Raw genomic sequence first — 144,179 nt, 5'->3', positions numbered from 1 at the left:
TACGCCACAGCAGAGGCCATGAAGCAACAGGCAGACCAGTGATGATGAGCCACCCTCCTGCCCCACCCTGGGGACCATGTACCAGGGTTCTCCCCATGGCTTCTTCCAACACATGTCCACCGCCGTGTGAACCCTGTGTTCTACGAGTTACCCCTGCCCTGCTCCCTCCGTGTCAGCCCAGTGTTCCACATTTCAACCTTCAGGGAGATACACACCTCGCCCCCCTTTGCCAGCTCCTGCAGTGCCAACCTCTCCCCGATTGATAGATAGCACCCTGACCTTTACTGTCCACCATCTCCTGGATGTCCATCATCGGGGGCGGGGCTTTGAGTACCTAGTAGGAGGGGTACGACACATGGTCCTGGGTTTCCCGCATCTTAGACCCTGCTCTCCTTGAGGAGTTCCACGACTCCAACCCTTTTTGGGGTTTGTCTGTGTAAGCCTTACTTTGGATTGACCCTTCCTTACATTGACTGCATTGTTTCTGACTACTCTTATGAATAACCCATGCCTGCCCTTTGTTTTGGACCCCGATGTTGCCGAAGCCTTCACACCCGACCAAGATTTCATCCGTCTCCATACAGACCAAAGCCCGAAGATCATGTTTAAAGCCACCCGCCTTCAAGATCCAGTATTCTAAGGTTGGTCTTACACGCACAAACCCCACAACCAAAGCCAAAGCCCATGCCGATCGTCTGGCCTGCTCCACACCGAGACATCACAAACACAGCCTCCCGCCACTTTTGCACCCAACGTTTGAGACCCTGAAACATGACTTCATATGTTATTCTTGTAAATTCAGTCTGTATATTATAATTAATAATTTACAACATTCAATTGCATATTGACAAATGGCCATATATTTAATAAAAATTGATGAGATAAAGAGTAAAAAAAAAAAACATATCTTAAGCCAGTAGACACAACCATCCTAATATAGTGACATGGTTGGTTTCAGTCAGTTTATTTATTTCTTTGTTTCATTTCTGATGGAATCTTGTTTTGCTACACCAAAGGCCCAGAGATCATTTAACATTCTGGATACGCTGGCCTCTCAGTGACTGACACCCTTCCACGGCACCTTTCCAGCCAAAAGTCTAAGGGATCTAGTCCTTTGACACAGCTTAGGGATTTAGGGAAGGATTAGATAGAAAGAGAAGAGCAAGGAATGTCGGTTTTGCAGCAATGTTTAAAAAAAAAACTGCACACAAGCTCCTTTGTAAGCCTCCTTCCCTCAATTAGATTGATTCCGAGGCCCTGTGTCTGCAGGGATACCATTTGTTTCAGATGGATTTAAGGAGTCTGGTTCGATGGTGCAGCTTGGATGTAGGGTCCCTCAACCCTGGAGGTCAGGAGAGACCGAGTTAGCAGGCAGAGCAAGCATCTGACACTGAGTGAGTGGATGAATTGTACTTCAGAAGGGCACAATATAGCTCTTTCACACAAAGCATCATAATGCCTACCTACCTTTTAAATTCTTCGGTGGAAAACTGCATTAAAATCTAAACCTTTGTCTTTTTATGGTAAAATGACAAATGCCTTGAGTCCAACAATGTAATGAATTCATCATCTTCGTCATTCTTAACACTAATTTTTTTTTTAAAAGATGGGTGTAATATAGTGAGTGTAAATTGTTAATTTCACAGTTAATAAAATATGTGCATACTATATTAAATAATTTTAAGTTGTTCCTACAAGGTAGGCGTGAGTTATTGTGTAATGGGACAATATCCATAACCGGCATCATGATTCTGGTTATGAAGGATAATAAAATCCTGTCTGCCAGATGTCTTGGCTTCCGGAAGAAATTCTCCATTACACAGATTTTAGCGAAACTGCAGGCCCATGACAGTTGAACTGATTTGCATTCATAAACATCAACTGTTGTACAGAAACACAGAAATTGTTATCACTTCAATTTAGGCATGGTAAAGGTGCCATGATATTAAGCATATTCTGTCTGCTGAGGCTTGTGGTTTGCCAAGCTAACAGATTGGAGTTTTCTTGATCCTTTCCAGTTGGAACCAAATCCTAGACTGCACAGCAGCTCTGCAAGGTGGCATTTCCTGTGTCCTTCCTCAGTTAAAGTGTGTGTTTGCCTGTGTGTGTATGCATATGTGGAACAGTGTGTCTTTTTCTGTATGCTTTGAATTTGAATGACAGCCGACAAATGTCAAATACTGGCAGTCTCTAAAACATGACAAAAGTAAGGACTGATGGGCACGAACAAGCCCATGCAAATGAATCTCATCTGTCCACACAACCAGCAAGGCAAATTAGGATTTTGGTTCCAGTAATGTTCAGTAGCCCTGGTGTAAGAGAATATAAACTTGTCAAAAGAACGCTGGGAGGTGGATCAATTACAGGACCCAAATACAGGACCCATAGCCCTGCAAATAAATACAAAGTCATAAAGAACACAGATTCAAACAGAGGCTGAAACAGGTCATTTCATGTGTTACCACTGGAAACAACTTTTGATTGACATTTATCTTTGATTTGTAAAAATGAAACAGGTCCACAGAGTGGCAACTATTAAACATGTCAATGTGACAGCAAATAAAAAGAAGGTAGGTAGGCACAGCAAATGGTCTAGGTAACTGGAAATGCGTTCTACAATCTATTTTCTGAGATCATTTAAGGGTGCTATTTTGGTCCAGGAGCTAAGCAGTGCAGGGTGCAAGGACATTTCACAATGCTTTAACCTATTTTGAATCTTCCCTACCTGCCTTTTTTGAATTAGGAATCTTTTTAGGGTGTAGTGAAAGTCTGGTGTTCCTCTCTCTCTCTCTTTCTCTCTCTCTCTCTCTCTCTCTCTCTCTCTCTCTATATATATATATATATATATATATATATATATATATATATTCCTTATTTATTTATTTATTTATTTATTTATTTATTTCAGTACAGGCCAAAAGTTTGGCCACACCTTCTCATTCAATGTGTTTTCTTTAATTTTATGACCATTTACATTGGTAGCTTCTCACTGAAGGCAACAAGACTTTAAATGAACACATGTGGAGTTATGTAACTAATTAGAAGTAAATTTTGCCCAAGCTGATGTTATTTACAATGATCATTAATATTAGGGAAAATAAAATTAAAACATTAGTTAGTTTTAGCATCTTTCTTTTGTTCATGGCTTCCAACTCAGCCCCATCTTTGATGGGCAATATGCCAGTCTAAGCTAGTTGGTTGATTTTCACTTATTTCCTCTACTGTTATCGTCATCTTTAGTGAAGTGTTGTTCTTAAACTCTTCAAGGTAAGTGAGGTTATCAGCTTTAATTAGATGCCATTGAAGTTATTGAGAGATCACCACATCAGCTTTGTATTTAAACTGCAAACCTAAGCAAACATGTTTGACATACCACCACTTATGGGAAATGGAGGACCCTTGCCACCACATTATCTAAAGCTTTGAAAGTGGATTAATGGCTCTTTGGGCTGGTCCCAATGCATTGTTCCGGCTCAGTCAGAGAAAATCCTATTAAACTCCCTATCGCTTTATAAGTCACGCAGTCTTAAGACATAGACTGATTCACATTGAAAAGTAAGGACAATTTTAAAGCATGGAAAGGTGCCATGGTAAGGATATACTGTTTGCGGAAGTTTTTTTCTTTTTAAGGATATTAGGGGCAGTGGTGGCCTATTGGTTGTCAGTTAATCAGAAGGTTGCCGGTTCGAGGTGCCACTGAGCAAAACACCGTCCCCACACACTGCTCCCCAAGCGCCTTCATGGCTGCCCACTCTGCTTTTAACCTCCTCTGATGGGTTAAAAGCAGAGGACACATTTCTTTGTGTGCACTGTGTGCTGTGCTGTGTTTCACAATGACAATGACTTCACTTTCACCTCAGATAATTTTGTAATGACTTTGTGATGAGGGATTTTTTTCTAGCTATGGTGACCAAACTGACTTTTTTTTATAGAATGTAAGTAGCAGAATGGTGAATAGAAAAGTGGCTGACATGACCAACTTTTAAAACGTTTAAATTATGACATATTAAAATATATTTTTTCTGTATAGTTAAAACATGACTGAAAATATGGTCAGTGCGCTTACAGCAACCATCTCTTCACAGTCCGGCTGAGGTTCTTTGCAATGGCTTTGATAAAATTCAGTTTGAAGTACGATGTATAAGCTGCACACGTTGGGGAGCTTATATATTATTCTTCAAGCGGATTTTGATCAAAAACCATGTGAAGATTTGAAAAAATCTCAGTCAATAAAAATTGGTATCTACTTAAATAATAATAATAAGAAGAAAACATGTTCTGTTGAGGTTGATTTGATGGTTTTCTTTGTAGTGCAGTTCTTCCCAACCCACCTCATGGAGACCCTCTTCACTACACAGCTTCACATGTTCACAATCCCTATGCACTTGGTCTAGAATGTCAAATAATTGCCAAGACCTTCATAACTATATATAAGGAAAATATGAGGAAGAACTTGAGGAAGTGAGAACATGTTGAAATATGCATAATGTTGAAGTAAATTCATCTAAATGCAGAGAGGAGAAGACTTAAAAAAAGACAGCTGGAGAAGATGGTATCCCAACAGGACTAGTATAAGGATTAGATGAAAGTGGGTGGTAAAACTGGTGTGCCACCTGTTTCATCCTGTTTATTTTTTGATGTGTTTCTTTTCTGTGTTTGTGTTGTTTGCAGGTTGCCTGGTGATTGCAAATTGAGCCCACCTGTTCCTGCTGTGGACGGCTGTGGACGGCCGTGCCATCCACCCCGCCCGACTCCATAGCATTTCCTGATCGCATCACTTCCGGTTTCCCCTGCGCTTTCCCTAGGAGGCAACGCAACTTGTTATGTCTGCATGCCTTTTGGTGTTTGTTTGTCTTTTGTTATTTGTCGTTATTTGTTTTAATTAGTTTTGTATGTATTTCTTCTTTATTTATTTATATATTTTGTTAATAAAATACTTGTTACATTTCTCCATTTCTTAGTCGGTTTTTGTCTTTTCTTTTCTTATGGGCCATACCCCTAGACTGGCTTGTAACAAAATTGGGGGCTCGTCCAGGATATTCTGGCCTTTTCCTCGGCCAGCAAACGCAAATGTGAGCAGAGAACAGAGTAGTTTCGGGTGGGAAAAGCGCACCTCCAGGCCAGTTCGTGTTTGCTGTCTGAGGCCCCTTTTCTTCTGATGCAATCAGGAAATGCTAGGGAGGCGGGCGGGGTGGGTGGCACGGCATGCGCAGCCTCGAAGGAGGAAACTGAGGCCCCCTTTTTTTGGGGCTGTCCACAGCAGAAACAGGTGAGCTCAATTTGCAATCACCAGGCATCCTGCAAATACTACACAAACACACCAAAGAAATCCAGGACATAACACAGCAGATTTATGAGACAGGGCTGTGACCAGGAAAATTAACAGAAATCTGAAATATATCAGCACCCGGAAACAAAGAAAACTCTGTTAAATAGAGAATGTAAAAGTGCAGTCTGGAGGGTAAGATTCTGAGGGTATTCTAAGAGAAATAGGCAGGGTTGGGGAGATTGGAAATTTTTCTGTACTCCCAAAAGTGGAAATAATCTGACTGAAAAGAGAAGCTTAAGAAAATGTTTATTAATATAAAAAACAATGTGCCTGTGTTAAAAAATGGAAGCAGGTTGAGGACCTGGGGGAGAACAAATAAGAACACTGGTGAACCTTTATGGATTAAGAGTCTGCAAGACAATGGCAACAATTGCTGAAAAGGACTCCAGGACATTGAGAGAAAGAAGCCATCCTTCTGTGGTCACCCCTGGTCACCGGATGGCATATATCAAGTTATTGGGTAGTATGAATCCAAGAATTGCTGTGATAGTTTTACAGTTTGACTGAATGCTGCAAACGAACCAAGTGTGATTTGAAGATTCTCATAGTAGATTTAAATGGTAATCTGTGGTTCACTATGGTACAGCACAGGAGTTAATATGACACCTTCTAAGTAGGTGTCAGAAGATGATTTCACATTGATACCTAAATCAGAAGCAGACAGATAAATAGGAGTAGAATTCTCAAGGAAATCCTGTCATTGCCAGGATGCACCAAATGTACAGTGGGTACAGAAAGTATTCAGACCCCCCAAAAAAAGCACACATAAACAATATTCACTTTTTGTTTTATAATTCAGTGATGTATGAGCATGTGTATCAACCATGGACCATGACTTCACTCAGGTTATGACATTTGTGAACAAACATACTTTGGAGACTGCTGTGTCAGCATGCTTCCTTCATGTCATTCTATTAGCAACTTTTCATTCTATTTTCAGTCTATTTTTAATAAATAAAACACACGTATTTCTATATTTGGTGAATTTGTGTCTTTCCTATTTGCAGGTCAGTCAGTGTGTGGGATATTTTGTATAGATATGGTAAGCTTGTCTGAAGGTGAAGGTATCTGTTACATCCCTGGTCAAGGGTCAGGGACATAACAAATGGGACATAGGAGTATAAACTCAGTATCACACACAGGAAGCTACAGTACACGGCAGTGTTAGAGAACACTTCTTGGGGGGAAGGGGAGTGACACATTCCAATCGGCCACTCATTTACAAATGAAGGGGAGCCATTTGTCGGTGATTGAGTTGTTAGTTTCAAACCAAGGTAGGGCTGGTAGGGCTCTGGTAGGGCTGAGGGGGTCAGAAAAACCTGGGACTTCTAGTGTTAAATTGTCCACTCTGTTATATTGCAGCCAAATCCTAATTAATGTACACACAGCCCCTCATATTGACAGAAAAACACAGAATTGTTGATATATTTATCAACAATTTATCATGCAAAATCAATCAAGAAAATGGCAAGCAGCAACAAGGAGTAGAACCACAATGATGAACGGGTGAGGTCAGTGTTCACTAACACCCGGTCCTGATCTTGGAACATTGCCCACTCATTATTGTGGTTCTACCCCTTGTTCTCCTGATTGATCCAGCTTCAAGACTTGCTTCCTTCATGTGACCGTTCTGCTTCTTGGTGGCCGTCCTCATGGGCAAACACACAGCCTCTGTACTCCCAAAAGTGGAGCAACTCTAACATTTAAATTATAGACTGACAAACTTACAAAATAAGCAGGGATCTCAAATAATTTCTTCCCTGACTGTAAATATTGAAAGTGTGTTTGAAGCCTGAATATTCTTTGACATGTTTTATAATATTACAAATGGTTCAATAATATTATAAATTGTGTAAAAATGGCTGGGGACAGACTATGATGAAGAAGCTAAAACAAAGCAAAGTAAATTTCTCAGAATATAACATTTGTCACATTATCCAATCTTTACACATTTTGGTATTGTTGTTGTTTACTTTTGCACTACTTTCGTAGTTTTATCTGTATCTATTGTAGTTTTGCTGAGCATCGGAGATGGAGCAGGGGAAGTAGATGAGCTACAGTTATTCATTCGCTCCCTAAAGGAATTGTATGTGTGTAGAATATTCTGAGACCTGGCTGAGCCTCACAAGCTGAGGAGATGGTGTCTGCTCTTCTTGGATTTTGCATAGACTTGTGTGTGTCTTTCCAGACTTTCCTAATTAGAAGTCTAGGGTAAACAGAGCTCTTCAGCTAAGCTTGAGGGAGAAGCCTTCACCGCCAATGTCTTGGTCCGGTACAATAACTCAGTATGGAAAACAGTATGGAAATAAGTTGGAGAAAGATTTACCAAACTATGGCCCCTGCCGTGTATGGAAAGGACTGCAAGCAAAATCTCCTGCTCTGCTAAGATTATGCAACTCAAAAAACTGCAAAGAAAATACTGGCATGACCAATCTCATCGAGTGCAAGTCATATCCACACTCATTGACATTCACTGCACACATTTTTGATTTCTGACTAGAATCTATGACACTCTGGCACTCTTTTTTTCTTTTACTTAATCAGAGCAATCGTGATTAGACAGTATCACTGCTCTAACACAGTTAATGTGTTTACAGGCTTATTGTCATTATTTTTTGTTTTGAGCATACATTTTTGCAGTATTGTAAGGACATATGCAACAATACATTTTGAAAAGTTTTGAAATGTTACTCCCTTATTGTGGATACAGTTACTTATTGTGGGTAAAATTACTCCCTTATCATAGATAGATTTTCTTTCTATTCAGAGTGAAATCTAAAATATTTCATGGGAATATGCTTTACTTATGTGACACATTTTGATGAATTAACTAAAATGAACAAAACTAGTGAAAGTTCAGTGATTTTCATACCAAGCATACACAACGTGTCTTCTGCATCACCCTTTGTGAGCAGTGGGCAGCCATGAAAGGCACCCGAGGAGCAGTGTGTGGGGTTTTTTGCTCAATTGCACCTCAGTGGCGGCTTGGCTCAGGATTTGAACCGGCAACCGGTCTGCTTCCTTAACCACTAGGTCACCACACAATGAATCAGGTGTGGCTTGGGAGTGAATGCTGAGCCATTATTCAAGATTGACTCATTGGTAATGCAGTGTTATAGACTCAAATTTGCAAACATTTCCTGCATTGCAGCTATTTAATGGGATTGTTAATCTGTTATTGTTAAACTTAAACTTTCTTGAAATTCACTTTATTGCAGAAAAAAGTGACTGGCATACTGGCTTCATTCAAACTGTGACTGTGGTTTTCTGGTTCATAGGCCTGTGTGTTACCAACTAGGCTACTACCACTACTAGACAAATAAACAAGACAAACAGACATAAGACAGAAATAAATAATTGTTTACTTATACCTATGCAATACAATACATTTACCATGCACCACATGTGGACATTTAAAGTTATAGCATGGAATAAAACTATGCTGTCCTTACAAGATGAGTTATGTATAACAGGTCTGGTTCTATATGGATCCTGTATAATGGCATTGTAACCTTTGACTTGCAGCTCATTACATAAAAAATGCCATAGACTGCTTTGGTCTGGAAGGTTCCTAAACTGCAGTTTGTCATCCTGCAGACATCATAATTTGAAAGCCTTTGAATTAGCAGGCAGAGTTTGAGGAGTAACTGCAGGATAAGCGACTTTCATGTCTGTGGTATCTTTGCAACTTTGCAACCTTCTTAAGCGTTTGAGACAGAGATTTGGGTTTTTTGCAGCTGCACCCTGAGTGTCTGTATTAAGTATTCATGCGAACGAACTATAGGCCAAAACTCAAATGAGCTCCAGTGCTTCCAGTAAATGACTAATGGATTTTCAATAATGTACAGAACATTGTGAGTTCAATCTCAAACAGAACTTTCTATAAAATACATATTGATCCATGTTTCCTTGTGTGCATAAGGGTCAAGTGTGGGGCATGTCGGAGTCTGTCAAAGCCCATTGAGTTTTACTGTATGTGATTTTGGGCTATATAAGAAATAAATGTTGTTGTTGTGGATGTCTTTGGAACAAATGTACAATATGTCAATAGCAACACGTCATTTTATTTCACTGCATTATATTAGGATGGCCAAATAAACAGAGACCAGCACATCGGGAGACAATAAAGAACTTCAGACAAAAGTGGCATACTTTTGCTGCTCCAAACATTCAGTTGGGCTTAACCCTGAATTGTAGCATCGGCCTGCAGTGCCCATGTTCATACAGAAAGCGGTAAAGGTACAAGAACTTATTTTTTCTTGCACAGCCTCCATAATCAAGGATGCATTCATTGAATCATTGCTAATAGAAACAAGGATCATGATTAAATGCATCTCACTGTGGTGGCAAAGGATGCGACTCAGTCTCAAAACTTTTTATCAATTTCTAAATCCTGCCACTATGGTTTAAGTTATTGTGTATTTTGAGAATAATATTTATTTGATTTAAAAATAATAAGGATATTTTTATATGTTATTTCAAATAATGTATATTAGCTTAACTGGACAATGTGCAAAGTGAAAGTGAAGAGCATTGCATGATTGGAAGCACATATTACATTACATGATTCATAGTTGGTGAGTTCTCCATCCTCTTTTTTTTTTCCTTTATTGCGCGTAAGTTGGCAATAGTGGTGGTGGATAAACAAGCGATGATTTCATCAGCATTTTTAAAAACCACGGAAAATCCTTAATTTTTTTCTCATGATAGTGTTTCATCCAAATAACGGTGATTCGTTATGTTTTCATTTAAGTACTATTTTTGACACACAAAAAAAGGATCTAAGCAAAAATTCAGATGCCTGATAACTGCAGGATTTTACAGCAACACATACACACTCTCACTCTTGCATTGAATTGCTTTCCTCCAGGTAAGATAAATCGATGCACGGAGGGAAAGAATACAATTAGAATGACAAATGGGGCTGCGAGGCCTTCTGACTACGAGGTAAGCAGAACCATGTGAGTAACCAAAATTTTGAATCTGGAATCCATTACCCAGACATGACGTCACAAGAATCAATGGCATCAAACTTCACAGCTGTGGAAAATGCTGCAGATTTGCTGACCCTGCAGATATTCTGAGACTGTAAATACCCTGTTGCGTACATACAGATTTAATGGGCAAGCAATTCATAAATAAACAGCAGAAAATTACAGCCAGAAAGCACCTTTTAAGCATTTCATTTTACATTTTCCTTTTTTTAATACTAAGGGGAACTCCTCCATGTCTCCTGACAGAACAATAGTGCAACATTTAATCTTCGGTTCAAGTGGGAGACTGACCACTTTGTAAAGCAGCCAGAGTAAATTTGAAACTGAACTTTTTTTTGGTATTGATCTCTGATCAGATTAATCTGACAGTTCATTGGACATCATATTTATGTAAAATAACTAAATTATAGAGAATAACCCAACACTGTCTGGAAATTCTCTGTATCTGGAAAATTCACAGACAAGTATTACACAGTTGTGAAAAGAAATTTTCAAAACGAAAATAACAATAAAATATATAAATATATTTGAAATATACAAATGTATCATTTTTGCATATTGAATATTCTCATTCATTTCCTTGACAATGGTTTTCATAATTCTTAAAAGCAACAGTTTTTCACATGTTAAATGCCATGCATGGCACAATCTTTATGTCATGACCCCGTCTGGCATGGGCCACTGTTCGTCCTGCGTTATTATGTTTCCTGATTGTTTTAACATGTATATGATTGTATAAAGCTGCCTTGTTTGTTTCTGTTAGTTATCGGATCATTGTTTGGTGATGCTTCCTTTGTCCTGTTCACCATGTATTAAAAGCCTGTTTCGTGATGTCATGATGACACTTTAACCCAAACTTTGGTACTGTTTTTGTAAGACAGAATACCTTGATGCACTAATACCTTGGGGCAGTGGTGGCCTAGAGGGGCAGTGGTGGCCTAGCGGTTAATTGCAGAGGACAAATTTCCCTGTGTGCACCGTGTGCTGTGCTGCTGTGTATCACAAGTTACAATCACTTCACTTTATATAATCATGTTTTCATCTGATCCATCATCTTTTCGTATCTGTGTGATTTACTATATTTAATAAAATGTATATACTGTATGCAAAAAGCTGTTTAGTGTTGTTTTCATTAGTGTTGTTTTCATTTCTGGCAATCACCACACTCCTGCGGGTTAGTTTATGTTTTCCCATTTTGTTTCCCCTGTTTTCGGCCCTCGTGCCGTTTTCTTTTGTGTTAAACAGATCATTGTTTCCAGAATGTCCCATCTCTGCGCTTCCTTCCCCCGTCAGCTCGCAGACGTGACATAAAACATTTCATCATGACCTTCATTCAAGACAGGGACCCTCACACATTGATGTGGATCATGGCTAACTCTTCAATGATGTCAGTGCTGCAAATTCTATTTTTGTAGTTTAATTTAACTGAGTAAAAAGAAATATTATTCAGCCAGTTTATTATTCATGTCCTTGACCTCAATTGGCCAGCCCCATAAAATATTTCACAAAATTCCTATTTACACCTGGACAGACTTCCTTCCTCATCAATTGTGTAAGAGGATGGAAAGAATGGTGATCCGGCAGACGGGACACATCACATACATACACACAGGTGAATGGAGGACAGGAAATGGGGCCACTGTGGTACGCTCTGTGTATGTGCAGGCGTCTGGTAAGATGAAAAATTCTTTCAGTGTTGTATCATCTTGCTCCATAGTTGTGTTCGGGGGTCCTTTTTCTTTCCTGGTGAGCTGACTCTACATACAGGTGTGAATAATTCTTTTTGCTGCCATCATTGGTGTCCCACCAGATGGGGGACCTATGGAACTCTGCCCAAGAAGGTCACAAAGCATTCGTGTAGAGGAAGCATCCCATAGTGCACGTATCAGCAATTTCTTCTTTCCTTTTTAAGCACATAAAACTTTTGAAATCATTTCACCTTTAAGCAAGCCCAGGCAGACAGATGCACTCCACCTTTAATTCACTGTGTCTGTTGATTTTTTATGAGTAAAATTCCCTCCTGTCCCAAACAGAAATGGAAAGAGGGAGTTAAAAGTGATGGTGTCATTTCACGAAGGCAAAGGATGCTATCTGATTCCCTGTTCTTAAGGTCACCTTGGTGTCCTTTCTTTATCATTAAAAATGTAGGGTTTATATATATAAACACATAACAGAGAACAAATAGCAATCTAGGTGCAGATAGCAAGGGAGAGCAGCAATATCTATGGCTGAAGATATGATGACTTTGGGAATCCATGTGCAGTTTTTCAGACAACTTTTTAATCACATTTTTCTTGAGAGAGTCCAGCTATTGCTTAGAAAAAAATCCTTCAAGGACAAGGCATGAAGCATGGATCTCATGTATGCTGGCAGGAGATAGGACACGCTCAGCAGATAACCTCAAGCCCATTCTGTTCACTCTTGTCCCTGGGCTTCTCAAGAAATGGAATTTGCTTCTTTGAAGAATGTTTAGCTGAATGTTCTCGACAAAAGAATGCCTCACAAAAGCAACTCTGGTCCTATCAAACTATGGGGCAACTAAGATTTCTGTCACGGTTCTGGTGCTGGCGACGATGGTGGAGGACACATTCGCATGATTAGTACATGAAAAAGGGGGTTTTATTTACAAAACATGGAATAGAGCACAGATAATAAGACTGGACAGGACAAACTTTATACAATGACCAGATGAAGACATGATACAAACAGATAACAGATGCACACTCAGGAATCAAGGATGCATAGTACACAGTAACTTCCAGTCCAAACATGGACAATTTCAAAGATGTGAAAAAATGTGTCATTGCATTGCAGTGTCTGTAAGATTAAGAGGATGTTGTGTTTTATCTACTGTGCATCGGAAAAGCAATGCTAACACAAATCTCCAGTGAGGTCTCTTGTTCTCTCTTGTGTAGTGCGAAACAGAGACACAGCAAATAAACTTGTATGGTGAAATGTCACATTACACCATTCTCATCCCTGTGTAAGTACATCATAAAGCAAACCATGACCATGGTCTTCTTCATTTTTGGCCTTAAATGCAACTGTCTCTGTACCATTTTCAGTGTCATGCATGTCACAGTCTTTAAGCCTATGACAGCTTAACTGTTTCACATTGAATCATGTAATCAGGTTTTCATCTGATCAATTATCTTTTTTGTATCTTTTTTTTAAACTTCTAGTCATGGTCTGGAGACTACTGCAGCAAACAGTCCCCTAGGGACCATATTTGTTTCAAGGATTCATTCTGTTTAATTAATTTAATTCAGTACACCATTTAACTCAATATGAAATTGTACATTTGTTCCATGTGGTTATTGGATTATTAAAATGTATTTACTGTATCCTCTAAATTCTCTAACCTCATTAATGAAAAATGGACAGATCTCTGTATTTGTCTATTCTTGATGAAGACTGTCGCAACCATTTTGTGTGACAGGGAATAAAGAGCCCCACAGAAATATTCAACAAAAACTTTGGCTTTCTGGCTTGTGAAGATTGGCCATCAGCACTGCTGGTGGGAGTTATTTCTGCTGAGGGAACAGCGCCTGCCAGATTCCTAAATGCAGGGAGAATGCCAAGGAGTCTGAAGGAGGAGCAACAAAACTCCCATTCTACACCAGGTGGCCTATTGAAATCAGAGGAATATATTCTACAAATCATTTGGCTCTTTCAAGGGCCATTACCCTGATTGTTTGTGTCTGAATTTTATAATCTCTGAAAGCTTTTACATATTTATAGAAGTTCTATTAAAAAAAATTGGATGCATTATTTTTAATAAAAGGTGGACCCTAGTCTTTAAAACAGAATCATACTTACTACCATTGTGTCCCTGAGCAAGACATTTAACTCTAAGACCGTCTCTCTAACTACTGATTGTAAGTCACTCTGGATAAGAGCGTCTGATAAATGTCGTAAATTAAAATTTAATTTACAGAGTCAATTTAATTTGCAAAGCACATTTAAACACCAAATGCTGGCAAAATGCTATACAAAGGTGATGCGATCTATTACACTGTTGCATAAAACACATACAGATCAGCGTTAACACAAAGTAGCTGTGTCTTGGGCATGCTAATTACACTGGCAAGTACAGCACCAGTCAAAAGTTTGGATGTACCTACTCAAGCTCTCCAAAGTATGGAGCTTTTGCTGTGATGGCAGCATTTCACACTCTTGGCTTCTTCCCACCACCTTAAGTTAAACAATTTTCCAACAGTTGGGTTTCCAACAGTCCTGAAGGTTCATGCTGAACACTTTTTTTATCATTCACTCATGTTAATGAGCATGAAGTGATTGTGAACCACAGCACAGAACACGGTGCACATAACGAAATGTGTCCTCTGCTTTTAACCACCACACTTGCTGAGCTGTGGGCAGCCATGAAAGGCACCCAGGGAGCGGTGTGTGGGGAAGGTGCTTTGTTCAGTGACACCTCAACGGCACCTTCTGTTTACGAGTCCTTTCCCGCTAGGCCACCACTGCCCCAGCAACTTTTGATGATCACAATAGTGAGCAAAGCAGTTATGAAAGTGAAAACAGAATATGATTCATTAGAGATTCCTCAAACATATTTCTCTTGCTACAAGAAATACTAAATATGTTTCTAGGATTGGATTCTTCTAGATGGCCTCTATCTTGGTCTCCTTAAATGCTATAAAGTAGGTGCATCCAAATTTGACTGGTGGTGTAGGACAAATTAAAAAGAAGAGGACAGAAGTAAGAGAAAAGACATAATATTAACAAAATATACGGATATCACAAGTGCTTGGAAAATGAAAACTAGGAATGAGAAAAATGAGAAGGTAATCAATAAAATAATAATTAGTGCCATTTGACCAGCATTAAATACATTTATTTCCTATAACATTTCAATGAAGGTTAGATACACTAATTTCTATGAATGCTGTGTCTTTAAAATGTAAACACATTGGCAAATTGAAGAATGCAAGTGCCACACATATTTCATTGTGGCTAGCATGACCTTTGTACTTTAACCTTACCTAAATTTCATTTTTATATGTGGATATAAATAAATTGATTTTTTTTTTCAGAAACTTTCCTTTGCAATTGTGATGTGGGACAGATGACCCCCTTTCTTATCTTGTCAAAGCACAATATTTTTTTAAAGTAATTTTTTACCCAGACATCTTGCTCTGTGGATGAACGCCAGGACTTGCCTACCTTGTCTGATCCCTGGATGGTTCATGTTTCTTGGCTCAGCTGTTCAACTTGCCAGGTCGTGTATTAAATCTGAACGCTATGACCTTCAGCTTCTCTGAGCCCTGCTCATCCTGCTCTCCAAACTGACCTTAGCTAAGGAGCTCGGGTCACACAACCTTCAGCAACCAGTTTTCACCAGTCAAACAGACTTTTTCACTCCTGTTCATACCTTCACACATTTCCCCAGTGCTTTGTACACTGCAAGTTTTTGCACAGACAATTTCTGCTGAATTTTGTAGTGTTGTTATCAGGTAGGTAAAACCATGTTTTACAGCATCATCAAAATGTATGTTCCTTTGTTCATAAATATCATCACACTGCCCTAGATTTCCAGCCCTGTAATGCTGAGTATGGATCTTTTGAGGAGCAAACAAGGGAAAAAATTAGTCACCTTGTGGTCTGTCAAACTGATGTAGTGCCCTTAATTGGTGTGTGGGCCTTCTGGGTCCCAGCTCAGTCAAACGAGGAAAGCTCGACCCGAGTGGCACCCAGCAAGGTCGGGCTGCCCTCTCAGTCATGTTCATCCAATAGCCCCATACATCATGGGTGACAGACTGAAAATTAATGCAATTGAGATCCAGCATGCATTGGCATCGTAATCTTGTCTTGAATCTGCAGAGAAGAGCCTGTCCAGGGCTGAATTCTGGAGTAAACAGAATGAGTGTCAAGCTGATCTCGGATGGAGCAACCTTAGTACTTATTTCTATGGAGCTCTCAGCTGTTTGATTTCACACTTTTTGGTGTTTGATGACGGTATGGAAAATGTTCTCTAACAAAGATTTTCCTAGACATTCCTTTAAGTTTTAGTCTTGGCCAGTAATTAAATAATGCCGTGTAGCTATCCCATTGTTAACCATTGTACAGGAACTAATTAAGATGTTTGCCCTTGAAGGTGACCCCCAGCATCAATAGCAAAACCTACAGCATGCTAATGAGGAGGGTCTAATTCTTTGCTTGAGTGAAAGAGATCATTAGATTTCATTATGCTATCAAGTCTTCTTCTTAAGTTCTTGAAATATGGTGTGTGTGTCACTGATAGCATCTCACTTTTTATACTGGGGCTGGGCTTTTATGGAGAAGCAATGCAGTTTGACCTCAATTAAGATTTTTTGTATCTGACATTCTCATTAATGACTAACTCACTAACTGTAAAAACTTACATATAAAAATGTGTATGTACGTACACACGCATTTTTATGTATGTATATAATTAATAATACAATGGTAGAATCCATCTTTACCTTTTTCAGGTAAAGTTTACTGTGGTAAAAACAATATGCTGTATATTTTTACTTATATGTAAAGGTAAAGTGGTGTAAATAATCTACATTTAATTTCACATAGGATAATTTTAGTCATGTTGAGTGACACGTGGGGTCCTTCAGGGCACATTACAGTTACTAATGCATTCAGTCCTTTGTGTTCTTACACTTCCTGAGCTCGGCAAATGTTCCCAGATGAACCCAGGCATTCTCACCTGGTTTAGAACAAGATGTCCTATAAATAAAGGAAATAAAGGTTTGCTGAAGGTACATGTGAGTGAAAGGTGCATATGAAACATTCTGTGACCACTGACTGTTTGGTCACTTTTTCATTATCACTTTTTCAGTGAACACTTTCACCAATGTTTGCATTTAGTTGTGCTTTTTGTTTGTTTGTATTCCCAGCTGCACTGCATGCATATAGGTCATTGCAAATGTTTACATTTCAAATGCATGCTGTCTGTACTTATTCCTTATTCTATATATTCTGTATACATATAGGTCAGTGCAATTCCACAAATGTTCAGTACTCAGATGTTGTGATTTGCAGTCTGAGTACGTGGGATTTGAGCCCGGGTCTTCTGGTTCACAGGCGAGTGTGTTGCCCACTAGGCTACTACCACCCCAATCTATATCTATATATTGATGTAATTAAACTGTGACTATGCATATTATCATTTGATTAAAAATACATCACAGAAACAAAATGTGCTTGACATTTCTTCATAACAAATTGTGTTGTAGTTTTTTCAACCTGAGGTGATGATATCTCCTGGGAAACTGGTGCAATGGTGACTTGCTCTGGACTGAAAATGTCTCGTGAAATTGCAATATGCTATAAATAAAATTTATGAGTAAATAATGAAGGACTGGGACAATTGGGTGCTAGTAAAATGTAGTGTTAAAAAAACATAGTGAGTCTAAAAATGACTAAAATGTATATTTATACATTAATATAAAACTCATTACAAAAAAGGTATAGAACTTCTAATATTTCTATGTGACAGTGAAGTGATTTTCATTGTGAAACACAACAAAACGTGTCCTCTGCTTTTAACCCATCACCCTTGTTGAGGAGTTGGCAGCTATGACTGGCACCTGGGGACCAATGTTTGGGGGGACGGTGCTTTGCTCAGTGGCACCTCAGCGGTTCAGGAATCGAACCAGCAACCTTCTTATTAAAAATACATTTACATTTAATTTCTCTCACATTAATGTGAGTGTCAGTTGGAAGGATACTTTTTGGTGCATTCTAGTCACGGCAGCATGACAAAATTGAATCTCCGCTTTTCACAGCCTTGTCTACAGATGCCTTGGATGCTTAGGCAAGATAAAAGATCCACTGTTGCAGTTGGAATTTCAGAGCGGTGAATGCAGCATGTCTGCTGATTAGAAAGACTGATGACAAGTGCATTGGAGAAGACACATGCACTGCAGCCCTCGGGGGAAATGCTGAGGGGAGGAGAAGTGAATGTATAGCGCTTCAAAGCCCTTCTGGTGCTTTAAGTTCTTTAACAGCTGATCCAGGCACAGCTCTGCTGTTTTTCCCATAATGCCTAATTGCTAGGACTGAGACAGCAAAGGCCATCTCTAGTGTATATCACTTGCACCCAGGTAGAGAGTAATAGAAGCCATCTTAGAAGACCGCTGGTTCGTTTCAGCAACAAAAAATGCTCTGAAAGGTACTCTTTCCACAGTGAACCTTTTATTCTCCATTTGGACCTGTCTAGGTTCTAGAACAAGGAAAGCCGGCTGCATTCCAGCATGGTGTAACCTTGATGACACCCTTCATTACTTTGTACAGTCTGACAGCCTGACAGTAGCACTCAGGAGCAGATGGCACCACTCCCATGTCCTTTACAGCAGCCAAGAAGGGGAAGGAGGGGGTGGTTGGATCTGAAGTAGATCCCATTGACACTCAGGGGCTGTCCTTGCAAAGGTGCTTTGACAGCAGGCTGCCTGAGCCCAGAACTGACCTTGCCGTTCCACCATCCTGGGTGACTCTGCGTGAGGTAATTGTCCTTTCCCTGCTAAGTGTCCTGCGAGAGGCATTATATAATCTACACATACAATGAGTTCAGGAACTTAGCAGCTGCTTTAGAAACATCAATTTATATGACTATCTCCTTAAATGTATTGTCAGCTGTGACAGGTATCATATTACCATAAAAGCTCGAATTTATGATTAATATGTTTTATCTCCAAATGCATCTGAATATGTGGTGTCATCCGACATCTGGTGCAAGGGGTAGCTTAGCAAGGAAGGAAGTGGAAACGGAAGATTGTGGGTTCAAATCCCAAACCGCCAAGGTGTCACTGGGGTCCCGTTGAGCCAGGTACCGTCCCCACACACTGCTCCTGGGGCTGCCCAGTGTTCACTAAGGATGATGGGGTAATTGCAGAGGACACATTTGGTTGCGTGCAATGTGTGCTGTGCTGCAGTGTTTCACAATGACAGTCAATTTCACATCCAGGGTCTTGTCAGGAAAGGGGAAACGGCAGTAGATGCAATTTTTTTTGTTTTTTAATTGAGTTGGCCACTCTTGTTGCCAAATTGCTAATAAAACAAACATTTTTCTCCACTTCTTTTTTTTTTTACAATTATGCATAAACTAAATGCACATTCATTTATCTATGGTATGCTGAGCCTACCTATCAGCATCAAAAAGATCTCAAAAAAGGTTTATGAAAAAGGGGTAATATCCATTCAAAACATGGTGTATCGAGTCAGATTAATATTCTGCATTAGCATTCATCATCCAGGTCAGGGTCATGAGGAAGCTTGAGTCATGTGTGCAACATGAACAACCCCCAGACAGTGTTGCAGTGCCTCACTAGTGCATCACCATTTCTCATTAGCGTGTGAGGCGAAACTGGAGCATCTGGAGAGAATGGCATACAAAAAATTGGGATTCAATCCTAGATCTCCGTGTTGTGAGACACGTGTGCGCCATCTTATAGGCCACATTTCTAAAAAATATAAACATGGAAACAAAAGTACATTTGGTGAAATCTTATCCTGTCGACTATGATAGTTTTTATGCACCACTGATCAAGACTGGCATTTCCATTGGCTGACTTCAAACACTTTGGCAGTTTGCTGGAGCAGCCCGTTCCCTTGTTTTCCAGGCAAACTCTAACAAAAAAATGTCTTCGATGATTGGCTTTTACTTATGGAACTGCACACATCTTCAGATTTGCATCAAAAGCAGTGGCAGGGGCAGGGCAAGGCAGACAGAGTGCAAAGGAAGAGAAAGCGAATCTTTTAAACATTTAAACCAACGCAAATATCTATCACTCACTCTGGCAGAAAGTTTATGACACATGACAAGTTTTCTCTGAACTGGGAATATTTCGTTCACCCTGTTTTTGAAACATTTTCTTCTTGGTTACAAAAGTTGGAACTAAATTGAGAAAAATGAATTAACAGAATTTACAGGAAACAAGTATGATTTTTCTGACTAGTGTCAGTTGTTCACCTGAACAAAGAGGTGTTCCGATATGAGATTGTTCAATTAATTCTGGTCATCATTGGGGATTGTTATCATCATTATTTTGCAAGATAAGTGAGGGCAACAGGGTTAATTGGGTACTTTTCTCTAGAGACGCTCTTACAGAACCCTTGAGAACCATATTCTAAATAAAGATTTCCGCTCTCTGCACCACAAACCTCTTCGTTCACCCATTCTTCCAAAGGCCACTCTATTTTCTGTAGCCACACCCTTGACCCAACTCCATTTTCCCCATCACACTACAATGTCCCGATTCCGATTCTGGAACAATAATCTCTGAAAGGCTCTGTGTTTGGCACCCCAATTCCCCTGGGGTTTATAAATGATGCTGTTAGTTGGGGAAGGTGTGGCCTGCTGCATTTTACTGCAGCAGGAAAGGGTGTCTGGGTCCCCTGACAGAGACAGATGGAGTGGGAGCAACCAGATTTACCGGTGGAAGCAGTTTATAGTACACTGTCAGAGGGGAATAGGCAGAGTTGCTGAAATGGAGGACTCAAGTCCAAGCCATCAATCTCGGTGGTGCCAAGCTGGATCAGACGACAGGCAGAGGCAGGTTGGTGAGCATTCACAGCGCATCAGATATTAATATTGCACGCCGCCACGTCGCTATTTTTGGTCACTACACTTGGCTGCCAAGCTTTTTTAGGGTGCTCTGATCCATATTTCACCAAACAGGAAAGGTTATGCCGTGGTCATCAATATGTAAATATGTTCCATTGTGTCAATCACACAGCTGAAAGTGGGACGGGAAATATTTTCTGCGTCCCAGGCTGTTGCTGGGAAACATTGGCCCACATACAGCGGGGGAATGATTATCTGAATCTCTGCATTTGGCATTTCATTTCAGTCCGGTGACCGACTTCTGATTACTAATTGCGCTGCACAAAAAAAAAAAAACCTGATCGTGTGAGGGATCTGATAATGTAAATTGCTGCTGATGTTTATTAGTGATGGTCCCAGATATATGAAGCACTTCCCAGTTTTACCTTTAGAGCACATATCTGCCAGAATAGAAGAATTAGTGAATGACATATTGAGACATACTTGTTAATTTACATTAATATATTAAAAAAGTATGTTTCTTCAATTCACTGCAATTGCATGACCCACTGTAAACAATTACACATTAAAAAGGGAATCATTTACAGCAGACCCTTTGGTGCGCCTATGAATAAAATGACTACAGTAGAAGTGATGCGGCTGCACTGAGCGAAGTCAAACAGCTCACGATTTCTCCCAGCAGGTTGATTTATGTTGTTTCTTTGCCTTGGCAAAATGACATTTTAAGCAGGACTGTCTGCGTTCACTGGTGTTAATGAATGCATTTTTGCCAGCGAAGGACCCACTGGCTTCCCCTATGGGATGCATTAAAGCAGCGCTGGGGAAAATAGAAAGTGCTTAATGCCATCCCAGAAAAGGATACCATTCACCTGCCCTTCACAACACTCTCTTTTGGAAAATGATTGTGTGTAACTTCTAAATACAGTTGAATAACTTTTTTGGACCATGAAAACCAAAAAAATTATGCATCAAAGCACATGAAGATAAAGGTGTGATGTCTGCTCCACTGGTCTCCATCAGTAGAGCACATTAACTGAAATAGTTGCTCTTCATTTTACATCCAAGGTTGTGAGTTTGTGTCCTGGCTCGGACTTTCCATGCTCTCCCCGGGATGGCTCCGAGTTCCCTTTTACTTTCCCCTTTACTGTCTTAAACTGAACCTTCCACTTCCTCGAATGACAACTAATGCTTAACGATCCTTTAAGATAAACTGGTCAGCTTTTTCCCTTGTGTATTTATCGATGCTGACCTTCTGATCATCAACCTCTCCCATGCTTTACCAGCTGTCTATACAGCCTTCGTAGTGTCTGTCACTACATTCATTTGAACTTGTGACCTCAGTGTTATGCAGTATATGGGCATCATCACACTTGTAGTGTTAGTAGTTTGAAATTAACCAGTTTTGCTCATCTCACACTTGCACCTATGCTCTGTTTATGACCGTTTAGACAGCGGTACACTGTATGTGTGTGCAAAAAGGAACTAGTCCTGAAGTACCAACAACGCCAGTATATGCTGTTCCTTTAGGCCATGGTAATAGTCAGATAAGTTATTTTGTGAGGATCTATGTGTGTATTTCATTATTTATACATTTGAAAGAAGCCACCCCACACTGACTGTCAGTCATACTGAACAAATGTCTGTTCTGGTGGGACTCTGCCTGACCTAGAGGGCAAATGTCCATCTTGTTTAGACAATGTCTGCATTACAAGCCTTGTGTCAGTTGTGCCGGGCCGAGGTCGGACCTCTTGAGAATACGTCCATCACGGAAGGCCATTGTCACTCTTGACAGGTTAATGTCAGTCCGCAAGGGATAGTGTCACTCATGAAAGGCCTTTCTTTTCCCCTCAACTTCTACTCTGTAAACAATTCCTGTTGTGCCGGGGTGAACATGTGAGCTCAGTGTTTGTGGGACTACAAAATGAATACGTTCACTTGTCCCTCTAGAACTAAACCATGTAATCTAATGTACTCCAACACTGATGCTTATTTCATGTCTTTAATAAAATTTGTTACTTGCATGTTACTTCTGGAGAATTTTTGCGGATATTGGCTGAGATTTGCTGCAGTTTGGTAACCTTCTGGAACTTCCTTTCAAACAAGCTTTTTTATTCCACGAAACATTAGCAACAAGACTGAGTTAATATTCTGGTGAGATGAATGAGCCATTTTCAGAGCTCCTGGGACTTTATTATGTATGGACTTTATTATGTGTGTCTTTTTCACAAGCAGTCCCTGAAATCCGTTTTATTACCGGCCATGGCAGGCAGCAACAGCGAGATGAGTCAGACATGTAACCACATTTCCTTTATAAAACCAGAGATCCACACTGGGTTTTTCTTTAAACAACGCTGCACTTCAGGGTCAACACAAACATTCAGCCTCTCCAGAAAAAGGTGGAAATGCGTTTTGTAGCTCGTAAAGCCGAAAGAACCATAATTGAACTTCGATAAGTGGTGTGCTTGGTATTCATTACTGGTTCTTTTTTTCCAAAACATATTCTGGGGTGAAAATAATGTTTCTAGGGGTTAAGCTACAATGTAGTACATTAACTTTAAAAACATGATTTATTTGTTCATTTTAAAAGACCTAATACATTCATTCACTCATTTACTCACACAGATGGGGAACTGGAGAACCTGGAGGAGATCTATGACAGTGTGGGGCGAAACAGGAGTACAGGATTTCAATGCATGACCTTGGAGGTGTGAGGCCACTGCCCACTACCTATGAGGTCTTTCCTAGATTTAGTTTGAAAATTTTGTGTCTGGATGAAAACAAAATGTCTCCCAGACCTCAAGGCGCTAGCAATAAACTTCAGTACAAATAATCATGACTTATCCTATTCACACATCTATACACAATACACATTTTTTCCCTTTTCCAGATTTCTCAGAATGGCCCACTAACCAACCCAATGTAAAAAACACCAAAAACATTAGTCATAATTATTATTATTTTTTATTCCACATGCATGAACTATTTCCTATTTTTCATTTTTCCCGGTATGTGGACCAGAATGTCAAAATTCTATCTGCATCCTCTGTGACATACTGGTACTGATAGAAGGACAGGGGATCAAAAGCGGATTAAGAGGTTGCAGTTACCCGCTGAAGAGGGTTCGATGTAACCCTATTATACTGGGTCAGGTCGTTGTGCTCCAGTTACCTGCTGCCAAGCGTATAGCCGGCACAGATATTTGATGTGGCCAGGTGATTTTGAACAGGACAAAAGGAGAGTCATAGATGCGGAAAGAAGGTACAGACATTTCTTTTTTTTTAGTTTGTTAAAGCACAGTCTCAGAAAGTCTTTTCTGAGAAAAAATATTTGAGATGATACAAATGAAATGCAAGGCTTGCTTATGAGTAACTGGAACATTAAACCACAATAAACAGGTATTCTAAGGTAAAAATACAAGCCCATACAAGTGCTAAATGGTCTTTTGCATGTGACCATAGTATCAAAATCCACGGCAGTTATGAAATATTTTACACACTGAGGCTCTCCTCCTCTGTGTTCTGTGTTAAAAGCACATGTTATTGTGTACCGTGACTTTCACAGAATGGCAGGGACCATTAAACTACCAATAATAAAAAAATAATATTAATAATATTAATAGTAAATACAAAAGGTTGTTCAGCAAGTAGTGCAATTCATCAACAGGTTACAGTTGCTTAGCAACCAATAAACCAAGGCAGCATAAAAGCACTCTTGGAGCATTAATAAATAATATTGTTGAGATGTGGTCACGGGTGTGGATTTAATAAATATTTTCAATGGCTCAACCAAGAAGATACTTTGTGCTGAAAATACCGGTTGCACAAACATAGCATCACTCTGGCCAAAGACCACATCAAGGTGTGGGCAGCCATAACTTCAACATGGAACTCGGATGCATCCTCCCTGCCCTCCCAGACAGCAAGGCAGTGTGCAGGCACCTTTCTTTGTTTCTTGTCCTGTCTCAGGTCGTGAACCCGCCCCTCCTTAATCACCAGACACCAGCATGCCAGGCCCACTTTGCACCTCTCCATGATACGCCCCTTCGCCCCTCCACTTTCCAGCCTTGGGGCAGGAGCCCCTTCCCCATATGTTACCACACCAAAAAAAAAAAATATTTGGGTCGAGTCCCTTCCCCAGGCTGGACAAGGGGAAACCTGTGGGCCTGCCATGCCAGGTTTGATGGTCCTGGATTGGTGTCCATCATGATCTGGCGCATTCTGGCAGGGGCTTGCTGCTGTTTCTCCTGCAGGGACACAGGAATGGGTTGTGCCTTTTTTGCTGGTTGGTCTTTCTGTAATGGAGAAGGCATAATACATTATTCAAAAGTGGTGTTTTTTTTTTATAAACCATAAAGAGAAAACACTGCTAACACAAACATATGCAGCATCATACTGGCCAAAGACCAACCCAAAGGTGTGGGTGGGCATAACATAAATGTTTCCTAATAACCCACTATTATATCCAAATGGGGGAGTCATTTGCTAAATAAATAGTGAGTTGATAGTAGGAGTGTAGCAGTGGGGTGGGAGAATTTGGGAAGGTTGAAAACCAGTCATGAAGATGAGAAGATGAGTTGTTTGTCATCAGCACAGCAGTTGGAGGATAGCCTATGTGAGAACATCTGCCTTTCCCCAATTCCAAACTTTATCCAAATGTACTGACCCTGAATGTTGAATTTTGCTCATGGCCCTGTGTATATTGTTATATCTGCAACAAACCCACCTGGAATCAAACCTGCACCTGGATCCTAACCCTCTTGACTTGCTTCAATGCCTTGTGTCCACCCTTGTGCAAAAGCCAATGCCTTCATTTTGCCTCCAGATTCTGGGGACATCACTCAGTGTTTTGTGTAAAGCCCTTATGCAAGATAAAAATGCAAGAGCAAAATTAATCAGTATCTCCAGTCAATAAAAAAGATTAATCGAATAATCAATATTAACTTTATTGAAGAGTGCAGATGAATGAAATAATCCATAATGGTGTTATTAAATTATTAAAAGGGTCAAGTGTGGGGGGTGTCAACTGTAGGGCTTGTCGAAGCCCATTGAGACATACTGTGTGTGATTTTGGGCTATATAAGAAATAAATGTTGTTGTTGTTGTTAAATGACTGTGTAATGAATACAAGCCAGTGAAAAGGATGCAAATGCACAACACAGAAATTACGAGGATTTAATAATGCATAAACAGGGTACAGGGACACTAACACAGACAAAAACATCCAAACGCACAAGGATGGGACACAACTAGGATATGCTTATGTACACAATCAGGAACTCAGGAACACAAGAGAAAGGGGCTAGTATTATTAAATTACTAGATTAAATAAATGTATAAAGTACAAAGCTGATGCACTACAATGATGGCCATGCCTTCAGTGTACAAATAAAAATAAATAACAAATAAATGTACATTGAAATAGAACTGGAAATGTAAATTGAAATAGAACATTACCTTTCAATTGCACTACACGTTTTTATAGAAAGTTTGAAGAAGAGCCTTGAACATAAAAACTAAAGTGGACAAGGATGTGAATTGCAGACATTGAGGCATGAATCAGCCTCTTTTGTCAGAGAGCCTTCCTATTCAGTCATAGCTCTGCACAAGATGAGGAAGCAATGTTGTTTTTTAAGTTATAAAATATGACAAATTAGCATGATTTATTTCTTATTTAAATTTGTATTGGCACAATTCGAAGTGCAGCTACTATTGCTGCTTGAATGATCTTGTGTTTTTGGCCTACAATGCTGCAGCACCTGCAAACTGTCTGTTCGTGCATATGAACCATCAAGAGTGCTGCTTATGAATAGTTCAATTCTGCACAAGGTTTTTTTTTTTTTTCAATCTATCTCATGAGCATGTGTGTTATTGTCAGCCACTAAGAAGGAGCAACATGAAAAGCACACTTAAATTTAATGGGTGTAGTTTCATTGAAACAGTGTATTGTGTTCGCTTCAATTCATAGTATATGTGCACACATCTATTAAAGAGAAATTCAGGTTTTTTTTCTTTGACCTCCTGCCACTGAACCTGAGAGGGAACGAACTGACTTGGTCTTGCAAAACACAAACTTAGGTCAGTCTATAAGACCAGGGGCAGTGGTGGCCTAACGGTTAAGGAAGCGGCCGTGTAAGGTTGCAGGTTCGAATCCAGATCCGCCAAGGTGCCACTGAGGTGCCACTGAGCAAAAGCACCGTCCCCACACACTGCTCCCCGGGCGCTTGTCATGGCTGCCCACTGCTCACTCAGGGTGATGGGTTAAATGCAGAGGACAAATTTAACTGTGTGCACCGTGTGCTGTGCTGCTGTGTATCACATGTGACAATCACTTCACTTCTTCTCAGACTGGCAATTTTTCTATTATAATAAAGGCACTCTAAGTGGAGGCCTTGTTCACTAGTGTAAGCTGAATATTGTTCTCAGGCTTTACAAAAATAGGAACAAAGAAGTATGTACATCTGGAGGATGGCTTTGACCTTACTCTTCCAAGCATCACTTATTGAGTAGAGCTGCACTGAACAACAATTTGGAAATAGTAAACTCTACTAGATATTAAAATAAAAAAAATTCCAGTGTTGTCTGTTGTGTCTGGTCCTCAGCATGGCAACTGGAGGTGTGGACACCAGATAGTGTCCCTGTCAGGTATCGCTGGCAGCCAACACTCTGCTAGCCCTATCTTGCTAAAATCGTTTCTGTGTTTGGACAACAAGCTGGATGAAATTCATTGCCACCTAGGCTGCCCGGGAAGATAGGAGCGCATGCTGCATCTTCCGTCTGTCTGGAACTTGGCCGGGGAGACATGACTGCTTAACAAGAGGGTGTCACAGTATGGCTCACACCATCCGAGCTTTCCTAAGTGTTTCCTTTTTTTTTATCTTACTTTTCAGTGTAAAAAGCACTGTATTTAAACTCATGTTACCTGGACATACAGAGGTATGGCTCAATAGAAGTAACAATAATAAACAGTTTCTAATATATCATCACAGGTAGATTACTATTGCAGTAACATTTAAATATTGTATGTAAAAATGGTACCAATGTTACAGAAAAACCCAAAATAAAAGAAAGTAGAAGAGAGAGAAAGCTGGAAACCAGGCTTCAGAAACCAGGCAGCCTGGCCTTGGAGAGACAGGGGGAGAGTGAAATGCCCAGAAAGCTGGTTGAGAAGAGCCCCCAACGGAGGAGGAAATTAAGAAACAGTAACCACGAAGATAACCTCTTTTAAACTTGGCATTTGACTTCCAAAATTTTTGCCAGAGACCAATCAGATTGTCCTTTGATTTTTATGTCTTGTAAAAATAAAACTCCTGAAACAAGAATACAGTGGTCATCCAGCCCCCCACAAGACCTTCCTGTCATGACACCTCAGGCCATTTAATGGCCTTTTGGTACCCTGGTGATACTTCTTGTGAGCAGAAGGCCACAGCTTGGAGATAAATTGAGGGGTCTTCATGGACCTGGAATTTCCCATCTTACATCAGTGTCACACTGTGCAGCTTGCAATTTATTTATTTATTTTTTATTTCACTTCAGGGGCAGTGGTCGCCTAGCGGTTAAGGAAGCGGCCCCGTAAGAAGAATCCTGGTTCGAAGCATCCTGGTTCGTAATTTCTGAGCAAAGCACCGTTCCCACACACTGCTCCCCAGGCACCTGTCATGGCTTCCCACTGATCACTAAGGGTGATGGTTAAAAGCAGACAACACATTTCGTTGTGTCACCATGTGCTGTGTTTCACAATGAAAATCACTTCACTTTTACATACAAATATTATACGTTTTCTACCCTTTTTTGTAATGAATTTTATATTGATGTATACAATAAATTGTATTTATTTTGAGACTCAGCTATCATGCATCCTGGCCTCGCTATGTTTTTTTTTGGTTTGTTTTTTTTTACACAAAATTTTACTAATACCCAATTGTCCCATATTAACTATCCTGATAATCATGAAGGTGGCTGCTTCTTCCAAGGAGAGGTCCGTATAGGTGAAAAGTAAAATGTTTCTGTACAATGAACAGGTTGAACAGGACACAACTGGACAACACCATGTAGGGTGCTTGTAAGTTTGTAAGTGGATATGTCGGATATTTCAAACAGGACACACAAGACAAGACAAACATGTGCAAAATCTGTAGCAATGTGCAAAAAGAGCAGAGATGTGCAAAATGAGTTGAGATGTGCAAACATCAGGTGCATAAGGCTATTTTTGTTGAGTTTATGTGTATTAAGTGTATTTTTGTTGAGTTTAACAGTATTCCAGTGATGGCAGTGAATAAGAGACAGATTGTCACTACCTTTCAAAAGAGCACAAACTTATGACTTCAGTATCCTCTGGCTTATGAACATTTACATTTACGGCATTTGGCAGACGCCCTTATCCAGAGCAACTTATAACGTGCTTAAGTTACCATCGATGAAGAGATCAATTCATTTATGAAGACAGCTGGCCCCGTTCTATTCTATATGGCCAATAAGCAAGATTCGTTTAACCCTTTAATCATATTTGAGACATGCATTTCTGAGACCCATTGCATTACCATGAGATATAAGCGTTACATAAAACTCTTGTATACTATCTGATGCTTGTCTTCTTTCATGTCTTGGGGACGGATGGGGAAGGAGCCGCAAAAGTGGAACATTGTGGGAAATTGATTTTTAATACAAACAGAAAAGGCACGGTGGCCGAAAAGGAAACACAAAGAATTGAAACCTGAAGGAGTATGACTTGAAATGAGGAAAATAAATACAAAGTAAGGAGCGTTTTGTCACGATCCGGTCCGAAAAGGGGTTACTCCGGTCTGGGATCCGGAGTTTTATTGTTGTCATGTGAAATGTTCCCTAATCATTCTCACATGTGTGAATTGTATAAAGCTGTCCTGTTCGTTTCTGTTCGCTGTCAGGTCTTTAACGTTATGTTCCGTGGTCACCAGTGTCAACGTCTCGGATGTCTCCCCTGTCCTGTGATTCACCAATAAACCCCTGTTTCGTGATGTCAGGTGAAAGTTTCCTTCATTCCTCGTCACTCTTCGTCCTCCTCTCCGTGCACCCGCCGCGTCATGCCCGCATGGACGTGACATGTTTGTGTCCACATTAATGTGGCAGCAATGTCCTGTTGCTGCCTTGCTGCTTTTAAGTAGTCCTGATCAATCGTGCATAATTACTTCAGCTTGGATTGATGAGGACTCCTTAATCAGGTGCTTGAGCACAGGCTGTGTGAGCCCAGTATTTTTTATCTTTTGTACAACAATTCTCACATACAGATGGTATAAAGGGAGATTTAATGGTATCCCTAAATGAACATTTGTTCTTTTTCTCTGTATGTTATATACTTTTGTCATACATAGTCATGAATCAATTACCCTTGTAGAGACAGATTACGAAGTGGAAGATAAGAATTGGACTCCCACTGCAGAGCATGATTTTTTCCCCATTTTCCCCCTAATAAAGACTAAAGATTCAAAAACATAGAATTTTTTGATCCGTTGTTTCTTGGATAAGGCATTAAAGGTTTAACTCTGGGAACGCACACATAATGAGTGATGAAACTCCCAGTTATTATATATATATATTTGTGTGTGTGTGTGTGTGTATATATATCTCCAGGGAACATACTTTTTTTGACGTGAGTGAAGTTAGCAGTGAGTTCTTGATATAACAGACATTAATAGAATTTGCTCAATCTTCACTTTCACAAAGTCATGTATGTCTGTGAACTTACACACACACATGTTGATGCTTCAATCACTGCAGCTGATTAAATTGTGACCATTCTAAATAATACCACTCTCATGGACTTGGGCTGGTACACATGGAAAGCTCATCATTTTATGTTACTGATGTGTTGTGTGTTTGTGTGGAATGTCCCTTTATTCTAATTCACAAGGCCCTGTAATGCTGTTCGGCAACTTAACAGTTCGTATTTTTTTTCCCAAAAATACGATTCCGATCAAATGAGCACTGGAATGCAGCTTGAACTGTTAGAATGCTGGTGGTGCTTGAGAGGCTGGATTGCTTTCACTTAATTCGTTTTTGGGTGTTGTGGTGTTTTGTGTTGCATGGTCAATGAGGACTGCTGCATTTCAAATGCTACATACAGAGTTTCTAGAACTGTTAGCAAAATGCAAGACTGAAATTGTGAGATTGATATGCACATATGCAGATCAGATATACATATTACTCGTGTAAATATTAGTGGTGTTCATTGATGTGCAGGAGAAATCAAAGAGCTTCGTGCACACAATTTATTCCTGCAGTATGTATCTATATATTTGTCCATACAAAGTGGTACATGCAAATCATAACTATGAAATGGTTGAGGCTGTGTCAAGCTGAGGCTGTGTTAAGATATACTGGTAAATGCTGCATAAACTCAACAACTTTAATGTGTATAATTAAGTGTAGCTTGGGTCACTTCAAAGTTGTTTGTGATGTAACAACTGCAAACTGAGGCTGCAAAAAAGTACCAGGGTGGTAGTAGCCTAGTGGTAACACACTCGCCTATGAACCAGAAGACCCAGGTTCAAATCCCACTTACTACCATTGTGTCCCTAAGCAAGACACTTAACCCTAAGTTGCTCCAGGGGGGGACTGTTCCTGTCACTAATGATTGTAAGTTGCTCTGGGTAAGGGCGTCTGATAAATGCTCTAAATGTAAATGTAGTAGTGAGGTCTTTAGAGGCTGCTGATGGGATAGAGCACTGTCTGGAGAAGTGGTTAAGAACAGCTAAACAACAAAAAAAAGGCAATTATCATCCATGGTTTGTGCCCTTAAAAAGCACTCCCTGAGAGAACATCACTTAAGTCCCTTCATACCATTTAATATCAGCAAAATTACACTCATAATAATGCTACCCTTAAAAAGGGAGGTTTTTACCAACAGGTTATTGTATGAATGTTTATACAATCTTGCAAATATCACTCTAGGGTATATGAACAAATGTGTTTGAATAATTGGGAAATCCTAATGTATATATTTTATGTTCAATGCTCCATAGCTATTGCTAAAACACACACAGTGATTATTTCAAGATATATCAGCCTTGCCAATGCCAATAATGTTTTTTTTGTTTTGTCTCCTTATGTCATTGCTCCATTGGCAACAGCTGGTAATGTTCACAGGGTGTCACTGATGCTGAGTCCAATGCTGTTAAAGCATCTGGCCTCCAGGATGAGTCCTGAGTTAGTGTCCTCCTTTCCTTGATTTTGGTGGCATTTCTGATGTAACACCAAGCCATCATATATAATATATTGTATTTATTACTGATCATTTGTTTTTCCTGAATTTGTAAATAAATAGGCAATTAAATAGAATTAAATATTTGGAAGGTGGATGATATGGATCGGAGACGCAAAAGAAATCATGGGAGTGTAGTCCCTGCTGTGTGTGTGTGTGTGTGTGTGTGTGTGTATATATATGAGTCAAGGATTATCCCAGGCCTGTGGTATTTCATCAAAGAAGGACTTCAAATGAAAAGTTCTTCAGACTTTTTCCTGAGAAAAGGTCTTAAGTGCCACTGCTTTATGGACTTCCCAGACTGATAAGGCCATTTTTATACACGGTAGAAGAGCATATTTATTTTTGTCTTCCTGCTGTTCGAAGCACCTTTGAAGTCTATGGTACTAAAAGGACTTTCAGTGCTTGCAGGGATGGGTCTTATGTTCCATGCTTATGTCATTTCATATGGGTAAAATAGAGATAAAATAAATGTCACATAGTAAATAAAAGGTTAAATTGATCACATTTGTTGGACAGATTTTTGGACATTTCTGTGTGTATCCAACACAATATGTTTCAATGGAAATGTATCGTAAATGGAGCTGGTGTTGAAATGAAATGTGTGAATGCTGGGGTGATGGTGTGTCTGCTTAAAGATTAATGCACTGGGACCCTTCCCTGATACATTCCTAGAATTTCTGAGGATACTTGTCTCCTCGGGCCTTTTGGAATTATCCCAATCTTGGGATCACTGAATGTAAACTCCTCAAGCTCTGCCCTGTCAGAATGAATAGATAAATTCTTTGGAATGGATTTTCCAAAAAAAATGAAGAAACTATCACAAAATATGAACAGTATTTCTCTATGGAAATGTCAAGCCATCCATCACTTATGCTGACTGAAAATTGGTATTGTATATTTTATGAAATGGGGCTTCTTTAGAAACCCTGTGCTAGATTAGCATTTTTGTTCTACACATTTTTGTTCTACACTTTCCCCAGTGGACAGGGGTCAACATGGTCATGCTGAACGGTCTGCAGCTACACTTTCCCATGTGATTCACCTGTGTGTTTTGACACGTGCCAATGACCGAAATTAATGATTTTCAGACAGGTGTTCTGCAATAAATCTTCTGTGGAATCAGGGTTAGCCTTCATTCCTCACATACATCAATAAACCACTGGTCTGAAGAGAACCACTGCATATCAGGAACAAACCACAAGGCTAATAACTAAAATATTAATTACTAAGCAAAATTCTTAATAGACCATTATGTTATTAATAGATTTAAAAAATCAATTACTAATTCGCAATGGTTATGAAGCAATAGCATTTTCAAACATGTTTAGTAGGAACATAAAAATGTTTTGTGCACATAGATGAACACAATCAGACTTTGCATGTATAGCAATTAACAGATAAAAAGTCAATAATGCATTTATACATGTAATACTTTCTAACACAGAACTAATTAGGGGACTTTTATGTTTCCAAAGGTTTTAGTCATATACACAATTATAGAGACTCTCTTTGTGCTGACCAATCTGTTTAATGTCATATGGATACATTCAGTTTGCATGTGGTAGTGTAATATCCCTACAGCTGTATTTGCCCAGACGTGGTACAAACAAGAATAAGACCTATAATTAAATATAGCATTTTAATGAGAAATAGAGTATTATTATATGAAACATTCATTTGAAGAAAGCTGATATAGGATTTTAAAACAGCAGAACAGCAGAAATAGCATAGACAAGATAATGAGAGCTGTTTCATCAATCAAATCTGCTGAGGGAAATGTGTGGTATGGTGTACTGTACATTATGTTGTACTCTGTTACCAGAAGAAAAAAAATGTGTGCTTGTTTTATGTACGCTTAAGGGAGACACAATTTTTATGTATTATTATATTTCTGTCTTGTCCGGACCCGATCAGTTATCCACTGGTGAGCCTTTTTTTTCAAGCAGTATGATGCTGCACCAAGAGCCTTTAAAACAAGTAACTTGTGCTACAAGGGACATCAAGTTCAGCTTTGGTAATAAACAACTTGCTTCCCTCAGATTTACATTGAATCATGTGTCACCATTCATTCCATGAGTATACCATAACACAGAAGCTATTTACACATAAACTATAATATTTCAAATGTAATCTTCAACAGAGACAAACTTGGTCTCACTTCAAATGTTAATTTTCCATACATGCAGTATAGCAGGGATTTGCAAGCTTTTCAAACTGATCCAGTTCTAGGATGAGGTTTACAAAATACAGCGGTGTCAATGGTAGCACACAGCTGAGATACAGCAGTAGCTGCGAAACGTTCTTGCTCATATGTCGTGACATTTCTTCTTAGTAAATGTTTACTGTTCAAACATTGTTAAAGGGATAGGTACCAGGCACTTCATAATAATAACAATAATAATTATAATAAGACTAGTAATAGTAATAATGCTTTAACACAAATTAATGTGTTCCACACAGGACTCCAGCACTAGTGTCTGGACAGGAAAAGCAATCATCGGACTGGTCAAGTTTAACCCCAATCCTGTGGGCATTAAGGGAAAGAAATGCAGGGAAATATATTAGAAAGAAAATAATAATGAAAAACAAAACAAAAAAATAATAATAAGAGTACATATGGTACAAAGGAGATTTTGAGATTAAAATCAACAGAAATCTTTGAAGCTTTAATATTTCTGTCTTTAAGGGTTCAGTGTAGATGATGAAAATGCAATGTCTTTACAATGCCAGGCCTTAATCCATCTGAACATACGTTATTTGACCACTGTGCTATTTTACATTATTAAAAAAAAAAAAAGATGAAAATAAAGAGAAAAATGGCAAGAGTATAATCAAATTTTCACAGCAGGAAAAAATAAAAATGTGTACACACATTTATTGAACTTAATTTTATTTCATATACCTCTTGGAAATGTATGGCTTTTATGTTGTCTCTTGCAGATGTGAGTGGTTGAGCAATGTTCAGATTTGATCTCAGTGCCGAAAAAAGCTTGCTGCATCAATGGTCACAAGGTGTGTTTTTTGCGAAAGCTGCATGAAATAGCGTTGCTTGTTCATCTTCAGACCACGATACTGGACTCAGGCACCATTTGGGGCCACCTTGTAAGCACACCAGCAGAATTTCAAACACCAAAGGCAGCCCACAAACAGGAATCTGCTTATGCCAGGATCACTCACTCCAGGGACACACCAATTAACAGACAGCAAGAAGCGTTAGGCAGAACAAAATGAGAAAAAAAAAAAATTATACACATATATAAACAGTTGAGTGTCAGTCAGAGTTAAATGGCTCGGCTTTCTCGACAATTTCCTTTCCTCAAAATACAGCAAAGTTTTATTTTGAAGGATCTGAAGTGTTGCAAGGTACCTAATGCTTCTGTGTCATCTTAAAATCCTTAAAACCTCTGGTAGAATGTCCATCAGCACACAATGCTTTGCTCTTTGATGCAACAAACAAAAATATGATCTCTTGACTGTTATCATACATATATTCATATATATATTATTTGTTATATTATTATTATATAATTATTATTATATATTATATATATATTTTTTTAGAAAATGTGTTACTCAGAAAAGAATGGCAGTTTCAGATGTACCTTTGTTCCCTCAGAGTAAATTCAAGGCCTCTTTGTCACGGGATGTTAATTTTTTTTTTCCTTTTCACTTAATGCTCCTTCTGAAAATGACAGACATGCTTGGACAAATATGGTACAGTTATGTTTTTTTTTTTTCTTACTTCATTATCTTCTTTAGTGAACTAAAAGGCTTAATATCTGTATTTTAGTTTTTGTTCAACAATTACACTTACAAAGTTGTTAATATTACATCAAAAAAGCAGAACAAAAACTGTCCATAACTAACCCAAAAAAATCCAAATGGAAAAAATAATTTGTCAGTAGTAGATTTCTTCTTCTTCTTCTTCTTCCTTCAGCAGAGTTTGGTAGTCAGGTGGTCCGACTGTTTCAGTATCTCTGTGTTGTACATGTCCAAGGCATGATTGACTCGAATCATCTCACTGTTGTTGAGCTTCAGTCGATGCTTCAGCATACAGGAGAACAGGTCCAGCTGGGGTTTGCCAGGGGCCACAGGAGGGGCCAGGCGGTTTATCCGTTCCCTAATATCCAGCAGCAGGAGCATGATGGAGGAGGAGGAGTAAAACTGGTTCCCCTGGGTGTAAGACTGGTTGACTTGCTGCACTGCACTTCGAAGGAGGTCCGCGTTGAATCTCAAGCTGTAGCCGAAGACCTGGATGTCAGAAATCTTGATGTAGATCTGTCTCTTGTTGGGGTCGGACAAATCAACCGGCCCTGTGTCATTACGCAGCATCGTGGGGACCTTGGCCCGGCTCCTCAGGTAGATGTGCACCGTCTCAAAGAAGGTCTTCCAGCGGTTGCCCAGCAGCAGAGTCCAGTTGAAGCACTGCGAGTTCTGCAGCCTCACCTTCTCCCAGCGGGGGTATCCGTGCTCACCGAAAGGCATGCTCCAGCCCTCCGAGTGGCTGCCGCTGAAGGGGTTAATGTAAACAAAGAACATCGGGTCAATGCTGCTGTTGCGCATCTGACAGATCTTCATGGAGAGCCCGATGATCATGTGCAGATAGTCCATCCGGTTCTTGTTGCTCTTCAGGGTCAGGGACATCCGTTTGCGCCACCGTGGGTCAAAGAAGGTCTCCAGCCGGATCTCGTTGCTGATGAAGGTCGTGTGAATGTACAGCCGCGAGTCCATCTTCTGTAGCAGGTACTTGAGCTCCAGGTCCTGGAAGTCCAGGTCCGTCTCGAAGCTGATGAACTGCTCGCTGCGCTCTGAGTCCACATTCTGGGGCTCACAGCGGCCGCGGTACAGCTTGTAGCCCTTGTTGCAGGAGCCACACTGCGAGATGTTGGCCAGGCTGCACATGGCACAGCTGTTGTTTCCACCGATGACGCAGGGGATGGGCCTTTGGCACAGGGTCACCCCGGTGTGGCACACACACGTCCTCTGACTCTCCAGGAACGTCCCCCAGAAGCCGTTCTCATTGCAGTAGAGGTAGGACTGGACCCTGTTCAGCCACTGCAGCACAGATCTGCACCCAAATAAAGGCAACAACAGGGGAAAAAAAGAAACCGTAAGGATAAAATGCTCCATTAATAATTGCCATTTACCAAAGCCCCAGACTCACAGAGTTACAGAGGATTAACCAACTGTCATGGCCCGTCACTGTTTGTTACACTCCAATCAGTAAAAATGGATAATATATTCTGTCAAAGACGGAGTCTCTTTCTATTTTCCCATGCAAATCTCATCTCCCTCTTCCCCTCAGGCTTCCTGTCTTGTCATGCTGACAGTTGTAAAAGTTTTGCAGTTATGAGGGGGAATTTTGCTCCCCTGATTCCATGGAGAATAGGCTCAAGGTTATGATGACACGCTAATGAGGCCAGAGAAGCAGTGACTGATGACCCTCCCTCTCCTCTGCACTTGAAAGATCAGGACTCCCCTAGCCAAGCACCAAATGAGTGCACAGCAGGGTGGGGGGAGGCTTTCTGTAAACGACTTTGGTGCCACAGCAGATCGTTGCGAAATATGAGGGAAGCGTGTGGTTAATGGGTTACGGAGGAGATACAGGGGAACCATGCAAATCACTAGGAAAGGAAATTTCCAAATATTTCATAAATTCACTATTGTAATCAAATGTACTGATTTGAAACTTGAAAATATTTGTTTTCTACATGATTCCTCACCCATCAATTGGTCACATCAATTTTTATCATAATCCATCAGCTTGTGCTTTTGAGGCCACTCACAACAGGTAACCATCCACCTACACCAAAAACATCTATCTGTGACCTTTGACCACCTTGGAACATTTGCGCAAAATAATCTATAGATGAGGTCACAGTAACCTTTGAATTGTGCAACCAAAATCCAAATGGACTTTTGTAATTTCAAGATAAGGTGATCTTGATCTATCACACTCACAAGAATGGGTGGTATTTGAGGTCAAGGTTATTTTTTAAAAGATCTCACAATATTGAACTTTTTACCAAATTCCTCTAGGTTTTCTACAAGCTGTTCTTGAGATGTCAAGAGGTCACATGACCTTTACCTTTACCAAATCTAATCAGGCCATCTTTTTTCTAGTGAATGTTTATAGCACATTGGAAATTCCTTCAAGGCAATCCTGAGATACTGTGTTCACAATATGATGGAAGTGTGACCTCACGTTCTTATGAGCATGATATATCAGGAGCTCCTTGAGGGAATTTTGTTAAAATTGGCATACATATTCACTTGGAACCATGAAGGAAGTTATTAGGGCACAGAAGTCAAGGGTACTGATGTTGTCTAAAGTCTGGAGGGGTTGGTTAGCTGAAACAGATATGTTTTCTGTAAATAGTACCATACTGTCAAACCATGGCAGAGGTTGGCCTAGCAGGTAAGGACATGGTCCCATAATCCATGTCCTCCATGGGTGTGTTCCATGGCTGTCCACTGCTCAATAAGGTGATGGTTTAAATGCAGAGGACACATTTCTTTGTGTGTACCGTGTGCTGTGCTATAGTGTCACAATGACAATCACTTTCACTTTTTCACTGAGGTCTTTTTCATGAAACAAAATCCTATAACAGTTCCTATTCAAAAACCAGTCAGAATCACTTCTGATGCCTATGGCCAAGCAATAAACTTTAGTTAATATGCCATCTTGCCATGCACAGCTGAAAGGCCAACTGGCCCACCTCAGCATCTTATACCTGCCACAGAGCATGGCAGGGGGTTGATTGCTTAATTGTATCATGCAGCATGCCAGTGTGGAAGCATCTGCATTTATTATTTTTCCAAACCCAGTTTCACTGTGGATGTTAAACGTAACGTGGGTATAAATCCGCCTTGATTTTCCATGTTTTCAGCAAAAGTCTGAGGTCAGGGAAGATGTCATGCCAGACTGTATTTGTCGAGGGTTTTGGGACACACATGAAATTAATGTTGCTTTTAACATCTACTTTAACATCAACGGAACAAATGTACAAAATAATGAACATACCATTTCTAAAGTACTGGGTGCACAGCTGCAGTTAAGCATTTCATTACAACCATCTTAAACAGGGTTATGTGCTCAAAGATTTGTTTTAAGCTATATGCTGTTACACTATTTCAAGCTCATTTTAACGGAATGAAAATGTGTGTTCTCTTTTTCTATATTTTGCAGATGCCACAGCAAGATGTAAAGATCATTGGGAATCACTTTTGAATTGGTGTCCTTATGACAGAACACCATAATACAACATTCCCGGTTCAATTTGTTGACTTGAGAAGACAAAGCACTTGTGGCATTTAATATTGTCCTGCTGTATTCACATATTTGTCTGAAAGCTCTGTGATTCATGTGATGTGGATTGCCGGGCCGTAATACGTTTTATCACATAACTGCTCAGCACAATATGTGATTTTCAGCGTGCCTGCTGCTTTTTATTTTTATTTATTTTTTATCGTTTTTTTATTTTGCCGAACACGAGAGCTGAATACATGGTGCCATGGGGAGCAGAGTGAAAATGGATGGAAATAAATGTTGTTTGTTTTCACGAATCAGAGCACATTTCCATGTTCGTAATGGGCATCAGAAAGCTCTTCTGCTTACTGCAGATGACACATATCACAGAGAGGCGAATCCACGTAGGAAGGAAGGGGTGGGAAAGGCTAGGGAAAAATAGGGAGTACACTTTCAAATAACCTTGCATCAAGAAATGGGACGTTTTTTTTTGTTTTTTTTTAATTCGACCCTTGAATGGTAACAAGTCTCATTATGTAAGTGCTTTATCAATTCACCTGTGTCCATCCACCTTCGTAGTAGGCACATTTCTGCAAGGCACACAGCCCTTGTGTGGGACGTAATACAATGTGCTTCAGGTAGCAGAGACAAAACAAAAGCTTGCTTATTTATTCATTTCCATATACGGCTTGAGGCATATCATTTAGCCTACGACTGGTACAACTGAAGACAAATGACTACAATTAAATCTGGCCGTCATCAGTGAGGGCAATAACAGTTATCTGAATCCTTTCATATGCAAAGACCGGCACCACGCTTTGCTTACCCGTTTAATTACTCTGTGCTGTTTGATTAAATACCACATTTGTTTTAGAGACGCATTTTGTGTGGCCCTGAAATGGAAATAACTTTGGAAAGTGTTGCGAAGCGCCTCAGTGACCGAAGGTCTACATTTAAGTCCCCCTTTCCAAAAAAAAAAAAACAAAAAAAACCCAGAAAAGCAGCCGCGGGTTTGCCAAGATGTACGTATTTATTTATTTATTTGTTGTGCCGAGAAAGTATGCCCCGAAGTAATGAGCATACATTACATTCAAGCCGGACAGGGTCGGCACAATGTTCAGCGGTGAAGGGAATACTGAAAACCCTTTTTTCACTCACATAAGCGCTGGTTAAGTTTGAGTTTGGAGAAACAATAACGAATACTCTTTTTTAACTCTTGCCAGCTTTTAGTTTGTTGCCATGGCACTTTTTAAAGCCAGTGCACTAGAGGGGATTTTTAAGCCTAATAACATCTTTCTGTCTATTTGTGTCAATAAGGCATTTCTGGTTTTATTTATTGGCTTTGTTCAAGGACACTTGGATGGGCTTTTTTTTATTTTTTATTTTTCTTGGGTGACCCAGTGACTGAGAGGGAATCTCATCCCCACGTTTCTGTCATGGAGAGATGACCTTTGGTAGCCCTTTCTGTGATGCCAGCATACAAATACTCCTACATGCAAACTGTAATATATAAATATTTAATATGCACATGAGGTGTCCATAAAGTGGACAGTTTCTTTAATTTGAACAATAATTCATTGTTTTTTTATGAATGTATGAAGGGTGGTAGTAGCCTAGTGGGAAACACACTTGGCTATGAACCAGAAGACCCAGGTTCAAATCCCACTCACTACCGTTGTGTCCCTGAGCAAGACACTTAACCCTAAGTGTCTCCTGGGGGGGACTGTCTCTGTAACTACTGATTGTAAGTGACTCTGGATAAGGGCGTCTGATAGAATGCTCTAAATGTAAATAACATTTAAAATATAATCAAATACATTTTCATTAGTAAGCCATTTCATTGCTGCCACCTTCTTTTATTGGACTGGTTCTATGGTGCTTTGCCGTCTCCAGCTCCAGTTCACCTGGTCCTTATATCCTTATCTCCTATATTTGAGTTCAGTTCAACTCAGCTCTGAGCCACAGATGTGTGACTACACCAGGTAAAATGTACTTGCCTAGAGCATGGCATCATGCCCCTTTAGGACATCATTCCACTCACTTTCGCATTTATTGCCTTTTCCGTCAATAAACGTCACTATTTTGACTTGCACTGCCATCTTTCTGCAGTGTGAATGGTGGTGACCAAATCTCGAGTTGTGCTATAAAACACTGTCACAAAAGTTTTATGGGGCATTCACCATCTGAAGTGTGGTGCAAAGTAATAAAGATCATAAACAGTTTGCTGTTGCCTGGCAACAGATCAGCAAAAGGAAAATAAAAGTGCGGCGTTAATGTTAAACTCAAGTGATTTGCAGTCAGAGGTGTGAGGTCACTGAGCATTTCACCAAGACGGCAACTCAGCCAATTACGTTTTAGAGCCTGCATCTGAACTGCATCTTAATTGCATGTGAACCCTAATTGTTAATATTTCTGAATGGCAAAAAATCTCTGCCAAATAAAAGCACCTACGATTCAACTGTTGCTAAGCAACGTCATTCAGTTAGCATTCAGGTGGGTAGCAGACAGTGCAGAGAATGACTCTTATCGCAAAGCGAGGCTGGAACGAAATGAAGAAAAATGCATAATAAATGCACTCAGGATGCGTTAAAGACGGAGGCCTTGGGTAAAGTGCTGGCGCACAGTGTGCTGTAACTTTAAGAGAGCTTTTTCCCCAGAGACTCCTAAATAGTTCATTTCTCCTTCCTTCAAAAGACGCTATTTTAAAACCCCCACGCCAACTGCAGTTTGATATTTAACTCGGTGCTTGTGCCACTCCGGTGAAGGCTTGCACTGACCTGGCCCTGCAAAAAGCTCGTTCTTGCGTAGCCATGCCATCAAAAGGCATTGATGTTTGCCCCACAGAGCACCACATATGCTCTGCAATGCTTTGATAACACTACTGAGCAAACCTTGTCAGCGCTCTCATTGGAGCGTGGGCGTGTTACCTCGACATTAGTGACAGTTGACAGCTATGTGCTTCCAAACACAAACGTTGGAGGTGCACTACAGTTACATCACTGTGTTTACACAGCATGCCTCAAACATGTTATTTTATGAAGTGTTTAAGTGCTGATATATCTATTTTTTTAATCGTCAGGCATTTCTACAGATTTAATGACAAGCTCACATTGTTCTAGTAAGCATTAACATTTAGGGCCCTGATGCCTCCAGATTTTGCCCTCTCAGGCAATTGTTTCTGAGCCTCTGTGGTGAAAAATGGTTAAATGTAGTGCGTAAGCATGCAACAAAGAACTGGGCATGCCATGAAAAACACCTCTGCGTAGAGAGTTACAGACGCCGTTCAACTCACAACATACATGACAACAGCAAAAGAATAGAAAGTTGGTGTCCATACATTGTGACCCACCTCTCTCTAGGCATCTGGTGGTTGGGGTTGTAATGGCAGCGGACGCTGAGACCAAAGAGCTTGCGAGCAGTGCGCTGTATCTTCAGCCTCTGGACCTCCAGCGAGCTCTGAAGCAGCCGGTAGCGCGCCTGAAGGTCCCAGTCGTTCCCCCAGAGCAGATGCACGCTGCTGACTGGGAGGAAGTGGGTGGAGGGCAGCCTCTTTAGGAATGACTTGAACTCATCTGGCAAAATGAATGAATAAATAACATAACTAGATCGATCAACGTTGGGGGAGAATGCAGAGGCTGACTTTGCATCTGAGTCTCGTGCAACGATGTCAGACAAACAGGCGGCGCCGTCAGCGTTTCCGCTATGCTGCAGTGCCACCGCACACACATTACAAAGTCAATTAGAATAAATAATATGGCATATTTACTGTTGCCCCTCATTCAAAACAGCTCGATTTTTATTATACGCTATATTATGTTTACTGTGCACTTAATTCCAGCCTGACCTTGAAACAGCCTGGACTCAATTCAAGAGGCTCATTTCTTGCATTTCTCTCAGTATCTGAGTGACTGTCAGGTTTTGTTTAGGCCTTTTATTGCTTGTTAATAATATATAAGTCAGAAAAAACATCAGGTGTATAGTGAGAGTTCACCTCAGGGAATAACCCAATTCTGTATATATTATATTGTATTGTATTATTTATTTATTTATTTTATTATGATGTGATCAGTGGGGCTGGCAAGTGTGTCTTGGTGATACATCTATGTGTGAGTCAAATAAACCTGCTATTTGGGTCATTCAGACGGATTATTATCCCCTCTAGCATAGAAAGGTAAAATATGGGAATAAATCTGCATTCCAAATGGAACAATAGTGAATGTTTGTTTATGTTTTAATCATGGAGATGTCGCACTAAAGCCAATGTGTCAATCATCTGCGATGTTATGTGAACATACAAATGCATATAGCTCACATCCAGCATATATACATGGAGAACAAAAAAAGTCTTGACAACATCCAAGGACACAGCATTATTTAGCAAAAGCCGATGGAGTTGTGGAAACGGTTGGTTAATACCCTGCCCATACACGCCCTGAACAGTCCGCTCCTTTCGCCTCGTTTGAGGCAGGCTAAATTGCCTGGCCTGCTGTTTGGTTTCGGGGCCGGAGCCAGAGAAGCACTGCGCACTTTAAACAGGTGGCGTGCTCTGTGAAACCTGGCTGGGAGAGGGCACTGGCTGTTCCGATTAACTGCGCGAAGCGTCCCCTTCAAACAAAAGGCAATTCTGAGGGGCCTGAATAATTCATACTCCACTTTGCAGCAGATTGGCTGAAAAGAGTTAACATGCCGGCTTTACGTGGCGTATCCTCCGCAAGGTGACTCAAGTAAAAAGACTATGAATAAAACTGGGGATGATTAATTAAATTTAGGAAGTTGCGTAGGGCTGAGACAGACCTCACAACGGCTGCACTGCAGATGAGCAGCATCCCGATGCCTTGAACAACTGCTTTTCTGAGTTAGGAGAGATGGTTTTTCATTCTATGTACTTTGTCCTCCTATAAGTGATATAAAAATTATGGTAATTTGGGGAACTGATTGGCCCATTAGAACTAAAGTGGGACTGATGTTTGACACACGCAACTCACCTAACTGTGACCTTGACAAAAACCCTTAACCCATTAAAACCATAGGTATCAGCACAATAGATTACAACTGGAAATTGCAAATTCCTGTGCCTAAACACATGCCATATATTCCAAAAATGCTTTTAAGCTTGCATGAGGCAATTTGAAGTGGCAATGTCACAGAGCTGCAAAGGAAACACTTTTCTGTTTTGGATGTCAGAGGACATTTGAAAATACCAGCCATTGTGTGTCTGGATGGAAGAAGAATTCTCGCAAATTCTGTTATGTTTTTCCAATTGTTTGTTTGTTCGTTTGATTGTTTTTTTGTTCATTTTGGAAACACTACAATAAACACTTCCTTTTTATTTGTAAATAATTGTGTTAATAATTATAATAATAATAATAATAACAATAATGTATTTTTAATGCAGTAAATTCATCAAATAAAGACCATAAATTAACTGCCATGTTGATCCAGGGAGACTGACCCTGTAAATGAGGATAATTGAAAACACGTATGTATTTTACTCTATGTACCTGAGTTCTCAAAATCCTTGTAGGAGGCTGCCCACATCTCTGTCATCCCCTGCAAGGTGTTCTCCATGATCTGCAAGTCTGTGACGGGACAGTTGCAGTGTGGAAACTCCTCGGCGCACCGGCAGATGCACTGGCTGTTGCGGCACACATACTCCCCCTCGCCGTTGCACATGATGTAGCTGAGGGCCGACTGCACAAACTTCTCCTGCAGGTACTCGGGGAAGATGACCTGCAAACCTGGGGTAGAACGAGGAGCCTTATCTCACCCATGTGAAATGTCTCAAGTGAGCAAGAGAGGCTTTGCATTTGACAAAATCAGCAAAAAGTTTTAAATGTTTGACTTTGAAGTGCCCTTCGCTGGTGTTTAACGCGATAAAACAGGACAGTGATTGATGAATTTCGACTTGATCTGCTTTTTTTTTCTTCTTGATCTTATTTATACGTCAGCACTGTGTGTGCACATGGGAGATACAGTACTGCTCTTGATAAAAATAAAAAAGGGGATTTTGTCTGCTTCCAACTGCATTATGTAAGAAACCAGTCTCTTCCTTTTTGGTCAATGACAGGTATATCCTCCATCTATCATTTATTCACTGCATATCTTAACTCTGCGGATCATATTCACAGTGTACACACAGACAGGGGATGCAATGGAGCCAAAGTTAAAAGCTTTTGCTTTCCATTTAGGGCTGAAAATAAATCAAAGGCTGCGTGCACAACAGCATTACGGGAACAGTGCTATACACATATATTGCTTTCATAGGAGCGAATCCATATGCAATATTCAGTATTAAAAGCACCCTTTCTATGAGTTAATAGACATACCTGCAAACACACAAGTATACACAATCGAAACTCATCCCCATAATTAATTGGTAGCCCAAATTCATTAAATGTGGAAAGTTGCTTTGAAACAACACCTTTGGCGACTGGAGACTTGAAATATTGCAAAATATTGAGCATGTAAGTAAAAAAATGCATTAATTAATGGATGCGAAACGTTTCTATGTTGTGTTCACTGCATATAATGAGATAATCTCAGATAATGAAAAAGGGGCCCTGGACCAATCAGGCTGCACCCCTCTGGTGTGCTGTTTCTCTACAATCATGGCACATGGGGGCTTCCATTAAGCCTGGAACTGTTATTTATTTATTTAGTCTGTGTGTGTGTGTGTGTGTGTGTGTGTGTGTGTGTGTGTGTTAACAGGAAATTATCTGCAGCAAGCAACACGTTGTAACTTTGCACTGCATCTCTGCAAGAGGCACATTTGCAGCCCAGTCTGTCACCATAATATGCGGGAGTTGCCACCATGGTGGAGGCAGAGATGGATCATATCTGACCACAAAGAGTTGGATTGCAAAGGGCTTTTTCTCCATCAGGCTGTCTGCGGCCCCCCGAGCCAATATTCATTTAGCTTGATGTATTCCTGGACCTGAAACTTTAATGTGATTTGTGGGAGAATCCAGATGGCGAGTTCATGGATGGTCGCTGCTCAACGACAGTAGCAGCGCCAGCGGCCGAGTTCACAATAACACCCAGCTCACTCCCATTCTCCTTTATATATTACATCAGAGACTGCTGGGGGTTGAGGCGCCGCTGCTGTCACTGTCTGTATAATCACAACACTCCCACCCACCCCTATCCAACCTCACCCCCATCACTTCTGTCGCTCTCTCCATCCGCAATCTCCTAATATTTACTCAGCCACTCTCATGCCATCTCTGTCTAACTATTTCCAACTGTTGCCATATACATGCCAAAAAAAAAAAAATGAAAACATTGTCTTGTCAGAATGTAGTGACAGCGTCGCTGGGTTAGACAGCGAGAGCATACTGACGACTCGTGCATGCCATGTCCCTGCCTGCCCTGTGGGAACAATGTGATGAGTAATCAAACAGATAACCCACAATTCCCATAGTCGGAACAGGGAAGGCAGAGTGTAGCAGAAAAAGCAACAACAACAAAACGTGGATGCTATATAGAGCGTGTAGCCATCAAATGCTGGCATGTCATAATCAGGAAAGGACACGGTGGTTGGTGGTAGTAGCCTAGTGGGTAACACACTCGTCTTTGGACCAGAAGTTCAAATCCCACTTACTACCATTGTGTCCCTGAGCAAGACACTTAACCCTGAGTGTCTCCAGGGGGGGACTGTCCCTGTAACTACTGATTGTAAGTTGCCCTGGATAAGGGGGTCTAATAAATGCCTTGAATGTAAAGGTGAAATGGTTGACCAGCGGGTAAGGATATGGACAAGTAATTGGAATCGGCAAGGTGCCACTGAGCAAAAGTGTGTGGGGACGGTGCTTTGCTCAGCGGCACCTCAGTGCCACCTTGGCGGCTTGGGATTCAAACCAGCAACCTTCCGATTACGGGTCCGCTTCCTTACCTACTAGGCTCATGGTGAAATTGTCATTTCACAATGGTAATCTTTTCACTTTCATGAACTGAGCTGACTGCAGATGGCTGCAGGAAGATATGCAGTCATATCTTCAGTCTTCTGTTCGAACTACTGTAAATCAATGAATACATTCCAAATATATATATATATATATATATATATGTGCAACTACTTATTTAAAGGTACTGGGGCCTGTCAACCTCTGCTTATGTAATATGTGCAGGACAGTGTTATATATTATATTGATTATATATTATTGCATGTAATGTGAGCCAGACACCTGCTCAGACAAATTATTTAAATTCAATTCAATTCTAGGAAAGAGTTTCCTGCCAAGGTTGCTGGATCTATTAATTATCCAATAGGTAACATTCATCATCTTAAATTAATGTATAATTCAAGTAATTTGAGGTGGAACTGTTGACTAAAATCAGCAATAAATGTTTAAAAACAGTCATACATTGGTAAGTATGATTTATTTATTTTTATGGTGATCGGATGATGGGTGTGTGCTTATAAATACATTACACCCAATTATTTTAAACCTTATTTGATCATATTATCTGTTATCATAATATACAGTGCCAGGATTCTCCACTCTTCTCTCACTGATGGTACTGGGCACAGATACAACCAAAAGCCTTAAAGCTTAGCAGCTGCTCCTCTGAGCTCACATACAGGCTGTATATTTTGGTGCTCTTGATGACAGATCGGATGTCCCCACCCAACCATCTGAGGGCTCTGGCAAGGCTGTGTTGCGCAATGCCACGCTCCACCTCATGGCCATTGGATCCATCAGTGATTAATTGACCATTGTATGCCCACAAATTCACCAAATAATCATTACTTAATGCACTGGCCCAATAAAGTGGATTACGTGAATGAGGCATTAAATTACACCAAGGCTTGTGTTCCAAGCCTATAAAAAAAATCTAGACCTCTACACCCCCTTGGATTTTTTTCAGCACCACTCAGTGCCATGTGTCCTGAGAGGATACACAAAGATAATCAGAGAAACCTGAGAGGGCAATTTAACGCAGTCTAATGAGCTATAGCACTGAGAGAAGATAACTCTCAGAGTGTATATTGAAATCACCTAAACCTGACATCCAGGTGTAAACAGTGACATAACAGATTTGTAATGTGAAGTGAAGTGATTGTCACATGTGATACACAGCAGCACAGCACACGGTGCACACAGTGAAATCTGTCCTCTGCATATAACCCATCACCCTGAGCACCCGGGGAGCAGTGTGTGGGGACGGTGCTTTGCTCAGTGGCACCACTGCCCCTTTTGCCACACATGCAAGGGTTTAGGTAATGATTAATCGTGGTTGAGGTACCCTAAATGTCTCAACCAGCAACGTCAATTTAAAATAAACACCTTAATTGGTCATGTCCCGGCTTATGCAAGAGAAATACTACTTTCCCCACCTATTTCCCTCCATACACCAGCAACTTAGGAGGGCAGAGGTGGCCTAGCTGGTAAGGAAATAGACCCAAAATCAGAAGGTTGTCGGTTCGAATCCTAAGCACCCTTCATGGCTGCCCACTGCTCACTCAGGGTGGTTAAAAGCAGAGGACACATTCCGTTGTGTCACTGTGTGCTGTGCTGCAGTGTTTCACAATGAAAATCACTTTCACTTTACTTTCACTTTGTTCGTTCAGTCACTCCCTCAAACATGTGACTGTTTAACTATTAGAATGACTACTGCTACCACTAATAATGATAAGAATAATAAAATGTACATATACATATGTACATACATTGATTATAGAAATAAGATAAGATTATCCTTTATTAGTCCCACAAAAAAAAGAAAGCTGCCGTAACAGGCTGGCACACACTGAGGCACCGGAAGTAGTATTTTACTTATGAACAATTAATGTTACTGTGCAATTAAGTTTATTTTTTTCAACCTATTGATAATGGTTCTCATTATGAAACTTGTCATGGCATTTAAAAAAAATATGACATAAACCATCAGAATTTAATTAGTTATTGTCATTTGTTATTGATTAAGTATTGACATTTTCGGTTTGTGTGTCTATATAAATAGCTAAGTGAGTGTCAGAGATGTCTCACTTGGTGATTTATGTTTTCCAGGTAGACATGGGTGAATGCACTTTCCAACACTAAATCGCACAGTAATTACAGTAAAGGCAGAAAATTACAAAATGGTTCTGAAAACCATGCCTGATGTGGTCTAAAAAATGGCCCAGGCAAAGCTGGGTGCAGCAGCTTAGAACAAGATGTGATTATATGTTTAAAAGTCTAAGGAGCAAAAGCTTCCCTTCCAAGACTGTCAGAGAGCCGTTCAATTTTTATACAATAAAAATAAATTCAAAAACACAAGATTTCATAAAACTGTCAAACGACAAAACTAAATCTGCATTCTGTAATTTGAAGCAAGTTTCCAATTATTGGGTATGAGGCCAAAACATATAAACAGCTGGCAAAGGGCAACGTCTCAAGGCAGCACTGTGCATCTCAAGTATAAATCAATATGCAGCCATTTCCTCCTCGCCACAAGTGTAACATAAAAACACTTTTGGAAGCAATTGAAACTACAGCTGGACCGAAGGCTTGTGTACGAGATGACACCCGTGTAATTTTAAGCTGTCAGAAAGGTGGCGCTTGCATCAGAAAACTAAAACCAAAATCAATAAGAGAGCAGAAAATGCATGAGGCGCTGGCGCACAGGGTAGGGAGCTCAGGATGCGGCCAGGCTCTGATTTATGGGTCTGCCTGTCCGAGAAGAAACTGGGTGTTGATTGACCACCTCCAATTGAAAGTTGACCCAGAGGTCAGTGTGGACAGATTTCATCAGGTACCGGAGCTCAGTGCAGCTCCAGGAAGGTGAAATAAAGGGTGCCGGTGTCCATCTTCTAAATGATCCCCCATTATCCGATGTCCATGGCAAGCCAGCGGCCCTGGAAAACGAATCATTCCTCATTCCGGTGCGTTCCCGATACCAAGGGACCTGAACGGCATTTCATTATACTAAGCATGATACAGAAAAAAAATAAATTGTTCACATTGTTCCAATTGGATTCGATCTGTATGGCCCTAATAAATAGCATCGTCTGATTCATGCTCAAGCACATGGTTCCACGAGTCTGCAGCAGCCCATTGCTGCAAACATGGCCAGAACTGTACAGGTTTCTTCATTGGACTGTTCAGGAAATGTTTACAAGAGTGCAGGGGAAATGCAGAGAAAATCAAGAACTGTGGTGATGAGCATGTAATCCATCAAGCACCAGATGAATTGCCTGTGGGGCTATTTAATTTATTTTCACTTCACCACTTTGAAAACTGTTGGCTCAGACTATTCTAACATATTCATAAATCTTCCAGGATGGACTCACTGCTCCTGGTAGATGAAAAAAGAGAGATGAGGAGGTGGGGTTAAAAAAAGACCCAAAAAATGACTTTGCTTTTGTTTCCCCAGCTAATTTATGGCTGCCATATCTTAGGTAATTGTGCGCAGGAAATGACTTTGTAGCAGAAATTTCCCAAGTCCTCACTGTCTCCCAGGCAGATGAGAGCTTATTGCAGAAATTAGGTGACAAACGACCGGCCCGTTTAACTACAACTTGTTAATTCCCACCTTCACTTAATTCCACCTCTCGCTGATGTGCAATTATTTATAGCACCCCGGAGAGACAGTGAATGTGCAACTCAAGATAAACCCATTTCCAGCAGGTAATTTATGTAACAGCCAAAGGCAATAAATAAATAAATAGATGCATAAGGTCAATTGTTCTGAAAAGAAATTGTGATATGGAGCATGGAATGTGATTGGGAGGGATGTCCAAGCATACACATTAAAGCTACACATTCAATATATCTTTAGGAGTTGCTTGTCTGCTTAATTAATTTTTTGGAACAATTTTTTTTTTAAGTAAAACACTGCTTCTTCGTGTACCCTGTGAGATGGATTGGGCAATTTATTTAGCTCTTTGGAGGTTGATGAGGTCAGCTTGGGCAGTTCAATACTCCACAGTCAGTTCAGTTCAATATTTCTTTCCTAGGTAATCACAACAGCCTCAGCCTGTGAAAAACAGCACCCGGCTCACTGAAACAATGATAAATAATATTAATAAAATAAATAAATGAATAAACACTCTGTGGACCTTAAGCAGGAATGCAATTTGAATTTGTGGTTGAGGATGGGCGTGTTTCACGATTGCGTTCATTGTTATCAAGATCTCACATGCCTTATTTTATATGCTCAGTGGCGTTAATAGGACATAACATGAAACGTTTGACACATTCATTATTATTTTTTTTTAACGTTGCATCAGTTTAGCTGGTGGGGACAGAGCTGAGAAATGCCGCTGCTTTGATAGGTGTCTCCCTTGATGCCAGATGCGATCGTGGCGACAGAAAGAATACTCCGGCACGCTCTGTGATTGTAGTATTATCCCTCAGTGTTATCTGCTGTTTCCAGCACCCAGATCACAGGAAGTGGCCCCCACAGGGAAAAAAAGATGAAAAATTATATATTCAAATGTCAGAAGGATGAGGTACTGATTCACATGCAAGTTTTAGTTCAAAGGCCCTGACTGATTTTCTTTAGCACTTCACTTAATGTGTGAAAAAAGAAGCTTTTTTTTCTTCAATTCGTGTGTTTTGTTTCAGAAAATATTCAGAGGTTTTTCCTTTTTTTAACCATTCCATCCTTTTGTCTCCAATGGGACCACACACTTTCTGATTTTGTTAATTGAAACTACACTTCCAAGCCTGATTATAATAACACTACTTAAAGTGGATTGGCACAGCAGACCTTACTGTGGAACTGACTCCCCCCCATTATGAATGTGAGGTATAATTATAGCAATAGCCATTGATTAAATAAGCCAATGTAGTTGCCGGCATGGCAGAGAATGGGCACGACACATCTGTCAGTATGTCTCATCTCATTTGAATACTGTAAGTAATTTTTGCCCATGGCACTCAAGTCTATCAGACAAAGCCTGGTTTCAATTGAAATGTCAGGGAACACCACGATGTCTGCACATTTGTTTAGCAATATCCTTGGCAATTGACAGTTTGAAAGGCCCTGACTGGACATGACAGCCCTGTTCACGCTGCAATCCCACAAGACTTGCTTTATTTCCACAGCTTGTCATAAAGTTAGCTATTTATTTTTGTGTAAACAAAAAAACATTAGTCTTGCTCTGAAAGACAATGTCATAGAATTATCCATTCCCCATTCTGTGTATTTAATTCCTGTAGAGTCAGCGTAGTTTAACAGTGGGTCTATATGTTTATGACATTATTACAGTGTTGTTGGTCCAGCAATGAGCACCATGGGTAGCTCATTATTCTGCATGGACTAATAACATATTCAAAATCAAAATCAGTATAACATCCAGGCATCTGAAAATTATTGCCCTGCCTCACTTTCTTGGAATGTGCTCTGGTGTGGCTTCCCTCTGGTTTCCTTCTGGTTTCCTCCCATGTCATATGTCATGATCATTGCTAGAATTGTGATCATGTTCTTTAGAACCCTGATGGTTTAATATGCATTATGCGTTTGTATAATGTTGTAGCCGTTTATGGTACTATGTCAAATTTTATGTTTGCTCAGTTGTGTTGAAAACTCTGTTGGAAACAGTGGGCATCCATGCCAAAGGTCTTTATTAGCCTTACTAAGCATCGACTCCACACTAGAATGACCCTTTCTGATGGACAGAGGTCTTCTGCAGTAACACCAACACCCCCTGTCCTGACCCCAGACTAGCACCTGACTGTTGATCTACTCTCCTCCCTGCATTCCTGTAAGGCATCTGCTCTTCCCTGGAGACGGCTCGATATTGGGATTCAGCAACGAGAATCATGCTGCTCCACTGTGGAGGTGATGATCCTCTTTACTCCCACTCTGACCCCTCCACCTGACCTTCAAGCAACTGTGAGGGCTGGAGTTCAGAATTCCTGGGCCGTGCTGTGCTATCTGTATCTAGCAGGAGAGACTGAGGCCTGAATGGCAAACTAACCTGCAGAGACTTGATTTATTCATTAGTAGGAGGCTGTTCTTGGCAATAGAAATCAAGCAGAAAAAACAGACATATAAATCTTTGTGAATGTGAATAAAGAGTTATACAGAGTTACAAGGTGAAGCGAGTTGCAATCTCCTTAAGGGCTACGCCCAGTCCTGGCCAGATTGTCCTCAATGTGCTACTCTGCTCATTTGCGTATAAAAGCATCAATGCTCCCCTGTTTTATCCTCTTTCTGTATTCCCTGTTATTGACATCTCTTGGTGTTGGTTTGTTTGTTTCAAACTGGGTTTTACTTCATTAACCTAATAGTGGTGTGCAATTTGTATCATGAACAAACATCTTATTTTAACAGTGTGTCATCTGTACAGCTATGCGTTCACTATCTCATGTAAACTAACTGACAGGCGTCAGACAACTGGTGACCATGTTAACTGGTGCCCTGAACTTTCGCAAGTGATAAGTGAGCCTAAATGCAGTCTAAATGATTAAAATAAAATAAACTCTGTGAGTTGTCTACGTTGATATAAATAAGAACTCAGTCGGCAGGTATGAGTTACGTTCCTTTAGAAACTCTGCCAACCACGTGTCCTACATTTCCACTGTACAGCTCTCACAAGTCATCTCAGATCAGTGGATGTTGGAAAAAAAGTAATTTAAGAGCATGAAAGAGGCCGTTTAAACTCTCCTCACAGGGCAATGATGGTCCACCACCTCTGATTAGAGTTGTAACCTTCTGTGTGGATCTGAAGAAGGTTTGATGTAGAAGATCCATCCTGCTTCCTGGGGACATTTGAAATTAGTTTCAAATGCCAATAGGATATATATAAAGCATTTTAATAAGTGTCTACATATATATTTATATGATTCGGAGAACTGTGATTGTGTAAGCCATTACTGCTTGGAAAAATGTGCAATTTAATTTATAATGTGCAATTTTTCTGGTGCATTTCTAATGCTGTTGTCAAGGCCTGTCACTCCATTGTGTACCTGTGTATCTAAAGTGTTGTCACTTTTACTTATACAGCCACTCTGTACATAATGTCAACATATACTCCATGTACATGTATACAACTTGTTCAACTCTACATTTAGACTTAATTCCATTTCATAAAAATATATGGCTAAATTAACAATACATATGTCCATATTTATACTTTATTCTATTCTATTGTTTTTAGAAATTTTTTAAGCTCTTAAATTTGTACTGTCCACTGTCGCCAAGTTAATTTCCCACAAAGGTTTCCCAGAAATTATAAGAATTTCATTACTGCAAGTGTGACTGACCATGATTTGTGTGAAAGTTGAAGTGATTAAAATACAGGAAGCAGATCGTATAGTGTCATAAAAGGGACTCTAGTTATGTGCAAGTGCTGACTTTTGCACATATGCAAGGGGGATTATTGGAGAAGTCTGCACATCTGAGCTTCCTTGAGCAGCCACATAAATTTATGAACCCAGGGAAGAAAAAAAAAAGTTAAATTCACACAAAAATCCATAATCCACAGACTACAAATTCCTGAATTTTTTTGCCAAATCACCCAGTGCAACAGTTTTAAATAAGGTCATAATAATATACAGTATGTGCATTCACATATATATCTTTTTATGATTGTTCATCCAAATATTACATCAAATAAACAAAAATAAAGATTTTCCCTTCCCTTTCCCTTACAACACAGACTTTTTTGTTCAAGTCCCATCAGCATTATTACCCTGACTGTGTGCAGTGGGATGCAACAAAGAATCGGAAAGTAATTTCATTAATGGAGACAACAATTCCTTCAAAGTGACCTTTCCTAATTCAGAAGGGAGAGTCGGCTGACTAATGGAAGTAGACAGGGGTTGTGCCTGCCCTACACTGTCTGTCTATTAAGCTGCCGTTGGTGTCAGTCAAAAAGGGGTGGCCTTCACCCCAACCCATATGCACTCACACACATCGCCTAGCAAGATCTCTTACAGCCGCACTCCAAACAGCCCAAACAAAGTCAAAATGTCATCTTTTGTTTTATTTAACCACGAGCGCTGTAAATGTGCATCCCGGTGAAGACATTTCTGTTTATTTACTCTAGTTGCCCCTCCATGCAAAGAGCATCTTGTCCTGCGGCCACAGTTCTGTTTTATAATACATTAAAATACAGGATAGGTCAAAAGTCAAGTGCACTGATTTTGTCATGTGGTTCAAGCCTTGGGGTCTGCTGAAGCTTATAAGAGCCCCCCAAAAAATATTATTCTTTTAATGTGCATAGCCCGCGTCATTAAAATTTTAATGAGAATTGGATGTTGTCTACTCTACAATGCTGGCTGGCTAAGTCTCACATTATGAGGTTTAAAGGTCCCCTATTATGAAAATTTCACTTTATTTAACCTTAGATTATTTAACATTATTGTGAGTTCCGCTTGCATGTCTATGGTCCTAGAAATGTGGCTAGAAATGTGCTCTGGTCATTCTGGAGGCCTGGAAAATCTCCCCCTATGATACCTCCCTTTCTCAAGCTTTGTTTTAAGAGAACTCCACCGACCGCCATGGCTTTCAAATGTGTGACGCATTCCAATTGCTCAGTGGTTTGATGTGAAAATGATTTTTTGTTCTGTCATGCGAGATACTATATCATCTATATAATAGCAAAAAATAATTCTAATAAGGGAACCTTTAAATCAAGAACAATTACTCATGAGTAGCACTGCTTATAGGTTTGCACATATTATCCAGGCAGCAAATTTCAGTCGGGTATGAGGAAAAAAGCTAGAATTTAGCAGATCCAGAGAAAATCCATTTCTCCCTCTTGGAAGGAAGTCAGAGATTTTACAGGCAGTGAGCAAGCTACTTATCAAAGTAAAATAACCGCAATAATGCAAAAATCTGGCCTGCTCAATTGCCAGAGCAAATTACGAATCGGAAGAGCCCGCATTCCGTTTTTCATCAGCAAACTGTAAGCAAGGGGATCATCCCCGCAGTTGATAGTCACACATCTGGCCTGAATGACAATGTTTTATTTCCCCAGCCACTGACACCAGGCCAGTAACACACAAAGCCCTTAAAACCTGCAGACTACTTCCACCTTCCACCGGTGGAACTTGAAAGTGTATTTGACAGACAAAGTAATTATCCAAATCCTTCCAGACATAATGATCCCTTCTGGGAGGTCTGTGAAGCAGTTGCGTGGCTGAAAGATGTGCTAGAGGTACGAAACCTCCCTCACACTGTGTGAATATAGTCACTTTTTTTTCCCCCTCACCAAAATGCATGCTTTGCTCCTTTCATCATTTCACCACCCTCAGCTGGATCCGTAAGCAATATACTATCCAGCAACAATAATAATAAAAAAAAAATGAAAATACAAGGCTGAAACATCTAATTATCACAGTTCTTCCTGAAGCCTTTTTTTTCTTTTAGGCTGTATGTTACGTTGGGAACATCTGAAAAAAGCAGAAACTGTTGCTATGAGGGGATTGAGATGTCATCTACACAGACATTATGATGTGGTGCTTACGTACCATTTGATGCATCAACCAAATGTTCACAGGTGAAAGATTTAACTACAGAAGGTGTAGTACATGGCACCCAAGACTTGTTCATTTCTAACGCTTGGGTGATGCGGTTTGACCACAGGATTATTATATAAAGGGACATAATACTGTCCTTTTATTTTCTATACTTTAGTCACAGTGACCTGAACAAATTATATTGATTAGCAACAGTGGCATCAGCTTGATAAACGTGTAATTAATTTTCATTGTGGAAACTAAATCTGAAGTTCTTAAAAGTGTTTCCAGACCATCAGTGCAAACAAAACTAAATTATGTCCCGTACTTGACTTTTATATTATGTTTGTTATATAACTTACACTTGCATCCTCATCCTGCATGCAAATTGACGAACAGTTCCACACTTTAATTTGTTGCTTAAACATATACATATGTGATTAATTAGCAATAGATGCTGCACTGCAGGAAAAACGTGCAGAAAAAAGATGGTCACAGGCTGTTTACCTTGCAAATGCAGTTTGTTCTCTGGACTCTGCAGTAGAACGGAGCTCACAGAGTCAAGATTATCGTAGGTGTTGCATCCAAGGGGGCCCGTGCGCGTCTCTGTCACCTGGAACAGAAGCAGGACACGAGAGCCCAGAATAAGAGGCGATATGCACCGGTAGCCTGGAGACCATTCCTACCACAACCATGAGAACCATGATCTCTTGACAACCTGCATCAGGACATAGTTTATTCATTACAAAGCCATTACTGTCCTTGCAAATGGTTCATAGTAATGCACATTGACAAGCTGCATTCCTGCACGTCACATACAGGTCCTGAAAATATGCTCAACACATCCACCAGCATTTCGGAGATTTGTAGCTCCCGCATTGGAAGGATTTTGCATGTGGCACCAGCTAAGTGCTAAGTGCTTTAATATTCTCAACGATGGGAAGCAACAAGCATCAAAGTCAAGATTTCTTTTATTGCTGCCCACTCTTGAGGCAGGTTTGCAGGTTTATTCTGCTTCAAAAGGTGGCAAGACAAATTTGCTAATGGCCTTTTCTCCTAACTTCTCCTGATTATACTTTTTTTTTTTTTTTTTTTTTTACCACTGGTTTGGTGATTCAAGAGTGAGAAGTCTACACCCCTTATTCCATTTATTCAGCTTGAACAGAATATGGGTTTTCACTAGCGTGGTTAACAAATGCTTCAGTTTGAAGACATTATCCAGCTACTAGTTAGCCAGTGATGCCCTGCTAGCTAGCGTAATGATTGTGGATGTGGATAGGTTTTGGGCATGAGGTCCGTTCAGTGGTTTTAACCAACCCATCATGTGAAAAGTGCTGACTGACTCGTGGTGACATTTCCGAATTGGGCCCATAACAATGGCCTTGAGGCAATCTTAAAAATAAACCTAACCTTTTCTTACTGACACCCTGAGCATAAATGGAAAAACACAGACTACACTGAGAAAAAAAAAAAAAAAAACGGGCAGCAATGGACCGCAAACGATTAGTGTTCCTGGTAAGCTCCCAATTCAACTGCAGGGGTCATGTCCTGAAATGACCACATAGACATGCATGCAAATACAAACACACACACACACACACACATCCATCCATCCATCAGATTATAAAATATGAAGGTTAAGGGAAAGAATAAATCAAAGCATTGGATAGGTCATGGGGGACTTAGAGGATTTAGAATATTAAAAGTCCAATTGAAATAAATAAAAACGCTGAGGGAGCTCAGTGCGCGCCAACTCTCAGGGGTCAACTTGTTCCTTCAGCACTGTTCATCACAGCACGAAACATTTTAGTCAATGACTGCTACTTGTCGTACAAACATCACAGCTGTGCATCTCTGTAGATTTTTCTTGTGTTTGTTCTTATTTTTTTCTCATTTCTACTTGCACACTGCAATCTAGCAGTATTTTAGTTTGTTTTTCTTTGCGTACTGTTAGAACTGTAGCAGTATTGTCTTTTTCTCATTTGTAGCATCGTTTATATGGACATCAAATCACTTAGCTTTAAACAATAAAAAAAATGCCACAGCAGTTCAGTTGAAGATGAGAACACGGCCGGCAAAACACACATAGCTTTTTCTCAAATGTATTCAACAAAACCCAATACAATTTTCTGATTCCAGCAGAACAAAAAAAAACATCCATAACATGAAGTCTCTTGAATCCAAAACTGCAGAGATTGTAGCTAAACTGGCAGACAAGGAGCCAACGTGACGAAACAGCATCAAGGGACCGCCAACGTATCCACTTTTTAATATGCCTGTCACCTGTCGTCGACTTAATGAAGTTCTATTTTAAGGACTTGGAAGTTGAAGGACATGATCCCTGGAAAAATCTGACATCTATTCCTGTCTTAGATGAGCTAGAAGCTGGCAAACTCATAGCAAGCATTACTAGAGCCTGAATGTAAAGTCTGAAAATGACATTGGTTCTGACAGCACAATATTGAGCAGAACTATTTGCAATTAGATTTCATGGTAATTTATTATTGTGTTGATAGTATTTGGAATATCACTGAAATTCTCATTAGAGATTTTTGTGATCTCCACGTGGAAAACCTTTTTTAAATGTCATTAATGGGATACATTTCCAGTCTACATTTTGTTGTTCTGAAAAAAATAAGTAAAGCACCACGGGGTAAAAGTAATTTTGAGTTCACGCACTGTACGTGTAGTCCTGTTCCTCCCACTATCAATGTTTATATTACTGTACCCGGGTCAGGAGGCACGGCTTTTAATTTCTGCACCTATCACACATCCGCCCACAGGCCGCGACTTCCATCAGAAGGAGAAACAGGATCCTGGCTGTCTGAAGGATTTTTAAATAGATCCTCCTCAAACAGCTGCTGCATCATCATAAATTTGCATATGGAGTCTCGACGCACAAATCAAGGGAATCTTCTGGGTGGTGACCTTGCGAGCCTGCGTAGCACATTCCCAGCCGTAATCATCACGTGCTTTGTCACAGAAAATACCGCATTCGTAAAAATGCCTTTTTTTTCACCCCGTCTTTTTTCCATTAAAATGCTCTGCTGGGCATCTTATTTTTGATTCTTAAAAGATCCCCATGCTGGAATAATACCTTGAAACACAATGCCTCACGTCTGCATGCTTATTCTTCACAGCTGGATCTGCTGTCCATCACAGCTTGAGGGGAGACATTTTTTACTCTCTTTTTTATGTATTTCTCATCCCTGCTCTTGTCTGCAGGTTCCACGGAACCAACACTCAGAATCTAGTGACACTCATTAGGTTGCAAGTATTTTGATTGCATTCCTTCAGTTTTTTTAATCTTGGTGGAATGCAAAAGAGTTAAATGCACAGTCAATGTGTACTTCTGACTATTAATTTGTTCTGTTTTTGGACACTGTTCTCTCCTTTGAAGTATTTTTTTATGTACATAAAGTCTTTTATGACTTGTTTTGAGTAGACTTGTTTTGCCTCAGTGCAACCACATCATCTTTCACCAACAAAGATGAGCGCAACACATCCGACAAAACACACTATTTTGCTCAAATGCGTTCAACATAAACCAATACAACTTTCTGATTCCAGCAGAAAAAAAAATCTTGTAAACTGAACTTCAGACATTACAGCTACTCTGGCAAAGGAAATGGCCTTCTGTGGGATTGAGCTTAAAAATATGGATAACTGTGGTATGTAAATTAATTTATTGGCATATTTTTCAAATGATTATTTATTTATTTATTTATTTTTAATTATCTTAATATGACTCTAAAATGTGGCTGAATTCAGTAAACAGTAAGCAGAACCTCATGTTTGAGCAAATTTCCCTAATTGTCGGCTTAATCTGTTAACATTTACATTTAGCATTTATCAGACGCCCTTCTCCAGAGCAACTTACAGTCAGCAGTTACAGGGACAGTCCCCCCCTGGAGCAATTTAGGGTTAAGTGTCTTGCTCAGGGACACAATGGTAGTAAGTGGGATTTGAACCTTGGTCTTCTGGTTCATAGGCGATTGTGTTACCCACTAGGCTACTACCACCCACTCATCACTGCCTTTAAATTCCTATCAGCGACCATTGTGGGCTCATTTCTTTTTAAAAGACCTTCAACAAGGTCAAATACCGGTGGCAAAAGCTAGATTCTTCTTCTTATTAAAATTGAAATGATTAACATTGATATTTCAGATGCAGATCCTTTATGTGCAATGACTTCAGCCATACAAAACTCCCTCATAAAACACTCGGACCCACCCCCCTCACCACAGGTCATCCTAATGTCTAATGGCATCTGCGTGGCGTCCTCCTGTGTGATTCCTCCCGTTAGTCACATTCCGTTTTGGCCGTGGTGTGTTACATTAATGAGCTCTGTAATGCGCGGGGACTCTAAATCACCCTCCTGAAGCCCAGCTGTTAACAGCCTCTGGACAGTGGGTGCGACTTTCAGCAACTGCGATGTCCGTTGTTCTCTGTTTGTTTCCTTTCGGTTTTTGCTATTTAACACCCAAAGGCTGACAGGTCTCACCGTGCTGGGAGTGAAAAATAATCATGAAAGACAACACGGAGGGGGCACTGCCACGATGCATCCCAGGCAAGAAGATTCATTGGGTCGGGCAGATAAATTCCACGGTGGGATCTTAAAAAAAATAACGAGCCCTAGCAGGCCTTGGGCGCAGCCGGCGCTGTGGCGGGACGTCTTCATTTTGATTAACGCAGCGATGCTGCAGAAAGCCCTTAACCGGTGTTAAAGCGGCTGGAGGTCGGGGGGCGAGGATGAGGGTTTGATAAATACAGCAGGGGCCTGGTGGGCGAGTCCTCGCTCTCGGGCCATCACGGCCCTGCCGATACACTTTCCCAGACCTGGATCACGAGAGAGAGAGAGACGGAGCGAGCCAGGCAGAGAGAGAGAGGGAGGGAGCACCGTCGGCAGAGATTAGCGCCCTTCTCTGTTGACGCCTTCCGGTGTGATTCGACGCCGCCCGGGTGGCTGGGCGTGCGCGTGTGCGCGTGTGCAGGCAGACGGGAGTGTGACAATGTGAAGGACAGAGATAAGAAAGAGAGAGAGAGAGAGGCAGGGTGAGGATGGTATTTATGCGTTTGGATGGGTGTGTGAGCGTGTGTGTCGCGGGCCGACGCAGCTTTGCGTGAAGCCGCCCTTCTTATTGACTTTTTGTCGTGACGCACACACACGTGACGCACGCACGATCGCAACTTTCCCCGACGAGACGAGAGCAAATGTGCTGTGCCAATATTAGACCAGGGATGTATCTGCAGTATTTGCTGACAGGACGTGCTTTAATTTCTCGATTTTGCCCGTATTGATGTCTCCGTGTTTTTCTTTGACGGCAGCGTCTCCCGCCGAAGTCAGACTCAACATCCATATTAAATCAATATTGGAAGTGCAGAGCCTTGTTCGCTGTGTATATAGATCCGGACAGCGCGGCAGACTTAGGCGTCCTCGGCACGCACGGATCGTTTGGCCGCCCGCTACGTGACTCTGGGCCGAACGGACTACTGCCTTTACCTCCTATTAATAGCCTCGCCGTCGTTTCTCTGACACAACCTGCGAGCATCACGTCCATGAGCACCAAGTCTGACGGCTGCCCTACATAGCTTCATTTATTTGTCAGTTCGGGGCTTGTTTATCGCTCTCCTTTCTGGGGAATTGATGCAAATGGTTACACATTTACACTCTGTAATTATTCCCTCTCCTTCGCTTCTCCTTCCTTTTATGTGTCCCTGGGAGAAGCTCTGAGTGTGTACACTTGGCCCACATCAGACGTCTGGAGAGCCCATTGTTCATCCCTCTTTTAATTACAATTAGCAAAACATGCAACATTTGATTATGGTACTTAGTGCTATAAAAAAGTGATTTAGATATTTCAAAAAAAAAAAAGATAAAATTATTAGTTAATACTTTCTCTAGCACCTTCATAAAACAACTATTCGCCTGCAGATTCTGTAACTATGAGATATGCAAAACATCACTGCAGTGTGAAACCATTTAAATTATTCATCATTTACTGAGGCTAAAACAATACTCAGATTAAAGTGGGCATAATCTTTGAAGTCTTATGCCACACACACACACACTTAGCTTGACACACTTGTTTTTATTTTTTTACATTTTTATGAGGACTAGAGCATTAATGTGTAACATTTGTATTGTAAATAAGGAAATGTAAGTATTTTCTCCTAATTTTACTCCTTGTTTCATCTATTTCGATTTTGGACATTTGCTCCTCGGAAAGTAAATACACATACACATGCAGATGGGTTTTTTTTTTTTTGTCTGTGCCCTCTTTAAGGCTGTGCTTCTCAATTATTTTGTGTTGCACGCTCCTAGGAGGAAGGAAACATTTCGCATGCACCCCCTCCGGAAAAAACGCCAACAGCAACTGAAAAACAAACGTGTGTGTGTGTGTGTGTGTGTGTGTGTAGGTTCACAGACATACATGACTTTGTGAAAGCGGAGATCTCTAGGTTTTTGCTTAATGAGAAAGAGACGCCCCACTATTTGAGAAGCGTCGATTTTTGGGAACCAGGTATTTTTTTTATTAAATGTAGTTAATAAACATTAAAATTAAATGTAGTTAATCTAAGCCGTTAAATCCATATGAATCGAGCACCAGCAACTTTATCCTTTATTCACGATACACTGAATTTGTGTTTAGATATGTGTTCAAACCTGCTGATGGATTAATGAACGGATTTAAAGTAGATACTAGTAGGGTTTTTCTAAATGTAGTTTGGCATTCTGTATGCTTCTTCTCTAATTCACGACAAGTATAGTAATACGTTCTCTCTACCCTTCTTTCCATGTGTCCTTTGTCTATCCTTCTTTTAAATGTAATTCATTTGAAAAAAACTACCCTGCAGTCACGCCATCCGGTGTTAAACATGGCCGAGCCATTCCTCCTGCAGGCTGAGGACAGACCTCTATAAGTCCAAACAATGTGGCTATACTTAACCAGGCGGAATGTGCTGCGTGAGCTTATTTTTCTGCCCCAACCTCTGAGTCAGCAGCTATTGTCAATTCTGCTTAATTTTGTCATGCTTGACTCCCTGCTACCTCCAGCCCTGTCTGCCAGAAGCCCTTCACTGGCCTGTCACTTACAACTACAAAAAGCCAGGCAGAAGGGCGGGTAGGTGGATGGTGGGGTGGGGGGGGTTAGCCTCGTACCTTGATGGCATTGGTGGAGATCTGGATCTCGTGAAGTTTCCTCATGGTGCCGTCCCGGTCAATAAAGTAAGAGGAGGCCAGCTGGTGCAGGGCCTCCACGCTTTGGGTGCCGTTCACCATCTTCCTGTCCAGTTTGTTCTTTGCCATGTACATGGTAAGTGCTTCCTCACCTGAGGACAGAAGAGCAAAAAAAATCATTTTTTTTACACCACAATTGTCCTTTTGGTAAAATTCTTGTTAGTAAAGGGAATGACAGGCTAATAATAATAATAATAATAATAATAATAATAATAATAATAATAAATAAAACAACTAGAAAAGCATATTTTGGTACATCAGATTTGCTCGTTTTGCCAATCCCCATAAAACAGAGTAGAGTTGCGGTTACATTTGCTTGTGTAGCCACCCACCCCTGTTGAAAAACACATTTCACACTCTGGGTATTTCCATAACAGCGGCAGATCCAAAATCTGTTTTTACAAATTTACCAGCCAGTAGTTAGATGGGGTTTGGATGGTATCTACACTGAAGTGGAAAAAATAATATCAACTATGCTCACTTTTTTTGTTGCCCCCAGAAGACCTTCAAGTGGGACTTTCTTTGACCTTGCGACACTTGTCAGTTTACTTAAATGTCATGATGAGTCTATTAGTAATGCTCATTTTTAAGGCAATCCGGGGTTTAAAACTGCACAACTGCGACAACTAATAAGCTTTTCATAATGAATTTGAATGAGAAATATAAAAGCAAACATTAAGGCATATTTCTGGTGTATGAAAAAGACATGGCACCAAGATGCACTATGGGAAGAAGCGGAGGCAGCGTGAGGAGCTCTGAAATGTTCTGCCGGGGAACATTTGTTGACACGTACCACCTACCTCAACAATTCTGAACACCAAAAGCAGCTACACTCATGATTTCACCCATGAACCCGTAGGATGTGCAACATTGGGTCCCCAACTACGTGGCATGCCTGTCTGCTTCTTGTTTTTGACTCCTTATTGTTTTGTGTCTTTGTCTTCTGTGTCTGCAGTGTGACAGTGAGCAGCAGAATTAGAGTAAATGTTGTTGCATGCAACATAATATGCAGCATTAATAGGCTCCTTCTCAGCCAATTAAAAGGCATGGTTGGTACTAAATGTAATAAAGTCAATGTCAATGTAAGAACAAGATACAATAAAGAATCTCCCGTACAGGTAACATTCAGAAGTGGGTTACCTCTGTGTAAACACCAAGCCGTTTAGTTTTGAAGATTCATTCCTTTTAATGAAATGTTGAGCCGCATGCTAATTTATTCATAAACAGAACACTGCAATTTGCTTTTGACGTGATCAGGCTTGGGAATTGACTTTTGAGGCGCAAAGAGAATTGAGGTGCTGCTATTAATGACCAATGAAGGACCCAAATCTGCAGAGAGCGCTTTTTTTTTTTTTTTTTGTTGCAAGCCATTTAGAAATCCGTTTGTAGCAGCTGACTGACATTCAATCTCTGGTACATTAACCCACCCTTAAATAAATTACGAAAGCTGGCAACGCTCCTTTCTCCAAAAAAGGAGCATCCCTCTAAAGCAATCTTTGTCTTCCATTCACTTTGTTCCCTGCACGGTGGGTGAGGTTGTAAATGTTAGAGGTGATGTTGAATGAAGTGAGAAAATGCTGTGATTGATTTAGTGAGGTGTGAATGACCTTTTTATAAATGACCCTGCCTCGGGGAAAAGGGGGAGAGCGGCGTCAGAACATGGCAAACCTTTCAAAATGAAAGAAAAAAGGCCAAAAACAATGAATACGATTTAAGCAAACAGCGTTTTGTTGGCGGTATGTAGACTTTATTTTTCTCCAGCCCCCTCACATCTGGGCAGCTGAGGGCATGCCACGTTGTCAGGAAATCATTCAAAAGCATGTCACATGCATTTAGGACCCCCGCGCTCTGACTAGCTTTTGAGCCTGGGGCGGTGTATTGCGATTGGTCACTTAACTTGTGGTCCTTGTATCCAGTGGCTGCAGTCACAGCCAATGTCTCATGCCTGGTTTGGTCAGTACGGCAGGAGGACAACCCAGTTCTCTCTGCTCTTCCCTCTGGCCACTGAGGGTTATGCAGACACCCTTGGCCCCCATGCGCAGTGTGCGGAGATAATGACTGTCCTTTAACCTACTAGCATCCATTTGGCCTGACTTGCGGTTATCTAAGCGTCTGAGAAATAATGTCCAAAATTAAGTGGACTGAGTTCAAAAATCGTTGCCTATGTTTGGCTGACATCAGTAAATAAAGTCTGAGAGATCTAATTTGTTAATTTGATAAGAAAGTCATTAATGACATGAGTTTTGCAATACTTGTGTGTGTGTATATATATTCTGGTACAGGTTATACAGGATTAGGAATTATTGATTTAGAGGGACAGAGAGGTCAGACTGAGTTGGTTTGGACACTGACTATTTTCAGACAAAGATGTTGAGGATGGAGCTACCAGGCAAAAGGAAAACAGCAAGGCCTCGAAGGAGGTGTATGGTTATGGAGGAGAATGTAGAAGATAGGGAAAAATGAAGACAGTGAAGCCCATAGTAGGAGATTGTTTTCTGGGACATTAATTTTTAGGATTACTAGACAATGATATAAAATCAACATTCAAAGGATTATTGAGCAAAAACGTATGGCCATGTTCATGACTAGTGTCATTCTCTTTTTATCTTCTGTTGCCGTTTTTGTGCACATTTTTGACGTAGTTTTAGAGAAAGTCTAAGGCAATAAGGCACTATGAAAACTAAATATCTGTTAAGGAAATGTCCCCATAATCAGAAGGTTGTCCCGATCCACCAGGGTGCCACTGAGGTGCCACTGAGCAAAGCACCGTCCCCACACACTGTTCCCCGTGCACCTGTCATGGCTGCCCACTGCTCACCAAGGGTGATGGTTAAAAGCAGAGGACACATTTCGTTGTGTCACCATGTGCTGTGGTGTTTCACAATGACAATCGCTTTCACTTTCACAAATACGAAGACATAATAAAGGGTGACATTGTGAGTTAACCAGCACAACTGGAGTCACATTCATTCTGTGGTACAGTGAACAAAACCCAGCCGTTGAACTAGTGAGGTGCAAAATTTTTATATTGCCCTGACATCTATCCACTTTAAAGTACTGAGTCACGTTAAAACTGTTTTATTCAATTTAATTTGACACATGGAGGGCCTAACAGCGGCAACTGATTTGTCTTCTGACTCATTTTTAGGTACCTATTTGCTCGTCTTCATGCCCACATGGTGCACGTGCTATAGTCTGTCCTGTTAGGTAACACAAGACAGCGAATGGGTCGACTCTAAATGCATAGTTGTTGATAGTCAATAATTTAAGCTCACACATTGCTCAATTAACATATTACCATTCATAATAGACACACAACCCTGTTGGTGAGATGTTATTATTTCCAGTAAAAAGATTACAGACATATGCTTTTTGGGAAATATTAGTAAAGGAAGGGATGTATTGCAATGTGCATCATGTTTAATTGTTTATTGCCCAAAAATGACCTTTTATCGCTCTGCTAAATCTGATGTCAAGACAGAAATAAATTGCAAAACTCCAATCAGCAGAACAGACACACTTCCTTCTGACCCCACTTATGCCTGCTAGACAGGTGAATTGAATGCACTGAACCATGTCAATTAAACATATGTTGGCTGCAACCACCAAAAATAAAAGAATTTTAGGTTTAGGATCACAGTGAATATTTTGCCATGTAAGCCAATGAATCAGCAGGGATGCACCATATAGATTAAACAAACTGAGTGTCCTGATTTCAGGATGTTCATCGGGACAGTGGTGGCCTAGCGGTTAAGGAAGCGGCCCCGTAATCAGAAGGTTGTTGTTTCCACCTCAGTGGAAGCACCGTCCCCACACGGGTGATGGTTAAAAACAGAGGACAGAGGACAATGACAATCACTTCACTGATTTCAACCTGGATTTTTGGGAGCATTGGGAAGATTTCATCCCCATTTCATGGAAAATGTGGTCTGGAGCACATCCCTCAATATTTTAAAACATCATGTGCAGCTGCGCTGCCAGTGCATTACAGTCACACAACTCAATGTATCCATTGTTTCGTGTTGATGGCCTGATGAATTCTGTCCGTCAATAGGATGAGAATCTTGCTCCACCCATTACATGTTCTGTTTTAACGGAATATGCCCAGTCTCTGCTCCTGAAAGCTGACTGACAGCATACTGATGCTGGCACAATGCATGCCAAACTACAGGGATCTACAAGACTGGAATACTGCTTCAGTCTGCTGAAATAAGATGAAGCTTGGAAGAAATTTTACCTTTCATCAGCACAATAATCCGAAACATAGTCGAGATCAGGCAAGTCCTGATCTCTTCCACATTAAACATCTAAGGACTGGGAGGGATTTAATAAATAAATAACAACTCAGTGGAGCAGAGAAGGATGGGCCTGGGCAATTTTACTTTACTTTACTTTACTTTACTTAGCAGACGCTTTTATCCAAAGCGACTTACAAGAGAAAGGTACCAGCATGCCATATCATGCCATATTTTCCTATTGTAAAAAAAACTAAACTAACTAACTAAACTAAATGTATGCAATTCCTTGAACTCCTATGCTCCTATGTCCACTGGCTTCATTGATGGACCATTTGTTGCACCATTTGAGCAAACGGAGGTCTGTTTTTATGTCTTTTATATCTGAGATATTGCTTCTAGCAGCACTGACTGCAATGCATGCTCCTTGGCTGCACATAAGGAGCAGTCTTCAATTGTAAACCACTACGCTGTGGTCTGATTTGCGTTTGTGCTGAATTCTTCCTATTTATTGTCAAATAAATCTGCCACCACCACTTGTAAAATGCTACTGTTCTATTTATAAAGTCTATGGACAATGGAGGAGGGCCAAAACAGGTCACCAGCTAAAGCGAGGTTTATTTGCAACATACGCATTATTCTAAGCACAAAAAAAACAACCAATGATGGATTATATATGAGATATATTTAGACAAAGAAAAGCAGGGGAGTTCAAAGTTTGGAATATTTTAAAATGCATTAGACATATAAATGACAAAAGCGTAGCATTGTTGTATAATCAGACGCTCCTCAGACATATTCCTGAAGTGTGGCACAGGCACGGTCACTCGTTGGCAGTGAAATCTCACACCAGAAGAGCAATTTGCCCAGAGCCAAGGCTGCGTGCTACCTCTGCTGGGTATAAGCAAGGGAGAATAGACTGGCTAAAAAAAATAAAAAAAAGAGCATCCTCTTCTCTGCTTCTTTATTACTTTAAGTGTAATAGCTGTGGGCCAGATTGCACTGCGCCTGGGTTTCCCGGGTTTATCAGGGAACATAAGGGTGTCCTTTAATGTGCAACTGCAAGATTGCCATTCGAGACTTTTCCAGGCCATAATTCTCTTGTATGCCCTAGAGCCTAAAGCAGATGCAGTGCCACGTGAGACTACGGAGAGGAGGCAGAGGGGGAGACATGGCCAGAGAGTAAAGGGGGGAAAAAAAGAGAGAATGGCTGCCCTAGAATCCGTAGCATCGGCCCTGGGCTTCCGGAAACTTCTCATAAGCCCTCCTGTGCTCTCCTGTGCTGGGCTCAATAATAGTACGTATTCCGTTTCAGGCTCCATATAATATTCCCTATGCCATAATTAGAGCATTCGTTGGAAATGCGTGGCTGGAGTGAGTATGTGATATCGCAACAGGAGACATGCAACCATATAAATTCGTGCTTTTCGTTATAGAAGAGCTATTGGATTTGACTTCTCTGTCTCCATGTTAGGGGGGAAAAGCAGATTGATGACCGAAGCGCATTTGCATTCTGGGCATTCTGAACTGCGTGGGAGTGAGTGGATACTGCAAAACAAGATTCCTACAGAACAGCAGCAGTAATTGGCAATGCTCTGTAAAGGCGTAGGAGTCGGTACCTACCTCCCAGGGTGGCCGAAATGAGGATGTGGGTGCCATACTTCTTGATGATGGTGTCGATGAACTGCTGGGTCGATGGGCGTCGCCCCAGCAGGCGCATGCTGCGCTGAAACTCAGGCATGAGGGGGACGGGGTTCCGGATGAGATCCCTCCTCTCGATGGCAGTGTTCCTCACCTTCCAACGTGCAAACTCCCTACAGTGATGACAGGGGGGGGGTGGAAACAGCAAGCGACACAGTGAGCGGTGGAACTGAAGGCCCTTTTTTTTCTTTTTTCCCCCCTTTTTCTACACATATTTCACTTAGGAAATAGAAAATCAGTCGAGCCGAACGAGCTGCATTGGCAAATCAATTGTTTCTGCCCTTGAGTAATCGGGAGAAGAAGAGAGGGGAGGAAAATCTACTCTGGAATCTACAATACAAATGAAGGCATCCACAATGTTATCTAATCAAAGCAATTGCCAGCCATAGCTAAAGGCTATCACTGTATGTTGTGATTGCCTTTACTGAGCGGACTGAAGGGGCGAAAGATAGAAGGGGGGGGGGTTTAAACGGAACTAGAGAGATAAGCATTTTACCGACTTTTGTGCCATTAGCCAGATTTGTGCCCACTAATCTGGCAATTGGCACAGATTACATCACGTTTCGAGTCGACTCGCTCAGTATCTGCGTTGCCTCTCTGTGAAAAAAGTAAAGCTTTTGTAGATATCAGAATATTTAGAATATTGTGCATGCGTTTGCGGCAATTTCCATTCTAGGTGGTAAAGCATGACTCGAATTAAAAGACTCCAGTGCAATGGCTGCAATTGCGAAAGGTAATGGAATAAGGAGGGCTGAGGAGAAAACCCGAGGGGGCCCGGAATGTCTATGCTGGTCGGCAGCCTCACAGGCACTGAAGAGAGAGCTTCACACAGGCACCTGTCCCCTCTTCAGGATCCACGCCCCTGCCGGGGAATTTGCTAATCAGTGTGACACTATAAAGGAGGCCGCCCGGAGATGCACAAGGCTGAGACGCTCTGGGGCCCAAGGAGGCCACAGCATGTGCCTCCTGCCACTGCCGTCTGTGTCACTTAGCAAAGTGCTGGAGTTCTTTTTCTTCAGATAAAACAAAGAGATAGTTCTTAAGAGACAACAACAAGCCTAGCACACAGAGCTCAATCCCATTTTCTCTTTTTATCTCACACATAAAACGACGCATTTTGGTCTTTTAAAGTGTCACAAACATAATTGCCCTTTTTTGCCATTTACCATGCTAACCCCAGTGTCAAGAATGCATTAAGGCACATTTAGCAGCGCAGTATTACATTTTCTGTCATGGTGTAATGTACTTATCAATCATACATAGTTTACATTTTATGAAATTTATCAGATGATCTTATCCAGAGCGACTTACAATCAGTAGTTACAGGGACAGTCCCCCCCTGGAGCAACTCGGGGTTCAGTGTCTTGCTCAGGGACACAATGGTAGTGAGGTTTGACCCTGTAAAGCTGTGTTCTTTTGGTTGATATAGGCGAATGTGTTACCCAATAGGCTACTACCTACTGCTAACGCTGTAACATGTCCCTGTGACCTAAAAGGTTTTTCTTCCATTATTTATGTAGTTATGTAGTAAATTCCACTAGAATTTATGGGCGCATGCAGTTTTAGCAAATACAGAGATCTGTTAGAGCCTCTGTACTGTACAAAAGCGATAAACTTACTGATTCCTTGTATGCATCTCTCAATGCCATAGTTATTGATTATTTATTTTGTCCATTTCAAGCCTGCTGACCAAAACACTTGACCTTTCCGGTGCCATAGAGTGCCCACTGAACTCTGTTTAATCTGAGGTAGGTGCTGCTGAAGTGGGTTTTAATCAGACATACATTGAAAATAGCTGAACTATCCCTTTAAGCCCTAATACAGTATACTGAACCCTCCCTTCGGCATTCTAAGCTGACGCAGGTGTTTGCCTCCGATATCAAAATATACACATTATGCTGTCAAATGGCCCCCAAATCTAATATATCACCAAAGCAAAATGTCTACTCAGGCTGTTTCTTGCCTCATGCTCCTGTGTTTGCAGGTGCGTCTACCTACAGAAATGGCAAACCTGACAAAGCATTAGGCATCCCTAATCTGCTGTTTCTCACTTTGAGAGTCTTTTTGCGCAGTCAGGTTTTCCCCATGCTGTGCCATATGCACACAGCAAATGCTCAGCAGGAAGCTTCTGCGGTCAGGGGCATCCGAAATACTAATATCCTCAGGATAGTAACTGTTTGATTTATATTCATTGTCTGAAAATAATCCCCCAAGCTGAGCAGTTGTCCCTTTAATTTCTGCTGAGACGGGTCTGCGGATCAAACGGCACATGCAAAGCTGTTAAGCAGTGTGCCAGTTCACAAATATCACAAAAAAAATGGACAGAGATTGGTTTAATAAATGAAAACGTCAATGGCAGCTTGGTCAGCACATACATACCTACATACTAAAATGGTGTGGTGGGTGCCAAGGAAACTGTGCAATTTGCACACCTTATTTGTGCAGTCAGGCCCCAAGAAGACGGCTCAACATTTTTTTTTTTTTGTCTTTCTTTCTTGCGGCAACATAAGAGGATTTCTGGAGACTACATACCTTTAGAAAATGTGCACTGATGTTAATTCAATTGTGCAGGCAGCCTCCGCCCCCCCCTCAGCCAGAACAGCAGTGGTTTCGTGACAGGTGATTCGCTCTCCCTCTGCCATTTGAAATTTATCTAAGCGCTTTCTAATTACTGCTCTTCAAGGGAATGGGAACAAATATATGCAAATTGCACTGTGTCTGCTTCTGGTTTTGCATCAACAAATCTCAAGGTAAAGTAGGCCAGATAATGAGCCATATTAAGTCTCCACATGAAATTGCTTGTGTGAGCCAGTTTGTGTGTGTGTGTGTGTGTCTATGTGCGAGTACGTGATTGCTGTGCATTAAAGAACTGACAGCAAGACAATAAGCCAAAGGAAGGCGACTAGAATTGGGTCCAATTTAAGCTTATCACCATAGTGCTTTGGAAACATTTCCGGAAAACACTTCCATTCACACTTCTCTCATTTGCATTGGAGCCTTTCATCTGATTCCACATCACCAAGGGATTCAACGTGATTGTAACGGGTTCGCTTGGGAGTGGCAAGCCTTTGTTTACCCCAGGAACAGTATCAAAGTCTCCATCACACTTGACAGTGTATTTGAATGAATACCCTTTTGCGAAGTTAGCCTTTGCGAGACAAGATACGCATCAGGTCATTTCCGAAGTCACACAAGTACATACAATGGAATATACTGTAGATTATTTGTTGCACCTCTATTAATCTCTGAATTCTAACCCATGGACACTAAGAAATTACTTAAAGGCAGATTAGAAAATGTAGAACTGTGATAACGATCAAAACCATATTATGAAACCAAGTTTTTTTCAGAAAATTTTGTATTATAAAGGGAGCTGCACAACCAAATGGAATGAAGTGGTCTATGTGCTAAAGTAGGTGACAAAAGCCTGATAAGTAACGCCTTCGGTCAAACACAATAGATCAAATCCAATTTGCTACCATTGTGTACCTGAGCAACAACAGGAGACTATACCTGTAACATCTAGTGTGACCTAAATGCTACTATAAAGAGTCTAGTGGAAGTAAATTTATTGTGGGTTCTTTGTTACATCACATAAATAAGTAAAGCATGGTAACATGGTATTTGTATAATAGATTATATATTGCATTAGATGTCCCTATTTGGCCAAATGAGATCAAATGTGACTATTTTTTTCAAATGTTTAGTACATTGAACAGACTCGCTCCTGTAACAGTAAATTAGCTATTTAAAATGATAGTTTCTGCTCATTCAAGTCTATAATATAGACTGGATGTACAATATCCATGCTTTACCCCATCTGAGAAAAAAGTGAATCGCAAGCCTCTCTCCTTCTGCTCTCCAAACCCCAAGAGTTTCTTGCAATGATTTAGCCATGAATGGTTCTCTGAGCCCTTAAATTGACCTATTACTTAGTTCCAATTCTTGCCAAGCCGATCAGTAGAATTGAAACGCGTATAGCGTACCCTCACTCTTGCACCTTTCGCTGGCCATGTTTGGCAGGCTATTAAGACTGCCTCCATACACCTCCCCTTAATCCTCCCCCCCAGCACCGGGATCCAGATTGTGTCCAAAGTCACAGAGGCTTCCATGCACAATATACATCTTTGTAGGAACAGGTAGCCTTGAAAAGAACATTTATAATTGCATAGGCATTGTTGAGAATCTGCTGGCTCTTTTTCATACCCTGGACTTGGGCATTTACATTTTCCTGGTCCTTAATGTTGGTATCCTCTATGTTTCACAGAACAATGTTGCAGTGTATTTTAGATAGTTTTCTTTATGGTCATCTTCATGCTTCCTTTCACTCAATGGGCATGGGCATCAATTGTAGTCAGATCTGATGGCCCTGATGTCCACAGTTGGAATGGAATGCAATAACATGCACGGACATTTTCTACATCAAAAATCAATATCCCTCCATGGCTAAATGGATGCATTGCATGCATTCATGAGGACAGCACTCTGATGATTGATTTTCTTTCTCTATATCTGATCCCCAGTGATGGAAATATTTCATTTTATGCCTTGTAATACCCAGAGGTCTAGGACAGGGATGTAGGGCTCGGTCAGCTAATTGTTCATTTTAAAATGTATTTGGATGAAATACTCAATGAAAGTTCCTCTGTTCTCCTATAAAAAGAAAAACATAAATCAACAAATAAAAATATGAGAAAAATGTAAACATTTAGGTCTTAATTTAGTCTTGCTACATATGTCATTCACTCCTCATCAGATATTCCGTAGGGTGTGACAAGCTTTGAGCTGACATTAAAGAACGACTTAATATTTTAATGTCACACAGATAAGTCTTTGAGAATCCCGTGGTCTTTGGCGAAGCAGCTCTGCAGGGGCTGCCTTCAGGCAAAATGAACATTTACCGAAAAGAGAGAGAAGAGCATGGGGGAAAAGGGGACGAGAGAAGAGAAAAAATCAATGTTCGCTGGACACTGCGCTTCCAAATGGAACGACAAATCAACAAACCTGCCCGAGAGCCGATAACAATGACCGCACCGCGAGAACTGGGGCACTGGGGATTTTCAGATTTACTGTGGCCACCAGATCTTTCTCAAATATCAATTCATCTTATGTACTTTCCCTCACAGCCACGGCCATTACCACACAGCCATATGCAAATGCCTTACGCATTTTGCTCCATATTGCCAGATTAGCGGGGTTGGCAGATGGAACCTGCGATATGATTCACTGCTTTATTCCTCAGTTCAAAGACCAGCGTAATGACCTCTCAGAGGATACGGGACTGTAACAAATAGCTGCACTGGTACAATCTGAGCAAGCCGGACAGGAGTGATTATCGCGTCAGAAGGGCATTAAAGAGAAGCGCTGCAGGTTGTGCCAGAGTGTGTGTTAGAGTTAACTCTGTGATTTAGAGAATAGGTGGTTAATAGCCTAAGTCAACAGAGAGATCTCTTAAATTACTTCATTAGTGCTGCAACCAGGAAGGTTTTAGGACTATAAAGGGAATAACCAAAAAATAAAAAGAAGTCTGAATCAGCACAACAGAACCAAATCCAGCGAAGCAGTTACTGCAGCCCTGAATGATCAAAATGTGTTCATAAACCAACTTTAATTGCAATTTAATAATGTACTCATGCATGCGTTTATGCTCCATTAGATACGTTGCTAGGATACCGTCACATTTCATTGTTATTGTTTCTATTATTATCAGACAGATTTTTTTTCATTGTGCTGCAATTACATTTTTTTAATGCAATAATTCTTAAGACCTGAGAGATATCAGTGCTGCTCTGCTCTGGCAGGCTGACGTAACTGGGCTCAGTTCAGTAGATCACCAGATTATTGTTGTTTATTATAGAGCTCTTTGAAAGAAAGTGAAGTTATTGTAGGGTGATAGTAGCCTAATGGGTAACACACTCGCCTATGAACCAGAAGGAGGTTCAAATCACACTTACTACCATTGTGTCCCTGAGCAAGACACTTAACCCTAACTTGCTCCGTGGGGGGAATGTCCCTATAACTACTGAATGTAAGTCGTTCTGGATAAGGGCGTTTGATAAATGCTGTAAATGTAAATATATATGTAAATGTATAGTCTGTCATAGTCTGTGAGCACATGGTGCACACAGTGAAATGTGTCCTTTGCTTTTGACCATCGCCCGTAGTGAACAGCGAGCTTCCATGAAAGGCACCTTGGGAGCAGTGTGTGGGGATGGTACCTTGCTGAGTGGCCCCCTTGGGACATAAACTCGCAACCTTTCTATCACAGGTCTGCTTCCTGCTTCCAACGGCCACCACTACCCTGTATTGTACTAGAATATGTAGATTTTTTAACCATGGATTTGTATGCTGCCCATCACATGAGACTTTAGAACATTTGCAATGACACTTGCTGTTTTTCTCAAATGAACGTGAAAATGATTGTCATTGTGAAACACTGAAGCACAGCACACGGTCACACAACTAAATGTGTCCTTTTAACCATCACCCTTAGTGAGCAGTGGCCAGCCATGACAGGCGCCCGGGGAGAGGTGTGTGGGGACGGTGCCTTGCTCAGTGGCACCTCAGTGGCACCTTGGCGGCTTGGGATTCAAACCGGCAACCTTCTGATTACGAGGCTGCTTCCTTAACCGTTAGGGCACCACTGCCCCACGTGTGTCCTTCATTTTGGTTTTGCACTTTCAACAAAGCCAACTTTCCTCTGTTGATGAAGGCACATGGAGTTTTTTGCTCCCTTGCGAGCACGTCTGAACAAACAGTTGACACCATCCTGTGCGTTTAGGATGTCTGCATCCTGTTTACTCCCCATCAGAGTCCTCACGCGGCCATTTGAATAATCAAAAGTGATTGGTTCTCACATGCGGCGAAGAGAGAGGGGAACAGATCTCACCAGGGACTTCTTTTCCTAATGAGTGCACTGGTAGCTTTGGTCACATTCGTTCCTATTTTTGAACACTAAATGCAGGCAGGCGGTGAGGAAAGTTAGCATGCTCACTCCCTAGTCTGCAATTAGTCGATAATGTCTGTGAATTGAGTGATCACTCTCCAGCTGTCCTAAACAAATGATGGAGCCAGAAAGAAGCAGGGAGCTGGAGAAGGAAAAACGTCTTAGAGCAAATGAGGAAAATGTGACTGCACTACATGCTGCATGGCAATGATGGCAATGAAGCTAAGACATTTTGTGTTAAACGACCTTGTGAGTCCGAACAGAGTCGATCTCGAAAAAAAAAAAAACACACACACACACAATACACAAAAAAACTGTTTTAAATACATGTTTCTTAAATTAATTATTACCTACATCTAGGGGTGGTTACCCCTAGGTTATTAGCCTGCCTTATTAAACATGTAATTACAGTAGTTGATAATCATGGAATTTTCATGAATTCCATGTTTTTTTGCTGCCAGTTGCTAAGTTAACCTTTACATAAACCTGCACTGTTGTGTGATAAAAAAATAAAAAACTGCCTTCCTTCAGAAAGCAGTTCCTGCAGATGCCAGAAGGGGAGGTGTGAGGCTGGGCATTCACGCATGGGTCACTGGTGCAGGTTGAAGGTTAATGGGTAAGAATACAGAAAGGTCCTTGGAACAAAGAACATTTTTAATCTGTTCATTTATTATAATAACTGTCCTTTAACACCTGGTGTGTTCTCCATTCAGCCCCTTCATGAGCCAGGTGGTCGCAGTAAACTGGTGCAAATCATGTACATGAAACTTGGAAAGGATTAAGTGATGCAAATAAAAGAGAACAGGAATTCATATAACAACTTAACTGCTAATAAGGCACATTTTAGTAGAGGGCAACATAATGACTACAAGTTTCAATAACAACAATTAAGATCATAAATTAAGAAAGTCAAAAAAGGATCCTGGCGGCCACTAGTGGTCAGAGACGAGGCATGCCGCATTTAGTAAATCAATATTATTAAAATTTTTGATTGAATAAACTTGATTTGAGCCTTTCTATTATCAAAATCATCGTCCCATATGTGTCATGTTATAGTAATAGTAACCCACTTGTGACATGTGACTTTATTATGTCAGTTCCAATCATTTTGCTGCATTGTGCAGTATGTTTTTCATTTTTGCTTGACATTCGCTGAATCCCAGTGTCACGTCAATTTACAGGCATCAAACGTGAAGAAGCCTGCACTGATGAGTACTGTCATTAACTGTGAGTACCATGAGGTGACAGCAGCACACTGCACGCATCATGTAAAGTCAGAGATTGACAGTAAACTTGCCCACGTGAGGAGATGCATGACATGGATGCTGACGACAACATTTCCACAACTGACACCACGTGAAGCGACAGATGTGGATGTACCTTGTCACTTCCTGTCCAGCTTCCCGGGATTTCTTCATGCCATAGAAATTTATTTACTTTTTACTTCTGCTGTGTGTCATCTGAGCCAGGATTTGTTATTCATCAGTTTTGGCCTTATTGTGTGTGTGTGTGTGTGTGTTTTTTTTGTTTTTTTTTCTAAACTCACAAGCAGGCTATACAAACCAAGCCGGAGTGCAATCACACAATGATCCCACAGTTTACATTACTGGCCATGATATGATGTATGATGCCTAGTCCAAAATCCTGAGGTGCAAAGGAAGAGTAGAGAACAGCTCAGCCACGTACAGAGCACCCACCCACACCCACTGCTCTCAATCAGACAGACAAACGGCAAACCCAAATTTGATGTGTTCACTCGCTGCACGGGAATGTTTGCATTTGAGATCGCCTCCAACAGATCTTTAATTACGCCTTTCAGCATCTGAAGTCCACCGACAGACGATTCCGCGGTGAGCCCCAATCTCGTTTGATGTTTTATTTCAATGTAAAGTCGACCCCTATTGTTGCTTCCCGTGCCGCGATTGTTAAATTGCACCCAGTGCAGATAATAAATTCGAGCCGTTTGTGTGCGGTGCAGCAGGAGGGAAGAAGATACTGTCATTGGGAGATATGTTTTTTTTTTTTTGTCTGTCAGATAGGTCCTCAACTAGGCCCTAATTACTACCATGAAACTCGCAGACGCTAATTGCTCAAAAACACAATGGAATTTCTCTTCTGGTTCAGTACACATGTTGAAAAAAAAAAATATTCAGTCTAGAACTTTAAAAGAATTCAACTTTTAATCTTAATTGTGTGACAAATCCAGTTCTTCTGAATGAACATATTTAACACTTTAGGTGTCATCTATTTCAGCCACTTTAGTAACCAAAAAAGTAATAATGCTTGTTATAGGTTGTGTTGCAAAGGTTGTGTTGCAAATGTGAAACTTTAAATGAGCCTATGACTGTGAAAGAGTGGGTGAAAAGAGTGAAAGTAAAAAGTAAAAGTGACCCAGTGTCTGCACTCCACTGGGGACATTCTCAGGCCTGAATGATTTACACTGCGTTCTTCACTGATTATTGGGCTGCGCTCATCCTGCCCTCCACGTTGCCGCCCTCCCTGCAGTTTCCCTTCCCCACTGCGGGCATCTTGTCTGAGCTGGAGTGCGATTATTGACTTTTACATGCCTCGTCCAGTTGTCTTGCATGGCGATGCAGACCTGCTGACTCCTACACTACCTGCACTCTCAGTTCATCACTCTTTTATACCAGGCTGGAATACTGGAAGATGAAATATAGAAACCTCCCGAGTTCCCCATCAAATCTTCAGGCTTACCCTATCACACCTTCATTTCTGACCCCTGGTACTTCACTGTCTTCTCACACCAGAGCGCCCTGTATGAATAATTAATTTTATCCATTTTTATTAATACACTTTTAATAGAACTGCCTTGAGCAGTTTTCAGGCAGCACACAAGCCATCAGTGGGAAGAGCCACTATGGACAGTGCAAATTCTCTGGAAAGTTAGTATTTTATAAACTTTTTTTGCAGAAAAATGAATGGGGAAATGTACCACAGCATGTTCTTACAATTTGGATGGTGAGAATGTATTTGTTAATCGTTGCAATTAATTTATAAATATTCAATGTGTTAAAATAAATGAAAGCAGTTAACCCAAGTGCATTGTCTATTCTTCCTGTGTGGCTTCTGACCGATGACAAGGAACTCATCCTGCATGAAAGATGCCAGATTTGTAATTTTTTGTAAGAAGCGAGACACCAAACTGAAAGGTTAATTAGTCTCGAACTGTGACTGTGGCAGCCGACCCCCCTGGAAACACTGAAGACAATGCAATTTTAAACAATCTTTTGCGGGTCACATGACAAGGACTTTTTGCCATTGCCCTTATCAGAAGGGATCGCGTTCATTGTGCGAATCTCATCATATCCCTCGGAGCGACGGGAGGAACATTCGCTCACGCAGCCAGACCGAAAGCAATTTCACAGGGAGATTCATTTTTCCATTAAAAGCGGCTGACATTAAAAAGTGGACGTTCAGATAATCCACAAAGCCAGACAGGTTGTACAATGTGCTGCCCTGACAGCTTCATGTTTCACTGGGGTGGTGAAGGTGGCCATTTCCCCGGTGCCACAAAATGAATAGCTGCCCATGGCTGCCTGGAACAACAACATTTGTTTTGCCGGAGCTTTTTCCTTACCTTTGGCTGTGCCGCCAAAGCCTGATATTAGCATGAGGTGTGCTCACCCGGCGCTAGACTCTGCTGCCATATCTCAGACTTAGAGAAATTGTGCACCAATAATCAAATCCCTGCTAGCATGGCTCAGGGTGCAGTGTATTTTTGCCGCTGTGTTTTGATGCATCTGTGCAGACCCGACATAATGTAAAATCAGAGTGAGAAATGTCGCCGCCGTGTCTCATTTTGCAGGAACCTCGGGGACAAGTGCAAGGAAATGGGTGCTTCAGATTTAGGCACACGGCGCTATGATGGAAAGCAAAAAAATCCCACCAGTTAAAGCTTGAGAGGCTCCTGCACCACACCGCGGTGAGTATAGAAAAGCATTCCAGCACAAGCACTTTTAATTTAACTACTCGAATGCTGACGAGTTGCTTAGAACTTTAACTCAAACAAATATGGGCATTTAATGACTAGACTACGGGACAGGGTAGTATGGCCTAAAAAATGTCCCTCACATAGTTACAATTCCCTTACTTATTCCTTAAAATAATTTTCAAACTTTTTTCATACTAGTTCGTACAAGTTAAAATTTATCATGTAGGTCATGTTATGATGAAAGTATAAAGAAATAGAGACTTATCATATCACAAGGATTAGTAGTCTATTAAATCTAAAGTAGCTCAGCAATTAATTAATAATGAAGGGTAAAGTGTGCTTTAGTGTAATCACAATAACACACTCAAGGTCTTACTATACTGTGAGTCTGAACTCCATCTAATTAAGGTATTCTCCAATTGTTTTAATTATTAAACATGCATATTTTCTGAAGTTTTGCCAAGAAAAGGAAGTATTCTATGAAAAATATTTTTCCATTTTTATAAAAAGACATTACTAATGTAATGAAAGTTCAACTCCTGTATAATGTAATCAGGAAAATGGGGCTGTTGTGTATTTGTTTGAGTTTATTAATATGTTTAATAGTCAGCTGATGCCTATAAAACAGTTTCATTGTATGTATTAACCAACCCTATTAGCGCAGTGTCTGATTTCTGTTTCAGATCATGTCACGTGTGGCCCCCAGCCATTTCACATTCTGCTTCTTTTTAACCAGCAGTGCACCTTAATCTAAACTGCCTTTTATCACAACTGTGATTAGTGTCCTCAAGTAGCCTGCTGTGCAAAAAAAAAGGGCTTCGGGGTACTTGTCCCGCCACCCGGAAACAGCTGATTTAGGTATTGCAGGTGCTTCCTCAGTGTATGTGAAGTGCCCTTGATGATAACTGTACCATGGCAGTGATTTAATTTAGGCTTCTGCTGTTCTTCCATGAAGACAATGTGCCTTTGAACCTTTTTTTTTTTAAATATGCAATTTCTTTGCCTTTTTGCTCTTAAACCTCCAGCCTCCATCCATGCTTTTTAGCCTTACAGGGAGCAGAGAATAGGCACAAAATATCTGGGTTTTCATAATCATCAGTCGGCTAAAGCACAGCCATAAATCAAACAAGCACAAAAAATTGAATTTCTCGATGATTCCCAACTGCCCAGGCCCTTAAACATATTATAGTATAAATCTCAGTGGCCATATTTTTTTTTATTTTTACTTCCATTTTTCCCGTGGACGGGTGCAAGGAAATCAATGCATTTTATTTTTGTTTTCCCACTCCCCGCCGCTCGAATGTGGGCTGGAGCCTCCCCACGATCCGCCGGTCTGCGTGCCGAAGCCAACAAATGAAACGCCTGCTCCTAATGCACGGACGGTGATTCATCCTTGGAACAGACCCCTAATGGAAACGGCCACAGCAGGGCTTATTATAAACATCAGGGCAGAGTGTGAAGAGCTCACTGACAAAAATAGTCAGGCTCCAAGGTGATGAGCATACACTGATGGGTGTACATTTACTCATATGGCTGGGGTGATGAACCGTTTCTATGCCAGCCACAAACAAAGAATAAAAGCACGTTATGCAATCATGAAAAAGGTGAATTCAGGTTAAAATGAAGTAGAAGTACAAAAAAAACAACAACAACAACATTCAGCAGTTTACAGTAAGAGGAAAGTAAAGTTTTTACTTGAACAGTCTGTTCGAGACACATTACCTCAAAAAAGGGACAAAGACGCCCCTGGTAAAGACTGATAAAACAAAAGAAGCTTCATCTAATGCCGGTCGCTATGGAGACTAGGTGATCTCTCCTGGGTAGAAAGATTTTTTTCTTTTATTTACCAGTAATCTTGTCTTCTTTTTTTTTTCTTACCTATGATGAGGGCTCATTTTGCTCTTCACTTTGTTCCACTAAAAACTGTTTGTTCCAAAGCAACCCGTATTTCCTTGCCCTGGAGTACAGACGCATCTGCAACATCACTCTCAGAGTGGCAATACCGCACTGTTTTAATGCAATACTGAAATAGTCAGTGTGGAGACAGTGTACAAGATTAACACAACAAAAATCCAGCGGTAAGAACAGATCACGTATTCTATATTATACGTAGACAATAACAATGGCCAAAACAATAAAAATAATTAATACCTACACACACATAAAGCATTTTTTATTCAGTTTTAACCACACAGTTTTTATGAATCCTTATAAATATGTCCATACATTTTCAAAAAGCCTTTGTTACAGTGAAAGACCTATTGTTTGTTTTGATAACCGTCACCATAAAAAAAAAAAAAAAAAAAACATCAGTTTACGCTGTTGCGGGTTCGATAGTGTTAATTGTTTCTTTCTGTGCGGCTTGTCTCTCAGCAACCGCGAAAATTCCATTCCAATATGTGACACCATGCAAAGTGTGTGATGCCTGCAGAGTCCATCTGTCCAGGCTGCTTTGCACCAACCCCCCCTGGCAATGACAGTGGAGGGGAAACGGCAGAAACGAAGAGGCCTCAGTCTTGCCTCAAAACTCGGAAGAATCTCGCTCCAGCATGGAGCTTCTTCCTGGCTGCTGCCAGGGGAGCTGGCACAAGTCAAGGCACGCTTCTTTCTCACTTAAAAGTGTCTCTACTTCAGTAAAAAATAAATGAATTGATAAAAAGAATGATCTTTGCCTAATATTAGAGTCTTTCAGAAAATGAAACAACAAATACAATATTAAACTTCTGATTAATTCTATTGTAGTTGTTTTCATATTTTTTGCTAATAGTGCATCTATTATAAACCTCTGTTATAGTTTAAGTGGCAATGAATAACTGTATATTTATATGTACATTACAGATTTTTTACCTTCAAAGGCAGATGTCAGATTGAAAACTAATTTGGAGCAAAACATTATTTTGCTCTGGGACGTTGGGCTGAGAGTCCATTTTGAAAGGCACTTTATGAAATTGCTGCAGTGTCGCTGTGGCCCATAAAGGGTGCTATGAGTGGAAGCTAAAAGCCCAGACTGCTGCAGGCACCAGAAAGCATAGGAAAAAAAGCCTGTTTAGCATAGGGGTGTGGGTTCAGTATAGCATTTACAAAAAAGAATCCTGCAGGTAGCTCAAAATTATTCATATCCAGGGAATGACCCCAGACACAGTGCATCCACAGGCAATGTCAGGCAGATCTGATTGTTTGTTTGTTTGTTTGTTTGTTTGTTTGTTTGTTTGTTTGATGGCGTGCTGGACAAATGCCCCTCACTGCACACATTAGACACAATCAATATCAGACTACTGACACCATTACTGCACCAATCAGCTCTACGCGGAGCATCAAGCAAAGCATCAAGCTCTTGGCAATGAAACTCCTAAAACAAATAATTTATATATCTAAATATATATTCTTATCTTGACAGATAAGATACTTATTCGAAAAATATTTATTACAAAAGAGCCGTACTCCTCGTGGAACACTGACAATAAATGACACACAGCACTTCATAATGAGTTGCATTAATGTTCACATCTGCCTTCATTGAATATTTATACAGTTCTGTCAGCCATATTAGCAAACAAACAAACAAGCAAACCAATAATTCAGAGTTATAATTATAGTCAAAACGCTCCATCTCACTACTGACACCTGACCTGACCTGTGCCTCCATCTGTTGGTGGCATCTCTTGTTCAGCATTTTTTGGCCATTTGTAATTACAAGATTGTAAACAGGTATTTTGCCTCCTGTTTCCTTTTCACTGAAACCATGACATTTATACTTGTCCCCTTGTCCCTGTGAAGGAACAAGCAAGTCGTGACATCATGTCACATCTGGCACTTTGGAGGTAGAACACACATGTGTGAAAGAAATGAGTGATGTTGAGGTGACATCTTGGCTGTCAGGAAGGTTACGGCTGTTTATATGACACAATATGACACAAACACCTGCTATAGGTTCTTCACACCTACTGATGGTCACCGAGCAGAGAGACACATTTTAAGCTACAAAACATGGGGTGATCACTAACATGGTGAAAAGGCTGATGAAGTCAGCTCTGACACAGACAAATCACAAATAAGCTAATTGAACCAACCATGAATAATATTATTCTACTTATTTTTACTGTCTGTATTCTCTTTTTTAATGTTCTCATAAATTCACTCATGGAAACAATCATTACCACCGCCTAGTGCATGAAACAAAGTTTTTATCATTCTAACTTATTCTGATTTCACTCACAATAAGATTCACTATGGGTGGTAGTAGCCTAGTGGGTAACACACTCACTTAGGAACCAGAAGACCCAGGATCAAATCCCGCTTACTACCATTGTGTCCCTGAGCAAGACACTTAACCCTAAATTGCTCCAGGGGGACTGTCCCTGTAACTACGGATTGTAATTCGCTCTGGATAAGGGCGTCTGATAAATGCTGCAAATTTAAATGTAAAATGATTTTAAACTAATAGTTTTGCCATCTACTGCCATCAAACAAATAAAGATATTAAGGATGTATTGTTTCAGGTAATTCTAGATATATTTTTATATGATCTGATGCTTCTCTGCCCAGCGTTTGTCAGATTGCATTTCTTTTCAATTCACCAAATAGCATTTCCCATCATGCCAGGCCGAGTGACTGTGACAAATCCGCTTCTCTCACACTCAAAGCTGAAACTGTGTTGTGACAGTTTCAACTATTCTCAGTGGTTTAAAAAGAATTCGAGCAAATTTCAGGACAAGACTGCATAACTGCATATGCATGTGTCCAAATCCACTTTTATTCAAATGAACATTGGAGAAATTGTATGCTGCAACATGTCAATTGATCTACCTTCTCTTGCAGAAGACACTCCAGCACTCTCTCAATCACTTCTGGACTCAATCCTTGCACAAACTTTTAACTTTTAACTCTTTTTACCTTGCACATTTTAATTTTTTTTCATTACACTTTGTCACTTTATACTTTGACTCCACCTATTTGCACACCTTCACCCTACCTGTTCCACATATTTTATGTTTTAGGTTAAAAACATAAAAGTGTAATATTTGGTTGCAATATATGCATATTGGTTCATTGTTTACTTGCAATATTTGCAATACTCTGGTCTGTAGCAGTCGCTAAAAGCATTTCACCGCATATCATACCGTGTATGACTGTGAATGTGACAAATAAAATTAGAATTTGACAGATATGCTATTTAATGCCAACCGCAGGATTCATGTCTAAATTCTAAAAATGGGCATTTGCACCACACTTGGATGAAAAGTCAAGTACAATGATACTAGGATTGATACCTATATGACACAACCGATACCAATATTTGTGCTGAATGCTTGGTTTGACTCATATTGCTCCAAAGAATGTATACTCCTCACCAAAAAATGGGTCAATCCCCAAATTGAAATTGCACAAGAACGAAAGAAAAAAATGTTGGTGACCAGTAAAAATTTGGAATAGATTTCCTCTTTGCGAGACTAGTAATGGTTTTCATCTTAATGCGTGAGAACATTATCTGAAAAGGGTTCTGGCAAAATCTCAAAGCCTGGTAGATTTGTTCTATAACCACAAGTTGGTGTTCTTTGCAAGGTATGATGTGTCATGTCCCTGGGCCAGGTAACGACACACTGAGACACCTCTGGCCAGGTGACCAACAGGATTATGCAGAAGTAGGTGGTTCCCGGGTCAACAAAAAGCTTGGCGCCCAGTCAATTAATTCTTCTCTCAGATCGTGAACTCTTCATGTCATGCTGTTAGAAGTGTCTTTGTCAATCTTACGTCTCATTTGTCTCACATGGATTGGGTCTCACCAAACGTGAAGACCAGTGGTGTGCCGCTTATCGGTGTGGGCATGATTAAAAGTGAGAATTACATGCCTCTTCACCCACTCAGTTTCCTGTGACATTCGCTCTTCCTGACACACCAGAAGCAAGGACATTGTCAACAATTAAAGATTCTGCCTTTTAAGAAATTCTTTCAGCTGTGTGAAGCAAGCCTTTTTGCAACTTTGTTCTAAATGTGACTTTTACTGGACCTTTGACTTCCATCCCCATCTCAAATCATGACTCATCATTCCACAAAACTTTGAACCACTTATGAATCAAACCTTCTATGTTGTGACAATTTTTTTTTTTCAGAGGAGGCAATGGCTTTTGAACACATTCTCAAAATGCAGATTTGTTTTCTGCTGACAATTTATGTCGTTTGTTTTACATTTGGCTTTTGAATACTGTAAAATCCAGCCAGTGGTCATCACTGCTTGAAGAGATTTTGGACCTTCCAGCACCTTGGATGATTTTTCTTTGTGTTAAAAAAGACTGGGAGGTAAAATGTCCCAAATAGCCCAAACCATGGAATACTTCACATTTAGCAATTCAACATTTTTTACCTGAAGTTAAAACTGTCACATGTAGTGTGATCAATACAAAGACGTTGAAGCAGCACTAGTTCTTCTTAATTTAACAAAGTGCACGACAAAAAAAAGCAGAAAACAAGAAAAGGATTGGATATTGTATGGCTAAATCACAGAAAAAGTTTCAAGTTACAGATTTGACTTCTGAGCAACTGTATACACAAAGTAAGAAAAGGTCCAAAGTTTTTTTGAGTGTAACTTAATAGTGTTTCAAAATCATTCATTCAAGTACAGTTAGTGGGAATTAGTGGGAATATACATTATGCCACACTAAGAGAAATATGCTGGCGTGTCATGATTCTGTCTTCTCTAACTGCGATATTTAAACAGGTTTTTGTTCTGGGTAGCCAGAAGGACCAGGTAAAAGCAATGGGAAAGTCCAACAAGGAAGCCCACTGAGGATGTCCCTCACTTGAGTGAAGTGGGCAAAGCCTCTAGGGACTGCAAAACCCTCCCACCGTGAATTAGTCACTACTTAACCCCAACATTCTTCCAGCTCCATTTCTCAACTAATTACCAGCTCTTCCTCGCAGTAATTAACTAATCCCTCAGTGGGGGGTGATTATGCGTGGTTTGAGAGGGAGGTGACGATACCCTCCCTCATTTAACTCTTGTTGATTTACAAGTTCCATCTGTGCCTCGCGTCTCGCTGCAATGATTATGGCAACGCCAGAGTGTATCTTTAATATATTTGTGGCCATAAAATGCCTCATACAGGCAGTATAATGCAGGATCCTCCACAGTAAACCTTAACCTGCCGATATAAATCGCCAAGGCTCACAATCCATAAAATTCAGATTTGCGCAAATGTGGCCGATGACATGCGAACGGGGCGTGGTGCCGGAGGCAGCTGAGGGACACCGTGAGCCACTGATTATTTCCCACCTTCATCTTGACCTTTTTTGAGAGCTTGTCTGTCTGTTCCTATCTGACGCACCCCTCCATGTGTCCAGGCTGCTGCACAAGACAGACTTGACTCCCACACACACCTGTAACACACCCACACATGCACACACACATCACGAATTCCCCTCGCTTCGGCGCAAATCTGCCGCCGGAATCTAAATGAGCCGCCCTTACTCCAATTAATTACTGATGGATCAGCCTAACTCATTTATGTCTGCCAGATTAGGACAAAAGATTTTTATCCTTATGGCCAAAACAAAAGGGCAGAGCGACGCTCCTCCAACGTCCAATTCGGGGGAAATAAGTGCGTGCTCTCCATTCTCTCACCCTTTCCTTTCCACATAAGATCAATATCTGGAATCTTCTTTCACCTTGTGTCTGTGTATGTGTGTGTGCATTTTCAGGGGGGGTTGGGGAGCCTAATGGTGTATTAAATTTCCACCCAGCCATATTCTTCTGTGTGTCACTGCTCAAAGCCGACATACACAGAAGAAGAAAAGGACACTCGGTTATACCGCACGAGTAAACTTGGTCAAATCAATTCCAATTAAAGCTGCAATGTCGGCGAGGCAAAATAAAGGAGACGAGCTGGGAGATAAGCAGCCGAATCCATATGGAAGCTATGATCCCTTTACCTGCTTGATCCAGGTGAAAACAGGTGCATTGTGGCCAAATGGGCGTCAAGAGATTTTTCTTTTTTTTGAACAAGCTCTGAAATTAGGTGTCATATGCACCGGTGTGGTCATATGACACCTACACTGTTGCTTGCTGGGACTTTCAAGGCAATTCACTGATGGCAGAGGAAGAAAATTGAGAAAATGTGCAGATTAACTCCATAACACTTGATACTGATTAATTTTTTAATGGTTAAAGAGTTTGTTTATTAGTTTAATAAGGTCAAGTTTCAAGGTCATGATTGGCACACTGTTACATTAGGAGGACATTAGCTGGTAGATCTAAACTGAGTAAGGTGAGTCCCACTGAATCAGTTGAAATTGTCTTTTGTGTAGATACGATTTTCTATCTGGGGATTTTAGTCCTTTTGTGTGGATGTGCATCATGTAGATGTTGCTGTATGTTTAGCCTGAATTGAAATGGTTTGTTTGAGAGGTTTGAGTGTAGAACAAGGATCAGCGTCCTCACCTCCACCTTCGTTTCCCTTGGATTCTTTTCCCCTCAAGGGTTTCTGTTCTTGCAGCATCTGGCAACATTGGTCCATGGTGTGTTGTGCCAACACCATGGTTTAGCACCCTGTGGAGGTTTTTTTTTTATGCCTGAAGATAGCTGGCCTTCGTATAATGCTGAGCTGCATAAGCAGGATTTTCCCTCATTAACATAAACACACCGCCTGCAATTTTAAATGACGTTGCGTGAAGATTGGTCCACATACATTGTGATGCCTGAGCCACCCACCTACCTAGAGCTGTCTTTAGCATAAATGTGCTAACAGATATGTGCTGTTGGAGTAAATGAGGTGACATGAAAAAATATGTATACATAATCCAAAGTGATGCTTTTGCATTTTGAGCCGCCAGCACTCAAAGCACAGTGTCAAATCACCGCTGTGCCGGCAGGCCGCGAGATGCAGGAAAAAAATTCTTGAGCAAGGGCGATGCTCGTGGTGAACTCCAGAAGAGCAGTGCCTGGCTCCAGAGGACGGGGAGTGATATCCATATTCATGAAAGTGCACAATCCAGCACACCCTCATACATCAGATAAATGACCCAATCAGCAGTCTGACAAACGCATAAAAAATGGTGTATACTGCTGAATAAATGATGTGGGAAAAATCTATTAATTAAAGGATTTACAAAAAAAAATTATCAATTTATGAAATTTCCAAGGACATAAGTGATGGATGGACAAATTAAACTTTGAATCAAAACATTCAGGGACAAGTGCACTTAATAGTAACGATCATAATGGTAAAAGTAAGTCTGTTAATAGTAAGGTATTAACATACTAGATAAAATTGAATTTCCTTTTATGAAATAAAAGTCCAACTGCTTTATTGCTTATAAGTACACAACCCCACTGTATGTTAAAGTGTAATAAACACCTTTTATGGAAAATATCATAAAAAGTGGGTAAATATTCCTGCATTCACAATAAAAAGGATTCGTGGATTAAGATTAAAAATGAGTGGAGGTAAATGGAAGTGCAAAATGGAAGTCTTCAATGTCAAAATGAACTTTAAACTTGAAAAGTGCTGGCACATCTTGTGTAGTACATAACAGACCTAGAATGTTAATGTTATGTTAATGTTATGTTAAGACCATAAACATTTGATTATTGTTACTGTTTATTGACCACCAGATTAAAGGCTATCGAAGTTTATGCCAAATCTGATTGCTCACCTATTATAGTATGTGGTGACATCAATGAGAACCAGCTCTTACAAAGACATAAGCCAAAATTTATACAAACAGAACATTAAAAAGTGACACGACATAGAAGAAAACTGTTGGGCCCAACATTTGTTCTCAGCTGAGAGGAAAAAATACAGTGTGGAATCATGCAAACAAACTATAGCTATCACAACCCTGTCTACTCTGACATTTAATAATTTGGGGTTAAATATTGCCCAAAGAAATCAAGCAGAACACAATTACATACAAACTAGCCATAGGTGTACCGGGAGGCTTAATGGCTAATGAGGTAAATCAGAACGATTGGGAAGACATGAACAAAACAGATTGATATGTACTGATAATACACAAGGAAAATACTCCACTCCATTGTTACAAACATGTACAACAATACAACACATTACACAAAAAAACAAAACAACCACAACAAAGGAACAAAACCTTATTAAACCATTTAAACCTTATTAACCTATAAAACAAGAAGGACTGCCTTTGTTTACTGCATTTTGGTTTCACTTCACTTTGTTTCACATCACAAACCAGTCCAAAACCAGAACCTCAAATTTTATAAAGAAGGTCATGCATTACATACATTGTCTGTGAGAACACAGATACATTGTGTGCATACATTTTTTTTTTATTCATAACGTATGACAGACATGAACAACATCCATTCCAAGGACTTTGCAACAAATTTGGGAGAAGCAGCCACCAACAGTCACAAACCAGGTTCAAATTCAGCGAGCTATGTTGTAGTTATAACAGCCAAATTACAGTACAGAAGTATAACTGAGGAGGATAGAGAGGAGAGTTTGGGAGTGTTAGAGAAAAACTAGAGAAAGCCTGTGTTGTAGCCTAGTGGTTAACACACTCGCCTATGAACCAGAAGACCCAGGTTCAAATCCCACTTACTACCATTGTGTCCCTGAGCAAGACACTTGACCCTAAGTTGCTCCAGGGGGGACTGTCCCTGTAACTACTGATTGTAAGTCACTCTGGATAAGAGCGTCTGATAAATGCTGTAAATGTAAATGTAAATGTGTTGCTGGTTAGTGCGGTTAGTGGTTAGTGTGGTATTCCTGCACTCACAATAAAAGAGATTCATGGATTAGAATTAAATATTTGATTATGTGATTAAATTTAGGATGTAACATCATATTCACCTTTATGTATAAGAAATAAAATCAGAAAGCAGTAAGCAGCTCCTCAGAATCATTAATTGAAAGTGAAAGTGAAGTGATTGTATTTGTGAAACACATCACAGCACACGGTGATAGAACAAAACGTGTCCTCTGCATTTAGCCCATCACCTTAGTGAGCAGTGGGCAGCCATGACTGGCGACCAGGGAGGCGACCAATAATATTATAAGTAATAAACGTACAACATGTTCAGGTGTAATGATAATCTATAAATTACGATGCTTTGACTGGACGCTAACAAAAATGCTAAATATAATAACAATAATAATAATAATAAGAAGAAGACGAAATAAAAGAATAATAAGTTGGCTGATTTTCAATAATAAACTATGAATTAAATTCTAGCAGAAGTCTCTCAAGAGCAGCTGCAGCTTTTTTCCATTGGCGTTTCATTTGAAAAAGGGTCTCTTGATTGCGTTGTGGAGTAAATATGTCTCTGCATGTTTGATTTGCGAGGGGTGGGGGCATGAGGGCTCCTCACTGTCTCTGTCGCAATAAAATATCTCTCCAAAGATGAAGTCTCAACTGGAATAAAAAAAAAAAATGCTGAAGACCAAGTGCCAAAGTCATCGAGTTAAGTGCAAGGACTTCTGAGAAATTGACACTTGTTGAAATACATCTGACATCTGTCATACTACGGCGGAAAGTACAAATTTTTCTCTTTTTTTGTTTGACCTTGACAGCATCTTTGATAATAACATTGTCGCTGCTGCAAAAGCAAAGCAGTCATTTGCTGAAGAGAACAATTTCTTCACGAGTCCCTTCAACCCGAGGCAATTGAGGTGATAAGTACCTATACATGCTCATCAAATTTTGGCCCAATCTCGGGATTGGGAAGGACCAAATTGAATTGCAGATCAGCCCAATGTGGCACTTGTACAATGTTCCCTCAGTGTCTCGGCTTTCTGTATTCATGTCTGGGTTCTCAGTGGGTGATACTCAGACACGTCTTCAGAGGAATTCTCCAAAGGTATAACGGTAGCAACAGGATCTGTCACAGGCAACATAACCAAAATCTAAATTCCTCACGATGTCAGCCATTTTTGTGTCTTCAACAGAGGAGCCCTATAGCAACACTAAATGAAAGAATGAGCAAAACAAGAAAAGATCACCATATCTGATGTTGTTAGGGTGACCAGGCAGTCAATGTCCAAACAGGAATTATAATCCATCATTTAGTGTATTTCTTTATTTCACTTGAATTCACATTAGTTTTTGCTTTATAGGGATTGGTCAGCCTGTTGCTCTATAATCATTGAGTAAGTGTAACTACTGTAAATTAAGAGAAGCTTTACACACTGTAAAACCAGAAGAAGCTTTTTGTACTATCTGGATTCTATCAGGTAGATTTCCTGGTCACCACGCGGCTCAACAGCGAAGAACCAGCAGTCCTTCTGTTGATAATTCATTCATTCATTCCCCCCACGCTTAACAGAAGACAGCCCAGGTGGGTGACACAAGCAGATGGCCCTCATCTGCAGCTCAGGATTTAGATTAGTCATTCGTATCCCACAATCTGACTAGCACACGTGACATTAAAGTGTGACGGAGGACGTGGTCGAGTTTTTCCTCGTTCTTGTGCCGCGTGACACGAGTCGAGATTATGCCGACTGCTGCCCCGAAAAAAAAGGCCGTGCAAACAAGTTGTCATATTATGAAGGCCTGTTTAGGAAGGGAAGGCGCTACCTTTGCAACACCTGGCCAATACACTGCATAAAATTTCCAGAAATGCGTCACTGTAAACACAGTGCGCCGACTTGTTCTTTTGATTGGGGCGTGCTGCTCATTTGTTGCCTTTAAAACACAATATCTGACATATTTGCATTTATATTGGATTTCTCGTCCACACACAAGCGCTTGAGATACAAGAGCCTTTCTGAACAATGACCACAGAGAACACATCATCTAACACACATGTACAACATAAGGGGAGCCTTGAAGACATCGACATCCAACGGCGCTCTTTATGCTCTCAACGTCTTTTGTGCCACAAGAAGCTCTTCAACTCTGAAGAATAATTTTTGATCAAAGTTTTTTTTTTTTTTTTTTTTTTTTTCTTATTCACTTACCGATTTGTAGGATACAGGGGAGGGCCATTGCTGGAGACCGAGCTAAAGCAACGCAGCATTGAAACTGCTAAGCCGACCAGAGCCTTTTAATTACGGGGGCACACCTTTAGGCAAGCCACTGTAGCTACGCTCTGCATCTTCTTCAAAGTGACTGTGACCTTTTCCCTAAGCCCTGCGAGAGCCGGCCAGATCTCAGATCGCTACGCTTGGCCTCCAGAATGAGGCAACACGCCCAGGTTATTAAAGGCAGGGGGAGATTAGTTCGTTGCTGATGTGGCTGGCATTGTCCAGCGTTGCACTGGCACTAATCTCTTACGAGATAAAAGGACTCACGGGGAGGCTTTCTCCCCGAGCGAAATCAGATTCACGCTGGACCTGCTCTGAAATTGCTGAGACAAAAGAACCACGTGGGAAATCGCCACACATTTGTTGTCTTCTTTTTCCCCCATAGTAAAATGTATTTGGTAGGATAATAAAAAAAGGGGTCTTATTAGTGTTATACATAACTATGCTACATAGAACATTTTCTCAAATAAGAATCCTAGTAACAGATAGTAACTGCAATTGGCATTTAAAAGTAGCTTAGTGTAATGGTGTTTAATTTTATGTGAATTACATTCTGCTGACAGATGGCCCTGTCCAGTGGCTTTCGCAGCATTTTACTTTTTGGTAAATGTTTACTTGCATCTCCGAGAAGAAAGGAAGAAGGAGGGGCATCAACACTGTAAGTTTTACATACAAGAACACTTGACAGATGAGTGTGGTGGTTTGTCTGACAGTTGTGCATATGTCTCACAGATGCGACTGCAGATTTTCTGATTAATTTTTTAATGAGAAGTGTAGCATATTCCACGCGGTGTTGATGCTCAATTTAATTGTCTTGTCACCAGCAAGGTGATATCCTGCATCGTTGGTTGAATTTGATGTGTCCTTCTGTTTGAAATAGACACCACAAGAACAAAAAAGCATCAAAAAGCTCGACGCTGCCAACACGCAACCACGCAATAGTCATGATTGGATCATCAAAAATTGTAGCACCAGAGAGAAAAGGCTCACAACAAAGGGCACTATTTTCAAACTGGCACCAAGTATGGCATGATGCACTAACTGGGGCTGAAAGAATCAGTCAATTATCCAATAATGTTAATAATTAAATAATTAAATGTTGTGTAATTTTTATGTCAACGCCTTAGTCTGAAAGATTTCACACTAACCGCATAGTTAATCAGTAAATTTCCGCAGTGCCCTATCCTCAGTGTTGGCCTAGCGGGGGCAGTGGTGGCCTAGCGGTTCAGTAAGTGGCCCTCTAATCAGAAGGTTTCTGGTTCGAATCCAGATCCGCCAAGGAACCACTGAGGTGCCACTGAGCAAAGCACCATCCCCACACACTGCTCCCTGAGTGCCTGTCATGGCTGCCCACTGCTCACCAAGGGTGATGGGTTAAATGCAGGGGACACATTTCATTGTGTGCACCGTGTGCTGTGCTGCAGTGTTTCACTATAACAATCACTTCACTTTCACTTTCATGCTCATCTTCTTCCATATTTGTTCTTTTGTTAACACTTCACAGCAGCTCACCCTGCGCCAGCCACACTCCAAACTATTTATTTATTTATTTGTTTGTTTGTTTGTTTGTTTGTTTGTTTTCATTTACAGTTGAAAACTTATTTAACACCTAAGTGTTATTTTAAGCCTTGAATGTAAATTTTTATTTCTCCCCATCAATGAGCTTATTTGCTATAATATGTTAGCTTTTCCTACACCCCTGTGCCCTTATAAAATTGTGCTATGTGTTTTTCAGTTACCTGTTGGTATGATTCCAGCCAGTGGTTGATAAAGTAGACAAACTATGTACTTGGGTAGAAGTAGAGTTATGTAGGGTAAAAGTTTACTCTAGTGAAAGTCAAATTTAAATATCACCTTGAGTAACAGTAGAAAAGTATTTCACTTCACATAAGAACATAAGAACAAATCTATTCATTATAGGTAGATATTTTTTAACAACATTTTTAGTGGAATACCACTAATTACTCTTTAACGATTAAAATGAACTTCTAATTACTTTAACAACATTTCTCAGACACCTTATCCAGAACAACTTACAAGTAGTGAACAGGGACAGGTCATCCTGGAGACACTCAGGGTTAAGCGTCTTGCTCAGGGACTGTGGCTTTAGACCTTTGGGTGATCATTATATAATATAACGGCTTGAATTTTATAATGTAAGCAAAATTTTCTAGATATGTGGTTTACGCATTTAAAAATACTGTAAATATGATCTATTTTGACTTGTTAATGCAGCAGACGTAAAATATGCGCCTTGCTGAAACTCCAGAATCTGGAGTTTCAGACTTTTAGAGTTTTGTGCTAATGAAATAAAGTTATTTCATTAGCACAAGCAAGTAATCATTTCTTTTTTCATCTCATTGCAGAGGTATACTTGGCTTGTTTATGTGCAGTCGCCCACGTGCCTTTATAGCTAATCATTGCATGATGTAACACATAGGTGTCAAACTCTTGACCCGTGTGTCACATCCCGCCCGCCGTACAATTACGTCCAATTACATATAAATCAATTATTATGGCCTGGTGATTTCAAGCACTGATAACACACAAATTCCATAATGCAATGCTTTGGTTGCTTGCCGAATGTGAGTCGTTCTGTAATCAAAAGTTTCATTATACATGCTAGCTAACGGCAGCAAAACTAGCATCAAAGATTTCAATCAGAATCTACCTGATTCCTTAGATTAGATGGTGAACTCCTGTAAGGCACAAAAGACATTTGAAAGAGAAAGAATGCTTCTTTTCTAAACCTTCTACATCTCTGAAATAAGGCCAAGGGTGTTTTGGCAAATTGGAATAATGCAGGTGAATAGCTGCGTGCTGTAATTCAATTGGTGAGACGCGTAACATTCACCTTTCTCTGACTCTGTCCGCCACTCCGCATCTTAGTTTTGAGCTGGCAGGTCAAATGTTAGTTTTTTTAAATGTAAAAAAGAAACAACTGCATTTTGAAATAAGCCTGAAGTAAAATATTTTTGACATTGAAATGTACCAGAGTAAAAGTAAAAATTCTCCACAAATGTAAATGCTTTAGTAAAGTACCGATACACCAAAAACTTCTTAAGCACAGTAATGAGTTACATTTACTATCCACCACTCACTCCAGCCAACATGCCAGTTTTTCAGAATGTCAAACTCTTCTCACTCTGACGTAGCACGACATGATATTTTGGACACAGTTGTTTTTTCGTTTTTTTTTTTTTACTTTACACCACTTTAAGTTTAATTCTTACTTTTATTTGGGTTACGTAGAAGGCTGCAAAGCTAATGTTACAAATACATGCAATAAAGCAATCAAGTTTAATCTCCAAATTCTTATGTTTCATTGGTTATTATTGCTATCTTGTAATTTGTTATGCTACGTTATGTTAAGGCAAAAACTGAACAACTACCTGCTTTTTTCTGCACAATATGTCACATGTGTATCATTAAAAAAACATTTGACCTTACGCTTAGCCCCACACAAAATGCTTAGTGCAGATTTAGAGAATCAGGCCCAAATTGCTAAACCAGGCCAATTCAACTCTTACGTCTTTATCAAGACTCCAAAATAAATGAACAAATTCGACTCTACAGGATACATCCTTCATTTGAGACTCACAATGAAGTCTGTCTCTGTGCCTCTGTGTGTGTTTGAGAGGGCGAGAGCCCTCAGACACCTCACCCCTCCCACCAAAACCCCCCTCGTCTGTCTGTAGCTCCCAAAGTATATTAATCAAACATGTATGGTCTGTCTCACTGTTCCCCACTCAACAGTTCCGCAGTGAAGACAAGCATGACAAGTAATCAAAGCCTCCCCTTATGAAATGCAGACCGGCTCCTCGTTATCTGTCTTCTGTACCTTGTCAGTCAAGTTGCAGAGAATTTACAAAGAAACGGGACGGAAAAAAAAAAGAAATGTGTAAGAATAATGTGTGATTTCTCTGCTGGAGGATTGAGACACGATGAACAGTAAATGCGGATAATTGAGGGGGGCTTTTATTCTTTTAAAGACCAGTGGCGCAGAAGCACATCCGGGAGGAAGCAACTAAGAGTGCAGACATTTACTTTTATCCACCAAAAGTTGAACACTTCGACAGGCTGAACTCATGTCTGATTACGGTGAGAGACTGACGGCTTCCTTTGTCGGCCACACTGCCGACAGACATCATTAACATTTGAGTTGTAACTTGGTGGTCTTTCCATCCAATTCAATTCAAAACTTTAGCAGTACCTAATCTATGCCATAAATGCATTAATATGTAAAGGGAAATATAAAAGATCAGTCTGAAGGGGGTTTATTTATAAGCCTTTTCTGTAGGGGAGGGGCAGAAGATCATTTCAAATAGAGTAGGTAAAAAAGGGTCAATAAATACATAAATAGCACTCACCTATACATTTTATATCTGGTTGTAAATCCTTGGCGGAATCTTTCCACAAAGGAGAGGTAACTCCGAGAGTGGTGGAAAGGTCCGCGGTCGGAGATGAGCCAATCAAACTGCTTGGTGACATGTTGCTCGGTAGCGGACGGATCCTGGCGGGAAGACTGAACTGTTATATGGTCCCATATAAACAGGAAGCAGATGACCTCAATACACCTCCAGTTCATGCTTTTCCTTAAGCCGCTCTCTGTTCATTCTCGCTCCATTCTGTGGAGACCTAGAGACAGGGGAAAGACAAAAAAAGAGAGAGAGCGAGAGAGAGGGTTGGGGGGGGGGGGGGGTACAGATGGAGAGAGAGAAAGAGATTTAACACTTTAAACACTTTATTTTAAATAAATAATATATTATGAAATATATAAAATTATATATGTATATATATACATATATGTATATACACACATACACATTATATATACACATACTAAGTGACCTTTTTTCCACCTAAAAACTGGGGGAGGAAAAATGAACACTTCTTCCTTCTACAGAGTGATCAGTGCCAGATTGTAGTCCTCCATACTAATGAGGAAGGCTGCCCTTTTCACAGATGAGAATGAATTACAACCTGGGACGGGTGGCCTTCTCTTTATCCAGACTAATTGGTTCCATGATAAGTTCAGACAAGGTTAAGAGGCTGCTTTATGATATGTTGTGACATGTAGTTGGTTGAGCAGAAGAGTGTTGTCTTAAAAAAAAAAAAAAAAAAAAAAAAAAAAGTAATTAATGGCAAGACTGTATTAACTTAACTTCCAGACAAACCGACTTACTCAGTTTAAATAGAATCTGAATGTCAGCATCAGGAGAATATTAATCTGTTGAAACTAAAATTGGTTAATTATTCAATAGCTATCGCTGTTTTTTTACCTTGAATGTAGCTAATGCTGAATAAAGATGAGCCAACACATGCCCACATGAGTCGATATAGCATCCTACGTTTGTAACCCTGTCTGAGTGAGAGGGCCATAAAGTAAAATTGACTACAGCCAAACTGCCACCAGCACGCCACTGAGAGGAGGGTTAGGTTCCCCGCTGACATCAAACATATCAGAGGAGACATGTGTTAATCCTGAACTCCAGACGGTGTCATGGTGGGGACCTCATAAAAGAGCTAGGCTTGTTCCACATGTGGTTCATGCTCAATTCTGTCTACTACTGTAAAACCAATCTGACCAAAAATATGTCAGTTTCATGACATTCTAGGAAAATAATAATCATAATCAGTCTGAATACAGATCAATATCAGAAAAAATTTTTTGACAGGGGACATTTTTTATGATATATTCAGCAGTTTGTCTGGACAGCAACACTAACACAAGTTTTGACCATTGTTCATAGCAACAAAGAGTCAGACGTCCCATTTCACCCTCAGATATCCACAGAGACCTAGATTATGCACACTGACCTAGACACGCCACGACTACCTGCACAATGTACATTTGCAGAGCAATATTCAATTTGTCAAATTGGCTCATTGTTTAAAGTTGTAAGCTTTAAAGATTAAAGTCTACTTTATCACCTCATGTGCATCCATAACAGCTCTTGTTCGAAACAATTGTGACATCCAAAGTCAATGTAATGACTGTCCCTATGAATTATTCAGCTGTAGTGAAAATCCTGTTTCTGTCCACAATCGGGAAAAAAAACATACTGGACATTCTTAAAACACCCAAAATAAGCCATGCTTAGACCCCATATTGCTTCCTGAGCCCTTGTTTCAGATTATAAAAACAATATTCTTTGCCTCAGACCAGGCAACCTCGTTGCACCATGCAACAGTATCAGCCGAAGCTACTAAATGTCACAGAGAAATGCATTGGTTTATGATAAAGTGTCAGCGCGGCACATTATTATCCACTTGCCAGTGGAATCATGTCTATACTTCCCGATAAGGAAGCCATTTCCATCAGTAATTATGCTTAAGAACTTTGGCCCCCAGCTGCAGAGGCCTAACACAGCCCTATTAAATTAGTGCTATTGTAGGCAGAAATTCTCCCCTTTTCATGCTTTATTAGACAATAAGGACATGACAGAGGAGGGGAAAATGTAATGGAGCTCGTCTTCTTTTTTTTTTTTTTTGCTTTTCGGGGGAAGAAATTTCTTTCATTCTGGGATCATATTTCAGCTGTCAAGTGAAAATTAAGGAGGAATCGATCCCATACGGACTCATTCTCATCATGAAGCTGGGAGGCAGCGGTCAGAAAAAAAAAAGGTGTGAAGAGTGACTTTATAGCTAAAGGAACGAATCACTAGCGCCATTATCTGCAGATACGCTTCTCTGCATAAAGCGTCCGTCGCCTCAACTCTTATTTCTCCCTGTCGTACACAAATAGAGACTTGTGGTGCATAATCGCATGCGCACAAACGCGTTAAAGGCTCTTAAAACCTTGGCTTGTCCACATCACTTATAGGATTGAGAGCTCAAGGCCAATTGGTGTCCTCGTGTATGTGGCGGCGTGGCTAACCCAGGACGCTTTGGCAATGACAAATCCATGCCAGCATAATCTAATGAGGCCTCCTTTAGGATAATTAGTTTAGACTAATTTGAGGTTGCCTGTCAGAACATAACAATGCATCACTTAATTGCGAGACGAGCGGGGAGACGGTCGAGGGAAGCGGCGGTGATGGCGCTGCCTGGCGAGTGCAGGTGCGCCACCGCCACATGTGCCCCCTGCGGAGTGCCTGGCGACACATGCATTTATGCATATGCGCCGCTGCAATATTAATAAATGGCCACTTACCAAATGAATATTGTATTATTCAAAAGGTTAATGGAAGCGTCGTTAGAGGGGACTTTGCCCAATAATGCTTTCACCAATACGGCTGCTAACATTCTGCACATAGGAGTAAATGGGGAGGTAAAATGCCAGGGATTAAAAATGAAATATGCCATTTTTAAGTTTCTGCCATCATGCTGCACACTGACCTCTCCTGTCAGTAACTTGCAGATATAGAATGCTACAGAAGAGTAGATAACAATATTATCTAATTTGCATTTGTTCAAATATACATTTTAATCGAAGTGATTTTCTTATGTTTTGGGGGGATTTTTTTTGTATTTGTTGAATAGAGAAGATGGGGTGCAAAATACGGTGCTGTTTGAAGAGCTGGAAGATTAAATCCAGCACACTTGTCTAATGCTATGACAAACTGCAATATTTAAAGCCATTTGCTATACTACACCTCTTGTGGGTTTGGTGAATATGATTGATTGAAGTCGCTGTAATATTGTGATCGTTTTCCTTTTTTTCTTAATTCTGCAAGCTGTTTCTAATCCCTACTGGGTGTGATCTGTAGATGAAATCACTCCTGCCGTAGACAGTGCCAAATATATCTGAAATACTGCAGAGCCTCATCAGCACAACACCAAACGATGATAGATGCGCATTATGCAAACTGCCGTTCAGTTCATCTCCAAAGTCCCAGTTTTGAGGTAAATGTGAACCAGCGTTACACCTGCTTTAAAAAAAAAAAAAAAAAAAAAAGCTGCCTGAAACAAACAAAACAAGACAGCGCGTTTGCTTGCATTTGTTTCAAACCTCAGTGATCAAAGCGCCAACGGAGGCATTGGCAACGAGTCGCAGACTCGGGCTCTCCGCGCGACAGCAGAGTCTGCCTGGCCCTGCCTTCCCTTCACTCAGACAGGCTGGTGATATCACAGGCCCCGAGCTGCTGACGGGGCTGTCTGTTCACAGACCCTTCAGCCAGGTCAGCCTCCTCGCCAGATGACATCAGCCGCCGCCCGGCAGGAAAGCCTCCGTAACGGCGCTCCCCGACTGGACTTTTTTACCGGAGCAGTCGGAGGTTTGATTGCCTGCCCCAGGGGGGCTTTACAATGGCATTCAGTTGGGAACAAAAGCCTCACCCTGCACACACTCAACTGGCAACTGGTCTACAGTACTTTCCCCAAAGGCTAAATAAGCTTTCTGAATGGTCATTCTTAGCATGGTATTTTTCCAGGCACACGGTGTTCTGATTGCATTGAGCCAAGAACTGGCCTTGAGCTGAGCCCTATATTTCTGGACTCAATAAGTCCCTTTATAGCTCTGATGAAAGTTTTACATTTATATCTTATATCACTATTACTGATTGCATGTGCTGAACGATGATGTGAAGTGTAGTTTTACTGTAATGTTTATTGGGCCATTGCAGTAATGGAATTGGACATATTAAGACAACACACATTTTTTGCATTAATTCCACGTATATACACTATTTTCACGCTGTGATACAGCGGATTGTGTAGTTTTCTCACTCCTCCAAGGTCATGAGTTTGAATCTAGGCTGTGTGTGTGGAGCTTGCATACTGCCCTGTGCTTGACATCCTAGGATGGGATCTGGATCCCGTGACCCATGTCTCGATTCAGAGATTGTGGACAGCAAATGTAGAACATAAAAAAAAAAAAAAAAAAAAAAGTACCATCTATGGTAATGAGAACCTCAGGTCTGTTGTTAAACAGTAAGTTACTTATAACAGTATTGTCATGATCCGGACCGGCAGGGGTGGCTCCGGATCCGGAGTTCGGACCGGAGTTTCATGTTTGTCCTGTGTAATGTTCCCTGATCGTGCTCACCGGGTGTCTATTTATATAATTGTATAAAACTATCCTGTTCGTGTCTGTTCGCCATCGGGTCATTGTGCGTGTTTATGTTCCCTTGTCTCGTGCAGTTTGTATTAAGCCCCTGTCACGTTAAATCGTGTGTATGCGTCCTCCTTCATCGCCATGTCCAGCCCACCCGTGACAAGTATGTATACTCGTTTTTGGACAAGTACATGTGTAAGCATGGGCTACTATGAAATTTTAATGGTATGATAACGTTAAGCAAGAATATCATGGTGTCATAGGATTAGAATACGTGGTTATGGAAAGTGTGTGAGCTGTAAAAATGTGTTCATTTGAAATGGTAAAGTGAAGTGATTGTGAAGCACAGCACATGGTGAAATGTGTCACAGCACACAACAAAATGTGTCCTCTGCTTTTAGCCATCACCCTTGGTGAGCAGTGGGCAGCCATGTGTGGGGACGGTGCTTTGCTCGGTGGCACCTCAATGGCACATTGATGGCTTGGAATTTGCACCTGCAATCTTCTAATTACAGGTGCGCTTCATTACCTGCTAGGCCACCACTGCTCAAAATGTCCAGCAAAAAATATATATATTTTCATTTCTGTTATCATATTAAATATTTAAAACATTGCTAAACATACATGTTGGTTTAAACACACAAAGCAATGGTATTCACATATAAATGTGAATAAAATCTATGATGTGACATCCCTGGTGGTCTAGTGGTTAGGTTTCGGCGCTTTCATCGCCGCGGCCCGGGTTCGATTCCCGGTCAGGGAAACTTTGTAAGGTTTCAGCACCTCAGCCCCCACAACCACAAATGTCCTCTTTCTGAATGAGCTCAACGACTTTTATGCTCGCTTTGAAAGAGACAACAAGCAACCTGCTGTCAAGATCCCCTCATCTACCGACCACTCGGCCATCATACTCACCTCCTCAGATGTTTGCACTGCACTGAGCCGGATAAACGCGCGCAGGGCTGCTGGACCAGACGGCATCCCGGGGCGCGTTCTTAGAGCATGTGCAGAGCAGCTCGCAGGCGTATTCACGGACATTTTTAACATGTCTCTCGCCCAAGCAGCTGTTCCAACATGCCTCAAATCCACCTCCATTGTACCAGTGCCGAAACATTCTAGCCCAACATGCCTGAATGACTACCGCCCTGTAGCACTCACACCCATAATCATGAAGTGCTTTGAGCGGTTAGTCCTGGCACATTTGAGGGACTTCCTCCCACCAACTCTGGACCCACACCAGTTTGCGTACCATAGCAATAGGAGCACAGAGGATGCAGTCTCCATAGCGCTGCACTCTGTACTCACACACCTGGACAAGCAAAACACATATGCACGGATGCTGTTTGTTGATTTCAGCTCAGCATTTAACACTGTCATCCCCTCTAAGCTAATCTCTAAACTTAGAGCCCTGGACATCAACACCTCACTTTGCAACTGGATTATGGACTTTCTGACCAGCAGACCACAGCATGTAAGGTCAGGCCACATCCGCTCCACTACTGTCACGCTCAACACTGGTGTACCACAGGGCTGTGTGCTGAGCCCCTTCCTCTACTCCCTCTTCACCCATGACTGCCGACCTATGTATGGATCAAACTCCGTTATTAAGTTTGCAGATGACACCACGGTGATAGGTCTCATCGACAACAACGATGAGACTGCCTACAGGGAGGAGGTCCAGCATCTGGCCACTTGGTGCACAGAAAATAACCTTCTTTTAAACACCACCAAGACCAAGGAGCTCATTGTGGACTTCAGGAGGGAGAGAAGAGGCTCGCATGATCCCATCCACATCAATGGGATGACTGTGCAGCCTGTTACATCCTTCAAGTTCCTGGGGACCCACATCTCAGAGGACCTGTCCTGGAGCATTAACACCTCCAGCCTGGTCAAGAAGGCTCACCAGCGCCTCTTCTTCTTGAGAACATTAAAAAAGAACCAGCTACCCACTACCATCCTGTTGAACTTTTACCGCTCTACAATAGAGAGCATCCTTACCAGCTGTCTCACAGTGTGGTATGGAAGCTGCACTGTTGCTGAGCGTAAGGCGATGCAGCGGGTGGTGAAAACTGCCCAGCGCATCACAGGGACTCCACTTCCATCCATTGAGGAAATCCAGAGGAAGCACTGTCTGCGTCGAGCTCGCAGTATTCTTAAGGACTCCTCCCACCCGGCCCACGAACTGTTCTCTCTCCTGCCTTCAGGCAGACGGTTCAGGCTACCACGGACAAGAACCAGCAGACTTAGGAACAGCTTTTTTCCCAGAGCTGTTTCCTTGCTGAACTCCTCTGCCCCCCCCATACACTCTTGATAATCACTGCACTGTACTACTCCTGCACATATCACTTTGTACTGCACATATCACTTTGTACTGCACATATCACTTTATGTATAGCACATATCACTTTATGTATAGCACATATCACTTTATGTATATATATATAACTTAACTTATTTGACCTGTATCCTGCACTTGCTGCTTATTGCACTTCTGGTTAGACCTAAACTACATTTCGTTGCCCTGTCCTTGTACATGTGTAATGACAATAAAGTTGAATCTAATCTAATCTAATCTAATCTTACTTAAAAGTAAGGGCATGCAAAGAGCATGGGCAAGCAGAGGTGGTCTAGCGGTGGTCTAGCCCTGTAATCAGAAGATTGCCAGTTCGAATCCCGATCTGCCAAGGTGCCACTGAGGTGCCACTGAGCAAAGCACCGTCCCCACACACTGCTTCCCGGGGTGTGATTCTCTTCACCATTGCACTGCTCACTCAGGGTGATGGGTTAAATGCAGAGGACAAATTTCACTGTGTGCACCGTGTACTGTGTATCACAAGTGACAATCACTTCACTTTAAAGAGAACGTTACTGTAGCAACGGTAATGAAAATTATGGTAAACCTGGAAACTGCCAATACTCAAGCCTTGTCCTGGGTGCTCTAGAGAGGACGATTGTGTGTGTGTTGGCGTATTGCTGTGTACACCCTGGATTGCAGTGTCTACTGGTCCAGGGGGAGTGTTTCTGCCCTGGGCCCAAAGATTTCTGGGATAGACTCCAGCTACTCTATAACTCTGACCTGCGTAAGTGGATTTTGAAAATAAATGAATGGATGATTTTACTATGAATTAATTACATTTATTTATACATTATGGCAACCTGCACTAATGCAGAGAATCAGAATGGGAATCAGAATATAGATCCCAGTTTTTAAAAATATAGATATTATCACATAATGCTGAACAAGTGAGTCAGGGGAGCATGAGCGTGATGGAGTATTTCCATGATGTTTACCTAATCATGTCTGGTTTTGAGGATGTGACAGCGCACTAGAGCTGCCTTCCTGGGGAGGCTGTCAGGCTTGTTCCCAAAGAGATTGAATTTTTTAACATTCCTCCCCATGCCACTGTTTTGCTTTTGTTTTCTTGCATGGTACAGGACACACGCTGCTCGCAAATCTCTGATCATTTTCCCGCAATTACCCAGAGGGCCCACATGCTCGCGCATATTTCACTTATTGACGACATTAGCGGATAAAGTGATTCTCTTCACAATTGCATCTAGCTCAGCAAGTAAAATATGAATTATGTACCGGCACACCTGAGCCGGTAACAACTTAACCACATGTATATTAGAGAAGATGAAGTGATTTTGAGAAACACTGCGACCGGAATGCATTTTCCCGACTTCATTAGTTCAAATTAAAATAAAAAAGACTGGATAAACCTGTTTATGCTGGACCCCAAAAATTCACATTAACTTGTCCTCTCTGTTTTAATGCGCATGTATTAGGGTCCGGATCGGCGACAGCAAAGTCGGCCTGGCAATGCTTTGTTCCTCTGAGGCGGCTGGAGGGAAAGGCTCGTCTTCATCTGTTCTGTCAGCATGATGGAACTTAAGGCACGGTGCTAGTAGAATCCTGGGTTTATAGAGGTTTATTAAACATACAGGTAATACTGTGCTCCTGAGGGAAGCAGCAGTAAGGCTTTCTGAGTAGAACCAGTTTTAACGCAGAAGATCAGGAGAGCCTAGCGGTTCCACGAATGCAATACTTTCAAAGACTGCGGACAACTTTCTGGTGTGGCAGGAAGAGGAGCTGGTCTGAAACTGGCACTTCCTTTCATACAACTTCATCAGAGAGACTCATTTTAAACACACCTGAGCTCAGAACTGAGTTCCGCCAAGGGAATATTTGGGCTGCCTGCAGAAGCCCTCAAATCCCTTAATTTCAGTTTCCTTTCAGCACAGGCTGTATTCTGCACTGCAAAGCTATTCTCAAGCAGAAGTGCTGGAACAGAGGTGGTCTCGGCCCTGCTGGCGACTTCAAAATTCAAAGTGTGTTTTTTAAGCAAATGAAATAACACATAGTTTAATAGGATATCTAGTTTTATCTTTTTCCAAGAAAAATGGAAATTCTCAGGGAAGAGTAGAGCAAATACCATTTTAAATATAACTAAATATTTACAGCACATTAATGAGGCTGTGGTTTAATGAAGAAAAAAATATCCCTGGTTTTAGTTTTTAAATGCAGCTATTGCTTGAATGTTACAATTTATGCATCTGAAATGAGTAGGAAATAATGACTACTCACTTAATGAGGGTGGGGAGCTATCCTACCTCATGGCATACACATGCACCATTTACTTCCACACTCACAACAACACACAATTTAGAGTGAGCAATTCACACTTGGGCTGTGGGAGGAATCCGGAGAAGCTGGACAAAACCCACGTGAACACTCCGCAAACACAAAGCCAGAATTGTGATTTGAACTCATGACCTTGGAGGTGTGGGGCCACATCGCTAACCACCATGCCACAGTGTGGCATCATAACTTTTTAAATTGTCAAGCATCAGGGATTAGGACTTCCATGAAGAGGTGTTCATGCTCTGCAATATTTAGGTAGGTGACATCTACATGAACACAGTAACATCTACATGAACACAGGACCCAAGGTTCTTGCACATATACTAAAATTGGATACAGAGACGATTAGCATGGCCCCTGCAAAAGGATGACAGGCAAATCCGTGAAGCACTCCACATTTTTGATGTTTACATCACGCAGGACCTGTCATGGTCCTGTCACATCAACACCGTGGTGAAAAAGGCCCGGCAGCGTCTCAACCACCTCAGATATTAGACTGCCCTCCAAGGTGCTTAGGAATTTCTACTCCTGCACCATAGAGAGCATCCTGGTGGGAAACATCTCAACCTGGTTGGGGAACAGCACCATGCAGGACAGGCGAGCTCTACAGAGGGCGGTTCGATCAGCTGAACGCATCGTCTACAGCAAGCGGTGCTGGACCAGGTCCAGGAAGATAGTGAAGGACCTCAGCCACCCCAACAATGTACTGTTCTCTCTGTTGCGATCAGGGAAGCGCTTCCGCTCCCTGAAGTCCAACTCAGAGAGAATGAGGAGGAGCTTCTTCCCGCAGGCTATACGAGCTCTCAACAACAACAACACTACATAGGACAGAACCCTAGTATACTCCAGCACTTTCAACCACTTCTGGATTCTATCCCCCCAGAATTTTGCTAAACCTTTCACCTTACTTTCACTTTACACATTTGCACACCTTCACCCTACCTATTACACATATTTTATATTTAAAAACATAAAATTGTAATATTTGGTTATGTTTGCAATATTTGCATATTGGTTCACTTGAATACTTGCAATATTTGCAATATTGAGATCTATAGCAGTCGCAAAAGCATTTCACTGCATATCATACCGTGTATGACTGTGTATGTGACAAATAAAATTTGAATTTGAAGATCTCTGAGCAGAACATTGCCCAGAGCACAATACTGCTTCCTACAGCTTGTCTTCTTGCCATAGTGCAAACCATCACTGTACTGTACTGTAAAATGCTGCTGTAAATGGTTTGCTTAATAATGCATTATTTAAGATCTTAGGTGTGTGTCAGGTGTGTGTGTGAGAAAGTTTTCAGCAAGTTCTATGGAAATTGGATCGCTGGGTGTCCATCAGTTATTGCACGTGACGCTACCACCAAAAATATGTAATAATCAGTGGATAGAAGGAACCCCTTTATGACCTGCAGCTTTGGAATTATCAAGCATCGTGCCTTGGCTCTTGTAATTTAGCACTGCCTGGTTTATTTTTCCCCACTTCCACAACATTAAGAAAGTGACTTAACTGATCTTCCTCATGACAGATAACACTATAACCACATTTATTCACATCAAATGTCAGTGGTTTTAATATAGCATATTATCTAGTATTAACGTATATTATGTTGAATTGTGATTTTAAGATCAGTGTATTATCATACTTTTCTTTACTTTACTTGGCAGACTTACAAGGAGAAGACTCCAGCAATTTCCATAAATTGTGAGTTACAATTGTGTGTTATCATAACATGCTCTTTGTGCTGTTAGTGCCATATAAAGAACATATTGAAACCTTCTGTGTAATAGTGCTAAATATTTATAAAAAATAGGAGCAGCTGTCAATCACTGTGAAGCCCGAGTCCTCTGGGAGTTCCCACACCCTGCCTGCGCTGGCGGATGCATATTCCAGTTTGATATTTGTCAGTGGCTCAGATTATGAGCTGCAAGGGACCTTCAGGACAGAAATCCACAGAGCCTCCAAATTATTAAAATTATCCCCTGCCCTCCCCGCAGCCATGTCTGGACAGTCATGCTAATGGCCTGCCACTCGTAATCACTGGGAGGCTGGCAGCGAACGGAGCAACCTAACTTCATTTGTACTGGATTCTCTTGTCTTTTGTTGCTTTATTTAGGACTGTGGTAGCACCCTGACCTTCAGAAGTCATGGCTCAGCAGGCCGGCTCGATAAATAAATGCCTGTGCGGATCCAGAACCAATCAGCGGCGGCCGGAATCAATGGGAGATTTTAAAAACAAACTAATTCACTAATGGTCTGAGTTATTGTCTCAATTTACCTGTGCAGTGAATTATTGTGCGCCAATCTATTAGAAGGGGGAATCAATGTGAGCCCGGCCACGGACGTGAGGCCGTTGGTGTCGGTCTGTTCACGCACCCAGGGGCCCTTCTCTGATCAGATGCCCACGGAATTGCCCGTTCGGCCCATGTCCTGCTGTCCTTTTAAGGAGCACTGGCCCTGTCGTTAAGCCAACTAATTAACAAGGTTTGAGTGGCTCAGAGCAACAGCTTGGCTGCTGAAGGTGTTGCAGTATATGGTCCAGATAAATTAGACACGTTAGACCAACACAGAATTAAATTAAACAAAGGAGAGCCACTCACTGGTAATGGTGCAAGTTATCTATGTCTGTATATTCATCCAAGCCATAACTATATGTATCCAAGCCATAACTCTTTTTTTAACAGTCAATAGGACAGTACATTGTGAGAAACCTCAAGAGCATTTTAGTACTGATGTTTGGAGTTTTATTTTATTGGAAAAAAAACAAGTTGCTTTATTTGCATCCCTCTATCTATTGGTCCATATCCAGAAATGGTTGCTTTGGGACTTTCAGGCTTAGGCACCATAGATTGTTAAATCCTGCCTGAATGTGCGATTTTGGCTCAAGGCTCTGTTCTGAAGTCAGTATGCTAATCAGTCTAGGCAAAAGTCGTATTCTTTTAAAAAAAACTGTCCACTTACTGTGCGAGAAGAAGGGGAAAAAAAAACTTACTAGTACAAATGCTGGTGCTTAGAAGAGACATTCAGGGTTTTTGCCCATGAAAATGTTGTGTTGTGCCTGGTCAGCATTGGAGACCTTGGATCTGCTTCGGCACTTAAAATTCACTGTGCTTGATGGATGGAGAATATTTTTTTTTTCTAACTTTTTCTTGTGTATTTATTTTTATTGCCTTGACGCCCCGGCGAATTTCTAATCACCATGATGATTTGTCATCACGCGAGTTTGGGGCACTGGAGGCGCTTGGCCTGAGGGAGACAGCCAGAAGGTGAGTGGGAAGGGTAGTGGGGCAGAGGATGGTGGGAGGGAAACTCAGAGGAAGGAGGGCAAGGGGGTGGTGCTGGTGTGGACAGGGGAAGAGGAGAACAGGAAGTCGGCTGGCTTGAGGATGATGGGTCTTGGGTGGCACAGGCGGTCCCTGTTGCCTGGCTCTGGGTGGCAGGAAGGTGGGGCAGCATGCAGTGGTTGTTGCAAAAGGGGGCAGGCAAACTCAAGGTCGAGGGCAGGAAAAGGTCATGGTCAAAAAGCAGGCTAGCGTCTCTGATAATATAAATCGCCAAAGAGTGGGCAGCGTCCCATCTGGCCACCAGACTTTTATTCTGGACTCATTGTCTCCCTAGATGATCTTGCTCCCTCTGGTGGGATGGAGGTCGTACGTTGGCCCTGACATTATTAGATTTGGGATTCTTGTAACTACCAAGGACATTTCTCGCTGGCCTTTCAGTTCCTCAAGAGGAGCAATAAGGAGACCTTTCAGCAAACAGGTCTTTCATGAAGTTAAAGGCTGTAATGACTCCTTGAGCTGATGTGACATGAAAGGTGAGGACACACATTAAACCGTTATTCCAACAGAGGCCAAAGCCAGTGTACCCAAAGGACCCTGAACAGCAGTCAAGTCAAGTCAACATGACCAGGAGGACCATGTAAATGACAACACTCCAGTCTGTGTTCTCGGGTAATTTGTGTAAATGTCAAGCTATATTAACTGACAGTTTTTATACCAGCCTGCCCATTCAGAGTGAGTCACAACTCACACCAGAGATGGACGGATGTTGGTGCGATATTTATTGTCACTTTGAGAAATATTTCATTGGGTGTGATTTGAGTTGTGAGTGCATTGCTAGACATCAGCTTTTGTTTGGATCCCAATACCCAGCTTACACATATAGTGACATTTTCCATGAAGGCAGAGGTCAAACTCAAAAACCATTAGATTGTGGCACATAATGATCATTTATCAATAAATATGGAATATGTGGCAGGTATGATGATAAATGATGTCCACACCTGGTTAATGAGTTTGTGGAATTTAGCAAATTGATGCTAATTACCATTGTAAGTAATTCAAATTTTAGTCACTAATCACACTAGTACATTATTACAATCATATCAGACCTGTTATTGTTTTCCATTATTAGCTTAACTATTGGCTGGTATATTTTCAAAGCATTATCTAATACATTTTAGATTCGGCCCAGAATGTTTCACTAATTCAGCATTTGAGGTCTTAAAAAAGCTGGATTTGGGTAGCACAGTTAATCTTGGTACCACACATCCAAGATTGTGTATTTAAATCTGGCCCTCGACCTTGTGCACATGGAGTTTGCATGCTCTCCTTGTGTTGGTGCGCGTTTCCTCTGGGTCCTCCAGTTTCCTCTCGCCATCTAAACTTTAAACGCCATTGGTAACTCTAATTTCTACACACGTGTGAGTGTTTGAGAGCTGGTGCCCCGCCCTGTGCCCAATGTACCTGGACTAAGAAGTCATGGAAAGTAAGTGATATAGATAATCTCCCCACAAATTTGATGGTTTGGTTTAGTAACAGATGTGGTCCAAGGACCATTATAAAAGAGATCACATGTGTGATGTCCACTGATACCACTGTGAGCAGGTTGAGGACAGTATGAAGATAGCATCAGTAACAGACAGTAACATCTTCCATTTCAAAAAGTCTTTTAACACTGCAGTTGTGTCAGGAATCATTGGCCTGCATTGGAAAAATAGGTTTAGTGCTGAAAACATCTCGCTGTTCTGGTCTGTCTTCATGGAGACCTGACCAATATTATGAACAGACACTGTGAACAACTGCAGCAAAAATATTTAAGCTGTGGGAGTGAGGAAAAGAGTCATGGAGTCGGAAATATTTGCTCAAACAGCACATTAATTATGATGGACTGACATCATATACATATATAAATTGTAATGCTTCCAAAGGATGAGTCATGTGATGAAAAGCGAGCTGTCATAAAGGTGTTTCACAGACGTAAGCATTGAGCATCTCTATTCATATACAAACGTTTATCATACATCAGTAATAGTCTGACGACATGGTTGATGAGGAGCATAGGAGCGAATTTAAAATGAAGAATTTGTTTTACGTGAAGGTGCACAGAGGCAGTTAGCAGCGTAATTGCTCAGCACGTGCACTTTATCCCCAAACGCTTTTCTGGAAATGTGTCAACGGCACACCTCGCATTGTTGCGCCGTTGATAATTCCATCAATTACCTCGGAATTAAATTGATCAACATGACTCCTGTTGCCTCCTGCCAAGGCGGCTCCGTCATAATTGCCCGGGATTGCGGGGTGGGGAAGACGCCTCGTATGGAGACAGCCGCCTTCTAATCGGGGGTTTCAGATAGAGCCACGGAAGCAATAGTTTATCACTGGAAATTCGTGTGGAAATTTCTAATCACCATGATGATTTGTCATCACGCGAGTTTGGGGCACTGGAGGCGCTTGGCCTGAGGGAGACAGCCAGAAGGTGAGTGGGAAGGGTAGTGGGGCAGAGGATGGTGGGAGGGAAACTCAGAGGAAGGAGGGCAAGGGGGGTGGTGCTGGTGTGGACAGGGGAAGAGGAGAACAGGAAGTCGGCTGGCTTGAGGATGATGGGTCTTGGGTGGCACAGGCGGTCCCTGTTGCCTGGCTCTGGGTGGCAGGAAGGTGGGGCAGCATGCAGTGGTTGTTGCAAAAGGGGGCAGGCAAACTCAAGGTCGAGGGCAGGAAAAGGTCATGGTCAAAAAGCAGGCTAGCGTCTCTGATAATATAAATCGCCAAAGAGTGGGCAGCGTCCCATCTGGCCACCAGACTTTTATTCTGGACTCATTGTCTCCCTAGATGATCTTGCTCCCTCTGGTGGGATGGAGGTCGTACGTTGGCCCTGACATTATTAGATTTGGGATTCTTGTAACTACCAAGGACATTTCTCGCTGGCCTTTCAGTTCCTCAAGAGGAGCAATAAGGAGACCTTTCAGCAAACAGGTCTTTCATGAAGTTAAAGGCTGTAATGACTCCTTGAGCTGATGTGACATGAAAGGTGAGGACACACATTAAACCGTTATTCCAACAGAGGCCAAAGCCAGTGTACCCAAAGGACCCTGAACAGCAGTCAAGTCAAGTCAACATGACCAGGAGGACCATGTAAATGACAACACTCCAGTCTGTGTTCTCGGGTAATTTGTGTAAATGTCAAGCTATATTAACTGACAGTTTTTATACCAGCCTGCCCATTCAGAGTGAGTCACAACTCACACCAGAGATGGACGGATGTTGGTGCGATATTTATTGTCACTTTGAGAAATATTTCATTGGGTGTGATTTGAGTTGTGAGTGCATTGCTAGACATCAGCTTTTGTTTGGATCCCAATACCCAGCTTACACATATAGTGACATTTTCCATGAAGGCAGAGGTCAAACTCAAAAACCATTAGATTGTGGCACATAATGATCATTTATCAATAAATATGGAATATGTGGCAGGTATGATGATAAATGATGTCCACACCTGGTTAATGAGTTTGTGGAATTTAGCAAATTGATGCTAATTACCATTGTAAGTAATTCAAATTTTAGTCACTAATCACACTAGTACATTATTACAATCATATCAGACCTGTTATTGTTTTCCATTATTAGCTTAACTATTGGCTGGTATATTTTCAAAGCATTATCTAATACATTTTAGATTCGGCCCAGAATGTTTCACTAATTCAGCATTTGAGGTCTTAAAAAAGCTGGATTTGGGTAGCACAGTTAATCTTGGTACCACACATCCAAGATTGTGTATTTAAATCTGGCCCTCGACCTTGTGCACATGGAGTTTGCATGCTCTCCTTGTGTTGGTGCGCGTTTCCTCTGGGTCCTCCAGTTTCCTCTCACCATCTAAACTTTAAACGCCATTGGCAACTCTAATTTCTACACACGTGTGAGTGTTTGAGAGCTGGTGCCCCGCCCTGTGCCCAATGTACCTGGACTAAGAAGTCATGGAAAGTAAGTGATATAGATAATCTCCCCACAAATTTGATGGTTTGGTTTAGTAACAGATGTGGTCCAAGGACCATTATAAAAGAGATCACATGTGTGATGTCCACTGATACCACTGTGAGCAGGTTGAGGACAGTATGAAGATAGCATCAGTAACAGACAGTAACATCTTCCATTTCAAAAAGTCTTTTAACACTGCAGTTGTGTCAGGAATCATTGGCCTGCATTGGAAAAATAGGTTTAGTGCTGAAAACATCTCGCTGTTCTGGTCTGTCTTCATGGAGACCTGACCAATATTATGAACAGACACTGTGAACAACTGCAGCAAAAATATTTAAGCTGTGGGAGTGAGGAAAAGAGTCATGGAGTCGGAAATATTTGCTCAAACAGCACATTAATTATGATGGACTGACATCATATACATATATAAATTGTAATGCTTCCAAAGGATGAGTCATGTGATGAAAAGCGAGCTGTCATAAAGGTGTTTCACAGACGTAAGCATTGAGCATCTCTATTCATATACAAACGTTTATCATACATCAGTAATAGTCTGACGACATGGTTGATGAGGAGCATAGGAGCGAATTTAAAATGAAGAATTTGTTTTACGTGAAGGTGCACAGAGGCAGTTAGCAGCGTAATTGCTCAGCACGTGCACTTTATCCCCAAACGCTTTTCTGGAAATGTGTCAACGGCACACCTCGCATTGTTGCGCCGTTGATAATTCCATCAATTACCTCGGAATTAAATTGATCAACATGACTCCTGTTGCCTCCTGCCAAGGCGGCTCCGTCATAATTGCCCGGGATTGCGGGGTGGGGAAGACGCCTCGTATGGAGACAGCCGCCTTCTAATCGGGGGTTTCAGATAGAGCCACGGAAGCAATAGTTTATCACTGGAAATTCGTGTGGAAATTGCCCTCCTTATCAGAAGAAAAGATGGATGACTCCACTCGCCAGCTCTGGAGAGCCGTCCCTGTGTCTGCGTGCTCGCAGAAAAATTTCACAAGGTGACGTTCATAAAAGATCTTGGCACCCAGCGCTACTCAGCAAAGCCTAGTGGCTGCTCATGCCCTATATCAAACCCCTGTCCCCCCCCCCAAAAAAAAAAAAAAAAAAAATGTTAGGGGCAGCACTTTTTCTGTGTGTGTGTGTGTGTGTGCGAGACTTTCTCGTTCTCTTTGTTTGCCACGCTAACCTTTAAGCGAAGTTTCCAAAGACGGGCATGTTTGTAGTCAGCTCCGTCCTGCCTCCTCTCTGTCCCCTGACAGGAATATGGAGCAGCTGCTCCCGTCTCCGGGGAGTGGACCTAACGCGCCGCATGGAACGGAGTCCCGTCCCGAGCTTTATTTTCGGACCAGGCTTGACTCCTCAAATGAAAAGGCCCGTCTGAATTTAGTGACCTATTTTTTTTGCTGTGCACCATGCTGTTTATCCCTCATTCCGGCTCGACTTCACCCCCGGGGTACGGAGCGTTCTGTGTGGCGTTAAGGAGGCGGTGACAAAAAAAAAAGGGATTCATTCAGGATTCGTTCAGCTGATCCATTGTCCTTATTAAAGTGTGATTTGCGAAAGGGCCGACCGTGCCCGGAGTAAGCGTAAAAGGTGGGGACCATAAATCAGTCAAATCTACAGGGACGGAAAACAGATGGTGAAAAAAAGGCTCGCACCAGGCTTCTTCAATTCCGCCTAGATTAAGCTTTGCTGAGCCCCACACCTTAAGGTGAAAAGTGTCTTTAGGTGAAACCCATGTGGTCTGATCATCACGTTTTTATTATTCAAGGCTTTTCCTATATACAGCACACCCATGAAATACCTCCTGACAGAACACTCAGAACCGAAGATGTGTTGAGATCCTCAAGACACAATCTGCATGCCCGAATGACCACTTGATCTGTTTCTGACAAATTTTATCTTCAAAATGTGATCTATATAAGCACAAGGTGAATTCACACCTTTGCTAATGCTAATGTGGTGCCACATTAAATATACATAAATAGATCTGCAAACATCCATAAACGTATGTCTCATCAACAATGAACTACAGTAAAAGTCTAATAGACCATTTTTAAGCAGCATTAGTTCAAACTGAGGAAGTCTTTCTTAAATACTTTATATGAATGTATATGTGAGAAACCAGTTATGACATAAAATACATTTAAACATATTGTGAACCCTATTTAAGGCAAATTGCCACATGTTATGTAATATCTTAAAAGTGTGCTGCAGTAAACTGTGTAAGTTTAATGGTTACAGCCTGCAGAACAGTATGAGTGACGCCTCCAGAGAATGAATGAACAAAGGCTTTACATATCTGAGAAACGTCCTTCATATTTCTAATGGGTCTTCGAATGAAATGAACTGGGAAGTAATACTCACCCCCCCTTCTTACATTCTCTGAATTGTATATGGAGACGCTGTGTTCCTAAAATGACGTTACATTAATAGATTCAGTTTTCTCCTCAATCGCTTTCTTAAGGTCTGTTTAATTTGCTCCGGTCTCAAGTGAAATTAAATGGCGGCGCCTGACAGAACTGGATGCATTTCAGTCAACTGATTACCCCAGTGTCAAGGGCTCCCTCACCAATGATAATCATCCGCGACTCAAATTGAGACAAAAATAATTATAACTGGAAGCAAGTATCAACAGTTTGGCACCGGTGCCCGGCAGATGTAAACAAGAAGCTGCCAAGGTGGTGGCAGTGGGGGGGGGGGGGGGGGGGGGGGGGGTGCGTAAGCCTTCTGTGTGGTCTCCCCTGATGAGGTCAATGGGGTAGAAATAAACATGAGCGCTGTTATTCATTGAAACGCCCTGCTTATGAATGTATTCAAAGATCGCTGTACGGGCCTATAGAAGCGCTACTGAAGACCATATGTTTCCTGCATGTTTGCTTCACCAACACTGCAGGCTTTGTGCTATAATGGCGCCATGAATAGCTCAAATAGTAGCCAGGCCAATGGGCATGTTCGCTAACACGAAGTCAGATTCGCCTCTGGGGTTTTGTGAAATAAATGCAGAAGAACTAAATAATGTGCGATTTGTTACAGCATGTATTAAGTAAAATCCTCTATATTCACCCAATAAACTATATGCAATATGTACGGGAGAAACCATATATGTTGACAACAACATATATGAAACAATATACAACATATAAAACCTTGAATAAATATAGATGCATGAACCACCTTTTCAAATAAAAGATGGTCATAAAAGAAACACCCATCCAGGCATTAAAAGATCAGTGTCTAAAGTCACTCTGAGAGGAGGAAAAACACAGGAAAAACATACTTTATCTTTCATTTTTTTGTGCCATAGAGCCGTTTAGCTTAATGAGCAATCTGCTCTTGGTTTTCGTCATGGCACTGACTTTATTTCCTCAAATAGCACATGCTTGACCCAATGCCTTTGAAATCTTTGCTCCACACTCCCTTGAGCTCAATCATCTTTTTATATCCTACAGGCCAAAGACCACGATGCTTTTGCAGTCAAATGGAAAAAAAAAAATCACCGTTAGTGCCAATGCGAGAAGAGCACCAATGCGGGACGACGTCCGTCACATGTGTAAACAAGTCTGAATAGCGTGCAACTGAACTGTGCCCAGGCAGGGAAGGCCAAACAAATCCCTGTTTCATGTCTGCCGTAAGGACCAAGTCTCCCCTTCTAAATTATTCAACGGCCAGATTTCCAATCTTACTCTCCGAGCCACCAGAGAGGACGGCAGCACTGCAAATGCAAGCACTGTTGGCGGCTAGGCTAAGTTGCCGTCACCTTCCTGGAGGAGGGTCACACTCGTATAGTATTTGTCGCACACCGATGACCCCCGCATTCTCAGGGGACGCCTTCCAAACCGATTCTCTCCGTTCAGCGTGGTGAAGGGAAAACCGCGAGCAGCAACGGCCCATTGCCATGCTTCGATTCCAGCAGTGCTTGTAAGCCTTTTGGTCGGTTCGTATGCGCGCGCAATATAGATTGCTGACTGTGATGCAGTAGTGTACAGTCAGCATGCACTTCCCTTGTGAATTCACCTATAGTGCCCTCCAATCATTAAAACTGCTGCCCAAACGTCAGCAGGCCTGGAGACAGCACCTCTGTGGTGACGTCCCAAACCAGCAAAAACGGACGAAAATAGGGCAGTAAAATACATATTTTTGTTGTAATGATTTTTGAATGAGATTGAATGCATATTTCTCTGTTGTGTGGAATATGCAATTTCTATGCTGATGCAATGTGTTGGGCAGGGACAGTAGCATTTAGAAAAAAAGGTGCAGAGCCTTTTTCTAAATGCACTGATTGTGTGCTGTGGATTTTTTTTTTTGGATGCACTAAAATGCTAAAGAATTATATAAAATGATATAAAATTACTGACTGTGCACAAAATTACAAAATGACCTTATTTTCTATATTTCGTTTTCTTTTTTGCAGCTTGTAACAAAAATGCTACAGCCTGCACCCTGGCCAGCATAGACGGCTGCTGTCAATCATTCCCTGTCTGGAACACAGGCCACCTGTCAGCACCATAAGGAAGAGGCATTTCAATTTTGCCCATTGTGTGCACCTGCTATAAATCTTTAAAGTAGAGAGGAGCACAGGACATTAAAATTTCAAACCATTTCTCTGTTTTGAGAGGGAAGTCTGTGGAATTGTGTCAGCATAAATTGAGATAAACACAAGGAGCAGTAGAGCAATAATGTCGCTAAAAAATGCAAGTGTATCTTACAGTGGACGTGATTTTCCAGGAGCCAGATGCTCCAGAGGGAGGTCTGCCATGAAGGTGTGGCTGCAATGAAGTTCCACTCAGTGACACTTCTCTAGCTGTTGACTGTGTGACATAAAATCTGTCGGAACATAAAGGTGGGGCATGCCACTGCATAAAAAGGATGGCTTATTTTCATTACGTGGTTAGCATACTCTGGTTAGCAGAGCTACGTTATTACCCTCGATCCATCCAAGTATCCATATAAAAAAGGTTTACTCCGCCCTCTGGTTTACTGTAATCCTGAAATTTAACAGTGCTGTTTTCTTACAGGGATTGCAGAATTCATTTCAATTTTGAATACATAATATAACCAATAAATCATCCACAATTTTTCTTTTTTTTCTTTTTTTTTATCCATGCACTCTGGTATAACAATGAGAGTATTCCGAGCTGATTTCAGTGGTTTCAACCACAGCTTTCAATTAAATTCTCCTCTTCTGAACACAAGAAAAAACAGTGCTTTGCTCAGGATTCGAACCGGCAACCTTCTGATTACGGGGCCGCTTCCTTAACCGCTAGGTCACCACTGCCCCACTGCTAACTACTGCAACAACATCCAAACTAATGGGTTACTTTCTCCATTAAAGTTGAAATGTGCATTTTAGCACCTATTGCATCACCTATCACCTATTGCACCGGAAGGTCCATGGCTGAATAAATGTTTTTTCCAGAGATACTTGAAGCTGTGATAATGTAGAGAGGTGTCAGCGAAGCAATGCTGAACAGTCTATAAACCCTCTCTTGGCTCTCGCACACCTTCCCATATCTTGCCTGTAAAGTCCGCACACTTGGCACCTTCGCAGTGGCTGCAACAACATTTATGAAAAGGTAAGCGAGTGTGTCTGTCGACTGGGCCATTAAAATGCCATAAATAATCAATAAAGCCTAATCTTGATATAATACTCTTATGGAAATTGCGAGTCAAAAAACCCAGAGAGAGACAATTCACCAAGCATAGGGAGGCAGTGCCAAAGAGCTCTTCCACATTACTCCTCTGCAGTGTACTCACACACGAGAGACGGCAGAGATCCATTATCCGAGCTGAGGCTTGGACGTTGCCTCGGAAACTCTCCCGAGTGTTGGCTAGCCTCGGCCTTCCCACCTCTGCCGCCTTCTCCGCTTCCGAACGCGCACCTCTTTTTTTCCCCCATTACACTAACTACCCCTGAAGGGGGCAAGGGAAAGCCCCCCCCTGCAATTTCCCACCTCTAATTGGCACCTTGCCCCTGCTCCATGATCACAAAGTGACAAGATTAAAGAATGGCTACCCTGACAGCACAGAGACAGAGGAAATAACCGAGGGTAATTACTGTTGAATCAAGCAGACTGCCACAAACCACCCCTCCCTCGGCGCGAACGTCACGAGTCCCGGCAGGTGAAATCCGAAGCGTGGCCTCACGTGGCACTTCTCCCTGCGCTGATGTAGCAGTTTAAATTCAGGACTAAGGGCAAACGGAGACTATCAGGCCGTGCTTTGAAGTCGGTGCCATTATACATGCTGCTGAAAAGCAGCTGAAACCGAAACACAATGGGACAAGATGAAGAGCTTATCCTACTGTGAGAAGGCATGGAAATACTGACTAGCCTGGGAATACTGGGTCAGTGCACCACTGCAAGTCAGGGGTGTTTCTATACATGGCAATCTCTATTCTTTTTAACTATTTGTTAGTGACTCATTATAAGAGGAAATTGTTCAAAGAATAGGAGTGTTCATACATTTCCGACTATAATTAGCCCTTATTAGTCTTAATCCTCATGCTGAAGAGTAAATAGTTGTGTATGCAAGCTCAGTTTTGCATTTGGATTCTTCCCTTCCCTTTATAGTGGATTCAAACGAGCCTGCGAGCTCTAGCGGAAACGCTTCAATTTTGCATAATTTTCTAATTTAATACAGTCCATTGCATTTCATATTATCAAGACAACAATTTGAATGAAATGTCTTACGCTTGAAAAAATTGTGAATTAAAAAAACAACAATAATAATCACTTTAATAGCAGAGTGCACATGGGGTATATGGAATCCACAAGCTTCAAACTTGATGAACCATGACAGACAGACAGACAGACAGGCAGGCAGATGCATCGATCCTTTTCTGTTTGATTCCAATTTCCTTCATTTAGTCTGGATATGTGAGTAGGAAGATTCTTGGGCAGCACAAAGAGAACCTTTCTAGATGAATCCCCTCGAAAGCCTTGCTTCATTATGCCCAGTCACGGGAGCCCTCCTCTGCAGTAAGCCCGACCATCCCACAGCCTGAAACTCTCAGAAATGCCAGAAAGTGAAATGAGCGTGCAAACGGAGCGGGGTTAGAACCCCTCGGGACCCCTCGGCAGCCAATTCACCGCGTACACTGGACTGTGCGTATGAAAACATCATCAGTGCAATTAACTGAAGTGGAAATAGGCATTGTGCTAGTACATGGCACGACCATAAATATTCACGAGTTGCAAGGAGGCAGGCCAAGTGATTGGCTGCTCCAGATTATAAATGCCAGAAAAGTTAGAACTATAGACACACAATGGCGAGGCACAATATTCAGTCTTTGTACTTGAAATGTTGTTTAAAATTCCCTCTGTTGTAATTTAAGAGATCGGGGTCGCTGCTTAATACAGAATTCATACAAACCTAAGGTATTCCCTTTCATCTTTTCTCCTTTTTTTCGGTGAAAAGGTAAGGAGGCTTACAGTGTTGCCCAAGGGTAGAAAAAAATACGCACACGTACACACACACAGTGATGTTTTTTTTTTTTTAAAGCTGTATTTCAAATGCAGGCTTAGCTCTAGACACTGCTAATTCTTTAATTCTGCCGAGACAGGGGAGGGGGACACACATGGAATTTCATTTTTCAGGGCCTGGCAGCCACCACCTCACTGGGGAAGGTTGTACCAGAAGCGAGGAGGAGCCAGCTGGCAGGATACCTTCCAACCGCCAGGTTACCATTGTTTATTAATAATCCCTGCTGTCTCCATGGGCTACAGCGATGGCAAACCAATCGGTGGGCCTGCTGGAGGAGGGGGCGGCAGGGTGTTTTCCCCCAGTCTTGTCACTGGGGCTCCCCAAACCAACATGTAGGCATTTGTTGGCCTTGAGTGCAACGCTAGCCACCGGGTACACTTTCTTTTTTCTTTTTTTTTTCCATTCCAGCCTTTAATTACATAATTGTATGAATTATTGAGGTTAATCTCCCTAAATGACCATGGCTTTTGTGATTCATGAAGATCAAGCGTGCAGTCTGTGGGCACCTAACAAGAGCACCGCCACCCACCCCCGGAAAGCCAGACAAGACGCAAGCGGAGCATGATTGGTGGATCACGGGGATCAGCGCAAAACACATGAAAGAGGAAGCCTGGCACATTAATTGTGCCTCAGTGTTTTGAAGATCAAGGGCCGGGCCGCCACAGTGCTAATGCTGGCCCAGGCCGTCTGAGTCCAGAATGCGGCGAGCCACACAACACATGGACTGTCTGCCACGCACATGCACAAAAAAACACATATTTCATTTAAATTCTGCCAAAAATTACTTTATTGTTATTTTACATTTTGGAGACACAGAGACATTTCACAATAAAGAATCTGTCCTTTTAATTATCACATTAATATGCGAAAATGAAAGATTAAAAAAATGCAAAGGTCCTCCAAAACTGTAATTTCCTTGGCTTTTCTTTTCTGAAATCCAAAAGAATAGTAATAAAATCAAATAAAAAAATCCCACTGCACCTTGTATGTCACCTTGTATGTCTGCTCCATGGAGGTTCGGAGTAGGCCCTAGTTTCGTGTTGGAACTCTCTCTGACCCCATCATAAAGGTGAGTATAGCCATGTAGATTATTGGCTCATTGAAAGGTCACCTCGAAAACATTCACCTAGACTGGCCGTCAACGTCCTGCCAGCCTGCTGCATGCCACAGCCATTTGTAACAAATATTATATATTAACACACAAAAAGATCCCAACAAGTCCCACTGAGAGCATTTTGTAGCAACGCGGTGTGTGTTTTCTACTGGGCTAAAGGCCTTCCCCCGGTGGGGCCGGACGCCTGTATTTTGTTTGTAAATTATTGATCGAAATGTCTTTATTGGTCAAGCACCGCAAAATGATTTATGCATTGATTGATCCAGTGACATCCATCTATTGGTCCCCCCTCAGCTGTAAGGAACACCTCCTGCTGGGCTCTGTGGCTTCTCCATCCTTCTTATTTGCATATGCGTATTGGACGAAGGCACGGGGAAATCGAAATGGAGAAACTGTAGCACACAATGTGCATGCGCAACAAATTTTCAACTTTACGCTGAAACTGCTATGGTCTTTATTTAATTGGTTGATGCCCCAATCAATTAATTCTTTCAATCTGAATGAAATACTGTTTTGCTCACTTCTCATCAGACTAATGAAAAATTGGAGATATTTACTTGACAAGAGTTTGGTTCTTATGAACAAATAATTAAACTCTGCCTTTCGCCACGACCTCCCCAAGCTCTCGAATCCGTGCATAGTTTAAACCCCTTTCTGAATATGATGCCTCTTCCCCGGTCTATTATTTTGAGCTGAAGAAGCACATTCAGTGGGAACTCACTAGTCTGCCATTACAGCTGCAACTAGTCGCCTTTCACTGCGAGCCGAGGAGCCGGCTCTTGCCAACCAGAAACAGTGCTTTCTATTCCTTCTGCTAGAAGGACCCCGTAGTTGATATTCCTGTCCACGCCGGTGAGAGCCGAGCCCGACTCGCCCCTGCGCCTGTCTGCATGGCATCCAAACTTGTGCACACCTTGATGTGCAACACGGGGCGAGACGGTCAATTCATCACCACGGCACCGGCCGAGTCGTCCCAGCTTTTGAAGGGATTCCAGAAGTAGGGGTCAGCGGCGCCAGGGCCACCGCTTTAGCCTCGAGCAACCGCTGCCTTTACAGCGAAGCCTTAACTTTACAGCATCAACAACTTCATCTGGATTTAACAGGTGACCGTGGGTTCAGCAAAACGACCGTGTGGTTTATTTCAGAGTTGTTAATACAGAAATCAAAAAACTCCATGACCCATTAGGCGCATGTCGGTCCGAAGTGTCTTTGTTTCTGACGAAAGGCTTACAGAAGACCGTGCAACCAGATTAAAGATGATATTTTTTTCCGCTGTTGGAAATTAAAACGTACCCCCCCCTTTCCTAAGAAAAAGAACCCCGTCTTCGCGACCGTCCTAATCACTCAATTAGTTCATGTCTAAAGTCCAACCGGACACTTGGACGCAAAAGTGCGCGAGCTCCCCCCGCAGTTGGACGTCAGAAGCGCACAAGCACCAAGTTCACCCGGAAGGTACGAGGAGATGCAGCAACTTCTCCCTCAGCGCATTGCGTCCAAACTCCACAATAATGACGCGCGGGTATATATATATATATTCATATAAATATATACATATATACATACATATATATATATGTATACAATTTTAAAATGTTTGCTGTCATGACACATTAACCTCTGGGCAGTGAAAGGTTAAGGGTTCGGATAATGATCGGTTCGGCTCTGGCTGTGATCGGAACGCGGTGAAAGGCAAGTTTGAAGTTTGATCCCCGGATTTATTGGGGGATTTTTTTTTTGTCTCCGCGGGGTGCGCGCTGGGGTTCCAGCCGTCCAGACGGACCGGTACCTCGATACGATCGTATTTACGATACGACGAAGGTGATCGAGAGGAAGAAAACAGATGCGATCTCTCCCTTTCTCGCGCGCCATCCCTCTCTTCTTTCTCTCCCTCCCGGACTCTTCACCTCGCGTTCGCCCCCTTTTCCTCCAGCCGTGCACAAAGTAAACACGAGGCGAAAGCCACGTTTAGGGTCATATTCCGGAGAGTGTCATAAAATAAGGTGGTTAAACGGCGCTGCAACGTGCTGATCGCGCAACATCGCAACATGGCAAACAGTGGGCAGCAGCATCAGCATCAGCACCAGCGGCGGCATCATCATCATCATCATCGGCGTCAGAAAGCAGGGACGCGACACGCGACCCCCGCCGTCCCGTCCCGTCCCCCCCCCTCGCCGCAGCTCTTACCTAAAACCGATCCTCCCCGGTGGCCGCGATCTGCCGTCCGACGCCTTTTATTTTATTAGCGGCAAACTTCTGCTGGCGCGTACGTGTCCGGGGCTCATGCTGGTGGCGCGGTCTCGGGTGTTCGTGGGTTGCGGACGAGTTGGCAGCCCCTCTCATGCTCGGGAGAGAGAAATCCTCCGGCTCGCCAGGGCGATCAGCGTCGGCCACCAGTACAGCGCTGAGAAATAAAGAAAGAAAAGAGGAGGAGGAGGAGGAGGAGGAGGGGGGAGAGGAAAAAAAAAAAATGTCCGGAGGGGTTGGTGTTGGCTGGTTGGTTGGTGTTGGGGAGGGTGGTGGAGGAGGAGGGATAGTATTTATATATATATATATATATAAAAAATAATAAGAATAAATGCGGATCTGGGCGGAGAGATGTGTGCAGGCGCGCTCGGGCAGCTGGAGAGGAAGCTCGGGAGATCGGGGCGCAGGCAGAGAGGAAGAGGAGGAGGAGGAGGAGGAGGAGAATCGAGGGGGAGGCGCCGAGGATACAGTTTTGTATTGTGGTGGACGCCCCTGCCAGACAGCGAGGGGAGGGACTGGACCACATCAGGCGTGTGGCGGAGGAGAGGAGGTGGAGGTGGAAGCTGCCTCCAGCCAGTGATGGAGCAGCGCTGTGATGCTTATGGTTCTCCACGCAGATCGTTAAATATAAGCATGTTCGGAGTGCCGGGATGTATCCCTCCATCTTCCTGTTTTTTTTTTTTATTTTATTATTATTTTTTTTTTTATTAATGCAGGTGGGTGGGGGGGGTGGGGCCTTCTTGTGCAACCTCCAAGGGCACCAGATTCCCCATCCTCCTGGGACAGGTAGTCGTCGGTACGCGGCATCTAAGTTGACGCAGGATTCAGGACCACGCGCTCTACGCGGTGCTGAAATGTCGCTCCCCGCCTGATTTACGTAGAAACTGCGTCGTTTACCGTAGTTGTGCTCTGACCTCCCTCTCTCTGTCTCGCTCTCGGTCACAAACACGCAAAGCCAAACTAACGGACCCAACTGAGCATATGGTTCCGTCTCCCACAAGACACCATGGATCAGCACACTGACAGCATGTCTTGTCGAAATACACTGTCAGGGGGATCGTAAGGGTCAGCGAATGTCATAAAGGCTGGACGCCCTCTTGAATCCAACACCCGCTCATCAATTGTGGTTTATTTCCCAGTATTGCTTCTCACCTGTTTTTTTTTCTTCAAGCTGTGTTGCCTGCTTGTACCTTTGCCTGTGTCTCCATACCAGGAATCTGACCAACCCTCCTGAACGTCCCACTAACCTACTGATGCTACTGGACGCTCCTGGACAAAGCTGGCCGAGTCATCCCCGCAAGGCGCTCACCTCTTGAAGCTGCAAAGTAGTTCTTCCAGTTCGTCACAGTAAAGGTGATGCATCGCTCGCCTCCTTCCACGTCCCAGTCGCCCTTCTTTTTCATAAGCAAGAAGGACAGCAGCCTCCAGCCGTGCATCGACTACAGACAGCTCAACAACATCACCTGGAAGAACCGCTACCTGCTGCCCCTCCTGTACATGGCTTTTGAGTCCCAGGCAGGGTCACCATCTTTACAAACAGGACCTCCAAAACATCTACCAGTTGGTCCAGATCCAGGAAGGGGACAAAAGGTACACAGGGTTCATCATGCCAACCGGGCATTACGGGTATAGGATCATGTCGTTTAGACTCTCCAATAGCCTGTGGGCCATTCAGGCGTTGGTCAACGACGTGCTGCATGACATGTTTGACCTTTGTTTATCTCGATAAGATCTTCATCCTCATCTGCTAGAGAACAGACTATGTGAAGCGCGAGTAGAGCGTGTTTAATGTTCCCGAAACTGCCCTCCTCCACAGCAGAACAACTCAAACAGTTTCTGGGCTTTGCCAATTTCTATCGGCGGTTCATCAGAAACTACAGTCAGATGACCTTCCCCATGATATTGTTGTTGAAGGAGAAACCCACAAACCTGAACTGGAAACCCCAAGCCGAGGTGGCCTTCGACTCCCAGGTGGCCTTCAAGCTTCGCTTCGATCCTTGTCCACCCTGACCCTCTGTTGTCCTTTATCAAGGAGCTGGATGCCTCTAACTCCATCCTCTCGCAGAGGAACCCCCTAGACAACAAACTACACCCATGTGCTTTCTTCTCCCATCGCCTGTATTCTGGCAAGCACAACTACAATATGGGCGATTGGAATCTCCTGGCCATCAAGCTGGTGCTAGAACTGACTTGAGATTTGCATGGTTGAAATCTCCGGAGTCAATGAACTTTCTGTCAGGGTGTACATTCTGCAGATCATTAATAGCTCCATACAGCATGCAGAGCTCTGCCTTCGCATTGGCGTTGGGTGGTATGTACACAATGATATATATGTGTGTGTGTGTGTGTGTGTGTGTGTGTGTGTGTGTGTGTGTGTGTGTGTGTGTGTGTGTGCGTGTGCATTACATTTACATTTACAGCATTTATCAGACGCCCTTATCCAGAGCGACTTACAATCAGTAGTTACAGGGACAGTCTCCCTGGAGCAATTTAGGGTTAAGTGTCTTGCTCAGGGACACAATGGTAGTAAGTGGGATTCGAACCCGGGTCTTCTGGTTCATAGGCTGTGTTACCCACTAGGCTACTACCACCCATGTGTGCATGTGTGTGTGTGTGTGTGTGTGTGTGTGTGTGTGTATATATATATATATATATATATTTATATTAATGCTCCATTCCATTTTGGACTGCAATATTTGCACATTTATTATTCATTTCACTTGTTTAGTCATTGTCATTGTTGTCTACATGTTTTAGTTAAATGTTACACTTGCACGGCCTGTTTGCTCTTATGTAGCCCAGTTTTTCTGTGGCGCACACATGCACTTTGTCAATGTGTAACTTTGTCTAATTGTTTGCACCTGGTTCTGGAGAAACGTTATTTCATTTCACTATGTGCTGTCTAACATGTATATAGCTGAAATGACAATAAAGCTCAACTTCAACTTATGTCTTCTTCTGAGCCCAACACCCAGAACTCTTACAACATTATAAGGTGCAAGATTTCAGGACTGTGACTCGTCCATGACATTTCAATTTCATGAGTTCCATCTGGACATGGCAGAAAAATCAAAGGACATTCTGACTGGTCTGTGGTGATTAGTCCAATGAACAAGGTCAACACAATCTCTGATGTCCACCACCAAGTTGTTGGCCAATGGATGCTTCCATACAGAATCACAACTGCACATAACTGATGGAATAAATAATGGATAAATGGAATAACTGGAAGGGGTTCAATGGGTGCTTCATAAAAAAAATAATTTATATGTGTTAGAGATTGTGGTTCTTTGTAGATTTGTTTGATGTATAGAAGCCAATTTTTGAAAGAAGCTTTTCCACAAAGGCACCCATCAGTCAAATAGTCATCACTCTGTTCTTCTTGGGCAGAATGGTCAGATGTTTGTTTTCAATAATTAAGCTAAACCTGGAGATTTAGCTGAGACTTACACCAACTCTCTCTGGATCCTTCCAAATTGGAAGCTCTGTGCCGACATAATGATGCTGCTTTAGCCAATTATTGCAATCTTTAAAAAATGGCACTACTAAGCAGTGACTGCTGTTTCGTAATGCTGCAAGTGCAAGGTAGCACAGCATCAATCGGGATCTGCTGACCTCTGAAACCTGCCACTCATGCTTTTCAGTTGGCATCAGCACTCCTAGGAACAAGGCTAACCCCACAAAATCTCCATTACCATAAACAGCTCTGCAGTACATGACACAGATTAAATGCCAAGAAATGGGTTGGAGACTTTGTTTCCCAACACCAGTGTGTTTTAGATAACCATAGATAACCCTAGACCCTCTAAAATTGTATCTCTGACAAGAATGATGAACCATTGCACCAGCAGTCTGATTTAGACTGTAGGCAGTATCTATTGGTATAATTTGGGTGTCATTAAAAAGACAACACTTCTTAGACTACTGCAGAAGTGTATGAATCAGAAAATACAGTACAAGCCAAAAGTTTGGACAGACCTTCTCATTCAATGTGTTTTATTTATTTTCATGACCATTTACATTAGTAGATTCTCACTGAAGGAGTTCCCAGAGGCACTTGTTGCCTTCACTCTGCGGTCCAGCTCACCCCAAACCATCTCGATTGGGTTCAGGTCCGGTGACTGTGGAGGCCGGGTCTCCACTTTTTGTTAAGTACATAACTCCACATTTTACATTTACATTTACAGCATTTATCAGACGCCCTTATCCAGAGCGACTTACAATCAGTATTTACAGGGACAGTCCCCCCTGGAGCAATTTAGGGTTAAGTGTCTTGCTCAGGGACACAATGGTAGTAAGTGGGATTCGAACCTGGGTCTTCTGGTTCATAGGCGAGTGTGTTACCCACTAGGCTACTACCACCCTCAGTGATGCCTTCAGTAAGAATCTACCAAGAGAATGAGAATGTGTCCAAATTTTTGGCCTGTACTGGACATCACTGAGTAAGAAAGTGTAAAACTCTGTCCACTTTTTATCCAATTACAAAAATGTATACTTTTACAGCGATTCAGTCATCTGAAAGAGGTTCCGGAAATTAAAAGCCTCAAGCAATCAGAATATTCCTGAAATTGTAGATAATAATGTGTGTGCATGCACTTATAGAGTTCTAGTTTTTTGCTTGTTAATGCGTATGTTGGAATCACGTTTGTTAAAAATGTCTGATTGGCCACCATGAAGAGAGCCACAGAAGTTCTGGCAAAGTGACGCGACATATCCATGGACAGTGCAACAGCGTTTCCCAGCGAGGTGTTCGTTACGCTGACAAGCTCCTAATCACAGCTCCCCGAGCGCGAGGGCGCACATGCTGGAGATAATTTCTTCTCTCGTGTGCTATTTCAAGTCTCTATAACCCGTCACGCACCTTCTACATCGCCGGCTGCATCCCGAAACGGGAAGACAGATGTCCAAACAGCCAGCAGGTGCATCCATCATTATATTTGCATGAAGATTTCCGATCGGCGGTGCTAAGGGCAAAAAACCGAGACCGATCAGTCGGCGGGAGCATGAGAGCAATGGAGGCGCTGACAGCCTGGCCTTCCATATTGCCTAATGAGAAACAATCTCATCTGCAAAGGTTAACGGGGCCGTCATAAGCTCCTCCACCACCGTTCATATACCACCCCATCAAAAGCTGAGGCCTCTGAGCAGGGGCATCTAAATCTTTAAGCATCTAATTGCTTTATATTCAAGAACCAGGGATGGGCGTAAATTTTGCTGTTCACTGGAGCTGACAAGACACATAATGAATTTTGCTTTGCAATTGCGCCGAAGTGTCCAAAATCTGTAATGATCACAGATATAATTTAGACACCAGAACACAATGGATCATTTGACAGGAGGCTTGAGGATGGGTCAGTGGATAAGCAGGTTGCTGTGAGGTTTGGGGGATGGGGGCTGCCTTGTCCTACTCTACATTTCTGCAAAATTTCAGTTTTTCATTGGTTTTAATCATTGTATATTATTTGTTATATTGTGTTCATTAAATCAAGATTCATTGCAATATGAGCAAAACATCTGTCAAGCATAAATGTCATAATAACTGGAAAAGACTATGCAGAGACCAGAATGAGTCTAATGGCAGTAGTGCAGGGTTGGGATTTACACATGGAAATACACAATAATAGCTTTTTTGAATGCTACTTCTAAACAAAACTAGTTGTATTATGACGTTGTATTATTATCTGTAAACAGGAAGTTTTCATGTATCAGTTCAGTATTAATTGTAATACTATATATTGTTATTGCATATGTAAAATGGACGCACACACATTGTATTAAACACTCATCTGATGTTACCTGGCATGAAAGAGGCATGGCACAATAGAGGATAAAAGAATGAAGACAATCTAATTTATTAACACCAGTAAATTACTATTGCAGTTACATGTAAATATTGTATGTAAAAATGATACCAACGTTACAGAAAAACCCAAAATAAAAGAAAGTCCTTCATGAAAGAGAATAGCACAACATGCCGTGGACCTGGGATTTCCCATCTTACACATATTTTAATACGAAAGTTGCATGTACCCCGTGCTATTTAGTTTCTTTGTTTTAATACAGTTACATAGTCTTTATGTCTTTACACGTCGAAATAAAAAATCATCAACATGCCTGGACTCTTGTTAACAGTCTATGTAGTTAGCAGTGAACAGAATTTTTTTCTCACTTCCTCTCTTTCTATCTTGGATTATCGCTCTCCCACATTTTCTTCTGTCCTGTAAAGCATTCTAAATGTTTATGGCCTCTTCCCAGGAATCATTCATTGTTTTAACCATGGTTTCACCTGCGTTTTTGTTTAGTTTTTTTGTCTCCTTATAGCCGAGTGATGGATTACACTGATGACATTTTCATTGACATTTCATCTTCAAGGTGTCGTCTTAATTTCTATGCTTGGCACAGTTGTTTTCAGTTTCCTCATCCCAAGTGGAATCACTGGTCTTGCAAAGCAACTATTTGCATTCGGATGATAACATAATCACCTCCCATAAGGGGAATGTGTGGGTGAGTGCATGCTGAGATATTGCACAATGCTGTGATAGCTACATAAGGCAAGTCTGTGGTTCTGGACTAAAATATTAGGTAACACAGGCCCAGCATTTTGCTCACTGACAAATCTATGGATTCTGAACAACACTTTAACCTTCTCAAAATTACACAAGCTGCACACTTAACTGCCCAGCCTGTGTACACATAGTATTAATTATAAATAATACCAGTTATTAGATGGTCTGGTGAAGCTTTTGAGAGTGGTAGACATGGGCAAACAAGAGGGGGAAGTTAATCACAAATGAATTATGAATTTTTTTTTTTTCTTGTCGAATCTCAGGCCTGCCTCTTAAATAAAGCCTGTGAACATTAGGTCAGTATGCGCTTTCCCACTGAATGATCTGCTTTAGATGGGGCAGTGATGGCCTAGCGGATAAGGAACCAGTGGTGCCACTCACCGGGCGCCTGTCATGGCTGTCCACTGCTCACCAAGGTGATGGTTAATAGCAGAGGACACATTTCATTGTGTCACCGTGTGCTGTGCTGCAGTGATTCACCATCACTTCACTCTTTCACAATATGCGAATCACGTAGCCTTTGCATCTTTCATTAATTTTATAAGAAAAGAAATAAATTACATAGAATTGGCAAATTAATTATTGGAGATAAATGAAGGCCTGCTGTATATATAGACATACATATTTTCTCTCTCGCCCGCTGCACGTTTTAGCGTCATTACCAGCGCCGTTGATCGTAATCTGGAGTCACCGTCTGAAACAGAATCCCCTTGTGCTGGAGAGCTCCACGTCAGCAGTGTTGCTCTCGTGATATGAAATGTGACATCTCGCACTGACACTTTCTTCCTCAGAAGTTCAACTACAAAAAGCTCTTTGTGTCAACAGAAGACGTCGAGTCATGTTTGAAAGCCATGCGGTAAAAGCGAGAGGGATGTGTCTCCCTCTCTCGCCCTCGTTCTAAGAAAACTGGAAAAAAATGGAAAAAAAAACACACTGAGTGCTGTTGACAGCCTCAAAGGACGGAACTGCGGAGAACCTTTTAAAGGTGTCGGCAGAGTTGAGACGGTGAGGGACTCTCTGCAAAATGTGGGACAGGATTACGTATCCGTGCACACACTGTAAACATGTACAGTTCTCATGCAGTATTGTAAATAAAGACTAGACAAGGAAGCCAAATGTGAAAAACAGATATTTGCTGTAGACGCAGGTGGTGTACGTGCACGTTAAAATATCCAAAGTGTAAGAGTTTGCTAATAAAGATAAAAATACCAATGTAATAAAGTAATTACTCTGGGACTATATTTAAAATAAAAAAGTGAAGTGATTGTCACACGTGATACACAGCAGCACAGCACACAGTGTACACAGTGAAATTTGTCCTCTGCATTTAACAGTCTTGAAGGAGTTCCCAGAGGTGTTTAGCACTTGTTGGCCCCTTTGCCTTCACTCTGCGGTCCAGCTCACCCCAAACCATCTGGATTGGGTTCAGGTCCGGTGACTGTGGAGGCCAGGTCTCCACTTTTTTTAAGTACATAACTCCACATGTGTTCATTTAGTTTTGATGCCTTCAGTGAGAATCTACTAATGTAAATTTACATTTACATTTACGGCATTTATCAGACGCCCTTATCCAGAGTGACTTACAATCAGTAGTTACAGGGGACAGTCCCCCTGGAGCAACTTAGGGTTAAGTGTCTTGCTCAGGAACACAATGGTAGAATGTGGGATTTGAACCTGGGTCTTCTGGTTCATAGGCGAGTGTGTTACCCACTAGGCTACTACCACTACCACCCCATCATCAGTAAATGGTCATGAAAATAAAGAAAATACATTGAATGAGAAGGTGTGTCCAAACTTTTGGCCTGTAATGTGTGTGTGTGTGTGTGTGTGTGTGTGTGTGTGTGTGTGTGTGTGTGTGTGTTTTATTTATTTATTTGTTTGTTTGTTTAACTTATTCATTCAAATTTATCTTGTTTGTAAGAAATATGTTTTCGCCACCTGGTTTATATAAACTTTTATGATTTTATAATTTTTACATATTCAAGCACAGTTCGGGTTCCATTCACTGACAACCCATTTATAAACATGGTATGTCCTGATACCAAAAAACTGTTTAAAATGACACATTTCACCCTTATCAATAAATGACTACCATCGCTTGGATAGCCTCCTGCACCAGGCTGTCACATAACAGCATTAAATCTATTTGCCCAAACCTTTGTTGTAGGGCCACACTAAGCTTTATGGAAAAGGTTATTTTTCTGTCAAGAGGGGCTCTTATCCTTCCCGCTTTTAAAAAGCGGCGTGCGAATGAAATATGGCTGCGGTGTGACGAGCAGACCTGGGAATGAGTCGTCCACTCGTTTAACGCTTTTCTTTTTACACCCACTCAGCTGGGCGTCCGAAAGACTCTCCTCCTCCACGTCGGATCAAACGATCGCACCCGGTGGAAGCGCGCGGCCCACCGCGCTGCCTGGAGAGGAGCTCTTAAAGAAGAGTGATGACCCGGTGGCAGGCCAATCTCATAAAGAACCGGGATGTCCGGAGTTATTGGGAAAAGCCGGCTTGCCCGCCTGTGGCCAAATCGCTCGATCACCGGGGCAAATCCGCCCCTGCTCTAATGTAATTAGCGTGGATCTCCTCATGCTGATCCCAGGTCTCTGTTGTATGCAAAATGTAATTAGATTAAACGATGTCGCAGCTTTCCTGACATGCGGCAGCCCGGCGCCTTCGCTCTCCGTGCCACTGACAGCCAATCGGCGCTGCTCACCTGAAAACTGCAAGCTCTCACTTTACCTCTCTCACACACACACACACACACACACAGATGTTGAGTGAAGGAACATGCATGATGCATAATTGCTCTGATAAATCTTGATTAAACCCCACAGATGTGCGGCTGCAGGAGTGCCATCACACTGTCAGACCGATTTATGTCAGACGGATAACGGAGTCGGCTGCTTGTGGGCATGGATTTGGGCGCCTGACGGCCTACAGCACCATTGCTTTTGACAGAGCTGCGCCGCAACCAATCCCACCCTGTTTACACACTAGAACAATAGCCATTGTTCAATAGTTTCCACAGTTGTGTGGCAGAACTGGTTCAGCTTCGGTGCCGGCCTTTCTTTTAAAAAAAATGGCCGATGCTTGGCTTTTGGAAGGTCGCCCATTCGCATTTGCATACTGAAATGACCGGAACAGAGTGATACATTTGAGTGCAAGGAAATAAAATTAGAATCCCGAATAAACAATTGGCAGACTGTTATCCGGAGCTCCTGTCTTTGAATAATGCAAAGGAAGACAGTGATAATAAACCTGCAAAAGGACCCTAATGTGCATAAACATATTCTGGCTTAATGTCCTGAGACTAATAAACAACGTGGCTGTTTTATCAATTCTTTATTCATTGTGATTTCACGGACAAGGTCCTGAAATAAAAAGATCTTTTTTATCTGCATCGTTAAGCCAAAGTGTGTCAACGTAATTGCACTGAGAATTTTTTTTTTCTGACTAAACACAATACTGTATATATAAAAAAAAAACTGTTCCAAGGCCAGTTGTAGCATCTTGCTCACAGCCCCTGTGAAAGGGCACTGATCCAGAATCAGAGGTTCAGTCCACCCCCCACCCAAAAATAAATAAATAAATAAAAAATGCTCACCACAAAAATATCTCAGGGCTAGAAATAGAAGGAATAAGAAGGCTGCTTATGTGCCGTCTCCTGGTGACTGAGCAGATTAATTTGTCAGTTATAGGTCTGAGGACGTAACACAGCTCCAGTCAATTAGTGATTTGAAATCGCATTATCCGAGGGTAAACAAGCAGCCTCTCGCCCTCTCATGCTCACTGTCAGACAGCCACCGGCAGATTTCACGTGGAGCCGACGAGGTGCGGTACATACGATAGACATGCAAATCATGCCCCTGTCAAGCTCTGTAAGTGGAATAGCTGCGCCGGGATAGCCAAAAAAAGGGAAGTCTGTCGTTTGAAAGACCTAGGCGACCTGCCATGAGAGCATATTTCTAATCGTTTTTATCCCTGCTGTTTGGGTCGTTTTGCATTGTGGGACAGTACTTTGCTCAGTGACCTTTCAGTGGCACCTTGGCGAACTGGCAACCTTCTGATTGTGGGTCCATTTTCTTCCCTGCAAGACCACCACTGCCCACCGCGTTCTCCCCGTGTTGGCGTGGGTTTCTGCCGGGTCCTCCGGTTTCCCCCTGCTGGGCAAAAACACTCACGCTAGGTGAATTGGGGACAATCACTCACTCCCCCAATGCAAACTCTTCTGGAGGGTGTTTTTTTTTTTTTTCTGATTTTCTGATCTGTTTCTGGGATAGAAATAATTCCCATTCCAAGCCACTTTTTGTACACAGGTTAAATAAACACCTGTTTCCCCCAGAAGTCCCTGAAGACACGGCAGACAATTAACAGCGCTAACAAGCCAACAATTACCCTCGAGATTGTTGTGCCTTTTTTTTTTTTTTGGCAGCTGAACCTCAGAGTGAAGTGAAACGACACTGTCCATTGTTTTTTTGCATTTGCACCCCCAAGTTGCTAGAATGTTCTAAGCCTCTCAAAAGGATGCTGAACGGGGTTCACGGCCTGGTGCAGCGGTGCGTCGCGAAAACCTTTCAATTAAGACCGGGCTGCGGGAGGCGCCGCTCCTTCAACGCGCAGCCAGTTCATCGGTTTCAAAAAGGCTCCGAGGCACGCGCCTGACCCGCCGACGTCACGCCGGCCCGGTCACCCGAGGAGTGGTGTTACGAGGGGGACGGTGAGCGGCCAGCGCGGAGACAGGAGAGGTTTCTATACCCCTGCTTCATGGCACGGCAGGAACCAGACCCGAGACAACAAAGGCCGCTCACCGAGGCGCACGTTCAGCATCTCACTGCACATTGTTTGGGTCTTACGCCCTTACAGCTTAACCCGCACCCTTTTGTTGCACGAATTCTTTTTGTCTGTTTGTGTCTCTGTCTGTTTGTTGATGCTGTTGGGTTTTTTTTTTTCTTTTTCTGTTGACCGTGGTTCACATGCAAATACAGAAATTAGATGTGAACCAGCAATAGTGGTGTTGAAGTAGAGAGGAAAAAACATTATTAGCAAGCCGTTGTGTAAGCCTTTACGTAACCAAACGGTTTGTTTGTGATCTAGCGTTTCGCCGCTGTTGTCGGTGCCGGTGGTGGGTTTTTCTTTCATTATTTTCCCAACAATTTCTTCAGAGCACGAGCAAACTCTGTTTGTGCTCAACCACCAACAAGGAACGTAATAGCTCTGCGGCATTAACATGCGTATCACCTCAATTAAAACCACTGAACATCATGCCCTCTCTGTTATATCTGGAACAAGCCCGAGCAAACGCTGACTCACAAACATCTGGGATAACAAAGAGCACAAAGAACACATCTCCGCTTCAACAAGTATAACTATTTCACAAATTTCACAAAATCTAATACGCAGAGACCAAAAATACATCATACATAATGCATATTATATGGCATTGATACAGAACAGGTTTCTTCATTTTAATAGGTAGAGTTCCCATAATTGACCGTGATTCAATGGTTTAAAGTGTAAACGTGACTTCAACATGCTCTTCAATAAGGCTTGGGGCCCCTGTACCTTTCATCAATCAATAATCTGATTTTCACAGCATGTATCAGCATGTTATTGCAAAAACAGGCAACTCTTCGTGTCATAAATAAGAATCAACAAACAGATCCTGCCTGATAGTAAACGGGTTGGCAAGGTAACAACAAGACCTCTAGATTTATTGCCCCCATGTGGTTTATTACCATATTGGGCCAGAGGAGATGGCCCTCGAATCTAAAATTTTTCTAAACTAAATAAAACACTTTATTCCAAAAACATTGCATTTGTTGCTGTCGACTGGTATGCCTGTCTAATAAAAGACACCATTTTCTGATGTAAACAGCAAAAGGAAAAAATAATAACATCTGATATTCAGGCCATGGCAAGTTTTTTTGTAGTTGTGAAGCGCAGCCTAGCACAACGAAATGTATCCTCTGCATTTAACCCATCACCCTTAGTGAACAGTGGGCAGGTACAATAATTAAAAAAGAAGAAGGCCAGAGAGTTAAATGGAGGGCAAATTGAACGTATGATGAAAATGAAACCCTTTGTTACTGTTGCAATACACCATGTCACTAGTTACATGTACTAGTGGAAAAAAAGCTGGTCATCAACCCACCGATACATATACATCACATTACAGGGGTAGACAGGTCAGGAAGACAGGGAATATAGGAAGAACAGAGAAAAACCGAATTACATGAGGAGAGAGGAGGAGATTTAAAATGAAAAAAAAAGACGGTTCTCCACAAAAAACAAATGAATAAATAAAAACATGGCAAGTATGTTGCACAATTCATGAAAAACTGTTCAAATAAAACTATTTTATTATGGAAGGTTGCACAAAAAAAGTATAAATTACTTTTACAATTGGACAATGCCACTATTTGGTAAAAGACGTTCAAAAAAATAGTAACGACAGAGGACTCCAGCATGTAGAAGGAGTCTGAACGGCGAGCCATTTTCAGGAGAATGGCCTGTCATGCTGAAATATCTCGCACGGACGTTAAAGTGGAGGATATCTGCCGGCACTCCAACCGCACAAACCGACGACACAGTCATGTGAGCCGCGGCGACGTGGCACGCGGCAGTATTAAGAGCGATCTTCTCGCACAGCCTGGCCGGGTCCCTATTTTAAACCTCGCGTCGACTCTGCATGGCTGCGCCTCGGCAGATGAGTCAGCCTGGGTCACCTTGCGGGCTACTCCACCGCTCTGAGATGAGTGGGTGCCCTTAATCGCAAACAAAAGAAACACTCTGCGGACCTCCTGTTCCCACGGACACCTATCAGTTGAACCCTGCTGCCATTCAGAGAGAGAGAGAGAGAGAGAGAGAGAGAGAGAGAGAGCTACTATCGCTAATGACCGACCTGTGAACTGTTAACACTTCTTCAAGCTTCAAACCAAGGGTTTATTGGGTGGTAGTAGCACGCCTATGAACCAGAAGACCCAGGTTCAAATCCCACTTACTACCATCGTGTCCCTGAGCAGGACACTTAACCCTGAGTGTCTCCAGGGGGGGGACTGTCCCTGTAACTACTGACTGTAAGTCGCTCTGGATAAGGGGCGTAGATGTAAATGTATTGCGGCAGGCATCATCCAGAGCTTTACTGCACCCTGGTGAACATGCATTAAAATATGACCGCCTGCCGTAGCTGTCCCCTCAGTGCCTGCTTTCTTTCCGGAATGAAAAGTCACAGTTAATTAACGGCCGACCGAAAGGGAAATTAGCGGCCATTGATCTGCTTGCCATGGATGTTGATTGGCTGTGAAAACAAAACGCGGCGTAGAACTGTACAGTTGCATATTGGGTCCGGCTGTTGATTCGTTTCAGGTTCTAATCGTTTTGCCGAGCTGGCGAATCAACATCGTGGCGCGGTGACTCCCAGCTGCTCAGCAATGCAGCACGCAGTTTGCCTCTTCATGAGGCTGGTGGGCGATTTTATCGACCGTCTCTACACCGGTGCGTGGCTGTGGGAGGAACGTGGCTTCCGTTTGGGATCTCTCCGGTACACTCACACTGGCACAGGAGAGCGAGGGATTTTATATAAAAGCAAGTGGCTCGGTGTTCGGCCCCTCTGCTCTCCTCACCCCCTTCACCCCCACCAACGCCGGCTCGTCTCAGCCTCGCTGATTACTCCGCCGCGGCGGACGAAACTCGCCTGGCGTCCCGTGTGCCGCTGCAAGAGTTCAGAGGTCTGTCCACAGGTCCCTCAGCAAGGTGCACAACCTCAGCTCCCCCTCGGCTTCGTCAATGATTTATGGCCCGGGCCACCCTTGCACGGCATTGGCGCTTTTTGAGTGTTCCGCGGACCGTACACAATGTGAAATGGATCAAAAGCCCACAGGGGCGGATTCACTCTCGCTCCAGCCCGCTCCCCGTCTCTCTCTCTCTCTCTTTCCCATCTTCCCGTTACACACACACACACACACACACACACACACACTTGACCGGCGTCCTCGGCGGAGCGAGCTGCCGTGCATACTAAAGCCACTGGCTACTAAGCAGATTAAAAGGCCAGCCTCTGCTTCCGTTTCGTCGCGCGCCCGTTCCCATTCAGCGAGGAAAACGGGCTATTTATCACACTTTTCTTCCCCAGCGCGTGTAAATAATGCAGTCGTTTCCGAGCGCAGGCATCTGTTCCCAGCCACCCTGACGCGTGGATCTTCTTCGTTTGGCGCCGCAGAGCTGATCAGTTCACCGGAAGCCTTGCCGTGCCAGTCTGCCCTGGATCTGCACGATCACGTTTCCGTGAACGCACCAAGCAAACTGTACAGATGAGATGAATTGACCCCGGCCGGTCGAGGTCATCTTGAACTAGCGCACTGGTCGAGCGTCTCCTGCTAAAAAAAAAAAGCGTGTAATTGTCCCACTGATGCTGGATTTTTCCACACTCGGATGCTGGTTTCCCAAGAGTCGCCAGTGGCTTGCAGTGTTGGAAAGACTCTGTGCAGTTGGTATGTGCCAGAGGAATCATTAAAAGGCCCTTTTGAAGGGACCACTTCCGCTCAGCTGACATCATCTCTTAAAAGCCTAAATATTTCTTTCTTGCGTGCGTTGAAAAAAATAGTGAGAATAGAGTAGGAGAAGGACAATGGGATGTACACTGACAAGGGAACGCCTTTTTGTTTAACAAACCATCTTTCGAAAACTTTTATGGATATCTTTGGACTGTTGACCTATCCAGGGCCTTCCGGCAGATGCCACCGGAATCCTTTAACACTTGAAAACAGGTTTAGGTAAAAACGAAAGTTATCAGTCTTCAACAGGAACAAGAACCCCAGCTAGGATGATGACCCAGATGTCCTCTTGATCATTAAAAAAACATGAAATAAACACAGAAAGACAGCAGCCACATTCGTTTAGCGACGTCGGAGTGTGTTACTGCGTCATGGTACATCAAACACCACACTGAGCTCAGCCTTGGCCAAAATGCAGGTCATGAATTCTCCCGAGATGCGGCGTGTTGTTCGGGCGTAATGGTGAGAGCGTCTCAAAAGGCCGGCGAGGGCAAACTCATAAAACCTCATCACGACACCTGCCCTGCACTTTCTCCGCCGGATGGGATGGGATTGTCGAGAAGTGACATGGTTTATTTTTGAGAAATCGGCCAACGCCTGGATCCCCATGAAGATGCACAAAAATCGCTATATCTTTTATTGGCCTCAGTCGGTATGACAGACCAATTAGAAAACCTTTTCAGCAAGGCGACACAATTCAACCATTTACAAACATCTGATATTTCTTTTTGAGTTCATAAAAGGTCCTCACCTGAATGCCGACGCCCTGTGAATAAAAAAAAAAATTTTTGTAAATCTTGACTGCTTTCAACCTGACTAATCAGGGTCACAGTTGGTATGTATTGCCACAAATCTGGGGAATTGCTTTGCAAATGAAATTCATGTATCTGCAGATCTGCAGTGAAATTCGGACAAAGACAGAGCCACTGTGCAATAAATAAAAAATTCAGTTGGGAAGGGTATGCATGGGATGCCTTGCCTGGGGTGTAAATTGTGATTTGCAACTTTTTTAAATCAAACAAATGCTAGAATATTTTACTAATTTATTAATCACTTCATCAAAAAGACATTTTGGAATGATCTGCTATGATTTTCCCTGCGTTTTGTGGAATCAGGGTACATGCTTCCCCATAGAGTGCCATTCAATTAGTAATGTCTAATTGTTAATGAGTAGGCCCAAAAGAGATGTTCTTTAAGAGAAAAAAAAGGAGACACCTGCCCCTCTATTCTCTGACCTCCTGCTCACACCAAGCTGTAGCGGCCTAGCAGCCAGCTTTCAGCACTCCACTGTGGTAATTGCTTGTTCAGTGGTAATTACATCACTTAACATGTCTTAAAGAGACATCACCCTTCTGTGTGTCTGCCTTAATTAAAAGCCCCAGCCTCAGCCAAGCCGAATCCCAATCAATTACTTGATCAATAGAGGGTTTTGATTAATGTGCATTGGAGCATGCTGCGCTAGCAGCTCCATCCCGACTGCTGGAATTTTTCCCATGATAATAATTGTAATAGCTACAATTATTATCAGTATTTTTTTCAGCACTAGGTTTTTTTTTTTTTTATCTAATCAGCCCCCTGCAGAGATGCATGTCAATTACTAAATTGCAAGTCTATATGGGGCAATTTTTTTGTCCAAAAGCAAAGTCTTTCTAACAAAAAATATATCGTTTTGTCTCTAACAAAATTATTAAGTTTTTTCCCAACTTCAGTAGAGATAAATTTTCCCACTGTCCATGAGGAAAGTAACCTGCTTTTGACGCAAAACCAGTTTTCAGCGCTCATTTTTTTTCTCTTCCATGCAAATGTCGCCCCCGCTCCTCCCTCCTGATAGTATTTGCTTTTAGAATGCATTTACCGCCTTGGTAGCTCAAGGGACTTGCGTGTGTATAAGAATGAGACGTTGCTTTCATGATTTAATTTTAAATCAGGCAATATTTCCCCATTTCCATCCTTCCCCTTTTTTATATTTATTGTTTTTATTTATTTATTTCGAACCTCACACAGAGACCCACCGGGGGTCGATTGAAGAGCCGTTATTTCTGACATCAAGCTGTGCCATAGTGTGGCTTAGAAAAGTAATAAAAAAATACAAAATTGAAAAAGCAACTGAATTTAAAAAAATAAAAACGACTAAATTCTTGTGCGCCTGGTGCGGCACGTTCCAGAGCGACCGCAACCCACACCTGTGACCTTTAGGAAATCGAGCATGAGCAACACTCTGCGCATGAATTGGCCGGGTCCGTGTGACCACCGAGTGCAGGTCAGTCCGGTCCCTGTGTTTTTATTCCTGCATGATACAACGGCCATCACTACAACCTGTGTTTCCCTTTATTATTTTAACCTTCAGCTGCACCACTGCCATTACTGCAGCAGTGGCTAATGCAAAAATAATGGCGCCGGAGCCCGCGGCGCAAATCTTCCAAAGTGAAGCGGCGCTGAGAAGCCCACGTTTTCAAAGAATGAGCATGATCAGACACATAGAGTTTTTGCAGAACACCTCTCAACCCACCCCCGTGTGAGTCTGGGCCTATGGATCAGTCCCCTGACCCGCTCTCAGTGTGCCTTTCTTTAATTATTCCAAACAATCAATGCATTTTCTGCCATTGCATCAGTCATGTGGGCAAACCCTTTTCATAATTTTAGTGCAAAGCCACAACAATAACATTTATTTCTTATATAGCCCATAAACACATACAGTACATCTCAATGGGTTTTGCCAGGCACTACATTTGACCGTTCTGCACACAAGGAAAAAATCGACTAATAAAAGGTCCACCTCAAAATCATGAACTCTGCAGTGCTGGGGTTTGCATGAAGAGAAGTTTTTTTTTGTAGTATTCTTCCTTCTGAAGGAAATAAAAAGGAAGTTGTCTGGCTGATTTGTGGCGTTCTTCCTTTGGCCTTGGATAATGGCGTTTGTCACAAAGTGGACTGCAGCTCAGCAATCCGCAGAGAACAAAGACAGCCAGGCAGTGGCGACTCCCCGCTCGCTACTCTCATTTCATTATGCCCTTTGAAGCAAAGCTTGTCATTGCCTGACAGGCCTTTACTCACTGTTTGTCAGAATCATGGCCACTATTATCTATCGCTCACCTCCCTCTGTCCCCTCGATGGCATTCTGCAGGGCAGCAGGCAGTGGAAGAAGCCCATCTATTACAGTTTCTCAGTAATTAAAGAGTTAGGGATGGAGGTAAACCATGCACACCAGAGCCTCCGGGGCACATTGCATTAATGAAATGCAATTTTTTTTTTTCAAGCAAAAGCGTATTGGCATTAGCCCAGGCCCTGAGTTAATTTTTATCCGTTTTTTAATTTAAACTAGCTGCCAGGCAGGCAGGTGAGACTGTATACATTTGTACTTTTTTTTACTATCGTGTTAATAATTTTATGAGTATTGACCATGTCTCATGATTCGTTAAAATGAAGCATTGCTTTTTCAGCGGAGGCCCTTGAAGGCCACATGTTTCTTCCC

General features: G+C 41.7%; 1 protein-coding gene, 1 non-coding gene and 1 pseudogene across 4 annotated transcripts; 2 read left to right on the top strand and 1 right to left on the bottom strand.

Annotated features, from left to right (window-relative positions):
- Positions 1–33,741: 33,741 nt before the first annotated feature.
- Positions 33,742–125,995, bottom strand: brinp1 (bone morphogenetic protein/retinoic acid inducible neural-specific 1). 3 transcript variants are annotated; one of them, XM_028974502.1, is made up of 9 exons: positions 125,533–125,995; positions 98,405–98,465; positions 98,198–98,340; positions 69,857–70,047; positions 63,921–64,090; positions 57,266–57,371; positions 44,867–45,103; positions 42,703–42,937; positions 33,742–37,184 (listed from the first exon to the last, which is right to left on the bottom strand). In XM_028974502.1, exons 2-9 carry the CDS (start codon positions 98,441–98,443, stop codon positions 36,050–36,052), a joined length of 2,256 nt encoding a protein of 751 aa, XP_028830335.1. In that variant the 5' UTR covers positions 98,444–98,465; positions 125,533–125,995; the 3' UTR covers positions 33,742–36,049. The 3 variants fall into 3 exon arrangements, with proteins under 3 accessions (XP_028830335.1, XP_028830333.1, XP_028830334.1); XM_028974500.1 differs by having other exon boundaries at positions 98,198–98,465; XM_028974501.1 differs by having other exon boundaries at positions 36,050–37,184; positions 42,715–42,937; positions 98,198–98,465.
- Positions 103,517–103,588, top strand: trnae-uuc (transfer RNA glutamic acid (anticodon UUC)). The gene has a single exon. It is a non-coding gene; the product is annotated as a tRNA-Glu (tRNA).
- LOC114787224 (uncharacterized) lies at positions 107,779–107,872 on the top strand (annotated as a pseudogene).
- Positions 125,996–144,179: the final 18,184 nt, after the last annotated feature.

Source organism: Denticeps clupeoides, chromosome 3 (assembly GCF_900700375.1).
Source record: "Denticeps clupeoides chromosome 3, fDenClu1.1, whole genome shotgun sequence".
NCBI lineage: Eukaryota > Metazoa > Chordata > Actinopteri > Clupeiformes > Denticipitidae > Denticeps > Denticeps clupeoides.
The sequence above is the reverse complement of the archived record's forward strand: the minus strand, read 5'-3'. Positions and strand labels throughout refer to the sequence as shown.

Coding starts and splice junctions, on each gene's coding strand:
- brinp1 (XM_028974500.1), bottom strand. CDS start 98,415: ATGAACTGGAGGTGTATTGAGGTCATCTGCTTCCTGTTTATATGGGAC. Junction 42,938..44,866: donor CAAGGATTTTGAGAACTCAG/GTACATAGAGTA, acceptor TCATTTTGCCAG/ATGAGTTCAAGTCATTCCTA. Junction 37,185..42,702: donor AGAGAGAGGTGGGTCACAAT/GTATGGACACCA, acceptor ATTTGGGTGCAG/ATCTGTGCTGCAGTGGCTGA.